General features: G+C 35.3%; 5 protein-coding genes and 1 long non-coding RNA gene across 9 annotated transcripts; 1 reads left to right on the forward strand and 5 right to left on the reverse strand.

Moving 5' to 3' along the window:
- Positions 1 to 462: 462 nt before the first annotated feature.
- Positions 463 to 4399, reverse strand: LOC128015986 (PAK4-inhibitor inka2-like). Of its 2 annotated transcripts, XM_052600269.1 has the most exons (3): positions 4284 to 4399; positions 4146 to 4192; positions 463 to 1775 (listed from the first exon to the last, which is right to left on the reverse strand). In XM_052600269.1, the coding sequence occupies exons 2-3, from the start codon at positions 4146 to 4148 to the stop codon at positions 903 to 905; spliced, it is 876 nt and encodes a 291-aa protein (XP_052456229.1). In that variant the 5' UTR covers positions 4149 to 4192; positions 4284 to 4399; the 3' UTR covers positions 463 to 902. The 2 variants fall into 2 exon arrangements, with proteins under 2 accessions (XP_052456229.1, XP_052456230.1); XM_052600270.1 differs by having other exon boundaries at positions 4146 to 4284.
- Positions 4400 to 5066: 667 nt separating this feature from the next.
- Positions 5067 to 44013, reverse strand: LOC128015985 (guanine nucleotide-binding protein G(i) subunit alpha-2). 2 transcript variants are annotated; one of them, XM_052600268.1, is made up of 9 exons: positions 43312 to 44013; positions 15298 to 15340; positions 12768 to 12909; positions 12212 to 12372; positions 8433 to 8561; positions 8167 to 8296; positions 6931 to 7084; positions 6498 to 6713; positions 5067 to 5760 (listed from the first exon to the last, which is right to left on the reverse strand). In XM_052600268.1, the coding sequence occupies exons 1-8, from the start codon at positions 43427 to 43429 to the stop codon at positions 6523 to 6525; spliced, it is 1068 nt and encodes a 355-aa protein (XP_052456228.1). In that variant the 5' UTR covers positions 43430 to 44013; the 3' UTR covers positions 5067 to 5760; positions 6498 to 6522. The 2 variants fall into 2 exon arrangements, with proteins under 2 accessions (XP_052456228.1, XP_052456226.1); XM_052600266.1 differs by having other exon boundaries at positions 5067 to 5879; positions 43312 to 44012.
- A 657-nt stretch (positions 44014 to 44670) lies between these two features.
- LOC128015987 (sodium-coupled neutral amino acid transporter 3) lies at positions 44671 to 70499 on the reverse strand. Of its 2 annotated transcripts, XM_052600271.1 has the most exons (17): positions 70327 to 70499; positions 64373 to 64524; positions 63969 to 63989; positions 63777 to 63858; positions 63492 to 63607; positions 58139 to 58212; positions 57305 to 57397; positions 56762 to 56843; positions 53345 to 53427; positions 52846 to 52904; positions 51482 to 51655; positions 51317 to 51396; positions 51141 to 51241; positions 50598 to 50722; positions 49236 to 49380; positions 48364 to 48467; positions 44671 to 47995 (listed from the first exon to the last, which is right to left on the reverse strand). In XM_052600271.1, the coding sequence occupies exons 2-17, from the start codon at positions 64474 to 64476 to the stop codon at positions 47891 to 47893; spliced, it is 1548 nt and encodes a 515-aa protein (XP_052456231.1). In that variant the 5' UTR covers positions 64477 to 64524; positions 70327 to 70499; the 3' UTR covers positions 44671 to 47890. The 2 variants fall into 2 exon arrangements, with proteins under 2 accessions (XP_052456231.1, XP_052456232.1); XM_052600272.1 differs by lacking the exon at positions 63969 to 63989.
- An 11382-nt stretch (positions 70500 to 81881) lies between these two features.
- LOC128015989 (uncharacterized) lies at positions 81882 to 83957 on the reverse strand. Its single transcript, XR_008184047.1, has 3 exons — positions 83869 to 83957; positions 82422 to 82541; positions 81882 to 82081 (listed from the first exon to the last, which is right to left on the reverse strand). It is a non-coding gene; the product is annotated as an uncharacterized LOC128015989 (long non-coding RNA).
- A 1404-nt stretch (positions 83958 to 85361) lies between these two features.
- On the reverse strand, positions 85362 to 99671 carry LOC128015988 (RNA-binding protein 5). Its single transcript, XM_052600273.1, has 25 exons — positions 99520 to 99671; positions 98995 to 99032; positions 98737 to 98911; positions 98496 to 98651; positions 97790 to 97859; positions 97066 to 97139; positions 96210 to 96293; positions 95260 to 95320; positions 94735 to 94800; positions 94385 to 94545; positions 94111 to 94208; positions 93911 to 93998; positions 93752 to 93820; positions 93598 to 93667; positions 93371 to 93471; positions 89590 to 89722; positions 89411 to 89499; positions 89149 to 89319; positions 87869 to 88009; positions 87710 to 87778; positions 87455 to 87628; positions 86931 to 87005; positions 86731 to 86831; positions 86494 to 86623; positions 85362 to 85750 (listed from the first exon to the last, which is right to left on the reverse strand). The coding sequence occupies exons 2-25, from the start codon at positions 99009 to 99011 to the stop codon at positions 85625 to 85627; spliced, it is 2499 nt and encodes an 832-aa protein (XP_052456233.1). The 5' UTR covers positions 99012 to 99032; positions 99520 to 99671; the 3' UTR covers positions 85362 to 85624.
- An 812-nt stretch (positions 99672 to 100483) lies between these two features.
- On the forward strand, positions 100484 to 104052 carry cysltr3 (cysteinyl leukotriene receptor 3). Its single transcript, XM_052600274.1, has 2 exons — positions 100484 to 100738; positions 102231 to 104052. The coding sequence occupies exons 1-2, from the start codon at positions 100732 to 100734 to the stop codon at positions 103403 to 103405; spliced, it is 1182 nt and encodes a 393-aa protein (XP_052456234.1). The 5' UTR covers positions 100484 to 100731; the 3' UTR covers positions 103406 to 104052.
- Positions 104053 to 108302: the final 4250 nt, after the last annotated feature.

The following is a 108302-nucleotide window of genomic DNA, read 5'->3' on the forward strand; positions in this document are numbered from 1 at the left end:
ATATTATAAACAGTTAACAATGTTATTGAATAGAATATATTAAAAACCTTTATTGTACGACATAGGCAAAGTTCTGTTGTTTCTTTTAAACGTGTCTCCTGTATCAATATGACCCCCGTGGTCTGTTATTCCCACCCACCTCCCTTTGTTATGCAGCCCTGCCCACCCAGTTCACTGTTAGCATGAATGAGAAGTGCCAGAGACACAAATGAGCTGCGTCTGCTTCAGTTAATTAATTCAATCACCTATAGATGCATCTGTGTGCATTCAGTCCTAATCACATTACAGCAGTGGGTCTCATACTTTTACTTGCGATTGCATTCTGGTTATAAGCCTTAAATTCTGCATATATATGTAATACTGTTTATGTCTACATATCATATCATTATCAGTAAAGACATGTTTTAGTCTGCTTAGAAATGAAGCATAATATTTGCACTGTAAATTAGCAATTCAGTGTGGTTCAAGTCATTTGATTTCAATTGAATGTAGGAGAACATCAAACTTATGAGAGCTAAACAAATTCAATGTTGGTAAGCGCTGAAAATAATTGGGGGATTATAAACTGGAAGACTTATTCTGATTCTTTAATAAATGTGTTGAAAATTGATTTCTTGTATTTCAAGTTGCACTTGCAACCGATTTATAAAAGCAGATTTTGAGACTTGCTTTAAACTAGATTTTTTTTTTTTTTTTAACTATATGGTATATAACTTTTAAAAAATGCTTTAATGGCACTTTCATATTGTTAAATCCTCACTGTCATCAATTGATTTATAACATGACACTTTGGCTTTTAGAAATACGCAGAAGAGTTTATTTTATATAAAAACATTTATTAATTATGTAGAACAATATTAGATTTTTTCAGAAATAAAGTCCAGTCCATTTAAATAAACACATCAGATGTATCCAATGATGTCATTGCATATGATAGGCTGTCGACTCCCAGTCTTCATGACAGTGCTGAACTGGTAAAAGTCTGGTTCCAAATGGTGCAAACTTGTGTGGGACTGGTGAAAGAACGGTTTGGGGGCTTGAAATCCCACCGGACAAGACATGCGTTTAGTGCAAGCCTTTCTCTCCTCGACTCCCTTTGACATGCCCGCTAATTTCCGCCGCATGTTGACCAGAAAGTCCTTGGCTATTTTGCGGCTAGCGTTCGGCTTGAGTTCTGCAGAATCTGGGCATTCTGGAAGATCCATCCAGTTCTTAATAAGATCTGCAAAGCTGTTGTCCCCAAGAACCAATGGTTGCCTGTTACGCCCTCGGGTTAACAAAGACGTGGTCCAGTCCGTTGGGTCGCTGGCCTCAAACGGCATCCAGCGCTCCAGGCATGCATCTGATGTGGATTTAGGTCGAATTTGGTTCGTGCGGATGCACGCGGACGATGAAACGCGTACATTCCTCGTACGTCTCAACACCACACCTTCGTCCTGCCACGATGCTTCAGAGTATCCTGAATCAAAGTCTAGACTTTTCATGCTGCTCGGGGAGCCTCGAGGTAGACGGCCAGCACTGGCCTCCTCATCCTCCTCTTCCTCCAGCGGACTGTCCAAGCAGCAGGCCGAATCGTAGGTGCTGGCGTCACTGATGTCAGAACTCCGCAGGCGGCTGAGCTGCTCCCGCTGTTGTGCCCTTTTTTGACAGGCTCGAGTCACGTATGAGCACTTCGTTTGATCGTCGGGTTCTCTTATCTGCTTCAGATCCTGCAGAGACCTCATCATGCAGCGCATCTGGTCCCGGAAACATTCACCTGAACTGCGAACGCACAGCTGGAGAGAGAAAAAATTAATAAAAAGGTTAGTACCTTGACTACACAAACTGCAGTCTTCAGTCTATAAGTGCAGTAGATGTAGACCCATTCTTCATCACTGTCCCATTTTTTTTTTTTTTTTAATATATATATTTTTGAATCACTTTTTTTGTTGTGCATTGAAAATATTTTTGGAATTTATTTTATTTTGTTTTCATTTTAATTTTAAAGTTTATAAAAAAAATTATATATATATATATATATATATATATATACATATATATATATATATATATATATATATATATATACATATATATATATATACATATATATATATATATATATATATATATATATATATATATATATATATATATATATATAAATTGAAGTTTTAATTATAGTTAAAGTTTTAGTAAATTTGTCATTTTCTTTTTTTTATTTCACAATGTTTATGGTTTTATTTATCAATAAAAACCCAGCACTGTTGCATTGTGCAATCGCAGTACTTTATCTTAAGGACAAGATGAGCTTGTTCCTCAAAAATGTTCGAAATAAACTGTAAATCCATTGTGAGACCGTGTCCAGAAACTATAATCACCTTTGAAAACAATCCATGGACCAGGCCAATCAAACAAGCCATAAAGTTGACTGGTTTTCCCCTCAGATGAAAGCATTCCGGAGTTTTCCACAGTTTAAACCCGCAGCATTAATCAACAACATGATGAGAGTGAGAGAAACTAACACGCAATCCATTTGGCTGAGTCTCGGGGGAGAAGAGTCAGAGCATGAAGCATGCAGATACATCCGCACTGATTGTGGGAACCGGAAACAAGAGGAGTCCCTTCCTGCACTGCTTGTGGAAGAAAGAGTCCACACTTCTCCCACCTCAAGTTCATGATTAGTGCACGGATTGTCGTGGTCCAAAAGGAAATTATGTCATTTTTTGGAACAATGCTCCACTGTGTTGGCTGTAGTTTACAGCAAATGAACTGGGATCAGACTAATTATGTACATCAGTCTATTTAGGAGGGTTCGATACAACCAAAACTTATATTCACAGAAATGCACTTATAATTGGGAAATGTGTCCGCAATGCATTAATATATATATTGATCAGAACAGTAGACTAATGCCATTGCTTTGATTTAAAAAAAAATTATAAATAAAATATTAAATCACAAAAAACTAATATATTAAAATGATGCAGAAATTATAATTACTTAAATATAAAATAAAAACAATAATAATAATAAAATAAAAAAACAGATGTACATTTCTGCTTTAAACCAGTGTTATTTTCGTGTAATGCAGATACTATTAGTTTTAATTGGTCTATATTTTTTTATTTTCTGTTTTAATTTTTACATTTAAAGTTTTAATATGAAAAAAAAATATTTGATTGTCTATAAATGTTGTCTATAAATTTTGTATTATTTTAGTAAATCATGTTAAACTAACTGAAGATGAGAACTGAAATAAGTTATTTTAATTTTATTTTAGGTAACATTTATTTTAAAATGTAAGAATTTAGCAGATGCTTTTATCCAAAGCGACTTAACAGTGCATTCAGGCTAACAATTTTATACCTATCACGTGTTCCTGGGGAATCGAACCCCCAACCTTACCCCCAACATTGCTTGACAACATTTACTTTCACTTCCAGCTCTGTAGTAGCCATAAAGCATTTGGAATTTTTTGGGAATGCTTGCGGAAAAAACACCCACGTATGTGTACAGACGGGTTGAGGCAGGGTTATAGGACCAGTGACCATTCCATGATGTTATCACAGCTGTGAGAATTTAGCCATTTGGCTTTAAGCTGCAAATATGTGTGTGTTTGAAAAGCCAGTGGTTGCCAGAGGCCATGGCAAATGCAGAGTTGGGTGGTGGTTAACCTCCATCACTGCTGAAAATATGATTTCATTTCCAAAACCATATTACAGTTCAAGATTGGTTATAATCCCAGAGGAAGGCACATAATGTGCCAGTGCGGGTGTCGCATTAATATTTTGAGTTAAAATTATAAGAATATTAATTGAAAAAATGAAATTAAGATGCCAGATATAGCTTTTAAGACTCTAAACTGACATTTTGTGGAAGTGCACAAAACACACAGACACTACAGTACCACTGGCCATTTAAATTATTACTGTAAAATCATTTACCAGGGTAAAATTTTTTGCAAGAGTTGCTGCAAAACGTCCTCTCAGAGACAGAAGTGAATTGACCACTTGGTTACTAGTCCATTAACTAAATAAAAAAAACATGCTGGTGACTAATTTTATATTCCGTATATACTTCAGTTTCAGCTTTTCAGACAACAAAATCATCTCTAAATGAACAAGAACAAAACAAGCAAAGTAAAACACCTAACGTTAACTTACCATGTTTATTTTTCGTTTGCTGAGTTAGTCCACCTTGTATTGTTTCCCTTGAGAGAAAAAAAATGATGTGGCATAAATATATTATTTAAATAATGCAGAGCTGTGTATATGCAACCTTAGGGCGTTTGAGAGACTTACCAATTGTTCACAAAAAATATCCAAGAGTTATAAAGCAGTCCAGAGGAACACATTGACTCCTGCTCGTGCTGTCAGTCGGTGCGCGTGTGGACTGAGCGCTGAGCGCTTTTAATCGTGCTGTCAGTTTCCTGTCAGGATAATCTCAACCAATCAGCGACGTCCGTCTGCCAGCCAATCATAGAGAAGTGAAACATGAGCGAAGAACGAGCGCTTCGCAACTGAGACTAGATGATGAACTTTATAAACAGATATAAATTAACAAGATCATTATCAAATAAAATGAAATAGAACTTAAATTATAAATATAAAAAGTGTCCTAATATGTTATTTTATATAACACAAAAAAGGATGGTATCCGAATCAAATGAAATCATGGGATGTACTTTAGGGTACTATGAATATACTACGGGATACAACAATGGAATTTACTCAGTAACATGATAATACCATCACTGTATCATTTGTAATATTATCTAGGCTAATATTTGCCCGAGTGTAGTTTAGGTGTTTTTTATGTAACTAATAAGACTCTTATCAGCTAGTTTACACAGCAAGGATTGCCAGTCATTTAAGAGTCAATTTTTTCTTTACACAAATGTTCCTCTAGCGCCATCATGTGGTAAAGAAATAACAGTGCAGAAGTATGATGAATATGAACTACAGTAGCATGAAAAAAACAAAAACAAAGGAAATCCCTTACCTGGCAGTAGGATAATCAAGTTCAGCAAAAACACATTTGCTGCATCAAGACTCAAAATAAATAAGACACAAGGTGCACAGGTCTGTCTTACATAACTTTTATTTGCAATGAAATCTTTCATGGTATTAAGATATTTAGACTGTGGTCTAAGTTTTATTTAGCTCTTAAAATGTGCTCAACACTTTTACACTTTTCCCTATGATCTACAGACAGTGAAAACAAGGCACAGACATCGCGCAAAAGAAGGGATGGTACAGCAACAGGAAGGAGAAACGTGAGGGCAGATATAAATGTGTTACACGCTAGTCAATTCTGGACGCTGTCAAAGACAAGCTAGAAGAGATAGTGAAGACATGTGAGGGAATGTCAAGAGCCGTGGTCTGAAATGAGCGAGCAATTTCATATGATCCGTCATGCAACAACACACAGCTCGAGTCTGGGATGAAGAGTCGCCGTTACAAAAGGGATGTCTCGTTTTCTTTCTGTGCTCACATTAACTTTACAAAAGAAGCATTTTGCCACTGAGTTTAATAAAATTAGCACATCCATAAAAGAAGTCCTCACCCACCTCATTGGAAAACTGTGGAAAACAAAACCGAACGCTCAATAGAAACAATATTTCAGAATATAATCCTGACTCTCCACATGTTTTCTGGCAGAAAAGAACCGCAAAATTAAATATTTACACATTGAGAACCAAACTAAAATCAGGTTCAGGAAAGAAGGGTGGTGTGCTGGAATTCACTGAAGTTTCTTCTCTCTTCCTTGTTCACAAGTCTTTTTCAGGTCGTCACATAAAAGAACAAAACAACAAAAAACATTATGATTCTTAAAGGTAGTTGAAGGCAGTCTAGCATGTCGTGTAGAACCAGGTCCGTCAAACAGTTTACACCTTCCTGAGGAATAATCACAACAAATGAAGAAGTATGAATTATACACTCACAAACTAACTATATGTTTAATGATTTGTTTGTGAAGTGTGACTGTGCTAGCTTTAAATTAAATAGGGTTTGGCAATTATCCATTTGAAAAATCAAAAGGTCATCAAGTTTTAATATTTTTTATTAAACACGGATGCATTAAATTAAAAGTGTTTTTGAGATTATATAACAAATGTTTCTGAATCCTGAAATCCACAAAAATATGAAGCAGCATTTCAATCCTGATAAAAAGAGCACAAAATCAGCATGTTAAAATGATTTCTGAAGAATCATGTGACACTGAAGACAGCTTTGATCACAGGAATGCATTTAATTTTACAATATATTAAAACAGAAAACGGTTATTTTAAATTGAAATAATATTTGACAATATTACGGTTTTCCCTGTACTTTTGACCAAATAAATGCAGCCTTGTTAAAAAGATATTTCTCTCAAAAGCATTAAACTATTACCAAACGGTAGTGTAAGTGTTCCTCAAATGTTTGAAAAAGCCTTTATTTGATGCTGTTTCTGAGCAGCTCTGCTCATGCATATGAAAGTGTTTCGTGTATGAATGGTCTGTGTGTACTGACCTGGTCATTCTCTTGGGCTCCTTCATTAAAAGAGGCCGCAGTCCTTCAGGTTGTTTTTGATGATGACGTCAGTGACGGCGTCGAACACAAACTGCACGTTCTTAGTGTCAGTCGCACAGGTAAAGTGGGTGTAGATTTCCTTTGTGTCTTTTTTCTTGTTGAGGTCCTCAAACTTGGTCTGGATGTAACTGGCAGCCTCATCGTATTTATTAGCTCCTGTATAAAAACCACACAAAAAATCTCGTCATGCAATTTTAGTTACTTAAACCTTTTTTTTTTTCAGTCAGATTACATTTACATTACTGATAATATTTCAGTCAGATTACACATGCCAAAACTAAATCAAATGAATGTTCTGTGTTTTATTAAAGCATCATTTTTGATGATAGTGATCATCACAGAAAATCATTTGCACAGTGGTGAAGTCAAAGACCTGAGTACTCCGGGTAGCAGATGGTGAGAGGGCTGCGCGTGATCTTCTCCTCAAACAGATCCTTCTTGTTGAGGAAAAGGATGATGGAGGTCTCGGTGAACCACTTGTTGTTACAGATGGAGTCGAACAGTTTCATGCTTTCATGCATGCGGTTCTGAAAAAGAGGAGAGTGACTTATTGAAAGATGAAGATTGCACAGTAACTCAACACCAGAGGACGCTGTCAGCTTGCGTTTGCGCTGCGGAGAGCATGCATTCTAGTGTACACCAGTATTAGATAAGCATTAATCAGAGTTGACAACACAAAAGATACCATCCTAAATCAAAATGGGGCATTTCTTTCAGAAAATAACATGGTGTTTGATTATTTTTTTATATCCCACGAGATTTAACCACTTACGTAAAAGAGCCTTTTACTCTTTGTACACTGAAATTGTTACTAATACTATCAGTATATCAATGCCAATATTAATTGCATAAAATGCAACATGAATGAAGAAGAGGATTTTATTAAACAATACTTTGTTTTTTCTGTGATTTTGGCCGAAAGCCCTAAAAAAAATACATTAAAAAAATAATAAAAGAAATTGACATTTTAAATTGTTTTAATTAAAATAATGAATTACTTCCCCAATCTTCAGATAATTTAATATCATTTTAATTTAAGTGTATTGCTCAACCTCAAAATAAAGAAATACTTCCACAAACATATGATGTTATATCATTTTGATTTGTTTAAATGCATTGCATGACCTTAAAATAATGAAATATTTCCTCAATCTTATGTTACATCATTTTAATTTGTTTAAATGTATTGCGCAACATTAAAATATTGAATTTCTTTCCCAATCTTATCATTTTATATTACTATGTTAATATAATTTTCTGTGTCATCCTTTTATGTTTTTTTTCATGTATTGCTCATCTTTAAAATAATGAAATAGTTCAACCATCTTATGATAATTTTGTTTCACTTTAATATATTTAAATACATTGCTCAATCTAGTAAAAATTACATATCACATATCAGAAAATAAAAACAGGTTGGATTTGAAATGTACGATTCTTGTGCAAGGTTCAGAATTCAGGTTTCAGTTTGGATAACCCACAGTGTTCCCATGATTTCTCCTGTGGCTCTGATTACAGGATAAGGATTTAATTTTTTTTTTTTTTAAAGATCAGACCTAAAACTAAACCTTTCCAAGCCTACTCTTCTCCAGCTGTGTCTGAAACTCACCATCTCCTCGTCTTCTGCCAGCACCAGGTCATAAGCGCTCAGAGCCACACAGAAGATGATGGCTGTTACTCCCTCAAAGCAATGGATCCATTTCTTCCTCTCTGACCTCTGACCTCCCACATCAAACATCCTGAAGAGAGGAGGGAATAAGGAGGCCATAAAAAGGGAGAATATTTGATGTTGGCGGTACTGAAATGCAGCAGCAGCAGATGAAAGTGTCACTTTTCACATGACCATTAACATTTCATGAGCCAAATCTTTCTCACTTGAAGTGCAGATCTTTAAAAGTGAAATGTGTCTCCACGATCCCAGTGGTCTTCACTCGGGTCCTCAAGACGTCCTGCTGGGTGGGGATGTAGTCTGCCCGTGCTATCCTCTCCAGATCATTCAGATAACTACACACACACACACACACACACACACAATTAGGTCACAATTCACAGCTCAGATGAAGAACTGTCATGAAATGAATCATTAATACATGCAGTCCATTTCAAAAAGCTTCATTCTCAGTGACCCGCTGAGTGCAGCATTAAATCAGCCTTCATGTACAGTATGTCTCACAGTCACACAGTATGTGGGCAAATGCATTCACCGCATCCGTGCTCACTTTTGAGGTCCCACACCTGCTCTTAACGCCTGATAAGCTGTGTTTACAATCATCTGCTTGCAACGGAATACTACAGTATTGCTTACTACAGGAGTTCACAACATTTTAGTCAGCAAACCTCTCTAGATTCAAGATTATTTACTTGACAGACCATTAGAGACTTACTTACTAACCAATGCCATTACATTTCAATTATATATACACTGTAACACACAATATATATATATATATATATATATATATATATATATATATATATATATATATATATATATATATAAAATATGCATTGTGTGTTACAGTGTATATATAATTGAAATGTAATGGCATTGGTTAGTAAATAAGTCTCTAATGGTCTATATATATATATATATATATATATATATATATATATATATATATATTAGGGGTGTAACGGTACGCAAAAATCACGGTTCAGTACGTACCTCGGTTTTAAAGTCACGATTCGGTTCATTCGCCACTTAATATGTTAGTTTGGAAACACAAAAATGTATATGTTCCGCACACAAAATATTGCATTTGGTCATTCGGTACACACGTGCACCGTATCGAAACGCTCCGGTACGAATACACATACAGTTATATTTATATACATACACATATTTATATATATATCCCCGGGAACACACGATAGGTAAAAATTTATTGCACTGTAAGTCGCTTTGGATAAAAGCGTCTGCTAAATGCATAAATTTTAATTTACATTATTAATTTACATTTTATTATATATATATATATATATATATATATATATATATATATATATATATATATATATATATATATATATATGCACGCTTTTGAATACACTGTACTCTGGTTGCATACTGCACACCGTGGCTACTGTAGCTGTTCATTTGCATATTCATGCTTACAGTAAATCTGCCTGCTGTATACAGGACAGTGATCAGAGTGAAGTTTGATTTGAGTCCAATCTTCAGCGGTTTCAGCAACACAACAGCTGCTCAAGTGTGAATTAGACTTTGCCTGGTAGCCATAAACATGGTCATATTGGACCGTCGCTGTATGACAGGATACAGGCCCGAGCGCTGAGAGCATTACTATGGCAACCCCGACGGACACTGACCTTTCATTCATCATGATTCAGGCTGAAAAATGTGCTCATACTTGTGATCAACTGAAGATACAATTTCAGTTTCATAATAACAGTCCTAATAAGTTCACCAGTGTTTTCTGACTATTTAAACAGAGTTAAAGGCAACCCTTTTCTACTTTATTGGATGAATATAATAAAGCCTGTCAAGAACATTATTAGGCTGTACTTCACACACACACAGAATATGTTATATATGTTATACATCTAGAAAAGATTTAAAGATGTTAAATTAATCGGATTTACACTTCTATTACAGGATGAAATAATTGTCTACAAAATTCTAAAAAAAAAAAAGAAAAAAATCTTCAAATTGGTTAGAACTTAATATTAAAATAATTTCAATATTTTGGAGTGAAATATGACACACATGTGTTTTTATTAAATTCAATATATTCACATAAGCATATGGTGATAGAGAACGAGAGAAAGGATTCATAGCCGATCATATATAAATATATATATATCTTAAAGTAACTGCATGTCATTTTTTATTCCACTGCAATCTCTTCAGTTCAAGCTGATTTACAACAAACAGTGACAACATATACAAGAACAATAATTCTATTAAATTAAACAAATAAAATGATTATATTGCATCCACCATTAACTTCTTATTAAAACCACGCTTTTCTGATCACACAATGAGGAAATACTCAAGACTCACATTATTCAGAAGAAAATTATAATTACAATCATAAATGAAAAACCTCTATTGCGAGATGAACTGAAATGACCCACTATCTTCCTTCAAGCGTTGGAGTTTATTTCCCGCCAGCGCTGGTTTTAATGGGCTTCAGGACAGAGAGAAGGCCTGAGGATGGTGACACACTCCATCTGCTTTAACTACTGAGACGGTCTCTTTCAACAAACATACGCAGCTGAACGCAAGTCTTAATGCTACTTCTGATCTTGGTTAAGGACTAACTTAAGTATGAAGTAGTTATTACTCTTAACTATCTCTGACTATAGCAGTTTTGAGCCCAAGAACTTAAATATGAGATCTGAACTACTAACCACAATTAAAACCTCAAACATATGTTTTATCATCATAAATAAAACAGATAGTGCTGTCAAAATTAGTGGGTTAATTCATGCGTTTATTTTTTCAGTTTAATGTATTAAAAATATTTAACACAATTAACTCAGGGGGCAGAGTTTTTGAGAGGGTGGAACTCTGGCTGGACTGAAGTTTGCTTGAATTCTGTGCAATGAAAGTGTTATAATTAGTTAATTACAATGTTTTATTAAATCCATGTTAAATACATGTTTAAAAATATTTTATGATGTGACACTCATATCTGACACTTGAGTGAAAAGTTGTTCCTCGTTTTTAACGATTTAATAACTAATAATGTTATTATTTAATATCATAAGAAGTTAAATTAGTTCATTTTTATATTGATTGACAGCACTAAAAAAAAAAAAAAAAATCACATGAAACAGAAAAATTATATACATATAAAAGATTTCATTTATATACTTTATGATAAAATAAACGCTTAATTAAATTCCCTATATATATATATATATATATATATATATATATATATATATATATATATATATATATATATATATATCTCAGTTAGTATTTTTTCAGGTAGAACTTTACATTTATCTTTATAAATACATTTATATTTGAGCAGAATTTCTACTTGTCTACAAAGCTACATGCATCTAAGCAATAACCCTCAGAGCAAAAGGTTATGAATCAAATGAACCAAAGGCAGGAGACATTTCTGCCAACAACAATAGATGGACTTGGCATTGAGTTCCCTGCTTGAACCTGCCTCCCATCATGCATCAGTGTTTATGTGCGCCTTAAAAGTCACTTTTTGTCTAGAGAGAGATTTGTAATTTAGTTTTCTGTTGCCACTCCTCGCACAATTCTCTTCCTCAAGTGCTTGTGTTGTTCTGAAGTACATCTAATTAATGAAACCTAATTAAACAGCAGGCCGTGTGAGGCGTGAGCTGCAGTGATCTGACAGAGGTCATGAGACAAGTGAGAGGATTTAACTGAAGGAAAATGAGTCACGCACCCCGAGTGGATTACTGCGTTCATAAACCAACAACCCACGCATTTAAAGTTTAAGCCAACAATTTTACACTAATGTGCAAAAGTATGGGCTAAGATTTTTTTTTTTTTAAATAAATGTATACTTTCATTCAACAAGTGTGCATTAAATAAAAAAATGAATTGTTACAACAAAAAAAGAACATTTACAAAAAATGCAGAACATTTTATATTTTATTCTGTTCTAGTGTGTGTGTGTGTGTGTGTGTGTATAGACACTCACTAGGCAGCAGAGTCGTTGAGCTGATACTCTCTGGACCTGGTGAAACATCCCTGGACCCCGCTGTCGGCCCACAGTCTGCGGATCACATTGGCCAGATCTTCAGTCAAGATCCCCTGCTCCTCCGCTGCTGCAGACAGAGCAAACAGCTGCCGCGCATCGTCCTGCACACACACACACACACACACACACAGTGTTGAGCGAGGGACAAAACATGCTGAAAGAACTTGGCTGTAACTGGATGGAAACTTTGCTTTAGAGCAATTACAGAATACCTTGAACAAGGATTTACTGTAAATTTACTGTGGCTCCAAACATATTAACCTGGTGTATTTGTAATGGCAATACTTCAAGTTAAAATAACCAAGAAACTGCTCATTGTGAATAATTCAATGCACACAATAACCCGATCTGCCTCTAAAGGATCTGAGATTTTATGCCAAACATTAAACCTGAAGATCAGAAAGGTGAAGTTGCCACAGTGTGCGGGACTCTCTGAATTATTTACAGAATCTCAGCATGACCTACATACTCATCCCAGACATTACAGAGGTCTTACCACTCGGGCGGTCTCTCCGTAGTCGATCTTGAGGTTGCTCATGGCTTTAATGATGGCCATTATGGACTGGATGGTGTTGCTGTAGACCACGGCTCTGTACTGCTTACACTCGTCTTCTGAGTAGCCGTCTTCATGGATGATTCTGAACAGAGGGTGAAATGGCATAATTAAACAACTACAATACTGACCTAAAAGAACTGTAGAGAATGGTATAATGCCATCTGGGAATGCTATGTAACTAAAGTCAACTAAACTACATTAAACTTTAAACTATTAAACTAGAGAAGCTTATAATGATATCTGGAAATGAAAAATGTAATTAATTAAAATAAAAAACAGAAAATTATAGGCTGTCAAGGAATGCCTATATGAATGAAATAATCAAAATAATAATAAAAAATAAGAGCAGAGAATCGTATGACATCTGGGAAAATAAAATAAAATAAAATAAAATAAAATAAACAAAATAATGAAATAACAATATTTGATCATTTCAAACTGAAACAGCCATTTTTAAATCTCAATTATTTTTTTTTTTACAAAACTCTGAAATAATTTGTCTGATTGGGAAATGTGTCTAATGAGTCTAATAAGGCCTTTATTTGCCAATTAAAACCTATGATGTAGCATATATTTATTTTGAAAACTGATATTGGCCATCATATAAACTATATCAGCCATAAAACTGAAAAGTGTTTCCGTGCCTGGTTCAAAACCTCTGTTGGTTGTTGTCTGTAATGTGCATTATTTAACACATCCCATGTTCACTAACGTCAGCAGATATTGTCATCTTCTCTTAGTATGAGCGAGTCAGCAAATATAAAATAGGCCAGTAAGGCCTTATTGAAATGATATTTTACATGGGATCTTTATCAAAATCATTTAAATGCACATGACTTCAAAGAAACAACTGAAAATGTCAGGAAGAAAAAAAGTTTTCAGCAGCTCAGAGGAGAGGAAGCTCAAGATAATGGATCTTAAAAGGCTTGATCAAATGAAGCTGAATCTTCATATGCTTGGTAAATGGTGCATAGAAGAAAAGTGTGATTCACGACACCTTCAGGACTGTTACTCTGGGTTATAAAGCGTTAGAAACTCTTGTCTTCTGCTGGTAACACTAACACTTAGATATACATAGTACAATAAAAAGACTAACAATAAATGCACACACCTTTCATCCAATACATTTAAAGCTTGCAAAAGATGTACAATGATGCTTCAACCCAAACAACTTTTATTTATCCTCACAAAACAATGCCAAATTTGTTATATTGAAAATACACTATTTGGCATGCTATTTCAGTATGTTTATGAAGTCTGCATCCACACATGCTTAATCTTACGAGATGTTCTGCAGAATAAGGGTTACCATCGAGACAAGAGTGAGCAGAACAGAACTGCACGAAGAGAGAAGTGCAACATTTTGGTATCATGAGGAGATGGATGGTGTCTATTAATCATGAACAGGATGAGGGCGTCTGAAGTAACGAAGCAGCGCTGCATCACAGGGTCTGTAAGGAGGTGCACTCGAGCGGAAATGTGACTCCATCACGGAAATGAAACTCATAACAGCAGCTAGTGTCGCTTTCTGTTAACTCCTGTCTCAGCGCTGCGTCTCACACACATGATGTCATTTGTTCAAAGAGCTGTGTATGTGTGACAGATGAAGCCTAGATTTATTACTGAATATAAATAATGTGCGCACACTTTTATCTCAGCAGCTGCAATGAGCTAATTTACTGTCAATGTGTGATTTATCAGAGTTTAAGCAGCAGTTTCAGAGGAAGAGTACAGAGTCTGCATGGGTCTTTCTGAAATCACAGGCTTGTTTGAATGTCAAATTGAAAGGAAGCTTAAATATGATGCTTAAAAATGATGTGGTGACTGCTTGTGATGTTTTCAGTGTCTCTTATCTCACTATATGTGGACTGGACCACATCTCCATGAGACACACACAAACTCAACCCGGCAAAATAGAGGTTGGGTTTGACTTTGTGACAGCAATATACTGTACATTAGAAAGTACTTGTCAAAGTAATAATAAAAGAATAATAATAATAAAAAAAGAAAAACACTTGTGCAGCACTTTGGGAAAAAGAATAAAAAGGAATTTTTACATTATCATTTGATTACATTTAAAAATAAATAAATTAAATTAAATATATATATATTTATTTATTTATTAATTACTGATTACCACTATTTTTGATAATGAATTTGTATCAAATAATAATAAAACAAAATTTGAACAGCAAATTTCTTGTACCAAACTAATTTGATAACATTAAAACATTTTTTTTAATTCATAAGGCCCTATTGTTAAAAAAAATATATAGCAATACATTTTTAAACTGTAAAAGTTTAATGAATTCAATTGATTGGAAATGCTTTTTTATTTTATAAAATATAATTAAATCCTCCAAAATCTAAACTAGAAAATTTAAACAGAATTATGGAAAAATAAGACAGAATATTTTACAGGGCCCTAAAATGTAATTTTCTGAAACTTTTCTTAAAAATTTCTGCTTACTTCATTTGTTTCACAATGGTGCTCTTCCCTGATTCACCCGCACCTGAAGAGAGAAGAAAAGAGTCAATGAAAATGCAGAGCAAGCAGTCAAATATAACAAACTAATGGGTTTACCTTTAAAAATAAAACAATTTATTAAAAAAGGTCAAACCAACAACAGTCAACTAAACATAGTCATATCACTGAGTAGCTCCTATAGTGCATTGCCAGTTTCACTGCATATCAACACTCACACAGATGGGCGTTCTCAAATACTCTGTGCATGAAATATTATATCTGAAGTGTGCTTCTACTGAAAGACTCTGCACTTCTTCCGCTCCTGAAGATGATTTCAGTCTAATATTGCTCACTGAAGCTGTGCCAAAATATCTGCTGTCAAAACTCAGCTTCGTGTTGATGTAGCCCGGCCACGGCTCTCCACTTGATGTTATTTCCTGATGTTCTGAGAGGAGGATCACAAGTTCACACATGTATACGAAAAAGGTCTGGGAACAGTTTGGATTATTCCTGCATAAATTAATGAGCTCTGTTTGTCAATGTGGTAAAAGCACAGCTCTGAGCCGTTCTGCATCTGAAAGTGCTGAGAGAACAAAAAACCTCTCCCGGTCAAACTCTGAGTGGAAGATGTGGAGAGCTCATTCAATTACAAACAACTATATCAAAAGGCTTTCAGCTAAGTGTACAAGGAGATCGGGATCAAGATTTAATCAGATCATATTAGTTATAATTCGATCTCAAAAAACACCAGTTGAAGAATAATTTTACCTGTTCATGATTGGTACAAGACGTTGTTTAGATCTTTGGTATAAATCAAAATACCATGGTTTTAATATCTGTACCAGGGTGCAGCTGCAGCATTTTATATGGAGAAAGCCAGAAAGCAAAAAGTACTCAATTTCATTTTCTTTTAACATGTTTAAATGCAGTAGAAGATGGAAATGGAGACGCAGCATCTGCGCAGGAGTGCCGTCAGCAGCCCCTACAGCAGTGTGTGAAATGTGCGTCTCCTCGGCCATCTGCTCAATCATTACAACACAGCTAGCTCTGTATGAAGCACACTCAACGGCCTAATTTACTGCACAGTACCACAAATCAATTACTAACTCATACTGTCTTTTTTTTTAAACCATCTGAAGAATATTTATCTGAAAAAAAATTATTATATATATATATATATATATATATATATATATATATATATATATGATAGAAAATAATTATAATAAAATAAACCAACAACCAAATTCCACTTTATTGGAGGTGTGCAACTTCTTAAAAATTAAATTAAATTAAATTAAATTAAAAATTTAATTAAATTAAACAACTGATAACCAAATACAGCTTTATTGGAATTGTGTAAAATAAAACAAAACAATGAAACAAAACAAAACAAAAAACAATATAAAATAAAATAAAACAAACAATATCACTTCATTGGAAGCATGTATTTTTATTTTTTTTGTAAATAAGGGTAAAAAAAAAAATTGTTTGAAAACTGACAACCAAATACAATTTTCTTGGAAGTGTGTGATTTCTTAAATAAGACAACACTATCTTATTGTTCTCGAGGAAGTGATTAATTACAATTAAAACATTTAAAAAGGAAGAAATAAATATGTAAACACCCCACACAAATAAACACGTTGAGCTTGTATGAATGGTTGACTTTCGTGTCCTCCTCTGGATTAATATTTTACTTTTATTGTTACCTTTGAGCTCCTACAGTATTGAGACTGTACTACATTATGGTCCATTGTACTTTGTACAAAGAAAAAAATAAAGCTCTTAGGAAAAGAACAACAGAACAGAAAAGCACACCTAAACATTTACTGACCCAAGAGACACACTTACAGAGCGTCCCATGAGCACTGCTCCTGTATCCAGAGCTCATGGGATACACCATTACACCAGCTCCACTGTACTACAATACTTACTAATGGAGAAATGAGAAAAAGAGCCAATAATTGATCCTTATGAGACTTGAAGAATAACAGCTGAACCCCGGCACGCCACAGAGAGTAAAACAGTGTAACTGGAGACAAAGGGAGAGTTTTAATACACAATGGACTAATAAACTTAACTAGTACTTCAGGAGTTTGTTCATTTAACGGATGCAAAGCAGATGAAGTTGGTTATAAGATCAGGTGGCGACTTTAAATAACATCTAATTAAACAAGTACTGCAGATACAATATCATAAACCGCTCATTTAAAAAAGCTGCTGGATAATTAGTAGTGTAGTTGGCAAGCACGAGTGTTACTATTCCTCAAACAAAAAAAACAAAAAAACTGTACATCAGGCACATTAATGATAATAAGCCAAAAAGTATGATCTTTCTTTTTCTTTATGGAAGAATGAGAGGGAAAAAGAAAGAGAAGCAAAAAGATGTGTGATTATAAGGCCCTCTCGTCTAACAAAGTGAGCGTTTGGCTGGAAGAGAGGACAGGTCGCCTCTGTTTGCTGTCATTTGGGCAAACGTCAATGCATCTGAACAAGACCCACACTGGCCTCATGGCAATTAGTAAGCGAAGCAGAACAGAGTTTCCCCATTCACAGAGAGAAAAGACACTCACAGGAGTCCGTTTAAAAAGCATGCACAGTTATAATCATCCTTGTAAAATTACATGCACAAACAGTATGCATGCAATATAACATTGCATTATCTTGAAAGATGTGTGTTCATTTTAAAGGAATAGTAGAAATTTGCTGAAAACCACTCTCAGGTTATCCAAGATGTAGAGGAGTTTGTTTCTTAATCATAACAGATTTTGAGAACGTAGCATTGCATCACTTGGTCACCAGTGGATCCTCTGCAGTGAATGAGTGCCGTCACAATGAGAGTCCAAACAGCTGATAAAAACATCACAATAATCCACAAGTAACCCACATCACACCACTCCAGACCATACTGTCTTGGCTTTTTCGGTGTTATAAAAAGATACAAATCAAATTCTACATGTCCATTTACCGCATTTGACCATATTTATCTATTTTCTGCCTAAAAACATTTGATACAACCATCTTTCCTCTCTCTCTCTCTCTCTCTCTCGCTCTATATATAGATATATATATATATATATATATATATAGATATATATTTAACAAAAATAATAATAATATATTTTTCTATTATATAAATACATGCATATATAAACATTAAACTATACTATAAAAAAATAGATTACATCTCATATGAACAGAACATTAAATATTAAATATTAAAAATATATTTTTGACATGGAAACGTCTTGGATAGATGGTTGGTATTATATTCACAGGTGCCATGTCCAGTTTGACAAAATTGGGCAAAACTTAATCTAGGAAAAAAAATATTAAAAATGAAAATATTACTGAGATTTTACAAATCCACTGAAAAGAATCTTTGCGAATATGATTTGTAACTTCAAAAACTGTAAATGCAAATAAAGTGTGAGCTACTTGACTCGTAATATTTGACACGTTCTGAGCGTCTTTCTTCCACCAATATGTGGCAAATGTGTCATGTTTATAATTCAGCTAAAGATCTGCTGACAGTCTAGTTCAGTACTGACTAACGTTTGATCACTATAATTAACTAAAGACGTTGCAGACGTGTAGTAATGGTAGAGTTTGAACTTTGATGACTTCTAGTCTGTAGAAGCAGATCACCGCCACCAATGAAGTTCATTTAAAAACATGTCCCAAAACATCAGTATTCATGTGCATCGTGACACTAATCACTTCCAAAATCCACATATGATGAAAAACAATCGGAAATAGGAAACATTTCTTTTAATGACCTATATAAAACACCACACTGACTATTTACTGTAGATCGGCAGAGCGCCAAACATGATTCCACAGGAAAAACACTCCTTTACTAACGCCACACCTACATCTTTGCAATAACTTAATTCTGGCCAGCTTTGGAACCTTGTATTACATTGCAATACATTTAATTTAAAGTAAGTCTAAGTGACTGAAGAGTGAAAGGCACCTTAGGCTTAGGTTTTTTTTATCCCCAAACACTAAGTTTTAAATATAATAATAGTGATGCAAAACACCCGATATAACTAATTAACCTATATTCCGATGCACTACAATCTAAAACCTATAAAGCTGAATATTTAGGACTTCATAAGTATGAATCAAATATCAACACAAAATCCACCGAGGACGTCTCTCTGTTCACTCCACCTCTCAAAATGAATAAAGAGCAAACGTGTCCATCCATAAAAACTAACTTGACTTTTCTCTCCAGCCCGGAAGAAACACTAACTCGTATAGGATGCATCTATCCTCTAGAGGAATTGCCTTTCATGTTGGCTCCATAAGTAACATCAGCTTTCAGGCAGACTTTAGTCAGAGGAACTAGAAGGGCTAGAGCTCAGGTCAGGACTAATGGCCTTGTTTGATCTCGCTGGCCCACGTCATTTTAGCTGTTTGAACTTTGCTTAAGTTAGACTGGAGCAAATACATCAATAGAGACCTGGTTTTCAGCAGCAGATAAAAAATAAATAAAAATAAAACTAATCTTTTAAAATAATTATATGAACTGCTTACTTCTTTAACGAAACATTATTACTAGATTTTTAGAGAGAAGTCTATTATGTTCACCAAGGCTGCATTTATTTGATTAAAAAAAAAAAAAGTAATATTGTGAAATATTATTGCAATTTCAAATAAAGGTTTTCTACTTGAATATATTTTCAAAAGCAAATTATTCCTTTGATACAAAGCTGTATTTTCAACATCATTACTCCAGTCTTCAGTGTCACATGATCCTTCAGAAATCAGTCTAATATTTAGATTTTCACAATGGAAGCAATCAAAACCAACAAAAGAGCAATAATATCCAAGTGCTATACAAGTATATTATTATAGGTTTTATATTTAGATTTAAGAAACATGCAGCATTTTGCAATCAAGCAATAATAAAAGGACACATTTAATTTATAATTTGTCTTTTTTTATAAAAATAAATAAATAAATAAATAAATAAATCATGAATTGAATCATAGAATCGAATCGTGAGTTGAGTGAATCATTACGTCGCTAATATTAAAACAGGTATTTCTATTCCTTTACAGGTATGATTCATTTTTTTTTATTATTATTAGTAAAGCACTATTTTAGTTTTGGTCAAATATCCATTTTAAAAAACTATCGGTTGATGAATCGGGATCGGTCAGCTCTCATATCGGTCAAATCCCTCATCGGTCAACCTCATGGTGAGACTTATTTCTAGTGGAGGAAGTTCAGGTGTCCCGGGACGGGCCGGTAATGATGTCTGCAGGGCTCGAGGAGAGCTGGGAATCCTAATCAGATAACTGAAATCACGCCTTAGGGAAAGCTTAATTACAACTGCTGCCCTTGTTTTCTAACTCTCAACGAGATTTGATTTTCCTTTGCTCCAGCATCAGGCCTGTTGGGGCTCTCAGCACCTCCTCTCGCTCTCTCGGGCCCCAGCGCTCTCTTCCCACACTTGTTTTTCTCTCCTTTGATCACTTTTTGTACAGGAACGAAGAGTCAGTCAGAGACTCTCAGCAGACAGCAGATAACTTCACCGGCCTCCTGGGGCTTCACTCTCCCTCTTCATCTTCTTTACCATCCCAACACAATTGCCTAATGCAGATTAGTGGTCTCTTGATTATTAAATGATAGCTTTGCACGAAGCAGCCAACTCCTGCACACACAGAAATAAAAACAGCCGTTTCAAGAACATGCAAGATTCTAATAATACTCAAAAGGACACATCCCTCGGCAGTGAATTACATCCCGCACTAATTAAATACAGTGTCGCATATATCCTATGATCAATGCTCAGTCATATTTGAATGCTGAATCATGCATTCAATGATTGTGCTGACCACAGGAGGGTCATTTCTGCTGTGCAATACATTTCACACCCACAAAACATCTTAGTATAATCATATAAAATACTAAAATAACTTTAAAAGATAGAAATCATATTAATTAATCATACAGACAGATGGTAGAAGGTAGTTTGTCACTGTAAGAAGCCATACAGAATACAGAATGTGTTTTTTCCCTATACTTTTTTTTCTTTGTTTTCTACATCTAAGCATGAGCTGCAAAGGATGCGTGATACAAGCAAAATGGTCAAACATGTCAGTCTAGGACATGTTTGACCATTTTGCTTGCATCACGCGTCCTTTGCAGCGTCTCATGAAATCCTGAAAAAATGTCTCATGGTTTCCCCAACTGATTTCAACATCCATAATAACCAGAAATGTTTCTTGAGCAGCAAATCATCATATTAGAATGATTTCTGAAGGATCATGTGACACTGAAGACTGGAGTAATATTTACAATATTAATGTTTTTCCTGTTTTTTTACCAAATAAATGCAGCTTTGTGAGCTTAATGTACCTTTTCTAGAAACTCCACCATAGCAAATTCAGTTATTCATGTCTGAAAAGTTCAAAAGGTGCCGCAGAACAGGAATGATCCCGAGGGCAGTCGCCACCGTTCATGTGCTTTCTGCCCTCATGCAATGCAGATCAGGTTTCTGCTCGGAGTGAAAGCAATTACCACAATAAAAATACATACTCTCAAGATCCAGTCCAAATGTAGACGTTAACCCACAAGTAATGTGTGCTTCAATGGCACGTTTCCACAGCTCAGAGACAAAGGATGAAAGCATTTTACCATAGAAAGGCACACAGAAAATCTCACCAGTTAAACAATGAAGAACATATACACAGGCTATGATACAAGTTAAGCAATTAACATGCTGTTTAAATGAAACCGATTTTTAGCACCACAGAGGCCAAGTGTTTCCCTGCCTTACTCTACAGTGAATCAGTAGATACATGTGTGCATTTCCTCAGTGCTGAGGCATTTAGAATACCACCAGCAATATAAAAGGTCAGAAGCTCCCATTATAAAAACACATAGATCTTCTTGAACGCTGATGAGTAAGTAGCTTTGCGTCTCCAGTTGTATTGTTCATCCTAATACAATGGCAGTTTCCTCTTTGTGTGCCTGATTCAGGCAGACAGCTCCCAACTGTCTCATGCTCCTTTCGCTGCTGTGGAGGAAGTGAGCAGAAATGGCAAACCAGAGCTGGCAGTAAAGGTCTGAACAGGCAATGCATGCCTACATACCAAGTTATGAATAAAACACTGACCTGAACATGGCTAAACATCCAACAACTTGAGTTGGGTCTGTAGATATGTACAGTTTTGCCTTTGAAAACTCAGTTTTGATTGTTTTTTGTATTTATTCTTTTAATCTAGAATTTAATATTAGTAAAAACCACACATTAAGCGGTCATTTAGCAGATGCACATATCCAGAGCAGTGTTATTTTAGTATTATATACTATTATAATCAAAATTATTATAAAAAATATGTATATTTTTAAATTAGCTTCTTTATTTCAATTTAAAAGCTTGTCTACTTTGAAGTCATTTTTGTGTGTGCTTTTGTCTTTTTTTTATATTACCATCTAGGTTTGTCCATTTATATATACAGTAATTTAGTAAATTAGTAAATTAATTTTTATTTTTTTTTACAAAAGTTAAAACTAGACATTAAGTAGTCATTTATCTGAGGTGTTTGTTGAGAGTAGTGTTATTTTAGTATTATTTATATATTAATATATTTTCTGCTCATTTATATTATAAAATAATATTTTTAATTAGCATTTATAATTTCTATTTTAATATTTGTTTAATTTTAAGTAATGTATGATAAGATTTCATCATATTTATTTATTCTTTTATTTATTTTAATATTACCATTTAGGCTTTTTATTTATTTGTTTTTCATTTACTTGTTTCGTTAAAAAAAAAAAGTTCTGGTTAGTAAGTTTATTGCTTCAGCTTCAACTTTCAATTTTTGTTTTAAGTGTTTTTTTATATTTTATATTTATATTTGATTTCAGTTTTATTTCAATCATCAAAAATGTTACTTTAGGTTTCAAAATGTTTCAAAAATGTTGGGAAAACCTAAATGGCAATATTTAAGATGATTACTAGATGGTAATTTTAATAATAACCCTTTAAAGCAACAATAACTACCTCCTGTAAGTAACTAAATAGTCATTTTATAACCTTATCCAAGAAAGTTTGAAATAGACAAAACATACCCTGATATTATCTGCTTACAGTATGTTTCGGGAAAAAAATCCTAAAATTCATCTGACATTAAATTGCATTAAGTATATTGCTATTATATAGACCATCAGCCACAGAAAATCCCATCCCATTTGAGCCCTAATCCCAAGCAAATCAGATTTAGGACAGCACTAATCAAATATTCAAGCCAAATCATAATACTCCTTTAACTCCATCTGTACTTCACACTGTACGCTCTGATGACACAATGCATTTTGGTTGTTGTTCATAACACCTGCTACTGCTCTGCTCAGGGGCTAAACACATCCATGTTCAAGCTTCAAGCACACAGATGAAACCTGACATCCCACATTTATTTTCCAACACAAAACCCCTAAGTTATACAGATCCTTTTTTCTATCTTTGTGAAAGGGCCGGCAGACAATTCTTGACGTCCGCACACACTCTTGAGAAGTGCCACTGGGTACAGTGCGTGGAATGAATCCTAAAGTGGAATAAATAAAAGACAGGGAAAAAGTGGGTCAGAAAGCCAGAGCGGCTCAGCAGTTCTGCATGCTGCACTGCAGTGGTGCACCAGCACATCAACTCCCACTGCCACAATCCAGGCTGCAACCGCACAGACTGCCAACCAAACAGCTGATTAGAGTCTGAATCGTGCCGAGACACGTCGAGATGAGGTGTTTACACGGGCATCTGAAGGTGTGCTGTGTAAATCACTCTGAATCTCCTTCATGTATGCAGCTGTCAGGCTCAAAAGCTCAAGCTGGTGTTTGTTTAGACAAACATATTGAGCCAATACTAAAAAATAAAAAAAACATCTAATTGTAATCGTACAGCTAAGCAAGGGACAGACTGTAGTAAATAAATAGGATAACCAATGGCAAAGCTTAATCTAAATGGATATGTTAGTTTACAGAGGACCAGCCGGGAGACATGTAATAGATCTATAACGTCAACAGAACCGTTGCAATTACAGACATCCATTTACTGTCTGTACTGTCAAAGATTCATCAGCACACAATACTCCAAAGAAGAAAAACCTTGCTCGTAAACAATTGCTTATTGTCAATCAAGTCAGAAAGCTGTAGACACACTGTTTTTATAGATAATGCAGACTTTTGTAAAATCTAAAAAATAACAGAATTTTAATGCTTGTTATTGTTAATATAATACAGGAAATAACAGCAAATAATGACTTCTAAAATACATCACATACCTAATGTTAACATGCATTTACGTCCTATTTTACATTATGTCATTTCAAGTTGACTTTAAGAACCAGAAAACATGCTACAGTCTGTTATTTAAAATATTTTATTTGTATAATAGTGTACTGTATATATGGGTATTTATTCAAATAAAAGGCCACAGAAACTGTGTATTTTGCCACACTTTTCATTCAACCAGAAACAGCATTTGAATCCTTCACAATCGTAATCCGGCTGACCTTAGGAACCGGAAAACAAACTACAACTAGTTTCCTACTGATAGATTAAAAGCATAGATAATGTGGACATTTTCTATCAAAATGATGGCAAAATGTACTGTTTCTGCAATCTTATAATTGGCATAAATATGGATTTATATTTAATGTACACTTACATTTATCTAAAGAGACTCTGAGAAATAAAGAGCAGACAAAACCATTAGAATTGCAAATCACTAACATGTCAGCCTCCAATGTTGATTTAAAGCGGTCATGAAGTGAGAAATCAAATTTCCTTTGATCTTTTGACATGCAACAAGTCAATGCACTATAAAAACATCCAGTAAGTTTCAAAACTCAAAACGTTCTCATTAGTTTAAAAACAGCTTGTATTGAAACCTAGCTCAAAAACTGACTTGTTTTTGGAATGTGCCACTTTATGATGTAACAGTGTGGCTAAACCCCGCCTCTTCAGGAGAAGATCAACACCTGCTTCTACATCACTGCCTCTGATACACACCTGTACTAGGAAATACTAGAGAAAAACGCAAACACAGGATTTCTCCATCAACAGAACCATACAGATGACATCACAAGGTTACAACTACTCTTTGAATTTCCTTCCTTGTGATCCTGGATGCGGCACGAATGTATATCAGAAATAGAGCAGGACATCAGTTTACTGTCAATTCACGCTGCATCCAGACAGAATCGCAGATTATAATGGGTTCTGTTGTCACTCGCGTCTGGTGTAAACACAGAGAAAAATGAGCAAACAGCTCCAGATGTGAAACAATGTTGGTTTGTTTGCTTTACTACAGATTCACTTCTAAATAAGACAGAATGATGCAAGCTTTTCAGAGAGACGGAAAGTAAACGGTGATGCAGTGCTGGCTGAGTTTGACTAGAGTGGATCCAACAGTAAGGTCACAACACAGAAGTGCAATTAAAAAGTGCTTGTACCACAACCGCATTGTCTGTTCCAGACTGTTTGATATATACAGAGTTTTTATATGTTTTTAACCCAAATTACCCATGTTGATTACAGAGTACGTCATAGAAGTCTACCAGTTATTTTAACAAGCGAAACTGTTAGCCAATCACAGCAGTGGGCGCTTTCTCGCGAGTCTTGAATAGTCCCTGCCTATAAAAACAGACATTTGTAATGTGATGTACAGATGCAAAATGCTAATTACATTTACGGTTGACTTCATTAACAATGCTGCATTAATTGCATAAAAAAAATAAACTAGTTTACTTCATAACTACTGAGATACATATATATGTGGCAAAATGTACTGTCTAAATGTGGCCTTTTACTGGTATAAATATACGTACATTCACAATCATTTGATTAGAGCAACTTATAGTAAAAAGTAGACCGCATCATTGCAAATGCAAAAGCACAAAAGCCTCCAGTGTTCATTTAAAACCTGTAAAAAATGCTACATACACATTTATTGGGTATATGAAGGCTAGACGTTTAAAACAATTCACTAAAGTAACAAAACAAAGAAAACATTTTTTCAGTCAAAAGGTTTTATTTCTCCAAATGGCTAAACAGCCGTTTCAGAGCATCTATGTGAGATGTGGTTGCAAACTACGCTTGAAATGACTATTGATGTGGCATTTCTGAAATGTCCTTTTCTTGTCTGCTCTTGCAGAAGGGGCTAAAAACAGAAGCACACTATCACATCTCCCCGTGGGGATCAGGCTAAAAACCCAGCATCTCTGACCTCGCGTGTTCCTCTGAGCACAGCTTACCCCCTTAATCCACACCAGCCATCAAATCTGACACACCCACTGTTACATTAAACCTCAAATGTGAATGTGTTTGAAGGAACAAAGTAGGCTGTGCGAGCAAATGTCTTTGACCTACTGTTCAATACACAGACCTGGTCTTACTGTGCACAAAATGAAATGCTTGTCTATATAATCTTTCAGCAAAATGTAATAACTTGCTTCAAATGGGAAACAATGTTCCTTTTCTGCTGACAACACATGAACAAACCAATTTCCAACAAATAAAATCAAAGCCATTTTTCCCCTTTCACTTGAAAATAAAATCAAATTACAGATAAACAATAAGCAGTGTATGCCATTCAATTTTTAATTGTAACACATTTGCTAAATCACACAATCTCTTTTTAGATAATGGAATTAAATGATTACATGCAAAAATCAATATCAGTTCACCACAAAAAAATATATATACATATATTGATTTGTGGAAATTTTACTTGCCCTCAGGCCATTCAAGATCTTGAAGAGTTTTTTTTGGGAGAAATGTAGCATTCCATCACTTGCTCACCAATAGGTCCTCTGAGGTGAATGGGTGCCATCAGAAAAGAAGCAGCTTTAAGTGACAGTTTAAAGTTAAAACACCTTAATGATTGATTTGTTTCTTACAACCTTCAGCATGATAGCTTATGGCATCACAAGACATTAATTAATGGACTGTTTGGATTATGATGATGTTTTTCTTAGCTGTTTGGACACTTATAATGATAGCACCATTCACTGCAGAGGACCTATTGTTGAGCAAGTGATGTATTTATTTCTTATTTATATATTCCTTAAATATCTGAGGTATCGGTGACCTTAACCCAAGCTCCAAAACATTACAATCTTATTTAAAACTAACTAACTGCTGACAAACTAGTCATTTCTTTTGCATAATTTTTTTGTATCTTGCATGAAAGTGATTTAAAACGGAAGTAAAAAGCAGACAGTCACATTAGAAGCGAGAAACACATGCTAACATGTTCGCCTCCATCGTGGATTTAAAAAAAAATTGCTAGAGTCTGTTATAGACCACAGTGGAAATGCTTGAGTTTAATATAATCTGCATGTTCTTTCTGAAACCGCACTGATCTTCCTGTTTTTGCCAACAGGAAGCTGGTGCAAATGTTCCTCTGCAAGGTATCAGCACACGTGTGTGTGATCTGCACATTTCATTATGAAAGCAGAACAGTCTATCATTCCCTGCTCATTTAACGAATGCATTTAATGACTCTCTTCCTCCATTTCCAAAGTATAACCAATTTAAACCAATTTTCAAGGTAGTTAAACTGCAGCACTAAGAAAAAAGATTTGCAGACAAGTGCTAGTGTCTTTCTATTCTCTTTTTCCTTCTACCGTCTCTGCTACTTTCTCTTTCTCTCAATTCACCACAACATGAAATATTCCACCGCAAACATTTGTTGTTGCTCTGCAGTTGAGCAGAAAAAAAAAGTGTGTTTCCTCAGGGTTGCACATGCATGTACATCGAGTGCTGCCAATGCATGTGCACGCACACACGACACCAGCTGCCAATCAATGAAAAAGATATCCTTCAGAAATACAGTATATCATCGATTATCATGCCTCCAGTTTCAGCATGATCATCATCCTGCATTAAACTAAACAGATCACTGGGACAAACACTGGCTAAACAAATTCAGCTATCCCCTTAATCATATCAAGACAAGTCCCATTAATTAAGGGCCAGATGGACAATCTCAGTGCACAAAGAGGATGCCAGTATCGAGAGAGCACTATTTCCGGCTGAGTCCGTGGGGTACCAAGAAACAGACGCACAAAAGCTCGAGGGTGAAAGAAAGAGTGTCTTAAAACCTTTGAGCAAACAGACAGAGGATGGCAGGAAGACTATACATGTCTGAAAATAATAGGTCTCTTTCAAATTCTCGTCAGGATCATTAGAGCCATTACTTGTCCAATTTGATTTTACAATGGAGGCATTCGTGGAAAAAAAAAGGAGAACTGAGAATAGTATTTCCTGCACTATTCTGAGATGCACATTCATTGTAAGCAAATGAGACAACATAACTGGACACCACAAAAATTAATGCAAAGACAAAATTCTTGATAGCTGTTGCGTTGTCCTTGCAAACAAAGCACAACCAGTACAGTCTGATATATAGATTTTAATAAAATGTAATACTTACAAACACACACATACATATGCATACTACTTTTGGAGAATTAGTTCACAGATATAATGAAAGTCAGCATGATTCCATGTTGTTTGGACCAAATTCTTTCTTAAAAAAAAAAAAAAAAAAAATGAATAATATTTGTGTGCTGAAGTAAAAAATCATACAGGTTTGTGGCGACAAGTGGATGAGTAAACGATAACAGATTTTCATTTTTGGGTGAACTACTGTATACGGTGCAAAATAATCATTAAAAACGACTCTTTAAAAGGATGGTTCACCCAAAAAGTTACATTTTGCCATTATTTACTTCAGAATGTTGGTAACAAACAGTGGCAGGCCACCACTGACATCCACAAAAAAAAATATAAAAAAAATAAAAATCCTATGTAAGTCAATGGCTACCGTGAACTGTTTGGTTACCAACATTCTTCAAAATATCTGCTTTTTGTGTTAAACTGCAGAAACTCATACGTGTTTGAGTAAATGATGACGATTTATACTTTTTGGGTGAACTATAACTTAAGAAATGGCTCTGAATAAGAATTCAGAGCCATTAAATAATCATATCTCTTTAACATTCCTTGGTGGAAAACTGGGAAGGCAGTTCCAGTCAGGCTGAAATACGGCAGCGTGGAATGCCACGTAGAACGGATCGGGGTGGTGAAGTGTAGGGAGGAAACACAGTATGGCTCGGAATTTTTCCTGAGGCAGGGAACCCGTCGAAACTTACCCTCAGTCGTCTGCCCGTCTCTCTCTTTCTCTTTCTCTCTCATATACTCAGATTAAAGAGCATTTCTGTCTTTATGAAGCAGCTACTGGACACATGTGCTGAACAGCTGTCCCTATAAACAACGGATTCAGCTGCTTTTCATTTGCTTATTCTTCCATTAAACCACCTTACATCATCTCCTCTGGCAAAAAAGCAGCAGGTCTGCGGCTGTGGGGATTTTAGTGCAACATAGTGGTATTGTGAAAACCAAGGTGAAAATTGAAAGTGTGAAAGAACGATATGCTGGGGAGAAGAATGTGTGAATACCTGTAGAGAGACATGCTATAACATGAAAGAGCAAGATTCCTAGAAATAGAACAGAAAAATGACGTGGCACAAACATACCATTTATACTTTAACTGAATGTACAGGATAATAGTAAGGAAAAGGTTTCTTATGTTCACCAAGGCAGCATCTATTTTTGATTTTAAAAAATACAGTAAAATCAGTAATATTGTGAAATATTATTACAGTTTAAAATAACTATTTTCTGTTTGAATATATTTTATAATGTAATTTATTTCTGTGTTGCAAAGCTGAATTTTCAGCATCATTTCGCCAGTCTTCAGAGTCACACATCCTTCAGAAATCAAATATGCTGACCTTACTTATTATCAATAATGCTGAAAACATTAATGCTTTTTGTGTGCTTAATTTCCTTAAGTATTGTTTAAGATAATAAATGTCTTAACTTCCTTATTTTTTTTCTTACTACAAACTTTTGAATGGCAATACATTTATAATGTATATGAAATACATATTCATAAAAAAAGTAAATCATGTATTTAATATGACTAAAATACTAAAATAACAGCCCTGGTTTTTATTGAAATAAAAAAAATATATATATAAGCCAGTGCTCATTCATAAAATTTTAACACATCTATTCTGATGCACTTACACATAAGCACTCGAACGAGGACAGAACATGACAAATTATGTGTTGACACGGTGTTGTATGTTTATGGCTGAATTTGAGGAGGCCTTGGCTGAACTCATATTGAGGAAAAACTCACTACAATCTCCTAAAGACATAAACGTGTCACCATGGCGACTTGGACACAAGCTAACAGCCTGTGTTCTAAAGAACCGCTGCGTGGTTATGTAACACACACACACACATACACACACACTCCAACTCACTACAAATATATTATCTCCTCAGCTATTTGTGACCAACGTCCCCCAATGATGATTCAAGTTTTTCTGTATTCTTACAACAACGCCCATCAGATGATGTGCAAGCCTGTAGTGGGGCGCACTGTAATGAAATCACAAATCCCAGGAGAGAAAATCAAAAGGAAGGACTTCACACTCAAATAGATTAAAAAGACATTTACAGCAATCATGATTCCCAGTGTAAAATGTCAACTGCGGTTGCATTTAGGTTTACTACTGTTCAGATTTTCTATTTGCATGTTAATTTGCAATGGCCAAGCATGCTATGACCAATCACAGACATTTGGATAATTCAACATTTACTGAGGAATAAAAGAGCATAAAAGTAATGCATAAAACAAAAAGACAAAAAAAGCAATAATTACATCTAAGATGAAATGCAATTTGCAACTGCGATTAATTTGTTCTAAATTGTGCCACCAAATACCAAAATGTTCATCCTGTAGATGCCTTTGTTCAAGGGTTTAGATTAGAATACTGACAATGTATTTTGGTATTATGGAGAATGCCACTGGAATCATATTTCATTGGTTTTATATAAAATGCAAAAATTTAGAATCAGTGTCTAACCTCTTTCAAAATAAGACACTTGCATAGATTCAATTCTGATGTCACAAAACAAGCAGTGGTTGCACTTCTAGAGGTTGCAAGCTTCTGCAATTCTACTGATCCGTTATGCATTATACAATGCATTCAAGCTCACGGTTCTTCAATATTTGTTATTATACAGTGACATTATGGTTAATATTAAAGAAATATAAGCATATACATTTATAAATACATTATATTTATTTAATGTGGCATATACATTGAAAAAATGGTGTAGAAACCATTTTTACTTAGAAATTTCTAGTTAACTTTGCAAGTAAATGCACTGAAACTAAACTGCAAGGTGGACAGTCTGACACTGTATTTTCTTGTAAAATGCACTACAGTCTTCACAACCTTAAAAAAGATTCTACAGTGTATATAATGTGGTATTTGATACTGAATTGTTTTAATAATACAAATTACATAATACATTCAAAATAAGTGATTTTGTATTCAATTTTCACAAAAAGCTAGTCTGTGACAATCCATTTTATTGTTAAAAACAGGCTTGCCTAGGGTTATTGATAATCATTCATTTGATCAGAAATTTCTCAACGGTATTTCAACACGGTGCTTCCAAAGTTAAAATCAGCCATTTACAGCTAGTGAAATACAAAAATAAGATTTGCCTAAGTGAAACAAGTTGAATGACACTAGTCGCGATTAGACCAAACGGATCCAAGCAGATTTGCAGATTTGTCCTGATTCACTGAAAAATGTTGCCAATCAAAGGAAATCCAAATCTCAGACTTGTATAAATGGCTGCACAAAGTTGTATTTAATTGAAGTACTAAATCTTCTTTAGGCAATCCGGAAGAGCTGCAGATAAGCATTTTCTTTGCAAACAGCAATTTAGTCTATAAAGATCAGTCCAGCACAAGGCTCAGCACATTCACACACGTTCTGGTGTGAACTTTTCCACTCGTGCCAAAGGGAAAACAATATAATAAACCTTAATTTAACTTGCTAGTTTGCTACTGGCAAATCTCTCCAATATGCTAATAAAGGCAACATAACTTGTGCTTGCCAAGACATGAGGTTACATCACATCAAATCATCAACTGCTAGTTAATTAATTATTATAGCTTTTCTTACTGTTCCAAAACAAAGAACGTGTTAAAGTTTGATATTCTGGTCTAAAAACACAGCTTATTAACCACCACTTAAAATGCAAAATCAAATCAACACCATCTCAAACATGAGCCTCTATGACCCTCCTGTTTGTTCAACGTACTTGTACCTTGTTAATAATTAGCTTTTGTCTGGCCACATCTCATGATGTCATTGTAAGCGGCAGGAGTCTTGTTTCGAGATAGAGAATGAAACCAGAACATGACATGCTGTGTAATGAGTCTGGGAAATTTGCAGGACAGAATGTACACCGAGATGCACTCAGAATTGAGCAATGCAATCAAAGTCTTATTATGAATCATAAACACAGCCATGTGGAGGGAGTTTTAGATTGCAGTTTGTCGGGGGTCTGTTTACACACTACAGAATACATGCACTTGTAATAATGCTAGTCCGTTCAATAAACGTGAGTGCCGATTAAACATGGGGTTAGATGGCAGGTACACAGCCCTAAAAGAAACCAGAGGGTTCTGCTTTATTTTTTGGTCTTCTTGACACATTTCTTGATAGCAGAAATATTGGTAGCACTTTATTTTACAGTCCTGTTCCCCATGTACATTATAGTAATTACAATAACTATGTAATAACTAGGTACTAACCCTGAACCTACCCCTAAACCTAACCCTACCCCATGTAGTTACCTTGTATTACCAGAACTTTCTTAGATAAATACACTGTAATTACACTATGTACATGTTAGTACACGTACTGTAAAATAAAGTGCAACAAAAATATTAGGGGCTGGGCAAGGGTGGAAATCTGAAGCATTCATTATATAAAACCAGATTTATTATTATTTTTTATTGACAATTTTAGTGACAATGTTACAAAAGATGTAAATTTCTAATAAATCTAATTATTTTAAACTTTATTGATCAAATAATCCTGAAAAAAAGTATTGATTTCCACAAAACATATTAAGCAGCAATAACATTTTCATTTCATTGATAAGAATACCATATTAACAATACTAACAATATTAACACCAAATCAGCATATCAGAATGATTTCTGAAGGATCATGTGAGGAGTAATGATGCTGAAAATTCAGCTTTGCATCACATACATTGAATTTTAAATTATATTACAATAGAAAACAGCTATTTTAGATTGTAATAATTTTTCAGAATATTTCTGTTTTTACTTTATTTCTGTTCCAATAACTGCAACCATGGTGAGCATAAAATCAAAAACATAAAAATGTATACATATAGTTTACCATATATACATTATATTCACTGGTAAAGCATATGATTCACTGGATTATGCAAAATATATTACCAAATGAATTAATTTATTTTCCCAGCAAAAAAAAAAAATAACTATAGATATAGTATATGTTAACATTATACAATTACTTAGAACATAATGCAAGACTTAATATAATAATATAAAATAATTGGTAGAAATGGGAGGGAGAAGACTAACACTGCTAGTATGAGCAACAAGGCTTCAAGTGTCTCCAGATTGTACTCAAGCAGCAATTAACTTTTAAATTTAATCTAAAATGCTTACTGCGTGTTCATTGTGTCCTCTCCAAGAAAAGAATGCTCTTGAGATGTCCATAATGACAGCATTCACTACCATGATAAATTACACCAATTTAGATCATTGGTGTCTAAAGAGTCGCCGTCCACAGCGTCGCCGGTGTCTTTAATCTCCGGTGCGGCTCTACACTACCACCCGTCAAGTGGCCTAATCAGGGCCTGAGCCCAATTTACATCTGTGAGCAGTGCTTCAAAAAGAGGAGAGCCGTGTTAAAACCCTCCACCGGAGGGCCGACACCATTGTGTCAGATGGGATTCGCAGTTCCCAAGCGTCATTCGGTCTGGCAAGACAACAAGACAACGAATGGAGATAGATCAACGCCCAAAACTGGACACAGGATGCATGCAAAAAAAAAGTATATAAAGTATGTAATCTTGGCTCAAATTCAGTTTTCTATCACAAGAATAAATAAAATTTTAAAATATATTAAAATAAAAAATAAAAAATAAATATATACACTATAAAAATCTTGCTTTCACTGTTTTGCCTTCCCTTTAAGACACACAGATTATAACAGGCCCAAGGAGGTTCGGTCTATTTTCAGAGCTTTGCAGGAATGAAAATGGACTGACAATGATGGTGAGGGAAACAGACCGGCTGATGCATTACAGTCTGAAATGACAGAAACAACACAGTAGGTCGCTGGTAAATGGCTGCAAGCATTGTAGCCCCAACAGGATGAGCTCAGTAAAAGCACAACCTCCCAACTGATCCTGAACTATTGTAGCTGCTGTAAACAACTAAACAGAGAAAACTTCTAGTGAGGAGGATCTCAGGAGACCTCAAAGACAACATGAAGATATTTTTCTTTTCTTTCATTGTTTTTTTTTCTGTGCTACTCAAGCGTCTACTCCGTTAAAGTAACAGGTTTGACGTCATTCATGCCAACTTGGTTCAATGACAAATAGTGATGCATTAAGTTTGAACATGCACAAACATATTCAGTGAATAACATCTTAAACACTGCTCTATTCCCCACACAAAGCTATCGCATGACTTCGAAGGACTTGAATTCTAGCACACAAGCCATATAAACTACTTTTTCATAAAACATGGAGCAAATAAACAGCACAACATGGGCACAAAATTCTAGGTTTCTTCAAGCTTCAAATGAACACCAACTTTTTGCCATATTCCACATCGAGACCTGAAGATCTGACATCAAGGTTGGGCAAGGTTGATGCAAGGCCTCTGAGACCAGCTGAAATAGGAAACCTAGAAGCCAGGCGTCTTTTTTCAAGTGAGTGTGTGTGCACAAATCACAGAGGAGGTTTTTGGAGGACACAGTCTGGTTCTGAAGTGTGTGTATGTGGGGAAGTGTATTTTGAAAATGTAAATGTGTGACAGTGACTGTGCGGGAAGCTGTCACCTGTTCTTCGAGAGGTGTCACCTTGGCGAGTTGTTTTTGCACTATCTGAAGGTAAAAGGAGAAGATGCTGCGATTTATCACTGTCTGAGACTGTGGCTCCCTCCCTCCGTGCTAGACGTCTCCCGACAGGAAATATCCTGCTTTAACCTCTGATCTCTCCACACCGTAGACACAACACAAGGACTCAACATTCAATATGTAAACAGTGCAAATGATAAATTAAGGAAGCCACATGCCTTCTAGGTTTTTAACAACAGATGCACCAGTTTTTATCCCAAAATCCTCACCTCTCGGTGTGCTGTCTTAAAGTGGTCTTCAAATGCTACATGCACATTTACAAGTTGTTTGAATTGAAATGTGTGTTTGGAATGTGTACACACAACCACCCTACAATGACAAAGAAAAACGTGATCTACTAAAATCTTTACCCCTTTCTCAAATGTCTTTGTGACGTCACACAGACAGGCCCCACCCATGATAGTTTGATTGACAGTAGTGTTTCAGCACAGACTGGACCGGCGTTTTACCTTAGGCCCACCCCTTGAGTGACTGTCATCAGTCTGCCATTGTTTCCTCGCTGGAGAAAGTGTAGACAAGAATGACTCCTAAGCAAATGAGGTGCTCTGTTATTGGATGTAATAATGAACACATCAGTCGCCATTTACACCCGACATCTGAGCCGCTGAAGATACAGTGGAATAACGTTACATTTGTTTCTGAAGGGAATGCCCCCCGATCTGCCTAAATGCGTCTATCTTCATGTGAATCATTCTTGGTACAGCTCTTTTTTAATGAATCTTTGCAAATCACCTTTCCTAATAATTTGCTATTTAGCAAGTTTCATGATGAATGCGGCTAAAGTAAACAGTCTCTTGAGCCCCTTTCACACTGCCATTCCGGCAAATACAGGGGTAAAGTGTTCCTGTAATTGTTTCCTGGTCGCTAGATTTGGCACTTTCACACTGCCAGTGATGACCCGGTATATGTGCGTGCTTTCACACACAACCCTTGAAGATCCCGTAAGGACACGTGACATCAGCGCGTGACCTATAATGTACGAGTCGACAAAGCTTGGCACGTTATACTTTAACTGAAGCAAGCAAACGATCTCAGTGTCAGCGCAGAAAGTGAGGAACTAACTGATCTCTGCTTTATTACAGTTTGCACATATGTTTTCGTCGCGAATGTTGATCTTCCTTCAAAACAGCCGGTAAAAAAGTCGCGCGATAACGCGCGTCATCACTTCGATACCGAATTAGATCTGGCTTTTGTTCACACAGCGCTCGTTCCGGATCGATTACCGCAATGTTACTAGGTCCCCGACCCGGGTTCGATTCGGTAATCAATTCCGGGACGTGGTTGCTTTCACACAGAAGGCGACCAGGCAATGTTACGGGAATATTGCGGGTCCGACGTGCAGTGTGAAAGGGGCTTCAGAGAGCGAGAGGGGCGGGGTCAGCATAGCTCACTAACATTTAAAGGAAAAGCTTGCTCTGAAAAGAGCTGTTTTTGACAGGGTAAAAAATGTGTTTTTTTTACACTACCATTAAGAATTTTTTGGCAAACTATGTTACAGACTTTTCATTAAGGCCCTAAAGATTCATATCAACTTGTAGAAAACTTGACTTAACAACAGTGGTTCGGAGTTGATGTTTTAATGTTCATAAAAAGCTTTATGCCCATCCAAGGCTACACAGTAAAAACTGTAATATTTTGAGATATTATTGCCATCTAGGGATGGTGTTGGCGCAGTGGATAAGATGCATGCCATTGGTCGGAGAGACCTGGGTTCGAATCCACTGGTTGACACCAATGTGTCCCTGAGCAAGACACTTAACCTCTAGTTGCTCCAGAGGCGTGCGACCTCTGACATATATATAGCAATTGTAAGTCGCTTTGGATAAAGGCGTCAGCTAAATGAATAAATGTAAATGTAATGTAAATGTAATCTATAATAACCATTTTCTATTGTAATACATTTAAAAATTTAAACATTTTCAGCATCATTATCCCAGTCTTTAGTGTCACATGATTCTTCAGGAATCATTCTATTATCCTGATTTTCTGCTCAAGATACATTTTCTTATTATTATTATCAATATTATAAACGGATTGGGATTTTTGTGGAAAGTATAGTACATTTCTTCAGGAGTTCAAATGCACAGCATTTATTTTTTAAGGTTATAAATGTCTTTATTGTACTTTTGAACAATTGAATGCATCTTTGCGAAATAAAATTACTAATTTCACACAGAATTTGGAGGAAAATATTGAGATATAATTCTAGTTATATACCAAGCCTTAGTATGCTGTTAAATGGTGTGCAGCGGTATCACTACAAATTTCTATTCCTCAGGATTTTAGCAGTTATATTCACACTCCAATTCTAAAAAAAGGTCGGGGATAAAGGAGTCCAGAATAACCTCTCCAAATGAGTGTCTATAACTGCAGCTCCAAGAACACGAACCCTCCTGATGGTCACTTGCCCCCATTCTGTGGCACAACTCCATTAGTTCTGAGATGTGACATTCTCCTTTCTAAAACTGAACTCAAAAGGAACTGCTCATCATTCTTGTCCCCAAGGCTTTTGTCTTCTGAAATTTCCTTGAGTTTTTGCCAACCCAGTGCATCAAAATGTCATGATTAGGCAGAACGAAAGGGTTTCAAGATGCTTGGTTTAACATAAACACAAGACCACAAAGTACTTCCTGCTCTGTGGCATGACCTTGACTCCTCAGTTGTTTGGTTCAACACTTGCCGTCCATGTAGTGGGCATATTCTTGAGTGTAAAAACTAAACTTGACACAAGGATATTCTTGGCATCCCAATGTCCTGCCAATTTATTAACTTAAACCCAAATTATAAGAGTCTAGAGTATCCGTGACCAGCAGACATGTGTCATAATGCTGAGTTGCTCATCTGAGACACGAGGAGGTGGCAAGGTCAGTAATTCTGGCGAGAGTGGTTACAAAGATGACGCATAATGAGGAACTCTGAGGCAATTACAAAAAAATGATCATTAAAAGCCTGTCTGAATTCTAGGTTTCTGTCACTAACTTAGTGTGATTTCTACCTAGACAACACATGTAGGCATCATAGGTGTGGTTCTTAATTCGTAGACAACAAATTACACTGCCTGCAAAATGTTTCATTCTGGAAATGCTATGAGAATATTTGATGTGGCCCTTGTAGATACAGCAATCCCATAATGCAGAGCAGTGATAAGATGTTTTTTACTTGCATATAGCCAATCAATTTCTTATGAAGTTGACATTTAATTTTGAATGCATGTGCTTTTATTAAATTTTATTAAATTGACACTAAAATCAGATATCAAAAATCATAACTCTATTCAGCTGAACACAGTGATTTCACATGATTGTACTCGGATTATGCTCAATATCCTGGCAACATATAAAATCACATATGTAAACATATACACTCACTTACAGAAGCTCTTGTGTCAGACGTTAATCATCATATAAGATAATTACTTTTCTCACCGTTTACACTGGTAGTGCTGGAGTTATATTAATACTAACATGGAATGTTACAATTTAAAGAAATAGTTCACCCAAAATAAGAGCATTTTCTGATAATGTACTTACCCTCAGGCTACCCAATATGTAGGCAAGTTAGATTTTTCATCAGTAATTTTTCAGTAGGGGTGTGACGGTACTCGTATTTGGCTCTTTCGGTTTTTCGAAACAAAGTCTAATCTTTCAAATGATGTCCTTTTTCAGGAAATTCAAACAATAAATGCCGTTTTGGTGCTCTTTGATGTGGCGACAGATCACTGTATAAACGCCTCAGTTCAAATGGCAGCACGATCATCTCTTCCTCTTTACTGCTAGCTTTAATGTGAAATAAACATGAATAAACATCTCACGCCTCATGTAATCGCTCAATCAGTGTTTCAACCGTGAAAAGTTGGTAATAAAACAGCTTGTAAACAAAATGTCACGTAGCATTTAATTTCCATCAGGAACTAATCAGTGTCCACAGCTCGTTAGTGCGCTATAAATGAAGTCTAGAGAAGAGCATTTCTTGAAATATTAGACTATATACTCATTGAATTCATCTGTGATGTCTAATGGATGTTTAAATAAATCTTATGAAATGAGTTATGAGATGCACTATGTAAATAAATATTTCAACAACAAAGTTTATTTAAAAACTGCATTATGTGCAATTTGCATGTTTGCATTTTAAGTTGAGTGTTGCTTGTTATATTAAAAAATAATGAGTAATTAAATTTAAGTCTGGGCTCTGTTGTTAACTGTAACCTTATAGTAGGCTTAATGTAAAAGAGCTCACTATATTTTAGAGCATAAGCCAAGGTAGATTTTTAACCCTAAAAAATTTTGAAATTATAACTAAATTTATTTAAAGAAAGTTTTCCCCCATTGTTTCATCCATAATTTACAGTAAATTTTCATTTCTGGGTGAACAATTCCTTCAAATTTTCTACTAGGCTTAAATAAAATAATTTTAAAATAACTACCTGTACAACCCAAGTAGGGCTGCACAATTAATCACATTTCTAATCTCGATTACAATTATGGATGCCATAATTACATAATCATTCAAAGTGGCAATTAATCGTTCAAAGTCCACTTATCTTATTATTTTGTTATCTTAAGGGTTAAGATTTCTGTGTTATCTTCAGGTTTTTTCCATTGTTTAAGTTTTAATATAACATTATAATATCATTCATATTTTAACTTTTTTTATATAATTTAAAAAGAAACTAATCTGATGTATAGTTGACATTTGAGGCTTAATACTATAGAAAAGTACTAAATGTTTTACAGTTGGAGTGTTTTCAGCTTGTTTATTTTTATATAAAAATACAGCATGCAGTTGCATCGAACAATGGTATGAACATCATTCAATGTAAATTGGGATAATCCTGATTAATAAATCGCAATTACAATTTCAAGGGAATAATCAACCAATTCTGATTTTTGTCATAATCGTGCAGCCCTAAACCCAAGAGGGGTGCTTGATTTGAGACCGTAAACATTGGAAAGTTACCCAGCTAGCATTACTTTCACAATCTGGATATTTCAAACTGATGATATTCAAACATTTAGCAATATTGTAAAAATGCTGAACAAGCCAGAATATGCTACTGACGAGTAATTGAACTGTGTTTCCAAAGCATGAGATTACTGCTGTGGTCATCTATCATTTCAGACCCGACCATAAGAAGTCATTAGTGGGAGCTCTGTGAACACTGTGGTGTGTGGAAACCCATATTTACACAGAACCAGTCAGATCTTGAGCGCTGGGTGATGCTGGTCTCATTTCTGATTTAACACTATAACCCCGTGATGTGAATAATGTGGTATATATGTGCTTGCTAGATTGCTTTTATTTATTTACATGCAGATATTTTTGAAGTTGAACACTGTATATGTGCCTGGGGGGAATCAGTGCCAAGCTAAGTTCATCCAATTTTCTGATTACATCTAAACCCTGTCTCCTTTATTCCCCGGGCACAATCTCCCTGTATTCTCACTCCTGCTTCCTCTCTCCGTAGGGTAAAGTGTATTGTGGAGAGCTCCGCTGTCCCACCTGTCCCCATGCTGTCAGCATCAGAGCACACATGCTGCACAACTAACAGGATATGACAGAGGACGACTGTGTGAAGTTGTACTGAATTGGGAGGTGACTCCATCCAGAATTAGGCCACTGTTTAAGCAACTACGCTAAATTTACAAGATTAACATCTCGTAACCTGGCTTATGACCAACTCTGATATTACCAAACTCAAGTGAAATGCCTGATTGTTGACAAATTGTGTGCACTAGATTAAAAACCAAGCAGCTTATCAATTCATCTCTCTCTTTTGTATTTTTTTAAAACATGCTCACAGTTTACAAGCGGGCAACAACTATTTACTATCAAATAGTCAACATGCATGCATTGCATAACAGTGCTAACCAGACAAGATTGCATAGAAAATACAGACCGAACATTTTTGACATCTGCACATACTAAAGACATATTGATCTTATATCAGCTAGGCTGAAGAATGAGACAATATTTGGAAACTTTGTGATAACCTCGCCTCCCCTGGTATCACCTAAATAAATAAAAAAAAATAGCCTCCTCAAGAAATAGTAAACAATTTATTTAAATTATATGATACAGCTATCATTGTGCACAATATTTACAAAAAAATTTATGTAATTTTTATTAAATTTTCCTATATGTAATTTTTTGGGGAGTAAATAGTGCACATCTACTGAGCTTGTAAAGTCTGTTTCTCTTCTGATGATTTTGTTGATCTGGTATTATAATAATCAATGACTTAAGAGCCATTAAACAGGTGTGTATATGCATACAGAAACTACAGAACTGTGCAGTTTCTTCCCCCTCTCTGATGTATTTTTCCAAATCAAGCACGCTTTCATTTACCAGCAATGGACCTGACAAAATAAAAATGGATTGGTTACAGCAGGAGCACTCAGCTTTAATGAAGCATAATTGAATGGAGAAGTCTTTTGTTTAGTGCCGTACTTATCTGATTCTCACAGCAGGGTTACTCCAGAACAGCACTACCTGCAGACTCTTGTTTATACCTAACCTGGTCATCTTGAAAAAAACTTAAACAGCATGCATGCACCTTCCTGAATGCCTGTTTGCTTTTTACATTGCAAGTTATTGATGCAAATTACCCAGCTAACAAAATATGCTCTAAGAATGTTTTACTAAAGTTTTAACATCACTTCTGAATGTTCTCTGAAACCAGTTCCAGTTTTTTTTTATGTTTTTTTTTTCTTGGTTATGAGAATGTTAAAGACATTAAGACAATATTAAGGGGAATGTCTGATTTTTTTATTTTGCAAACATTATGGGTATATTACATCTGAATGTTCTCTCAATCCTCTTAGACAAAAATCCAACTAAAATTTTTAGGATAAATGATGCATTAATATGTTTGTGCTTACATCTTAATGTTATTAAAGACCAGATAACTTTGAATGAACATTCTGTTAACGTTAATGAAATAATATTTGTTCATAACCTTGCCAGAACGCTAGCAAAAGTTCTGAGAACGTTTCCTGTTAGTCACAACAGAACAAGAGAGTGGAGAATATTTATGAGCAGGCCTAAACACATGAGCATAAAGGACGAAGCAGTATCCATGGAAACCATATAATTTATCACTGATAAGTATATATTTTTTTCCCAACACAGAGGTGAGTATGGCTAATGGAAGTATAGAAGAGTTACATAACGTACATAAGGTTGAGAACATCTGTGATTGACCTTAATAGGCTGAACATACTACATGAAGAAAATCCCTGTAAAAACAACATTATTGATGATAATTTAACTAGATTTATTTATATAGGATCTCTACTACTTATAAACTATGCAAACTATTATTTATATTCAAAGTAAGTAGTATATGCTTGGAGTAACATGAAAACATGATTTTCTGTACCATAGTATACCGTCTGAAATCATCACTTTACCGTGGCACTTAGCGCATGTATACGTCCAAAATACCATGGTAGTACCCTGGTACTCCAATGTGCTCCAAAGAACACCACGGGCTGACGGGCATTTAGAAAACACGGTAACACCATAGCATTTTTAAACGCAAAGCTGCTTCAACGTATAATATGGTATTTTCTCGGTACAAGTCCAAAAACATGGCAATTCTTCCGGTTTGATTCTTCGTAAATAATATTGTAGATTGAAATCTCAAATGTAAGACGGATGCTGGTGTGTTTGCATCCATCCTGTTTATCAATCATAAGCAAACCTAACCACACATCAGATCATATTATAAATGCATACTAAATACATCTCCTCCAAACGAGTCGCAAAGTAGGCTACTGGCATATTGTGTTTTTTTTATGGAAGCGTGTGATATAGCACTAGAAAACGAAATGTTTCGCGGGAGCTGTCTGAATACACAGAGCCGCTGAAAATAACACATGCGCGACGTGCCATGACTTACCGAGCAGGAGCAGTTTCACCTCCCTCGCAGCCTTCTCACCATCCTCCCGAAGGTTTTTGTCGATCATTTTTGATCTCTCGCTGGCCGCCTTGTCTTCTGCGCTCACCGTGCAGCCCATGATCGTACCGTGCGCGCGTCAAACTTCAAAGGATAGGTCAGATCAGCTCGGTCCGTTCCGCGCACGAACTGTAAACTATAAACACGCCGCGTGGATTGACAGATGTGCTATAAAGGCGCAAAATGTCACAATTTAAAAGGTTTAATTCTGAAAATCCCCGGCCTCTGATTCTCCATCAATCAGAAGGGTTCGAATATGTGTTGACGCCGCGATTAAAAAGTTGCTTAGTTTCCCACCAAATCAGTCAATCAATCTTCCTTCCTTCCTTCGTTCGTTTAGCGCCTCCTTTCAGATCAAAGAGCAGCCGCGACGTCGGTGCTTTCATCTACACAGCACAGTTCCCGAAATCAAATCATTTGCTTGCACTGAATCAGATGTCTGTTTTTGCACGCGAAATTGTATCCAACTGGTAAGAAATTCTGCAAACACCATTGGTATTTTGATTTAAATTCAAACGTTCTGCATATCTTTCCTGGCGCAGGTTGATTCAAAAAATATTTCAAAATTCGAAATCAGAACGTCGCAGGGTTCGGTGCGGAGCTGCGCTCGCGCTGCTTTCTTCTGACGAATAAACAGAGCGTAAGAATGTTTAGAAAAAAAAGCCAAAGCGAGCAGCAGCACCCACCCACTAATGAACAACTGCGCGTGAATTGTGGGAAATGCAGTAGTTTCTGCAGTTTCCAAATAACTGAGTTGGTGCTAAAATGTTCATTTTAGCAAATCGGTTTGCTCAGATTTTTCAGAGAACTAGTTGAAAGTGATTCACTGATTATTTGAAATCATAGCTTAAGTTTAATAAGTATAATAATTTTAACTAATGTTTAATCTTTCAACTTTATCAAATAAATTAATACATACATTTATAATTTAAAACAATATATATTGAATAATAAGAAACATAAAAAAATACTAAAATCATAGTAGCACTTAAATTCTGAAATGACACTGGCATAAAGAAGCACTTGAACTACTCTTTGAAGAAACCGTAGAAACCTATTCTAATATTAAGCCCTAAGCACACATATGCAGATAAATAATATTAATAATATTTGTAAAATGCACTTAAATGCAGCTTTTGGTAACCTTTACATTTTGCCATTTGGATCTGCAAGCATCATCTTCAATTTTACCATCTTAGAAGCTTTAACTAGTCAAGTAAATTGATGTTCTAGTTTTGAGCTAGACCCAAATGTAAGTCATAATGTTATGATGGGGAGGATAGTAAATGAAAAACTCACATACAGGTTTAAAAAGAGCTTTTTATTGTCAAAGTGGTTCTGCTATTTACACTATACAAGCTAAATATGCATTACAAATAAAGTGGTTCACATTTATGTACAGTATATACGAATGCACTAAACAAACTATCATATGAATCAAACTGTATCGATTAAATAGTGTGTAAATAATGCTTTGAAAAACAAACTGGTTTGCATTTTCCTTATTGAAAGGATAAAATCCAGATGATCTGTACCAGATATGAATATAGCAAATGTTAGTAAAACATGTTTAAAGAAAAGGTATATAAACGGGGCAGCAATGAGGCAAATAACTTTTATAGAATTTTAGTCATAATCAATCTTGCATTATTAACCACCATATAAATCACAAAATTATCATTATTCAGTACCCTTGATTTTATCTTCAATCCAATGCTACTGTGGTTGAAGCTAAATATACTCAGCAAGGATATAACTTGACTGAAAGAATATTATTTAAAGAAGATTATTATTATAATATTAAAATTACAAACTAGCATTGAGGAAACTTAAAAAAAAAGTTTGAGGGCTATAACAAACACTTACAGGGCTCATTGGAAAAAAAAATAGGTAGTATCTTAAGAGTTTATAAGGTAGCTGGTTGTAAAGTGAGGCACTTTTCATTAGTATATTTAGATTTATAGTACTTAAAAAAGCACAAATTATAATTAAATGATCAGTTTCAGGGAAATACTGAAAAAAAAACAATCATTGCCATCATTGCCATGTTTAACAGTGACTCCTGGGGACCACTGGCACTGCACTTCAGTCTCCAGCATAAAGTTCAGTTTGTTTTTTTGGTTGACAATGCAAACAGAACTATGATGTTAGCTACACTTTCTCTGTCACAAATAAAAGTCAATTCCTTATCAATTTTTATTCCTGTCATTAATGTGGTGATATGAACGGCATGCTAATTTCTGTTGCAGAATAACTCATGTTTGCTCATGGTTTACCGATATCTTCCGCTACCAATCTAGCTAGTCGTCAGTTAACATAATATTAGCACAATTATTGAACAACAGGATTGCACTGCATAATATTTTGGCAGAATCTGAACACATTGAAGTTTTGAAAGCATCACACGAACCACTGATTAAGAGTAAGTTATTTCAAACTTCAAATAAGCAACAATTTTCCTTTTAACTACAAAAAAAATAATAATAATAATAATTACAGGTGTTTCATGCTTCTATATATCAGCTGGTTCATTAACTACTGCTAACACCAAAACAGGGTCCACAAATACTCAGATTACAAGAAAAGGAACTACACAGATGTGTTTTTTCAGGTGAGATATTGAGAGCAGCTTCCAAACTATATCACTTAAACTTCATTCACCCAAAAATGAAAATTTGCTGAAAATGTACACACCATCAGGGCATTCAAGATGTAGAGCCGTTTGTTTCTTCATCGGAAAAGATTTGGAGAAATGTAGCATTACATCCCTGCATGTTTATTTTGTCCAGAAGCAATGATTTGGAGGGAAAAAAAGTCTAAATGGATTTGTTTCAATTCACAAGACGTTAATTGATCAGCTGGAGTGGTATGGATGACTTGTGGATTATTGTGATGTTTTTATCAGCTGTTTGGACACTCATTCTGACGGCACCCATTCACTGCAGAGGATCCACTGGTGAGCAAGTGATGCAATGCTACATTTCTCCATATCTTTTCTGATTAAGAAACAAACTCATCTACATCTTGGATGACCTCAGTGTGAGTAAATTTTCAGTTAATTCTCATTTTTGATAATTTTCATCTTTAATATAACTGTTGGAATTCTAATACAGGGGAGATTATGTCCATTTCAAGTAAAATATAGTTTTGTATTCGTATATGAGGTCCTTGACTAGTGTTTGTATAAATGACCTTGAATATCATGACAAACAAAACCGATGAAGGACACCAGTATTGTACACATTAATACTATAACACACACTAATACTCATCCAGTGAACTGCAAAATATATTCAATACAATTAAATAAATATGTTTTTCACTGTTTAAATCTCAATGTGATCAAGGCATGCCTTGCATTCTGTCTATTGTACTTTAGGAAAACTGAAAATATACTTCATGACAGTTTGAAGGACTATAGAAATCCTTGGCTTTGGCACACTGAAATTATGCGATTTGATAAATTGTACTCTCACTTGACTCGAAAACACGGCAAGTTACCTAAAATAGGTAGTAATGCGACTCACTGATTGTCCAAAGCCCACTGGAGAGTAAACCAACTATCGATCCATCTTTACTAAACTAGCCTGCTTCATTCTACACCCAGAGAGGAATCAAAACCTCTACAATCTCCTCGTTCTATGAGCAAAGTAAAACACAGAATTACATTTGTAAAAATCTGATATATATGTGACTATTGTAGAATGCATGTACTGTCACTTAAAAGAAATCTAGAAGGATTCAACTATGTGTTACTACAGTACTTGCATTCAGTTTTGTCAAGTATAAGAGCTCTGGATAGGAAAAACAGAGAGTGAGAGATAAATAAAAATGACGACAAGTAAACTTAAGCCTTAACATACAGTACAGACCAAACGTTTGGAAACATTACAATTTTAATGTTTTTGAAAGTAGTTTCTTCTGCTCATCAAGCCTGCATTTATCTAAAAAAAAAAAAAAAAAAAAAAAAAATTATTTGATCAAAAGTACAGAAAAAACAGTAATATTTAGTAATGTTTCCAAACTTTTGGTCTGTACTGTAAGTTAAACATACCTGAACCTAATCGAGGTCTTACTAGGCATGCTAGAAACTTGCAGGCAAGTGGGTTGAGGCAAGTTGGAGCTAAAACTCCAGCCCTCCAGGACCGAGTTTGGAGACTGCTGTACTAAACCTTGAATAAATAAATTGCAATAAAAAAAATTGCCCAAATTGACAATATCAGCGCTTTCACAGGTTTTAAAATATAAAACATCAGTGTGAATTTATCAGACGTGTTTTTTCCAGAATAATGCAGTTCTTCCCCATTATCTGCTGGCAGATTATCTGTGTAAAATGGGATGTTACGTTGGGTCCCCCTCACCTTTTCCTTTCCACAGTGGGATAGGGCATCCTCCGTGTCATAACAGGCAGGAAAATATGGATAAAAATCAATCAGATCACTTCCAGTATGTTACATCACTAACCTAACATACACCTCACACTCTCATACAAAAACACACATTCATCAACAGAGTTTGTCTCCTAGTGGCCACCCATAGTACTGCTGCTGCCTGTCGTCCAATCAATGATGATGAAGCTCAAGCTCATTATCATAAACAACATGCCCAGTCCAGCAAAACAGGCAGCCTGAGAAAAAGAGAACAAGATCTTTAGTCATTAATCACATCTTTTTCTTTTTTATAAAACAACTTGGCCAAAAAAAAATTGGATTCAGACTCAATTTGTGAACTGAAGGTTTTTATAAAGAATGTTTTAGAATTATCCCCAAAAATGTACAGTAACAAATTATTTATATTATACATCTATGTATCTAATGTAAATGTCTGGAAACCTTGCATCTGTGCAGCATTAATTATCACTAATATGTTATTAAAGTTTTTGTTGTATTTTGAATTCATTTGTATTTTATATTTTCTCTTTTCAATTTAATTTTATTTAATGTTTTTATTTTTAATCACTTCTGGATAATTATTAATCATACAAACATAACTCACAAAGATTTTGGGGGTGGAGCGCATTGGCTCCTTATCCTTGGGCACAATACGGATGTAGAAGACAGCAGGGAAGATGAAGATAAGACAGGGAGCGGATGTTGCACCTGGAGGAGGAAGAACAGGACAAATGTAAATCAGCTCATCAGCTGAATCCAATTAAACCTGACACTGATGACAATTAAACATGATGACAATTAAGATTCCAGCAACGTGCTTCTTGCTGATGAAAATGAGAATGGAAAAGTTAAATGAGAACCCAGTGTTGAACAAAAACTATTTTATGGTTATCACAGTAAGACTTGTGAGTCAATGTCAAATTATTTCTGAAAGGAAAAATAGTTGTAATTTTTTTAAAGCTAATTATAAAATTGTCAAAATATCTTTAATAAATATCACAAATTTTAAAACCTGCTTCACTGCTCTTTTTACACATTTTTTATTTAAAGAATTCATCTCAAAAATAGATTTTTTTTTACATCATCATTGTAGTTTTAGATTTTAAATCCCAAAGAAAAATTCCAAAATAATTTTAGTTTAGAAACTTGAACAACAACAACAACAATAAAAGGGTTTCAAAACAAAAGGAAACATCTTCCTTCCAGTAATATGAGTCAAACACAAAAATATTGATTTAACAGCACAACATTATCTGTTCAAACAAGCAAAGGTGACGTATGGAGCTGTTCTCAAGGCCAGAGACCGTGTCAGAGACCCTTACCCACACTGAGAAAGCAAGACAAACAAGTCACGCCAACGTGAGTCTCTGCTTTGGCTTTTCTGACACATTTGAACACAGAACTGTTTCCCTCAGAAAGCACATTTGACCGCGCTGGATTTTGAGCTCTTCGTTCAGTAATGATTGAAGGACTCACCAATGATGCCAAAGATGCCCAGGATGTTGGGCGCGAAGATGACCAGGATGTTGATGAAGGTCAGGAGAATGACAGCGATGATGACGTGTCGGATCCAGTTGAAGGTTTTATTAGGGAACATCATCTCTTGAATGGCTCTTCGCACCTTTGAGAAAAAGTAGCAGAGAACATTTTATGCCGTTTTTGTGGATTTAAATTACTTTAAGAAACGTTTGAGCTCTTACTGTACAACAAGCTTAATCTGTCCCCTAAAGCATAGGCAGCATCAATTGTTTTAAATCACAATAACTGCATAAATTACACAATGTTGTTGTTTTTGCTGTAATATTCAACCCAAATGATTCATATATTATATCAGTGCTTCTCAACCTTTTGACTCCAAGGTCCCACTACTCTACAAGACAAAAATGAAGAGATAAGATATTGGTTTTCAGACATTTTATATACAGAAACTAGGAGTGGCATTATATTAAAATAATTCAATACTATAATTCCAGAAGTTTTAAAAAAATATATATTTACCAGTTTTCCAGCTGCTTGATTAGATTATTCTCTTATTCTATTTCTTTCTGACAAAATATTTTATAGTCTGTATTATAGAAATTTTCATGACTTTTTAAGATTTTACAGAACTTTTCCTGGTCTAGAAATTAAACTTTACAAATTCCTCATATATCCAGGTTTTATATAACACTGGTTCTTAAATAAAAGAAAAAATGACGAGGAGGAACAATTCACATTATGAAATATAATGTCAGCTTATCCATATCAAGAGCTTAACAAGAATAAAGTGGCAAAAACCTTGGATCATCGCAGTGTTATTTTAGTACCACTGAGATATTATTATAGTTTTTGTTAATATTTTGAATTCAAATTTTAGTTTTTAATTTTAATTAAAGTTTTATTAATTTTTTTAATTTGAAGAGTTTTACTTATATTTTATTCACTTGTCAACTTTGAGTTAACCCGAACGAAAATGAAAATTATTTTAATTTTTGGACATTTTATTTTAAATATAAAAAAAATCCATGTAAAAATCAGTGTAACACATGGCAATGCATGTTTTCAAAGTGTAGGAACATAAGAAATATAAAGTCTGTCTATATCTCAGATTTTAGGTGCTTTGTCTTATTTTAATATTCATTTTGTCTCAATTTAAGTTATTTTAAACCATTTTGCAGCCATGGATACCATTCCAATCTTGGAAGTCTCCCGAGGCAAAGGCATTGCGGTTTGTACAGTGTTTTGCTTGGTGTATGACTTTTTTTTTTTTGGAATGACACCATGTCATAAAAATGCGTGATAAAAATGCTAAAAGCAGCATAACCTCTATGACATGAGCATATAATATGTTAAACTCACTGGGAACAGAACGATGGGCACAGTCAGTGTGACAGCGGTGAGCACAGCCAAACGCACGCAGAGGATGAGTGTGTCGTAGGGGTCGATCCTGCTGTATGTGTGCAGAAGCTCGGCCTCAACTTTAGCTGTGGCGAAATCAGAGAATTCATCTACTTAGTTTGCAGCTGTAATAATGCATGCTAAGCAATACATTACATGTGCATATTGAAACATTGAAATAATAGTAATAATCTAACTTACAAAAAAGGGAAAATAGTTAAAGCATGCATATTAAGAGAATATAATCAATTAAATCCTATCCCCCCAAAAAATGGAATATGCAAACACACAGGATATGTCCTTGCTTTTAAAAGCATTTATTTTTACAGTCGCTATCAGATCTATGTGTTGCATTGCCAACCAAAGCAGAACTATATTTAATTTGACTCGCAACATAATGCATACATAAAATTGAGTGCAAACTTGAACCAAATGCAGGATCCAGTTTGTTAGTTAAGCAGAGTACTAGCAATGGGCAAATGTAAAAGTGTTAGTTAAACTTACTGTAAAACGTTAGGTATCCAAAGAGAGCAGCAAGGAAGTACATAGTGTACATGATCAGAATGGAAATGTTGGAAATGTGCTGCATCTTCTTCTGAGTTGGGCTGCAGGGAGAAAAACATCCATTTGCATAAGACACAGATTACAGTCGCAGTGCTGCTTTAATGCTGTCAACTTACTTGCGCAGCTCAGTGTAGATGGGCAGGACCTCAGGATGGCAGACGAAAGCGAAGGCCAGGATGGGGATGGTGTATGCGGTCTGTGGGACAGAGTGTCTTTTTGAAAGCATTCAGTAAAATATGTAATTCTGAAAACAAAAATGTGCTATTCTCTGAGTGTAGTACATGTGTGTTGACGGTGAACATCTGTGGGCTGCAGTGGGAGTCGTCCACCATCACATGTCCGTTATGGTAAACGTGGGCGTTGTCCACCGTCACGTTTGAATGAGCCTGTGCCAGCGTGCTATTGGACGAAAACTCCTCGAATGGGCACAGGATCTGGAACTTCTTATAAATGACCTAACAATACGGCAAAAATGATAATAATTAAATAAACAAATAAATTTTACACACACACACACATACATATATTACATATATATAACATTATGGAATTTCAAACTTGTGATCATTGTGTAGAACTTTAAAAAGCCATGCAATTTGTTTTTAATATTCAAGCCTCTAATGGCTACATTTCTTGTCGGCTAACATGTCCAAAGAGACAAAGACATATAAAAATACAGCAGGTTAAAAATAATGATCCCTAACTTTAGGCCAATAACCAAAAACACGAGAAATTCAACCATTAACTTGAGTACGTTCCGTGTGTAATTCCTTAATTGCCGCAAACCAAATGGACATAAATAAAAATTACAAAAAAGTATGTGTCATGACATAAATACGTAAATACAAATATAAAACAAAAGAAAGCCCATTTTTAAAATGTTTGTATATAATAATGGAATTTTGATCTAGTGATCAGTGTTTTGAAGATGAAAAAGCAATGCATTTATTGTACGTATGTCCCCTAAATGCAATAATAAAAAAATGAATGAATAGCCATTTATTACATTTTTGTTTATAGTTATGAAAATTCAATTTTGTGATTGGTGTTTTGAATTTGAAAAAAGGCATCCAGTTGTTTTTTTATTTTTTTTCAATATAAGCCCCTTAAATGGCTGTATGTCTTGGTGACTAAATTGTCTAAAGACATAGAAATAAATGATCTTCAACAACAGGTCAAATTGCAAAAACAGAAAAACGTTATTCTTCAGAGAGCCAAATACACACTTATGAAACATTATAGAGCATCATCATATTATCCCGAGAGAGTGTTACCAATTAAAACCAATTAAAAGCCTCAGTCGTCTTCTTTTGAAGTCAGTCTGAGTGAGTGTTTTATGAGTCAGCATTGCTGCATGTAGATATGATATAATATGTACACAGTTTATTGCTTCCTCTGGGGAAAAATGTGCGGGCGAACGGTTATGTGAAGCAGAAATATGTATGAGACACAGGGACAGGAAGGTGGTGAGTTTTTATATTAACTGTATTTTTTTTTTGTATCAAATAAATTATTTATGGATGTCGTTTCTTTAGAATAACTTACACTGATGAATCATGCTCAATAAGACTCAATAAGTGATTTTTGTTTTCATATGAACTTAAATAATACCTGATATACAATGATGATGATGGCAAATACTTACTGCACTGAGGAAGAAGACCATGCAGCTGAGTGAAAAACCACTGGTGTAACCAAGGTAACCTGAAAATGTAAATATAGTGAAGCACGTCAATATGGCGTCATGGTCCAATTGTCAATCGACATGCTGTGAATCCCTGATCCGAACTATAAATGCATGAGCGCATGAGCTTAGAGAAGCGCAGTGAGTTATCGCTCATCTCAGGAGCTAATCTGTGCTGACAGAGCTGACCAAACTCAAATACTGACATGGTCAACTTGATTCAATTACTATAAAAACGTCAAAAGAACAAAAACAGAATTGTGTTAAACCATACTGCTGCTGTCAGATAAACAGGTGTGCTGAATTAGTTTAGCTTATTGATTGATTTGATGACAGAATGTGCTTTTAAAGTGCTTGAACCGATGCTCTGTAATATGAACAGTCTATTCATCTGGGTTAAACGTACACGGAAAGCCACTTTCATGATATGAGATGACTGAAGTAGAAATGATCGACTCACCCAGCTGCTTCATTAGAGCCAAAGGCAGGATGACCGAAAGAGACACAAGCACCACCAAGTAGTTTCCATTGAGATACCATTGACTGGAAACAGACAAGTCAACAGATGTCAAATTCGAAGCACTAGTCAAAAATACAAGCTTTTCAAAATTTATTGGCAACATTGTTCATTTTTACATTTTTTAAAGTGTCATCAGTTCAGATCAGTCATTTTATTTGTTTAATGCAACAAATTACTGTACAACATCAAGCTATGGCACAATACTGTAAATAGTTGGTCACCATTATGGTGATTAATGTTATTAATGTGAATTAATTTTCTCCCAGAAATATAAAAATGTGTTATATAAAAAATTAAATCATTACTTGCATTCTCCACTATATGTGGCAACAATGTGTAAAAAATGTAATACTTTATGCTTACTTATTTAAAAATCTGATATACTGCTGTTCTAATGTAGTATAATTTTTTTGTTTTAAAAAAATTAATACTTTTATTTAGCATAGATGCATTAAATTGATCAAAAGTGACAGTAAAGACATTTGTAATGTTACAAAACAATCTATTTTAAACAGACATCGTTCTTTTGAATATGCATCTTTGTTACTGCATCATATTGATAATATTCAAAAAGGTTTCTTGAGCAGCAAATCATCATATTAGAATGCTAATAATAAATGTTGATGAGAAAATCAGCATATTAGAATGATTTCTGAAGGATCATGGGACATTGAAGAGTAATGATGCTGAAAATTCAGCTGCGCATCACAGGAATAAATGACACTTTAAACTATATCAGATTAAAACAAACAGTCATTTTAAAATCATTTTTCAGAATATTAATGTTTTTACTGTATTACAAATAAATGCAGCTTTGGTGAGCATAAGTGGCTTTTTTCAAAAACACTTAAAAAATTTACCAACCCCAAACTTTTGAATGGTAGCATACATCCATAGGTTATTACATTTGCTTACATTTTAATAAGAGTAAATGAAGCATGAACTAAAAGGTCAACAAAATAAACCAGTAAATAGTAAAAAAAAAAAAAATACAACCATATTTATTGATAACTTTCAGTGCCTGTTTTAAAGCCAATCTATCTTCCGGTCTCCTTTTCTGTTACTCTGCCTGTGTGTCAAACTAACGTCATCATCACTTGTGTGACTGTGGAAAACACCTACACTGTTCCGGAATCAACCTGTCTAACTCTGATTCCAGCCTGAGTCTGTGATTCTTGTGATTTATGAGACAGCATGTTGTATTTGCTGTGGACGCGACACACACCATCTAACAAATATAGCCCAGAGCTGAATGCAACATGGAGCAGTTCCCACTCCTGAACTCAAGTAACCACACACACACACACACAGAGTCACAAGGTGTTACGTAGTGTGTAGGTCCAGGCCTGGATTGAGACTCCTCTATTTTCAGACCCTCTCCGCACCTCCCTGCTTGTATTCAGACACTTATGGGGAGGGTTGGCGTGCCAATGCTAGGCCCTCTCAGACTATCTGTAGATTACTATATGTGGGAATGAAACATCATACATTATATATGCTATCGGGGCATAAACATTCCTCAGCAAAAGACCATGTGCAGATATACTATCTATGATTTTACATGCCGAATTCTGCATAGCAACAGACAGATAGATAGACAGATAGACAAATAGATAGATAGATAGATAGATAGATAGATAGATAGATAGATAGATAGATAGATAGATAGATAGATAGATAGATAGATAGATAGATAGATCAATAAATAGATAGATAGATAGATAGATAGATAGATAGATAGATAGATAGATAGATAGATAGATAGATAGATAGATAGATAGATAGACAGATCTTACTTTTTTGAATAAAATGTAAATAAATACAAATCATTTTCAAAAAAATGTATAAAGCTGAAATACAAATTTTACCTAAACTTAACAAAATTTAAACTGTTAGCCTTGGTAACAAACTGAAATAAGTAAACGAAAAAATAAATAAATAAATAAAACTAATAAAAACATAAATGACAAAAGAACATAACATATTAATTAAACTTAATGTAAAATGAAAACTGAAATTATATAAATAAAACCAAATTCAAAATATTAAGAAATAATACATTAGTATATAAATAACAATAACATGAATAAAATGCATGGTGACTGCCTATGCAAAAAAGAAAAAAAAAAGAAAGACAAAATCATATCTGATATTTTTGTGTAAAATATTGCCAAACAAAACAATACTAGAATTGTCATCCAGCATTAGGTGTGTACATTAAAGTGTGTGTATTCCCTATGTTATGGGGACTAAATAAGGATAGAAATACCAGTCAAATTTTAACTTTGTGGGGCCGTTTTTCATTTTTGCAGAAAACTGCTTATAAATTACACAGAATGAAGATTTTTTTGAAATTCTAAAAATGCAGAATTATTAATGCGAAGTGTAGGTTTAGAGATAGGGTTAGGGTATATCCCCATAATTATAGGAATACCAATGTGTGTGTGTGTGTGTCTGCGTATAGAAGCATCACTTAAAGTTGCACCTGGTCCTAAAATTATACAAAATCTCTCAGTCAATGCATACTGTTAAAACTGAAGCACACGCCTCCATCTTTTCACAATTTCTAACATACGCTGACCTATTCAATCCAGTACTGAGAAGTCTCAGGAGCCAAAGCCTGTGTGAGCATTACAGTCATCATATAAATAAAATCACCATGCCCATCTACACTTTCACTCTGTTAATCGGAAACCTTCATACCAATCCAGGTATTTTGAAATACAGCAGACAGAAGATTTTGATGATTAACCTTTAATGACTTCAGGGGCTTTAAAATAAAATTGTGGTTTTGTTGTGCATATAATATAATAACAGTCATAGAAATCTCTTCTAACTGCATTTGTTTGCTTCTTACAAACACACCACGATGAGTCTGTTTTCCACACAGTTTTTAAACCTGATAAAACATGCTAAACTAGGATCTACCCTGAGAACACAAGCAGCTGAATAAAGATATAACCCAGCATATGTTTTCAGACGTAAGCAATGAGTTGTGTCTACTGACGATACGCTTGTTTAAAGCAGCTGTCAAGCGCAGAAGGACAGGGGTGTGGTGGGAAAGACATAGCATCAGCCAATCAGCTTCCATTCTCTTATTAACTGCCCAATCACAGTTCACAGATCCTACCACACCTCCCCTAGATGCCAGATTGAAATTTTTGAGTGTTTGCCCTGGTGAACGACCCCAATGGTGACATCGTCAGCTGATAATGACAAGTACATGTCTATACCAGTGGCTTCAGAGTCAGCGCATAACAGTCAATTCATTCATATTTAACTGCTAAAGTGGACTGTTGAGGAAAGCTCGGGATTCTCTCATTTCATTTCAGCATTTTACAATGTAAGAGTACTTACCCTGAACTGGTGTCTGCTTTCAAAAAAGCCTGCAGAACCAGTGGGAACTCTGACTTGACGATGTATAAGTAACTGGACATGGCTAAAGCAAAGACAAAAATGAGTTCATTAGAAGAATCTCATTCAAAAGAAAATAACCGTCAGGGTTCTATGCTTCTTGTGCTTGCTGCACTCAGCTGGATATTATTTGTAAATAACTATAAATATAACTACATAAAACAATTAAATATATATATGTCGCTAAAAAAAAAATGTGAGTCCAAATGATGTCAAGAAGAGGCAACAGTAATTATTTTGGGGTAAAACAACATGGAAATGTGTCAAAACATTCATCCAAATATACAGTGTTAATCATTAGCATAAAACAAGTTTCATAATTTTGTCAAAAGTGTATAGATGAAAGCACAGGTAACTGGCAAATCCAGAGAGGAAACTCTAGAAATGAATGAGAAGAGAAAAGGCAGGAGACAAAGACCTGTCACATCTATAAAATATATCTATCTATATCTTGGAAAAAGTCAGGTTAGGCTAATATTAATTTACCTCCAATGTTTTGAAGGGTGATTGCTATTCCGGCCGCCATCTTCCCTGTGATTCCAAAGGCCCTGAACCCCAGCTGTTCATAAGATCTGATTCCTGGAAACCAATGTCAGTAAAACATGAAGAGAGAGACAAATCTCACCACCGGAGCCAAGTTTCCACATAACACTGCATCTCATGTTATGATTATCTTTGACTGCGTCACTGGAGTTTAACATGGAAACTCAGTCAGAAGCTGAAATGTGTTTTCAGATCACAACAATACACTAACAACACCCTCAACTGCACTGCAAGAAATGTCACAAAACACTTGAAAACAGCATCAGAAATCAAGAGCTCTTTATTATAACATTTATTATTAGTGTGAAGCTAAATATTACAGTTATGTGTTTAGCATTAAGAATGGTGAATAAAATTACTGAAAAAAATATTTTGGTATACAAAAAAATGTGTGTGTGTGTGTGTGTGTATGTGTGTGTGTGTAACTGTAAAAAATATTAAATATAAAACTAAAGTTTTATCATGTACACTAGTAATTAAATTAAATTGGACAGGCCAATTCATCAATACATTTAACTATTTATTTTATTATTAGCTAATAGTGCTAACTTCAAATTAATTGGCCTGTCTGATTCAATGCATTACGTTAAAAATCCTTCCTCCAGTCTAACTATTTTTCACCATATTTAACTATTGTTATATTTCAGAGAATTTCTGATCAAATTACAATAAAAGAGCCATTCATTAAGTTTCTGTGAGTTAACTTTCATGCATCTGTCCACCTGATGAGGACATGACCATACAACACACTGATGGAGCAAATGTGTCTCATCTTACCCACAACACCAGAGGACTTCAGCAGGAGGTGAATAGAATAGCAGGAGAGACCAGCTACAGCCGTGAGGAGAAACCTGAAGACAAAATACAAGCGTCACAATCACTCCACATCTGTACAACACCATCTACACCTGCTAGACCCTAATATGGAAGTTCCTCTGGTGGAGGTTAAAGGAGAAGTTCACTTTCCGAATGAAAAAATGTTGGGATCTGAACAGTTGATGAGCACCATTGACTTCTATAGTAGAAGTATACTATGGAATATATACTATGGAAGTCAGTGGTGCTCATCAACTGTTCAGATCTCAACATTTTCAAAATATCTTCTTTTGTGTTCAACAAACACATGCAGGTTTGGAACAAGAGGGTGGTGAGTAAATGAAAGTGAACTACTCCTTTAATGTACTACTTTCTACGTTTAACTGACCTTTAATCTAAAATGACCTGCAGTATTAGGTGTCCAGTACACATAGTTAAGATTATAAACTATCAAAAAACCCCCAAATATAATCTAAACTCTATTGCTGGAGTTCAAGTGCACTGCGTGCATGTGTCTTAGATAATAAAAGGTCTACAGTACTTTATACTTCAGATGTATGACTGTTGTAGAGTAAGATTTACTTCTGAATGAATCTTGGGAAAGTGCCGGTGTTTGTGTTTGTGCTGATAATCTATTCTGTGAAACCCTGCAATCAAACACACAATTTTACCATTTCATCCCACTCTTTTCTCTTAGCTTATATAATGGAAATTTTGAGAAAGGCAAATCTGATAAAAGCTTTATCAACACAATGGTGGAAAGTGATTAGTGTGCTTTCAGAAAGATGCTTCACCCCAGGAGGCAAACTCCTTCAATTTAATGCATTGAAATCTATTTAGATGACAAGTACCTGATAAATGGGCAGTAAATAGAAAGAGGTGTGAAATAAGCTCTGGAACGACTCTATTCAAATGTTCCCATGGACTATTGACTTCAACAGCTGCCTATCAATTGAGTATGCAAGAGAAAGTGTTCTCAATAGCTGTGCTCTGTTTTACACACATCTTCAGAAGAATAATGTGAATATGCATTGTCCATTTCTGTTCATGCATTTATCTGACCATTAACAAAAATGTTTATTTATCAGTATGTATATATAAAGATTGACTCGAATGCTAGGTCTAATTATTATAGAGATTGTCTATCTAATAACTTAAAAAACCGTACTTGCTTTAGATGGTATATCTATGTTTATCTGTATAAGTGCTAGATAAATATTAATATTTCATGTGTTAATATTGTAGTGGGGTGTGTGTTGTTGTTGTTTTCTGAATGATGTGATTGTTGTTGTCCTCATTACATTAGTCCTCTTATTAAAAAAGCTCATGCATAAAGACATTCAGAATATTTTCAGTTTAGGAAATTCCACCGTTTTTAATAATATTCAGAATTACCCATCATCTGATAATAATTTTCAATTACAAAAATCACACAATTCTCATTAAAAAAAAAAGTTTTTGATAAAAAAAAAAAAATCAATCAATCTATCAATAAAAAAAAGTTTTAGCAGTGTTATTTAGAATCTCTTTTACTTTTATTTTTATATTTTCAATATTTCATTTGTATATTTGAAAATAATGCTTTTTTTTTGCAATATGATTTCTTTTTTTTCTTTTATTGAATATGACCAGAACATGTTCTTGCCAGTTTTTTTGAGATTCACAATTTTTTTCCAGGTTTTTCCAGGTCACGTGTAATTATTATAGACTGAATGCTTCATATGAAGGTAAACATTTTAAAAAGTGTTTATTTTATTAAACACCTTTTTTAATGAATGTGATTAAAAATGTGGATAATTATGGTGTCCCAGTATGGAATTTGTGCTCTGCATTTAACCTATCACACAGCACACACAGCAGTGAACACACACACACACACACCATGAAGACACACCCGGAGCAGTCGGCAGTGATTTTTGCAGTGGCGTGGGTTCGGTGCCTTGCTAAAGTTCACCTCTGTCATGGTAAAGAAGGTGAAAGAGAGCACTGGTTATTACTCCCCTCAACATCAATCCCTGCTGCTACTGAGACTCCAAACCTGTGACCTTTGGGTTACAAGTAACCATTAAGCCACAACTGCCCCAAAAAGGATAGGTCTGTCAGTAGTGGGAAAGTCTAACCACAATGTAAGTCAACTCCTCCTAATGACCACAGAAAATGTATTTTCACACTTATATAAGGCTTGTCTTTTGTGTTGAGTAAAAGTAAAAACACTGGACTTGATCAAACTGCCTCCTGAGAGGGATGCGTGCAGTACACACCAAACTGAGGTTAATGATTTTCTTGTTATTTACCCGGAAATAAGACTATGTTTGGAGGACACAGTCTTGGCCTGTTGGGTAATTTGATGAGTAGTATTCAGTTCGCTGTAACCTGACGGGAGCTGCAGCCGCCTCAGACGGCTCTCGCTCTCCTCCCCCAGTCAGACCGAGAGGAAACCAAATATGAATATGCTATATTTGGACGGGGGAGGGGGCCCTGAAAAGAAGGACGTGTGTGGAGAACGGAGGAGGCGTGGCCAGCTCAGGTCATGGCCTTTCTAGGGCCGTGGACAGATGAGGAGGTGGAGCTAACTAATGGAAAATTTTAGGAAGGAGGAAAATAAAGAGTAAACGGCAGGTCATACAAACACATTTTAATATTAGATAATCAATATAATTTTGTATGTTTCTGCATTTGTATATAATAATAATAATAACAATAATAATATATATATATATATATATATATATATATATATATATATATATTAGTGCTGTCAAAATTAGCGCGTTAACGCATTCGATTAATTTGAAATATTTAACGCGTTAAAAAAAAATAACGCAATTAACGCGGTTGCAGTTTTTTTTTATTTCCAGTTGTGGCCTATGTGTGTTCAACGTGCAAAGAAATATGGATAAGACCAAGGAAGGACTTTTAGACGGAAAGTTTCAGTATAAAACTCTGCCAGATTACTCTTCAGTCTGCCACAAGAAACATTACTCTTCATTTAGTCTGCCACAAGAACCAGCAACATTAAAATCATGAACTCAAATGTCATTGTTTAAAATAAAAAAAAACAATGACTGTAACAGTGCGGAAATCAGACCTTTCTGTAACGCTAACGTTAATAAGCTTAAACGAAAATAACGAAATAATTGTGTAGCGGAGTATTTTTTGTACACAGTGCCGCGAACTGTCAATCACTCCTGTGCGCGTGCATCACTGTCCTCCTCGCAGCTGCAGCAACTTGCGCTCTCTCTCTTCATCAAGCTTTAAAACAAAAAGGGGACAAAAAGATCATATTGTCTTTGTGCATAGGCTATAGATTAATTACATAAATGAATATCTAAATTTGTGCCTTGCCGTCTACGGTATTTTTTTAGAACTTAGAAAAAAGATGCTGCAACCAATGAACAGCCAGCGGGGGCTGCAGGACGACTCAACCTCCGCAGACAGTTTGTAATGTTTATCAGACAATAAATACTCAAGATTTTGCTTTAGTATAACTCACAACGAGTTTCACACACCTTCTCCGGCCACGTTGAGTTGTTGGCACTTAACAGTGGGAAAAGCGACACATGCGCTATTCACTTGTATAACTTAATGGGTGAATGGGTAATGTAGTTTCTGCTCTGGGTGGGATGAATTAGGAAGCTTGCATTGTGAAGGGCGCTCATAAAATCGGCAGTGCAGGTAAAAGACTAAAACCTCTATTAAAACAGATGTCCAAATGAGCGTACCGGTACAAGCACGTTCTGGGCGCACGGAGAGGTGGCTGTACGCTCAAGAGCTATATTTGGAAGTGGCGGTACTGAGTACTGGTGTGTACTGGCCCACATGGAAATCATTTTTGTTTTTTATTGGCATTGATTGTTTTGAAATTCAAATGGTACTTACATGCCTCTGTTTTTATTTCTGTAATAAATATGGCTTTCAAGCCAACAGTTAATTTGGAGGATATTGATGGTTTATTGCAGGTATGTTGTTTACATGAGAAAATCTGTTACAAGTTAAACAAAAATTCCAATAAACAATCATATTTTGAATTTAAATAGTTTCTTTGTCTTGAGTTTACATAAATTATTTACATTTTACATTTACATATCCAAAAAGTTTCAGTCTTTTAATTGCGATTAATCGCGATTAATCGCGATTAATTTTAAAAAATTGTGCGATTAATTAGTTAATTTTTTTTAATCGATTGACAGCACTAATATATATATATATATATATATATATATATATATATATATATATATATATATATATATATATATATATATATATATATATATATATATAATTATCATTTATTAATTATATATATAAAAAAGTAAGTAAAAAAAATTATATAGTTTTGTATTTATATATATATATATATATACATATATATATATATATATATATATATATATATATATATAATTTTTTTATATTAATATAAAGTATCAATTTAAATACAAAAATATAATTTAATCTATAAAAGTTCAAACACATAAAGCAAAAGGAGGTATAGTTCAAGATAATACATTTAAAATAATATTTTTTGTATTGTATTTATATATATATATATATATATATATATATATATATATATATATATATATATATATATATATATATATTATTCTAAATATATATTTTAATTATTTTTATATTTGTATTTAAATGGATATATTAAATGGATATTGTTTTGTGCATGCGTGTTTGTGTGTGTGTGTATATATATATTTAATGTAAATGTATACAAATTAAAAAAAAAATTTTTTTTTATTATATATACACACAAATGTATTTATTATTGCAAAGTAAATATAACAAATATCAGCTAACTGTACATTATCCCTTTCTTTAAAACATTTTAAAAACCAGCCTGATAAAACATAATAATCTTAATCTAACTGACTAAGTTTGTCATCATTTTTATCTTGCAGTACCTTAAAAAAAAACACGGGCCTGATGTTTTTAGAAAAAGCCAAATGGTGGTTGACGTGTCATTTAACAGAATGCAGGGGGCAGATCTTTTCCATAGAAAACCATTTCTGGTATACACAACCAACATTAACAGCCTCCAAAAGAGAAAATTCAAGTAATCAAGAGCATGTCTGGAAAAATAACACATGTAAAAATCAATGCTTTAATTACCACGGTAATTAGACAGCCAGTGGTCTGCCAAATGCTTGACATTGAGATGAAGTGAAAACGCTGATTCATTGAGGGCATTTGCATGACTATGAGATGATTCAGCGATGCATCGCATCAGCACATACAACAATCAATTATTTTTCCAGCCAATCTGTCATTAAAAGGAAAATGAAGGGATTTCACTTACAGGAAAAGCAGTATGCCAGTATTGGCCATAGCGTAGGCCAATCCCAAAATCCCACTGCCCATAATGGCATTGCCCAAATTGAAGACTGACATGCCAAAAGAGGTCTTCCCCTCAAACTAAGAGAGGAAATGAAATTGATGAGCAACTAAAACAGAGACAACAGCTGCTACAACAGCTAACCGAGAACATCAACACAGTCAAATCTCTCAGTCTGAAAAATCATTCCGTTTCTGACTGTGATAGGCTTTCAGCTGAAAGTTCACGGCAAATGTTGCACATACTTACATCAGTGAAACGTGGCTTCTTGCCCTCACTGTTAGGCAGGAACTCAATGTTCTCAGCAAGTGTGCTGTCAGGATCATCAAACCTGTTGGAAGGACGACAATTGACATTTAATCGACAATGATCTTGCAAGGTGCATCAGTTCATTTTCCCTAACTGCAGCTAACAGTCATTTGTTTCTTGTTAGTGACATACCTGCCATGATGGATACCATTTCTGAGGGATGATGATAGAGAGTGTGAGAAGGTCCATCATCGGGCAAGAGTGGAGAAAGGGTAAACATGCACTTAGACAAGTCAGCACACCATGCAAGGAAATAAAAGTGATTTGAGGAGTATTTTTGCATCTATAGTCCTCAGTACAGAAGCACAATGACACAATAAAACTGATGGGTTTGTAATGTTCTGATGGGCTGGTGGAAGGCAGGGAAAATGCAATGCTAAAAATCATGAAAAACCAGTTGAGAACCATTGGTCCGCCACGCAAAAGCAAAACTTCCCGTTATGTAGACACACATGCAAGGAACTTATCTTACAGTGAATGACAATGAAGTTTTTACAGATAAAACTGAATAACTGAAGTGATGCATAAGTGCTTACTGTTCTTCCTCCATCATAGTCTTCATCGGCATGCACATCTCCTCTCCCAGGTCTTGACCTTTCCCATTGGGCAGAATACACATTTCTGATCTAGAAGGTTCCATTGTGGAAGTATTTGATATCCCAAGTGTGAACTGTCTGATACCGAGTTGCTGAAAAAGATAAAGATTTTAAAATATAAAAAAATGCAACTATGTCAATATTCACTACATGCATTAAAAACACCTCAAAATCTGTTTCTTACGTCTAGCTTACGTCATTTGAAACCAGTGTTATATTAGAAACATGGAAATACTATTAGTTTTTATCAATATTTTGAACTAGTTTTCAATTTTGGATTTTGTAGTTCAAGTTTTAGTATGTAATTTATATTAGTATTTTTTTTATATGCCTGTATATATATATTTTTTTAGTTTTAGTTATTTTAGTGCATGAAATTAAACTAAATTAAATGTTGGTTTGGAAACTAGCTTAAATAAAATAATAATATTTTTGTTAACTGAAATAAAGCAGAAACAAAATAAAAATAAAAAAAATAGAGGAAAAACCTACAAATTACAAATGTTTCCCTGGCAACTAACTGAAAAAAGTATGTAAATTATTAAAACTGAAATAATAATAAGATAAATAGAAATCTTAAAATACGAGAACTAATAAAAATGACACTCACAACAAAATTCCAAAACCTAAACAAAGATTAAAAGGAAACCGGAAAAAAAGGTAATATTAAAAGGGTCATATGATGCGATTTCAAGGTGTTCGTGAATAGATAAGATGCCTAAAGTTGCAAAGTCTCAAACCCAAAGAGATATTATATTTAAAAGTTATGTGATGTAATGTGTTTATGCTGTTTAAGGTTAAAAAAAAAACAAATCATTTTCCATATAATGAACATCATTGTTTCTCCTCTATGCCCCGCCTTCTGAAACGCGTCAATTTTTACAAGGCTCATCGGTCTGAAAAGTGAGGTGTGCTCTGATTGACCAACTATCCAGTGCGCTGTGATTGGCCGAATGCCTCAAGCATGTGATGGAAATGTTACGCCCCTTAACATAATATGCCGTCTCCTAGGCCAGCAGTATGAGACACAGTCCAGCTCCTCTACTCGTGCACATCCCATCATCGGTTCTCTTTTAGCAGTTCAGTCGATTTACTGTTAGGAGTAACGGAATAAATCAGGATATTGGTTTATTTCGCATCACAGGGAGTGTAAGGCAAGTTTATAAACCAAATAACTTCAGTAATTTGTGGCCTAGTGCATATTGGAGACCTGAACCATTTCAAACGATTCAGTTCAATTTGGTGAACTGATTCAAGCGGTTCATTAAGATCTTGTTCAGTAGAAAGATACGTTTGCGATCCTGACATCACTAGACAAGACAAAACTGATAAAACCCATTACAAACGAGGCATTTGTTTCATCCAGTTAAGGTGGAACTCGTGTTTGAATCATCAGTGGCAAATTATTGAAATATTAATAATGTACCTACAGGCTGCGAGTCAGAAGCACCAGACTGTCCTTGCAACTTTTAAACTGCCCCACTTTTTAGAAACAGCCTTTGTGCCACAGATGCATTGTAGGCTAATGGTTCAGGAAACAGTCCTCATCCTCCATACAATGCGCAGCACACTTCTGAATATTTGGGTTGGACTGTTCTGGAACAGTGTTGAAATACACCTTAACCACTGATTTCTAGTCATGTTCTCTTTTGGAAGGCCAAACAAGTAGTTACGCCTTCACAACGAAACACACAGTGACTCCACAACAAGGCAGCGGCGGCAACAGCGAGAATAAAAGTTATGCCTTCTTTCGTTGGATGAACATTTGGGCAGCGTTATGCAAATCTTCCCACATGGTGATGTAGACATGTGGGAGCGTGTTAGAATGAGCCATTTTAGGGGGGCGTGGCTTAACTTTGATAAAGAATATCTCTTTGGATTTTATACTTTAGTCTTTGCAACTTTACAGATCTTCTTTATGCACCAAGAGCTTGTAACACTCCAAAGAGAAAATAAAAATTTAGATTGCATTATATGACCCCTTTAAGACTCATCCACGCCCTCCTAAAATGCCTCGTGTAAACACGCCCCCACATTTCTACGTCATTGTGTGGGAAGATTTGCATAACGTCACCCAAATGTACACACAAAGAAATAAGTCATGACTTTTATTCTCGCTGTATTGTTGCTGCTGACCCATGTTGTGGAGATGCTGTGTGTTTCGTTGTGAAACCGAAGCTACTTTGTTTGGTCTTCCAAAAGAGGACATGACTAGAGATCAGTGGTTAAACTGTATTTACAAAATTGTTTCAGAACAGTTCAACCCAAATATACCTGTGTCTGTGTGTGAAATGCATTTTTCTCAAGGACTGTTTCCTGAATCTAAAGGAGTAGCCTACAACGCCACCTCGCTTTTCAGACCAATGAGCTTTGTAAAAATCGACGTTTCAGAAAGTCGGGGCATAGAGGAGAAACAATAATATATGTGTTTTCTTGAACCTTAAACCACATAAACACATTGCATTACACCAAATACACCAAATAAAGTTATTTTTTAGCAACGTCATATGACCCCTTTAAAAAAAAAAAAAGATATAAAAGTATTACAGGTAATATTTAAAAAAATATAATACTATAAGAGTTAATAGGCAGTTGGCTCATCTAAAGAATTGGCAACTAAAAATTCAACAGGATAATTCAGCGATTTAGTGACTGGCCTTATATCAGTATCACCCGAGTCCTAATTTACATTTATGCAAGAGTCTCTACACACTCCCTGCAAAGATAAAGGCTTAATAACATTAACAACTTCACCGTTTATTTTATGATTGTGGATTTTAGTCCAATGAACTCTGGAAGCTGCAGGAGAATGTGTAAAACAGTAGGGCCATTGAGACACCCAGCTGTCATGATATATTTAACACAGACCGCTCACAACCACAACCAGAAGCTCTCGTGAAGAACTGCACAAGTGTGTTCGTTTACAGCCAGGAAAGTCTTGAGTCTAGTCCATTTCCTAATGAGACTGATGCAGACTTGAGATTAAATTCAAACACTATTAAAATTTAAAACCAGCAACATAATGAGTCAGAGTGGCGTGGAAACTTTTTAAAATATTCTGTACTTCATTAGAAATCATACAATGGTGATGATTTATGTGATCTTAAACATCAAAGTTGTTAATACTGTTTAAGATTTCAAATAAATGCCATTCTTTTGAACTTTATATTCATCAAAGAATCCTGAAAAAAGATGTATGCCTTTACATAAATACGAAGCAGAGCAACTGTTTTCAACATTAAGAATAATCAGAAATGTTTCTTGAGCAGCAAATCAGCACATTAGAATGATTTGTGAAGGATCGGAGTCAAAATTCAGCTTTAATCACAGAAATAAATTATATTTTAAAATGTATTCAAATAGAAAACAATTATTTTAAATTGTAATATTATTTCTCAGTTAAAAGTTTTTTTTACTGTATTATTCATTAAAAAAATACAGCTTTGGTAAGCATAAGAGACTTTTCAAAAACATAAAAAAGATCTGACAAATTTCTTGTTTAAGTTTATTATCATTTTAGAATCAAAACAGAATAAAAACTTTACAGTCAATTAAAAAAACATATAAAAGTGGAACAATGTACCGTCAGACAAGCTTTAATCCAAAAGAAACCCTTCCAAATAAACACCCGAAAACTTTTGATCAGGCATTACAAACAGCAGCACCTCTTTGGGGTCCAGAGCGGGTTGCGTTTGAATTCTGGCAAGAGCTTGAATTTCACATGACGATGGTATGTGAGGCATGGAGTCCCGAGGCTGCCTGCGATACGTGATTTTGGCAGCCCTAATGCTGCTAAATGTCGAGTTGACCATTAAAGAAAACCAGTTGTGGCCAAGGTCATTAAAGATGTCTATTTGAGCTGATAAATTTAGCAACTCGGTGAAGCACTTTGGGATGGAATACAGGTCAGCTAAGTCTTTTTGCAAACATAGGAAGGACAATAGATGGTCATAAAAAAAATGTAGCATGTAAGAGAGCATTATAATAATAATCAGCAACATGTGGTTACAAAGTGGCCAGAAGGCAATCATAGGGTAAATGTACCACAGCTAACTACTTTTGAGATGAGCGAAATACAATAACTCAGTAATAAGAAGACCTGTCATGCTCTCTCCTCATTTTCATCATCCCTCGCAGCTGTTTCACACAATGCACTGTCCTTGATGACCATTCAACAATGTGCTGCCTTATTGACATTCACAATGATACCGACATCACACTGACCAACACCTCAAACTAGAGCCATGACACAAAACCAGATGAACCCCAGCTTCTAAAGGACACATTTTACAAATATGCCATGCACAAAAATCACCGATGACTTTTAAGAAGTCTCTTTGAATCTATTTTATTAGGGTGCAGAGATGGAATAAATTATATACTGACTTAATTATTTGTTCCTCCAGTCAGAGGCCGTTTCCCACACCACCAAAACTAGACAGACAGACAGATAGATATACCATGCAAGTGTGTTTTTTTTTCTTACTAAATCTTGTTTCATTTAGAGAAAAAAAAAGTCACATTATGAAATTAAAATGTCTTACAAATGCAACTGACTATGGTTGTGATATATGGTGGGAACTATACCACAAGTATGGTATGGTGATAAAAATAAACACCAAAAGATATTCACATGACTGGTCTTGTGACTCAAAAACACATGGTAAAGTCAAGCTCAGGCTTACAGAGAGTAACGTCAATCTAAACGAACTCCAAGACCTCCCTCAAATCAGACATGACTGCCGTCCTACAAAATCATATGTTCATCTCTGGCCTTGGACGTGTTCTCTGTCAGCACCAGCCCAGAAGGTCTGACCTCACTGGACGCAAATGTTTACATCCAGGAAAAAGTTTGAGGAAGGGATAGAATTGGTCAAGCACTTTGAGCTGATGTCACGCATTTGTCTCTAGAAAATTCTGGGATGTACTCACAGTCATCGATTGTAAAGGTTTCCCAATGAAGTTCACTGGAAAACAGACCTTTGCCTCATCGAACAGTCACACCTCTCTGGATACTGGCTATGAAAACTATTGATTGATTGTAACTGTCCATTCACATTCAAAGTGCGTCATACTGCATTGCCCCATCCATTCAAACATGACAAAATCAAAATCTGACATTTGTGCCAGAGTTTTAGTCTGCTTGTGTAACTAATGTTGGGACACATCCAAAATCACAATTACTTTTAGTTTTATAGTGTACCTTCTGCTGATTTCCCACTTTCTCCATGACCTCTGACCTCTCGTTTACTTGTCTGCTGACCGACCATAAGGTCCAGAGAACTCAGAGATTCAGAGCTGAAATGCTAACAGGCCATCTGCCATGCCAATATTCAGTGCATTGCCACAAATAATTCATTCATATTACACATATATATATATCCCCCTGAGGTCAACAGTATGCACCTTAATGTGCCACAATGAAGACAGAAATACATCAAACTACTTTAATTATTTATATTTATATATATATATGTATAATAGTTTGTTTCTATTATTATTATTATTATTATTTATATAATTAATCAATATTATTGCCAGTCCACTAACAGTTGTTTTTTTGCATTTTAATTGGTTTCTTCTGAGTAACATATCTGGACAATAAAATGCGCGAGACGTCACTGACTCATATACAAAGTAAATAGAAGAAGGTATAAATACATTTTACCATAAAATACGGTCCAACTCTCTAAGACCATGTCAAAGGGAGTCAAAAACTTTTTTTTTTTTTTTTGCATCCACTAAAAGGGTATAGAGTCCATTTCCCCATCAAATATATTGAACTCAAGTACATTCTTTCAAATTTTCGTTTTCTGATTTTTAGAATTATGTATCTCTTAAAGTACTTAAAAAACAAATAGATCACATTTTACCAATAAACATTTATTTCTTACCGGTCAGTGAGCTCCTAGATTCAGAGTTCTTCACAGGTTATAATGAGAAATGATGTTCTTAAGTTTTTAAAGCTTTTAGTTTCCAGTGTTTCGGCTGCTTTATGTCCCTGTAGTTCTTCTCCTCGTGTGGTTTGACCACAATAGAAACAAAGCGCGCCTCTCAATGCTTTGAGAAATGAATTGTAGAAGGCTGTATGGATGAGTGGGGGTTGTTTAGGCCCCGCCTTCTGTGGGGTTCGTCCAATAACAGCCGACGAGACCCTCCAGTAGCCCCGCCCACTTCTTCCAATGGGTCCATGGAGACTAAATATATTGATATGCTGTTGAAGAAAAACAATTATAAAGGAAAACTGGTGGGTACACTCAAATAGAAAAATTATCCTTTTTCTTTTTTTTTTTTTTTTTAAATGTTTTTTTCATAATATATTTACATTTTATTTCAGTTAGTATTTTTTGTACTTTTGTGTGTGTATGTATGTATATATAGACAGGTGGAGTAACACCTGTCTAAGAGCAAATATATTATAGTTGATCTTATTCTAGCCATATTAGATTCTTAGAGGACTCTCATTTAAATAAAATAAAAAATTCTAAAACAAAATTGCTTCTTAAATAAAATTTTCCTAAAATGACAAAAAAAATTTTTTTTTAATTAAAATTAATAAAGTACATAAATTAAAAATATGAAAATTATTAATAAAATCATAAATACAAATTTAAAAATAATTTTAAATTAAATTAAGTTTATTTATTTAATTATTTATTTTTAATTGAAACTGTAATTTTTAGTTATTAAACAGCACAGCATTCAGTTATGACTCTAAAGTACATTTTTACTAAATCTTCGGAGATGATAACTGCAGTGCCAACATACCCCTATAAAGGCACAGATCTCTCACCCCGTATACCTCTATCTGTGTGTCCATTTTCACATTAGATAGGGATGAGCCATTTAACAATTCAGTGAAAGATCTGCTGGGGTTCAATATGGGGTTAAATATAGTGGTGGAAGTGTGTGTGAGGTTAGCAGAGGTAACATGGATCGAGCTCACCACTGCAGCTGTTCACCAACACTTTGGCTATTTGTGCCATGGAATGCTGTCTGAATTTAACAGGACATGAATGCCACTGGAGAGAAACCATTGGCTGTCTGCTGAATCCACATATTCACAGGTCAGTAAAAGTTACTCACCTGTTAATTCATCTGTAAAGATGATTAATTATTGTCTGTGATAAATGTAGTTCTTAATTTCTGAAGAATAAATTAATCATGCTTAATTGTGCACAACTTGCCACCAGTGTTGTTGTCATTAAACGAATACCAAAACGTTTTTTTATTGTTAATTGAAATTAAGCTGAAATGAAGATATATATATATATATATATATATATATATATATATATATATATATATATATATATATATACATACATACACACACAAAAGTACAAAAAATACTAACTGAAATAAAATGTAAATAAAATATGTAAACATGAAAAAAATCGAAATCTAATACATGTGTCAAAGGCACATAAAAAATTAATAAAAGTTAAACTAAAATAAAAACTGAAAATATAAAAATAAAAGTTAATAAAAGTGCATTTTGGTGCCATTAACATCTTGCCACTGTTATTATACTAGATAAAAAAAAATGAAAATTTGTTTTGGCAATTAACTGAAATTAATATAGTAATATAATTATTAACTGACATAAATTAATACTAAATCAAAAAATTTAAAAATGAAACCAATTTTTAAGAACCAAATATATTTTACAAAATACTTTTTTGCACATTTTTTACAAAAGTACTACAAATTAAACTAAAATGAAAACTGAAATAAACAAATAACACATTTTATTTTATTTTTCATATTTTTAATTCAAAATATTGAAAAATACATATACTACAATATAAATAATACTGATATAGCACTGTGTCTTACACACGTAAATTATTTTCATATTTAAAGTAACTTGGCTTTGTTCAAATCTCTAACCCTGAAGATTATAGTGATGCTTGTCTTAGCATGTCAACAGCCACAGAAACACTCAATCAAGTTCAGTTCCTCTGATAAGACAGTTGCCATGCCAGCTCATTAGATTCTCATTGGTTTTCTTCACTCTTGCCGCTAATGAAAGACTTAGCAGCTGCCTTTCCATCACAGAACACATCCCACTGCTTCTGCATATGTGTGTGAGTCACAGTGAGCGGTAAATTAGCATCTGCCAGCGCTGTCAAAACCACTGTACACTTCCGCTCAAACAGACTAATTACTTTAATGAAATGTTTCCGTGGAGCATTTGCTCGTGATCCGAGGGTAAACGTGCCCTCCTGACTCCCACCTGAGACTCACTGCAGCTCCCCGACCTGAAGAGATTACAGTCTCAGAGAAATCACTCATTTGATGTGACCGAAGAATCTTCAAATGTTGCCATCGTTTGGATTCTTTTCTTAGTTTACAGGCAAGAGAGTTATGAATGCATCCATTTACAACATATAGTAAATGTACAAATGTACATTTATTGAATCAGTTAGAGATAAGCACTGGTTAAATATTTTTCAAGCAATGTTTTAATTACTTTTCAAGCATTAAATAATAAATAAATAATTTAATTAAATAAAAATGTGAACAAAAAAATGAAATATGACACCGATTGGGTAACATGGCACATTGATAAACACGTTATTTCTCATCAATTAAGAAAATACAGTAAGTTGGGTGACTTTTCATTTTTTTACATTTCAAAAAATATATATTTTTCTATTTAAAAAATGACAATATGAAACTACAAAATGCTTTTGGACGAAATAGAATAGATTCACACAGTGCTGGTTAGAACCGGTTACATGTAATCAGATTCCAAATATTATGCTTCTAATCATATTATGTTACATTTTAAAATACATGTAATTAGATTAGTTACTTTTTATTAATTATATGATTATATATTATTCACATGGTTATATGACATGCAGGCATACAGGTATAATATCCTATATTTATTAAGAGTTTTGTTTTGATTGTTGCCATTGTAAAATGATTTATTTTAATTTAACACTTTTATGATATTTAAAAGATATTAGCTTTTAATTAAACTCACAAAACTCAGTTTGGGAAACTTTGACAAAATGTAATGCTTAATGCACTTCAAGTTGTTAATAACAGTGAACAGAATATATTTTCATTACATTTGTTTTTTATATTAATATGGTATAAGATTTTCCTTTAGGTTATACTTCAAGTTAGGTCAAAAGTAATCCGAAAGTCATTAAAAAGTAGTCTGATTTTATTACCTGAAATGTGTAATGTAATGGATTATATAAATGATCAAATATAAATTATACTATTTTGTCTCCCAATCAATAATAAGTGGTGCAGAGAGTGTTCTGTTTATTTTAATCTATTCAAATATCATTTTCTAAATGAACTAGTAAACTAAACACAAAATGTCCTTCTTGTAGTAATTATTATGATGAACAAATAGCTCAGTCACTGTTTACCGTGTTGATGGTTTACCATGATCCAGCCAGATGTTCTTGAATGAGTTATTGCAACATCTGATGTGTCATTAGTGACATCCACAAATGTTTGTTTATGTACTACTGCTACATTTGTGCAGCTTTGAATCATTACTTTGTGTGCAGTCATGGCCCAATGGTTAGAGAGTTGGATTTGTAGCCCAAAGATTGCAGGTTGGAGTCTCAGTACCTGCAGGGATTGTAGGTGTGTGTGTGTGTGTGTGTGTGTGTGTGTGCGCACACTTGGATGGGTTAAATGTGGAGCACAAATTCTGAGAACAAAACGTAAGGGACACCTTACTTCACTCACTCTATTATTTGATGAATACACATTTATTTTGTGTGATGCAACAAGTTGATTGTTTTTCATAGTCATATTTTGACCTTATGTAAGGTCTATACAGCTGCAGTAAAGCTAGAGGACACCTAATATAGTTCTTCATATGAATGCTGTCCAGCAGGTTCACGTGTGCTGACCTGAGTTCTGCCGGCCAGAGGAACACATCTGCCTAATACCATGAGATTTTGGAGCGAAGCCCAGCACAAAAACAAATGCATCAATGCATGTCTGAATGTAGTGTCATGTTATCCCTCACCTGCCTTCTCCAGCTGCCACGCTGAGCTTAACCATGGAGATGTTACGTTAGGGGACTGGTTTATTTCAATGTCAAAGCAGTCACTGATTTCTCTTTTGATTGTGAAACGACTTTCGCAACTGTCTATTTTTTTTCTTAGAGTTACAGCTTTCATCCGTAATGTACTGTTTGCAGAGCGCAGGGAGCGTTTCCTCACATGGACTTCTGACTGGGTGACCTGGTACATATCTGGACAACAACCTACATCCCCAACCAAAACACTGATAATGTCTCCAGCATGTAAAACGGCACGTTGCTGAACAGATTTTCCATATGCTAGAGTGTGACGTGATATTGGTTCAAAAATCAGTAAAAAATTTTGCATTTAGTGAAATGTGACATCAGTACTGACAAATCTCCAACTGCTTCACCAGGAGCAATTAAAGTGTAATTAGAGCTAGAAGTTTAATATATGTGGCATGTAATTAACGAGAGTATCATACAATCAGGCATCTCAGCAGCACACGAGAAAAACAAGGTTTCAGGACTAACAAGCTTAGATTAGTTAATCAGGATCCCTCGTCATCTTACGCTTCATTAAACATCAATGTGCTGAACTTCAGCGGGGTCTCCATCTCAAGCCCAGAGCTCTCACACAGGGCGAGGAATGCATGGGAATGCCAAGGAACACCAAGTCCCAACAGAAATCAATCTTACTTTTACCACTGTGGCACACATGAAGTACATCAGGACTACTGGGAGCTTTTTCAAAACCACTAAACCTAAGTATTAAACTTTGGCATGCATCTCACACCCCAGCGTTTGTGCTATAGACACACAGAATGATGGATCCGAGCTGTATTTAGACACCAGAGCATCACAGCAACCACATAGCAACATCCTGGCAACCTCTAATCACCAACCAATCAATCACAGAACATCGGATACACAAAGTGCAGGTACAGTTTCCCTGATGCAGCCTGAGCTGAAGTCTTCAGATAATGAAGCACCCTAATGGGGGTCGAACCTGCTACTTTTAAATTGTCAGAACTAATCATTATCTAGGACACTCTTCAAAATAAAGGTTAAAAAGGGGTGGTTTAGATGCCACAGAAGAATTATTTTGGCTTCCCAAAGAAACTCTCAGTGAACAGTTGTAAAAAGAACCATTGTGTAAAGAATATTAAATTCTAAAGAAACTTTTGTGGACTGGAAAGGCTCTTTGGAATTTTTCATTTTCTTTAACAGATGACAATAATGACTTTATTTTTAAGAGCATATGATGCCACATTTGTTCAAAATACAACACTAAATTAGTCATTTGTGCATGTTTTAATATTCAGTTCAATTCAAGTTTATTTATGACAGGAATTTTCTGAAAAATGTATTAAAGATGTAGTCAAACAGACGATGAAGACTATTAACAGCAATTATTATATGATGCATATATGATGAAAATATAAAATATTATATTATTTTCTATAACTGAAAAATAAGTGAACATAAGTGAAACTATGAACTGCTTAAAATGAATAATATATTATAAAAAATCTTAAAAATCTTAAACAAACAACTGGCAGTAGCCATTGATTTATGGAGAAAAAAATACTATGCAAGTCAACATTCTTCGAAATATCATCTTTTGTTCTCAACAGCTGAAAGCAACCTTCATACAGGTTTGAAAAAAAAATATATAATAATGAGAGAATTTTCATTTTTGGATGAAATATCTCTTTAAGTGGCATCTTTTTGCAAGAAGAACTAGTTCTGACAAGTAAACGAGTAGTTAGCTGAGCTATGATGTATGCTGTAGCTAATGCATATTTTATGTCTCAGCAGATATATCATGTAATTTATCAGTGTCTGCAACTGGAACTAGATACAGTATTAGAAACACGTAACTATGCCATCCATATCACAGCACTGTCAGTGAACTGACCTGAATCTTTAGCTGACTCCAACAGGATGATTACATTACATTAGAACAAACGAAACCACTGGAAAACTAAGCGATATGATTCGTGGAACGCTGGAGGATTTCTAGGTCGGTTCAGAAAGTTTGAGTAAACACACCTCTGACTTCGACTGCAAGAAAAATATATATATTTCAAACCAACTAACCACTGAACGCAGGATGAACACTAAAATTCCTGACTACTTCCCTTATAAATAGGCCTTCATTAAAGTCTAATCAGAAGTCAAATCTGATTTGAATATTGAACAATGAGACTCTCTTTAATATATAGTACAGCTGACCATACAGTGGATATGAACTATTAGATCAAGCCTATTAGTGATGTTTCTTAGAAGTCTAAACTAAGAGAAAACAGCAACAAGAAGATAGTCCAAGCAGAACCGAACAGAACCGGTATTAGACACTTTCCCGGAGAGTTAACCTCTCAAAAACAAACTCACATGTACACAGACCTTGGTCTTCAGGGTCCACAGATCAGATCAATGCTCTTTCAAGAGACTCTCTTCAAAGGATCCACACTGGAAAACAAACCCTGACTGATAAACATGCTCCTTCCCAAAATACACGTCGTGTGAGAAGGTTCCAATCTTATCAATTATTGGTTTAGATGGATTCGAGTGATCAGAGTATCCCAATACATAAACACTGGGGAAGTACTGGATGTTTGAATTTGTAAGTACATGATCACAAGCCAAGACAAGCGATTTGTCTTTGATACTAGAACCCAAGAGAATCAATCTTTATGTGAATTTCAGGTGCTGACATAAATTGCCAGACATTAAAATTTATTCATTTTTAACATTTAATGACAATTTCATGGATATAATATACAATCAATTGATATTCATTTGATATGGCTCAATATCATATATATAAATGGCTCAATATTTTTTATAGACAGGAAGTTAAAAGGAACAAATCTGAGAAATGTTGAACTAGAATGAATCAGAAAAGCAAACACACAAAGACACAGCTAACAAACACTAGCATCTCTGTGGCATTGCTTCAGCGCTCTGACTCAGCTCTGAATCACACAGACAGATTACTGAATTTGATTCAGCAGGGGTCATGATGATGGCAGACATGAGAGATCCAAAACAACTAAAGTGACTCAAGCTAAAGGCCGTTGTGTGCCGCTGCCACGACCTCTCTCAACCGAGCATGAGTGTTATTGTACCAGCGCTGAAGGGCAGACAGCACTGACACACTCCCACTTCACGCCAATATACAGCGGGAACACAATCCTCTTTCTCTGAAAGACACCAGACGAGACCACAAGAGACCACAGGCCAAAGCTCAACACAGCTGCTTGAACTGCGGTGACTGTGAGAGACTGACTAACTTAACAATCCTAAATACGAGTGACAAATTTACTATTATAATAGTAAAATATGTTCATTTTCTAGCAAAATAATGATATATACCTGTAAAATATCAAAATTATATATATATATATATATATATATATATATATATATATATATATATATATATATATATATATATTTAATAACAACAGGGCTGGATTATGAATTTCACATGACTTCATAAGAACATGCATCTGAATTCTGGTTAGTAAACCCAATTAAATATGTAAAAAGCAAAAAAAAAAAATTTACTTCAACAATTTCAGTTACATTCAAATGATTTAAATAATTTAAAATTACATTTGTAATACTTGCTTTTCAAAGTGGACACATAATATGAATCGTTCTGTATATCAGACATAAAATGCATCTCAGCTCTTGAGCCGGAGTGTAGAAGTGAAACTATCTTTTAATAAGAGTACACTGCTGATCTCTAGTGCTTGACATATTTATTGCATCAACTTATCTCTTGCCTTCAGCTCAAGGATTTCACATTTATGATCATTAAACCTTTATGAACAACACATTTCTTTCACATATTTTCTAGTCTCATCACAGAGATCTTTTTTGATCTACAAGATGAAGACAGCGGAGGTGATATTATGATTAATGTAACCTACAGATGAAAAGACAGGTTCAGTTTCTATTACAGTGACCTAGAAAATGCCTGAGGAAGATATCAGCAGATATACCTTCTATATCTATACTGTACCCGCGAACAAGAGCCTGAACTCCAGGTTTGTACATTAGATTGTTGCTGCATTTATGAAACACCTGATCACATCACATGAAAATGTACATTAATTATGTACAATGTTAAATTACATCCTCGTGTCCCAGTTTTATACAATGACAAGAACAGGCAAACCATCTCTGTTGCATGTGGTAAAATGTATTAATGAATATTAAGGGACTGGTATAGATTAATTTTACAGTAAAATATAGCAGTTATATACTGTAAGTGAATAAGAACTTTTTTCTCGTCATAAATGTACGGTTTTATGTTACAGCTTAAGTTGTTAATGTTTATTGCATTATTTTAGTGCCATGTGTGTTTGCAGTTACTCTATTATCTTAGTATTGACCTAGTTGTGATGAGTGATTACTGCCTCTGATTTATGGAGGTTGTCAGTGTATTATAAAAGTACAAAACAGATTTAGTACTTCAGTAGGTTGGTATATTAATAATATATCAGGTCAAGAAAAATATATATATATTTTTTTTTTTGTAATAAAGGTACAAAAACTGTCACTGAGATGGTTCCTTTTTAAAAAGTTCACTAATGTACCTAAAGGCTTCATACTGGTACCTTAAAGGTACATATTACTAACCAGGGGTCTCCAAACTCAGTCCTGAAGGGACAGTTGCATTGACAACTTTTGTACCTTTTCTTTCTGGGAGTGTCATTTTCCCCCCATAAATGTCAGATTGTATTTATTTATTTATTTTCAACAGTGTTGTTTGCTTTCCATGAAAACTGTTGTAGGGCATTTCAGACCAACAACATTTGGAGCAAACAGAGCCAAGTCCAGAGAGTTTATGATTAAGCTTCAGAAGAGATTGGAAGATATTACCATCAGAAAAATCTTGCTAAAAAGAGAACATGTTGATTCAGACAGACCAGAAACTCCTTCAAAAAAGAGTGAGTGATCGTGACTGATGTTCCTCCATCACGGCTGTCCTCCTGCTCGTATCAGACACAGATGCTGCTGGATCCAGGGAAGGCACGAGGTCAAAGGTCGTTCCTCCAGACACCTTCACACTCCACCAGACCTCCCTCCTTAAAGCAATTCTCCCTGCCTTCTCTCTGCTCACCATCCACTCCCTCACTAACTGCAGGTTCCACAGCACAAAGTGACAGGACGGTAAACAAATCAAACAAACTCCCAGAATGCAAAGTGTTGCCATTAGGGGGCGCCCACTGAAATCAAGAATGCTGTAGATGTAAGGTTGGCCAAACATGTTTGTGCCGCCCATTAGCCAATAAACAACGGCAAATATGACATAAAGTGCCCCGGCCAGCACTCCGTAGAAGAAGTGGGTGAGATGAACAGGTGTGGAGGACAACAACAGGTCCACGGCGGTCTGGATGCTGTTGATAACATGGATGTTGATGTTGAAGGCTGTGAAGGAGTGCTGGTCAAAGGGGTGGATTAAGGTCCAGTACAGAAATGAGACAGTTAATGAAAAACAGCCCATCACAGAATGCAGGAGCCACTGCAGACAGAGAGCAGCGGTCAGAGGGACGGGGAGAGAAAGGAGGCTCTCACATTCACTACTGACACCTAGTGGAGGAAAGGACTGCATGAAACACATGGATAGGCCTTTTATAAATAAATAAATATATATATATATATATATATATATATATATATATATATATATATATATATATATAGACACACACACAAAAAAAAAAAAAAAAAAAGTATATATATATATATATATATATATATATATATATATATATATATATATATATATATATATATATATATATATACCGTATTTTCCGGACTATGAGTCACACCTTTTTTCATAGTTTGGCTGGTCCTGCGACTTATAGTCAGTTGTGACTTATCAAAATTAATTTGACATGAACCAAGAGAAATGAACAAAGAGACATGAACCGAGAGAAAACATTACTGTCTCCAGCCGCCAGAGGGCTTGGTTCTTGGTTCTAAATAAATGCGACTTATAGTCAAGTGCGACTTATATATGTTTTTTCCCTCATCATGATGTATTTTTGGACTGATGCGACTTATACTTTAGGTGCGACTTATAGTCCGAAAAATACGGTGTATATATATATATATATATATATATATATATATATATATATATATATATATATATCCAGCAAGGATGGATTAAATTTATCAAGTGACCATATAAACATTTAGAATGTTACAAAAGATTCTATTTCAAATAAATGCTGTTCTTTCTACTGAAATAATTCTCCACAGTTTCCACAAAATTTGAAGCAGCACAACTGTTTTCATATTTGATAGTAATAAGAAATATTTCTTGAGCATCAAATCAGAATATTAGAATGATTTCTGAAGATCATGTGACACTGAAGACTGGAGTAATGATGATGAAAATTCAGCTTTGATCACAGAAATAAATTACATTTTAGAATATCTTCAAATTGAAAACAATTATTTTAAACTGGAATAATATTTCACAATTTTTGTGTATTTTTGATCAAATGAATGCAGCCTTGGTGAGAAAAAAAAAATCTAACCTCAAACTTTTCAATGGGATATATATGTATAAAGTGCAGCAAAGGATTTTACTGCAGCATTAGTTGAAAAAAAGACACTAAAATAGCTCAAAACAGGGATGTTAGGTTTGAGGACAGCTCCTGCTATATTTGAGAGCAGATTACGCTTGAGGTTTTATATTGTGATCTAATCAAGGCTTAACAGTAAGCACTTTTTCTGTTGAGCTCAAATTCAGTTCAAATATTTTCACAGAAATAAAATGAATAAATAATTAGATAAGATTAAAATAAACCTAATGGTTAGAGGGTTGGACTCCCAATCAAAGGGTTGTGGGTTCTAGTCTCGGGCCGGATGGAATTGTGGGTGGAGGGAGTGCATGTAGTTCTCTCTCCACCTTCAATACCATGACTTAGGTGCCCTTGAGCAAGGCATCGAACCCCCAACTGCTCCCCGGGCGCCGCAGCATAAATGGCTGCCCACTGCTCCGGGTGTGTGTTCACAGTGTGTGCGTGTGTGTGTGTTCACTGCTCTGTGTGTGTGCATTTCGGATGGGTTAAATGCAGAGCACAAATTCTGAGTATGGGTCACCATACTTGGCTGAATGTCACTTCACTTCACTTCATAAAATATTGTAAATATATTTTTACCAATGCATTTACGTTTGAAATACAACTACTACAACTCCTTAAATTCATTAACATTTTTTGTTGCAAAATGCAATGCAAAATAATACTGACGTCTCTGTAGATCTGTTTGTAGTTCTTTCAAGACTCTTACAATCCAACAGCATAAGTGTGACTCAGGATAGTTTATAAAGTCACTGTGTAGGATTTGTGATCAGAAACACACTGCACAACAATTTTACCTCTTTTCATTCTGTGAGAGGAGCATCTGATTTCCAAGAAAGCCCAGGCCAGATTACAGAGAGAAACCAGATCGTAGATAACCATAAGACAGTATGAGATATGGCTGAGAAAAATGAGGAATTTAGGTGTGTTGAAGAGAAGAGCCGTGTAGATAAACCAGCTGAAGGTGTAGACCAGCATAAAACATCTGTACAGAAGCCACAACAATGGAGGAATATCCCACTGCAAACAAAACCAGACAAGCTATTACAACTTCATGTTTCAGTATGATGGATTCTGGAACTTGCCATTTACATTTTGACCTAAATAATACACATGCATTCAATGTCTTACATGCAAAATATATACAATGAAATTAATGGCATTGCTGACAGAGATAACAATGTTTCTAAGTAGTCCAGAACGGTCATCATTTATGATAATTAGTTGATCTATGCTGGTTGACCACCGTGGACCAGGAACAAACCATGATGCAAAACCTTTAGTTCGATTCTTTCAGCAGGGTTTCTATCATGCATGTGCTAATTGGATCAGTGCATGAGGTTTAGTGACTCAGACAGACCCGTGGCTGAAGCAGCAGCTCTGGTTTAGAGGTGAGAAGGTGGAGTTTGTGAACTTTGAACTCCTCCTTCCAGCTTTGTGTCCAACTAGCACCCATGTCTGTCACCAATAACCACACCTCCTGTCAAAAAACATAATGCAAAATCGGTTATACGCTTGTGATGCCATGTGTCTGCTTTCTTTAGAAGTCTGGTTACATTTGTGTAGACTGCAAAAAAATACCGTTTGCACATTGCACATATTTGAAAAGACTTTCACTTCCCATATGAACCAGTATTTCTGGTTTTAAGTAATGCTGTAATTATCAACAATTTTTGACATGCCCTGTTATAATTAAATTGTTACAATGATTGCATGCAACTTGGATACTAAATAATATTAAAAACAATAATAAGAATATTAAATAGAATAATGCAATCTCTCACTAACCTTTGCAAGAATGCATCCACTGTGAACGCCTATAAAGACGCTGCATTCACCAGAAACATGCATAAATCTACAGCCCCAAGTGATGGTGTTCTCCTACACCTTAGATATTCAGATTTGATACGTTGTGATCGTGATCTCATGTTCACGAGTCCGTAGCAGCAGAACAGACACTGCACTGCTTGTCTTGGACGCATCTAATGAAATAACTGGAGCTTCAAATCGTAATCACGAACATGTGAATCTCTCACATACCAACAAGATTACCGCTGAGTCTCCGAGATGTGGCTAAATGTCAAAAAATGTCCTTACTAAAAGAACTGTGCAAGTAGTAGTCAGTATTATTTATCTATTTTACTGCTTTTTCCATATTCCCACATGGTTGTACAGTATGTCACTTATTTTACAACTACTGACAAGTTATGATCATGTCTAAACATTTATTTTATATCCTAGAGAGAGTTTTGGTCTGATGTGAACCGCTGCAGATGTACAGCAGGGTCACCAAATCTGACCCAACAGCATTAGAGGTCACTGAAATCTACCAGCCTGTTTCACACAAAAATACTTTAATGTTACCAGGGCCGGTTCTAGACATTTGGAGGCCCTTGGCAAAATTCAAGTGTTTTATGGGACTGGCTTCAGTGTCATCCACATCCAGTTATTTATAGCGACAAACAGCTGGTTTTGATGCTTGTTATTGCAATTTGGTTTATCTTACCTTATTTTTAATGCATTATCTTTATTATAAACACACTGGTTTGTAGGGCAAAGAGTGTTATCTCCCTTTTAGCGGCTAATGAACCTGAAGTTTGGACCATAAGCTTACTTCCACATTGAAGCTTATTTACAGAATGAATATTGTGTCAAAAGCCCTATTCGGACGGGACTAGTTTTACAGGGGGTCGTTAGAGAAATCTGCGTTTCACAGACGTACTTGGTGATTTTAATCCCGTCCGAATCTGCCACGTCTGTGTTTTTCTCACACAACCTCTGTGATAATTCCAGAGCAAATTACCTACCGTTTTTCAGCAAACTCAGTGATCCTCTGAGAAAACTAATCCCGTCCGAACGCGAATGTCTGTGATTGCCGGTGATATTTTATTTCACAACGCGTTTCCTTGTGTATTTTGGCCAACGTGAATTACCGTAGATGCTCTTACCGCGCGGATGTTTGATAGATTTGCTTAGCGGCAAATAAATAATAATAAAAAAATAATACAAATAATAAAATCAAGAGCAAGATCGCGTAAACTGTTAATACCGGCTATTGTAATATCAGCATGGTAAGCAGGTAAGATTACTCACGTTCATTTATGTACTCAGTTACATGTTTTAATTACATTTAATACAAAAAAACACATTAACATTTTATTTTTATTTTATTTAAAGAAACAGGGACAGCGTACAATAAACATTAACCTCAAAGGGAGATGCATAGTACCAGGTTTTAGCTCAAGAGCTAATTTTCACCCGTAGTCCCTGGGCAGGCTGATGTTAAGCTACAATATGGTTTTGTTCTTTCTTTTACTGTCTATGGTTTTGTTATACTAGCCATTTAGTATTTATTGTGTAATAATACTAAGGCAATCATTCTGAATGAATGCAATGCACGCATACAGAGCGCGTGATCTCTGTGACGCCCAGATGCACAAATCAGACCCTCCCACCTCTGTAATAAACACGGAGATGTTAGTCCCGTCCGAATTGGTACATGAAAATCACAGACGTCGACGTCAGGTGGTAAGAATCGAAACTCAAACGTAGTTTAGAAAACTAGTCCCGTCCGAATAGTGAAAGACGTTGCCAGAGCCACAAGAAAAATGTTACATGCCCGTACTACTACAAACACTAAGACATGACAGAATTATGCACTATAGCATATCATCTTAAAAGAAAACAAATTGCAATGTAGTGATCAAATGCCAGAACAAAGTGGCACTTTCATAAATTTGTAAACATAGTTTGCATTAGTGAGAGTTTGTTGTCGTCACTGACTTGTCAAGTTTCTCCACCTTGTCTTATCAACCGTGTCATTACAAACAAGTTTATTGTTCTCTTGAAAGAAAAGAAAAAAATGTCAGTTCCTGCGAACAAGGCGTTGAATTCCATGGATGATAAACTGTGCCACAGGCGGCGGATGGACAAAACCAGCAAAACAAACACGTTCAAGCACGCAGGAGATTAACAGGAAGCTAGAACCTTGATAGACAAAAAAAAAAAAAAAAGGTGAAAACAGATCAAGATATGAGATTAATATTGTAGATTACATTTTGGGTCATATTGAAAGCAATATTTTCAACTTTTGGTAACATGACAGATCAATTTAACAAACACTTGTCATTCCTTCAGCAGTGAAAGTAAGGTGTTGTGGTAAAATGAAAGGAAATTATTCTCTAGTTTTTTGTTTTTTTTTCGTTTTCAGCATAATCACATTTCAGATTTGACTTGCAAATTGATGTCAGTCACAATACGAAGTCCTTTGAAAGAAAATTACACCCAAAAGATAAAAGCATTCAGGTCATCTCATTTATTTTCTTATGTACAGAAATGAGAACGTATATAAACTTTACAGTTCAAGATCTATTTTGGAAAAAGCAAATAATGATCAAAATCAAAAACAGATCCTTCACATTTCTTGAGGACTTTGTACATATGTACACATTCTCTTGTTCATTGAGAGAGTTTATGAAGTCAAAATAAATACATGACACGTTCAGCACAGCCGATTAAAGTCACAGTCCAATCTTTAGTCAAACTGACATGACAGATCCTCATTTACTCGATTTCTGTAAAGCGTGCAAACATGGCCTTCCGGACGGCATCTTTGTATGTATCTGAAGCGGAGAGACTGTAGTTGCTTCCTTTAGTTCCCAGACCAGCTCCCTTCATTCTCAACTGAGCCTGCACACAAGATGACACTCATTTCTTAGTTATGGCAAATATTTGCACAAGATGATACTCCAGTGTGACTGGGTTTAAAATTAACCCTATGTCACACCTAAATAGGATTAGTGAGCTGCAAAAACAACAAAAAAACTAACAAAATATTTGCCGTCTACATCAGGTTTCGCACTGCATTATGACTCACAGCATCATTTATGGTGAAATAACACATCAAGGATATTCAAATGCATCTTGACTTTATTTTAGCATATTTAACTTGGAAAGCAAAGTTGTTATATTGAAGAAACTGAAACCACACAAAAATATTTTCCTTGTTTAAAAAAAAAAAAAAAAAAAGTTATCGAAACAAAACAAAATTTGTATTTAAAAAATATATATATTAATAATTTTAAAAAATAATTATAAATTAAAGACAATTTACAGAATATTTTAAATTAAAATGAAAACAGAAAATAAAAACTAATTCAACATATGAATGAAAATAATATATTAATTCGAAAATACTAAAATAACATTGCTGGTTAATTCAAGGACACGGGATTTACAACTTAAATCTTTTTTGCAATAACTCTGAAAGCAAAGTAAAAATGTCATTATCTAATACTTGCCATATTGTGCATGTTTGTCCATGCATGTAAGTTTTTCACATACTAAAAGACTAATACCTCATGACACATTTGTGTTGGAATGGTTTATAGAATATCAAGTACATCATGGGAACATGACAAAAGGAGTCGTACCTCAATTGGTGCTGTGATGCCCTGCTGGTTTCGACCCAGACCTTTGCCTTCCTTCCAGCCCATGGCCTGCAGCATCTTATTGCCGATATTATCACTGTTCAGGCCGTCCTTGGTGGGCTGCTCGTAATTTCTGCCAAATTCACAAAATGCATTGTTATATTGCTATCGTAACTGTATTGTAATAGTAAATATCTCTACTGAATCAACCTTAAATTGAAAATAAACACTTGAACTTACACTACAGGTGTTGGCTGGGTGAACTTCCTTTTCTTGGGCACAGGGGGTTCAGGAATACCGTATTTCTCTCTTCTCTCAGCAGCCCTGTCTCTGTACTTCATCTGTTCAGTACGAGGTCAAAGGGAATGAATGAGTGTGAGTAACATCTAGGAAACACTCTGTAAAAGGAAGATGTGTGTATTTATGATGAGGTTTCACACCTCAGTCTCTTTCCTCTCCAACTCCTCCAGTTCTGCTTCACTCAGTTTGGATCTCCTGAGAACCTCCAAGTTTTGCTGGAAAGCACAGGTGGATTACATTTAAATAAGTAAATAAATAAGTAAATAAAACACTCCACAGGTCAAAGGTTTTGAATGATCCATTTTGAAAGGTTTTTGAAATAAGTCTCTTATGCTTCCAAAAATATGAAGCATTAATTACAAGAAATGTTTATTGAGCAGCAAATCAGTGTATTAGAATTATTATATGATGCTGAAAATTAAGCTTTGCATCACAGGAATAAATAGCATATTAAAGCATATTCAAACAGAAAACAATTATTTTAAATTGTAATATTATTTCTCAATATTTTTTTTCTTTCTGTATTTCTGGTAACCTAAATGCAGCCTTGGCGTACAGTAGAGACTTCTTTCGAAGGATTTTAAAAATCTTAACTAAAAATCAAAAATAAAGTTTAAGTGTTGGCATTGACTCTTATGCAACTCAAACGGCCTTGGCTCTTCACCTTGTGCAGGTCTGAGAGCTGCTGATGGCGGACCAGAGCTTCTTTATTGGGGAACTGGCGTCGGCACAGAAGACATGCCATCTTCTTCCAGTCGGTCAACTTGTCTTCCCTCTCATCAGCCTCCGTGACCTCCTCCGGCTCACTGTCACCGCTGTACGCTGCCACCAGCCCCACCTGCAGCACAGCACAGGGGGCTCAACTAATTGAACTGATTACATGACAAGTTTTATAATGGTGCACAGAGGATTTTAGGACCTTTGATGAGGAGCACTCTTCTTCTGTGACTTTGGATGCCTCTGTTATAAGCCTCTCCAGTGCTCCTGTCTGCAAATATGCAAATAAAACAAAAACCATGTGTTTCGACAAAACCATCATGATTCGAGATCAGCGACTATCAAATGTCTCCATCAATACCTTCTTCTCAAAGAGTGTGAACCCAGCATCTGCTGCCGCTGCCTCCCTCCTCTCCTCCTGACTGATGGGCTGGAAGCTGCTTCTGAAGTTTTCTTTCTGTTTGTTCAGACTCTTGGCCCAGCGCTCCATGTCCTTTGCAATCTGATGCACAGACATATTTTTAGCACAAGTGGAGGATTGAAATAACTAGATTTTTGACATTTTCTGAACATATGAGCGCTGGTTGCATGAGCAAAACTCGCCCACGTGTTGCTAGGGTGTTGTAAATGGTTGCTAGGGTGTTCTATGAATACACAAGACTTTGCCCTTTAAGATTTCAATAACATGGGAGTCACATTTAGGCACAATGGTAAAAAATACTGAATGTGAAATGTAGTTTTCCTGTGATATGTATTGTGACAAAAAAAACTTCATGAATCATCACCAATTAGCAACAATTTGGAACTAATTAATTCTAGAATGATTATGGGTGATATTGTTTGGGGGAGGGAGGAAAAAACTGAAATTACTTTCTTGGTTTAAAGACTTCATAAATTTGGATGTTTACACATGGGTAAATAATATTTACAAGAACCAACTCCAACCTTCTTCAGTAACCATAAAATAAAATGTTCAATTATCTAGTTTTATTTTGGTGCACTGAGAAGCTAAAGCACTTTATCATAAATATGTAAATAAACAAGCATGCCAAAATAACTTGAAATTATTTAAGTAAATTGCAGATGTCAATTTGATGATTAAGCAATAACAATTTTAAGAGGACTGAAGTGCATATTTGAATGTTTTTTTTTCACCTACTGTATTTACCGGTAGGGGTGGGGGATCTTCCCAAAATATCATATCACAAGCTTGTCACACAAAAATCACGATCTGAATCGTGATCTTCCCAATTTTGAGATGTACTAAGAACATGCTTATGACTTGTCTATTTGAACATTTTTAAACACAGTATTGTATTAAACAACTAAAATAGACATTAAAGCCTGAGTTTAACTTTAAAACACTGCATCACTGTATGAATCAAATATACATTGCTTCTTATTAAAGTAATATATGATTCATTCAAGAGCAGTGAGCAATTTTCTCTCTTTTGTTGTTTGATTAATGACAGACAGCAGAAGGTTTATTAGGCTATATTAATGATTACATTAATGCACAGATCAAATATACTGACATGCATCTGATTTCTTTCTCAATTGTTTGTGTTCATTTAAGACAAAACTAACTTTAGATCACATTGTCGTTTTTAAACGAATCCAAGCACGTTGAATTGTTATTACCTGCTGAGCTGTTTTGCTCTTCGGTTTCTCTTTCTTCTCTTTGCCGTCTTTCTGAGTGGACGTGGAGGAAGCGGCGCTTTGAGCTGCATTGTTTGCATCCACCGCTGGCACATAGGCCTGCTTCTCACCGTCCCAGTACAGATACTGCTGAGTCTGGGAGTTGTAGTAATACTACAGACAGAAACAACAGTACTTAGAAAACTCTACATGCAATCGGCTGAAATATAGTTGTGTCTTCTTGAAAACTGCACGGCATACGTACATGCGTGTTTGGGTCATAGTACAGGCCAGTGCTGGGGTCGTAATAATACCCAGAAGACTCATCATATTGATAGGATGTGTCTGGGACAGCTAATGGAAGTGAGAAAATTGAGAAAGAATCAGAAACCTGTATCATAATGTCTTTTGATTGGTGATGTGGATTACGTGATCTGTTCTTACCAGCTTGGTTTTCCTGAGAGGTAGCTGTTGCTGTGCTGGCTGTTGCGGATGATGTCGCGACTGCGGAGATCGCGGAGCTGGAAATAGTGGCAGCGGCTGTGACGGGCTGCTCTTTGCCTTCAATCTGCAACGTCTGACAATAATGATGGGTTAGAAGAAGATTAGAACAATCACTGCACTAGGACTGTGGTTCTCAAACGTTTTGTCAAGGGCAATATTTGAAGATATTTTTAGCACTTCACCTGTAGTGACGAATCAGTTTTTTGTTTACAGAAACTAGGAGTGACAATACATTAAAATAATTAGAAATAAATAAACTGAATAAATAGCAGAAGTTTCAATAATTTAATGTAGGGCCGTGCAAAAAATTGAATGCGATTTTCATGCGCATCTTGTCAGTAAAAGGCGCTCCTGTGATTAGAAGTACATCTCCAGCACGTGCGTTCAGATCAGGGTTGCCAGGTTTTCAAAACAAATCCTGCCCACTAGCTTCTCAAAACTAGTCCAAAACTAGCCCGATCGCGTTTCCAGGAGGGTTCCCCGATTAAATAATAAAATGCATGTTTTTTGGCAGGGTTGCATTTTAGGGGTTAAATAAAACATTATTTGTATTGGGGTCGCTTCGACCCGCGGACATGAAAAACAACCGCATACTTGACAAAACGGATTGGCCTTTACTACACAAAGCCACAATTCACTGAAAATCCACAAAAAAATCAATTTCAAAATTGGAGGCGATTCTTTGTCGATTTTGAAAGCGATTTTGTGTAGCTTGTCAGTGGACTATTGCTCTGTGTAGTAAATGACGCTCCACCTGAACCAGTGTTGCCAAGTCTCGGGTTGTTTTTACCAATAACCAATACCGTGATGTTTAGCCCCTAAAATGCAAATTTTACCAAGGCAACTCTGCCAAAAAAACATGTATTTTAACCACTGGGACCTCCTGGAAACGCGATTGGGCTAGTTTTGAGAAGCAAGTGGGCAGGATTTGTTTTGAAACCTGGCAACCCTGATCTGAACACACGTGCTGGAGATGTACTTCTAATCACAGCAGCACCTTTACTAACGAGATGTGCATGAAAATCGAATTTGATTTTTTGCACAGCCCTAATTTAATCAGACTGTTTTCTTCCTAAAAATGTATTATTTGAATCAGCCGTTGAAATAATTTAGGAAAAAAATGATTTTGGAGATACTTGTTCAGGGATCAATGTTAATTTAAAACAACACTAATATCTATAGTACCATCCTAAACTGTAAAATGACCATAAACTACAATTAAACTGTTTGTCTTCAAATAATAAAAGTTAACAAAAACGATGCATGTTATATATTGGTCTGAACAAAAACAGATGTGCACAAATCAAATAAATGGCCTATTTCAAAGTCAGAATGGGAAATTTCACAAGTTCGCAGGTAAGCTTCGAGTTGTTCATGACGTCTGGATATTAATTCTGTTTTTTTTTTTTTACATTCACAATTATCAGAGGATCATATAACTAAAAAGCACTTGTATTCATAAGCAGGGAACTACACTAACTTTTTCCACTTGAGCTACAAAATTTTTCAGTTACTGGCGCAAAACATGATTTGGTCGCACAAATTATTTATAGTATAGTAATAACTGGATAATAATGAACAATAATGAAACTGTATTGCATACAGATGTGCTTTATGTTTTACTTGCCATCTTTTAAACCACATGCCTTGTTCTATTTCTTACAGTACACACAGTGCATTGCTCCGTCTTGTAGCTGGGGTTAGAAGGGTCCCCGGTGCAGGTTGTACAGTGGGCCCTGTTTAAAATTGTTTAATTTGTACTGTACGTTCATTCTATTTATTTATTTGTGCTATTTACACAATGTTTACATTTTTTAAAGTTTGTTTTTGTTAATTTAAAATAGCACTGCATAGTCTTCACTGTAAAATAAAATACACAATCAAACCAAAATGTATTCAGACACCTTCAACATTTCACACATTATCACAGTTTAATTGCTGTAGTTTAGAAATTGGTAATAAAATATGACAATAACTCAGTTAAACTGTGTGAGAACATTCATCTTGATATTGTTGGATAACTTTGATAAAAAGATATGTAATGGAATCAACCAAAACTTCAGACAGCTGTCAGTATGACAATATTTACACAACGATCAATACTTTGTTGAACAGTTACCAAGCAAGCAAAGCTTAATTTGGTTCATTCTGTGGTGTGAAAAGGTTGCATTAGCAATTAAAGAAAGAAACACTTAAGCAAAACATGGTCAGGTCCCTAGTTATTATTTTTTTAAATCAATTTCACTGGTAGTCTACAGTATGAAGAATTTTTTGTGTATAATATTTCTCAGTTCGCTGTATTTTGCTATACTCACTTACATAAATGAACTAGTGTCCTGCACCCACTATTAAAACAATATAATCAATTATATCTGATTTTGGATTGACTTTGGATAAATTCTTCTTAAAACTACAAAGTAATTCAATCAAGAAAAGTGAGTGATTTACTTTCATTTTCATACATTAAAGACACTGACAGCAGAGCTAGTAAATTAGGCGAGGTCACTTTAAGAGACAATGCATCCATTATAAAGATACACATCCAATTTCATTCTCAACTCTTTACTTTCACTTGAGACATAACCACAGACTTTTTCGAACACCCTTTCCAAGACTGGTATTTTGACATATTTTGTATGTATCGGTTGTCGGTACAAAAGCAAGAAGGGTTGCACTTTATTTTACAGTCCTGTTCCTCATGTACATACTATGTACTTATTATAGTAATTACAATAACTATGTAATAACTAGGTACTAACCCTGAACCTACCCCTAAACCTAACCCTACCCCATGTAGTCACCTTGTATTACCAGAACTTTCTTAGATAAATACACTGTAAGTACACTATAAGTACATGGAAGTACACGTACTGTAAAATAAAGTGCAACCGCAAGAAGACTTTGAGATGCGTCTCTGCTTGCTCCCTGAACACCAGAACACCGCGCTGCTGAATTGAGCTCTTTCGATTTTCTCTCTTTTTTTCTGTTTATTTAAACTGCGATTTGTATTTGTTCATTCAGGAAGGAGAAGCTCGGTTCATTGTTGCGGTCCATGAGACGCAACTCTCTCGTGCGCACCGAACAGAGCACGCAAATAACCAGCTGCTCAGTTGAGCTTTCCTGCATCACGGGGCTGAAGCCAACTTGATGTGTTGAATGCTCAGAGCACGTTCTAAAGCGTATTCTTAAAATACACATTTATGTTTTAATAAATGCTCATATTAAATCATAGCATAACACATAAGTAGGTACAAAAATAATCAGTGATACATTTGCGACCCCATAAAAATGTGGGTCGCAATGGCATTTCAAAAGGTCGCATATGCAACCATTTTGGTCGCAGTGTAGTTCCCTGATAAGAAAAAAATAAATTACGATTTTATTTTTCAATGACTTATTCAAGGTCTGGAAACACCCTGAAATATCCTCATACATACAGGTTCTCCAAGACCATGAGAATTCCTGGTGCTTAAATAAAATTACCTGTTGTTGAAAAAAATGAAAAAATTTATTTTTACAAATGAAAGACACTTTATATTTTTAGCAGTTTAAATGTATTCTAAAGCTTATTGTTTTATATGAAACACTTCAATAATTTTACAGCCCCTGGAAATTTGATGAAGCCCACAAGCATCCTGGCCCACTCAATGAGAACCACTGGAATAGAATCTAATGCAATTTATCTAGTTAAAAAAAAAAAAAAGTAGCATAAAGTAGTCACCTGAGCAGCTGGCTGGCCAATGAGAGGAGTCTGATAGACCTGTGCGCTCTGAGAGATCACCACTCCTGTAGCAGCAGGAAGAACCTTCACACCTGGAGCCGCTGCCAATTAAAACATACCGCAGCTATTCAACAAGCACAACTAGTCTTTTTACATTTATAAAAGAACATATTGTGACCTGGCCAAATCCTATTATGATGCTCCAACTAAAAGGCGGCAAACGTTACCTCCAAGTATGCCGTTAGCCTGGGAAGGGTCCACAGCTCCAGCCTGCTGCTGATAGTACACCTGGTACTCCTAAACAAATCATCTTAGCTCAATACCAAAACAATTCATATAAATGCAATTCTAAACCATTTTCAGATGATGCAGTCAGCTGACCTGTGAATAGGGGACATATCCCTCTTGCAGGTAGCTGTATTCTGATGTCGGTTCCACACTCTGCTGAGGCTGCAAAGTGAAATATAGTCAATTAAACCGGTCATGCATGCATAATTCAGTTTTAACATTGAGCCATGGTTACAATAAAGTTGTTCATACTTGACTGGAGGACCACTGAGCAGCTGCGATGGCTGTACTGGCAACCGAAAAGGCACTAACACGGTTCCCATCTGGCAATAACAGGTCCCTGAGAAACAAAAAGGCATTTTAGTCAACTGAATTATTAATCAAGCTACAGCAAATGGAAAAAGTCTTCCAAAGAAATCAACCGCATGAGGATACGAGTGAGAGGTGCGTACTTTCGAGCACTCTTGGCGTAGTCGACACCAATAGTCTTCCCATCCAGCCTGAGAGGTGGCTGTAAGCCCTGAAGGATGGTTAGGAGCTGTGACGCTTCCTGCACAACCACAAACATCATCAGAATGTACATAAAGAGCATGCAGGTTTAATCTTACTGATTGTTTCATCTCGTTTTGATACTGGATTCACTTAAGAGATCAACATCTATATGCTTAAGATGATCTTTGGAACAAAAGAGATTTGTATAGACTGAGGAAGGGAGAAAACACATACCAAAGGAGAGGCAAGTTGGACGAAGGCAAACCCTCGGTTCTGTCCCGTCTGTTTATCCTTAATGAGGCGAATGTTGCCGGGCAAGAGGTTGGCGAAGGGGGCGAGGGCCGTCAGAATGGCTTCAACAGTGGAGTGAGGGGCGATGTTCCTCAGGATGATGGCTGTCAAAACATGCAAACATTTCAGTGTGAATGCAATACAACACACTAGAGGACATACCAGTCTCAGCCAACATTTGAATGTAGATTACAGTGGATAATTTTGGAACCCAATGATGTGCAATCACATTTTAGATAATTTTTACTGGTGCATCCCTAACTTAGAGGTGATATTTGTGGAAAAGTGCTTACTATCGCCATAATAATCTCCACTGGGCTGGGTGTCTGTGGCTCCTGCTGTGCTGTTAGACTCAGAATCTGAAAATAAGCACATAGAATAAAAGCACACTGAGTTTCTTTAACACTGAAGTCTGATACAAAACACATCACTGAAGGAGCCCCATACAAAGGCTTTGGGAAGGTCATAAAAGATGATCCCTACAATCCCAGAGTGACTCTGTTTTTAAACTATGAGCATTTAGTAGGCAGACACTTTAAACTGATGATATGAAGGCTGACAGTGTGGGATTATAAATTTTGATTCCTGGTCTGACATATGAAACATTTAAGTGGAGCCATAATATCAGTTACCAGCTATAAAAAGAGCAAATGGCAGCTATCATGAGTGATAAAAACAATAACCATTTCATATTAGTTTGTGGAGCACTGTACATAACACCCCACATACATTTTATTAGTTTAAAATAAAAATTGCTCCAAGGACATGACCATCCAGATGGGTGCAGACAGCGGTTTCCTGCTCAGGGAGCTACTTACCCGCTTTAGCTGCGCCACACCTGAAGCACTTCAGCCTCCTCCGGAAATTGTACAGGCCACACTGCAAGCAACCGGTCACAGTGTTTTAATTGACACTTCTGCTATGGGGCACCAGGTAACAAGCACACTAGAGTGGCTTGAACACTCACCGTGATGGACGCTCACCAAGTGGACCAAAATACTGAGATGCTACACTTAACTAGCTAACTTTTCCAAAACAAAGCTTACATAGAGATGTTCTGACATTATTTTTAAGATCTTAGATGAGCCATTTATTTGCTAAGGTATTCACCATTTATTTTAATGCTCTTTCAGCAAAGGCAACGTTCATAGGAACAAAATGGAACATAAATTAACTTATACAATAAGTATAACCTAAATTATCATTACTATTCAAAAGTTTGGGGTTGATGAAATCAAGTCTCTTTTGCTAAACAAGGCTGCACTCTGATCAAAAAACTAATATTAAATGTTATTACAATTTAAAACAACTAATTTCAATTTGAATATATTGTAAGCTGTAATTTATTCATTTAATGCAAAGCTAACTTTTGCATCATTACTCCAGTTTTCAGTGTCACATGATTCTTCAGAAATCATTATTTTATTATTTCATATGGTTATCAATTTTGTAAACCGTTGTGCTGCTGGGATAATTATTATTATTTTTTTTACGATTCGATTTGATGAAACAAAGTTCATTTATTTTAGTTTATTTGAAAGTCTTTTGTAACATTATAAATGTATTTTCTATTACTTTTGATCAATTAAATGCAACCTTGAGGAATAAAAGTATTATTTTGGTTTTTAACAAAAAGAAAAACTGGTGAAAGTTAAAAAAAAATAATAATAATTGAAGTTGAAATTTCTGAATTAAACCAAAACAATATTTAACATGAAACTGATATTGTAACTGCAGTTCAACATCTCGGGAACTTGATGAAACTTACGGAGTTGCAGAGCCAGTCCTCAAACTTGTGACGGTTGTTGCTGTAATGCACAGCCACAGTCTTGCCTTGAACACACAGCAGTTTCTGGAAAAGGAAGAAAGAGTTTGGTTATTTCCTGTCTTACGAAGTCAAAATCTCAGCCCAAGAACAACCACATTAGCCATGAGGGTTTAGGGTGAGGATCGCCCGGGAGGGTTTAATGTGTAAGATGGTGTGTGTTTGGGACCCGAATGTCCGGATGGGGCCGGAACAGAGTGTAAAAAAAAAAATATAAAAAAAATAATCAAAAAAAAAACCTACTCCTTTCTTAAACGGGCCAGGGGGGACTTTCAAGACAAAGCATAGGCTTACCACATTTACGGTCTTTGTGCAAAACAACTTATTACTATTAAAACCTGCTGATATATTTTAGCAGTGATGTTCATAAATGGGATGTTAAATATAGCACCAACACTTCTACTTCTAATCTTGAACAACTAAAACAAACCTAACATTGTTTTTTGAAAAAAATACCTATTGTAAAGGATGATGACAGTGTTGACAAAAAATTTGAGTCATTCGAGTCACACCTGAAGTGTATTATGTACTTCCCTTTTAAAAATCAGTGATTATTTTCCCGTGCTAACAAACAGAGTTCTGGTTAAGGTTATAACATGAGGCCAGAGTATCCATCAAATGGCTCTTTTATATTTTGGTCACACCTTGTCTTCAAATACAGTGGCTCTGGTCCATTTGGGTCCATATAGTCTACTGGGGCAGCAACTTGGTTTTGTTTTTTTCCCTTCCATTTACATTTTTCTACTTAATTTGCATTATTCCCCAGAGCAAAAGCTAGACTTGGTGATTAGGAAGCAACCTGATTGGTCTCCATCCATCGGGTAGCAGCTTGCAAGTGATAAAACTCCACGAAGGCGAAACCTCGGCTTATACCTAGAGAGGCATTCAGATATACAGACGGGAGGCGTGTTAGTTTATATGGTTCAGAGGTACAACAGTCAAACTCTGTCACAAACTGCTTTGTGACCCCCTTGACCCAGAGAGGCAAAGGAGATGTAAGTGGGTTGCCTGAAAACTTTTACCATAGCAAAAGCAGCTTATAATACTCTAGCTGTTGGTCTTACATGGATAAATGTAGGTTGAATTAATAACTAAAGCAAAGCAAACAGTCATAAACACAGCTTAACAAGAAATTAATCTTCATGAGACAGATACTGCCATAAGATTGACTTTTGCACGACCTTAAATATGTTCGTAATATATACATATTTAATATATTCCTTTTAAATTCTTTATAATAGATGCATAGATACAGTCTACATGACTGCATCTACATTCATGTAACTTCAATTGGCACAAAAAAAATAAATAAAACTGCCAATTTTGAGCCACACAAATCCCAGACAAAACTTACCTCCAAACAAGTTTCTATTAAGCAAACATTTTTTAACGCAGTAGTCTGGGAGGGTAAAACTGGTCATATAACATGTTGCTATGGCAAAAGATGTTTAAGCAGAAGCAGCTTGACCCAGTGGACACAGGTTTGTTTGGGAGAGGAAGGATCCACGGTACATCTGTCTCACCTGTTCTCTTCTTCATCAGCCTCACGTCCATCGGCTTTGGCCCCTCCAGCTGCTCAATGGCTGCTCGAATCTGTGGATTAGAAGGCAAAGTCAGATCAAGTTTCTCTGTTGAAACTAAGCCCGCTTCTATTTTGACTTTCATAGTGAAATCTCAGTTATAACTAAAAACCTTAAGATGCATTTTTAAACAAATTATTCTAAAACTATTATTTTAATCTTGACAAACATTGGTTAAAATTTATTCTCTCACACTGAAAGCTTTATTTGTAATATACCTATAAAAATCATTTAAAATTAATTAAATTCATGAAAGAAATTTCCATAAGATTATTATTTCAGGTCGGGAATATTTATAACAATCATTTATTACTACTATTATTATTTATACTCAAAGCAGAATTTTTAAATTCTACTCACAGCTATGTATTCATTCATTTTTTTTTTTTTATGGGCCTGTAAAAAAATATTTTAAATGATTTGTTGTTATTGCAAATAATCCATGATAAGATTTTATTAATTCCAGTTCTGGAATAATTGTTTCATATGCTTCTTATTATTGAAGAAAAAATAAAATAAAATATAATAATAATAATAATTATATTTATATATCTAATTGTTTTTTTGTTTTTGTTTTTTTTGACATTTCCATGATTCTATTAATTCAATTCAGGCCAGGAAAAAAAATTGAAAACAAAAAATCCCTTACATCTGCCTCTGTTGTGTTCATGGGAAGACCCCGGAGCATGATGGTCTTGCTCTCCTTCTCGTCGGCTGGGTCTCCTCTGTAATCATGCTCGGAGTAATCACCATCCGAGTGGTGTCCATCATCAGATCCATCACTACAGCGCCGCTTCCTTCCTCGCTGTTACAAAGGTTAGATCTGAAGTGAGCATCATGCTCCTGTCAAAAAAATCCAATAAACAAATACATACACATGTCGTCCTCACCTCAGGACTGTCCCTGCTCCAGTATCGATCCGCTCGGTCACTCCGTTCACCATCGTATCGGTCACTTCTGCGATGTGAGTCGTATCCGCGGTCATCACGATCTCGTCTGTCCCTGCGGTCATCATCACGACACTGTTCAGAGCCGTACCTGCCACTGCGCTCCGTACGGCTGACCCTAGACACAACAAGATTAAATAAAACATTGCTTACAGAAAATAACCATTTAAAGAAAACCTTAATAAATCCTTAAACACTCACCGTTTATCTGCACCCATCTTTGTTTATCAATGCAAGGCCTGTAAAAAATGTATATAAGTCAATATATAGCCACAACATTAGTCTCTTGCACATATATCACAAATATGTGAGATTATAAACCTTGTTTTGAAATGACAAACGTATAAGCTCATGGTACAAATCAAATTTCCATGGCATTAACATTTGATAAGAACACAAAACATCTGTAAAGGAAATACTGTGAAACTTATTAAATAACGTTATACATAACAGGACAGGACTGAATGCATAGCGTTACCTATAGCGCGGTATTTTCATGGTAATTCAATGTATTTCATCGAATAACGTGGTACATGCACATACAAGACATATGTTATGTCCATGGTACATGTCTAAAAAACGTATGGTTGTAGTACCATGGTGTGTTTTGATCGTGTGCTCTCCATTTTCGTTACGTAAGAAGTTCAGTGAGCTACAAGACCAAAATGGAGACCGTGTTGTCAGTGAAAAGGGCGCAAAACACACACCGAGACACAGAAAACTCACCAAATATATTTCAACGAAACGTTGAAATGAAATATTTCTCGTGTACTGAGAACTCTAACGACTGCTAGCAGATCACTACTCGCCGAAAGATCACACTCTTCGTAGAGTCATTCGATGTCATCTGCCGCTAAAATGGTCTACGAATTTCTCCTTCCCAGAATGCCTTTAGATGTGGCGTCGTGTTGTTGCATGATGGGAAATGTAGTTTATTTTTTAGCTGTTTACGTCTACTACTCAGAGGATAACTGTTTGACTTAATGAAAACCTAGAAGTATTGTGATTTTTTCAATAACATATATTTTATATTTATATTCATTTATTATTAATACATAGGCCTACCTGAGTTTTTCTTGTTTTATATATGCTTATAAAAATAATAATTATTGTGATACCATTTTTAACATGTATTATGGAAATGTCATACTTGGTGCAAAGAGTTGAGGGAATTTTTTAATAATACTCTTCATATGAATTACGTATAGCACGTTATCAAACCTGTTCATAGAAACTACCCAAAGAAGAAGAAGAAGAAAAAGAAGAAAAACACCTGAATTGTTTGATCGGTTAGCCCCATAAAGCATTTCGAAACATTATTTAAAAATAAGTACTCCTCATATGAATTACAAATAGCACGTTATCAAACCTGCTCATAGAAACTGCCCAAAAAAAAAAAAAAAAAAAAACTTTAAGGGCGTGGTCTCTATTGAATTCTTTAAGGAGTTGGATAGAATCTTTCAAACGGTTAATGTACCACCCCCTTAAAACATTTCAGAACTAAAAGTTTACGTTTATTTTTGTGTTTAGTGAACTCGTTTACCACTTTGCTTTCATTTAGGTAATAATCTCGCATTAGATGATATGTAGTTTGTTTCACATCTCTGCAGTCGAATAAAACGTTGTGCGAATCGGTTCGTTTGAATCACTGAAACACAGCGATTCTAAAAAAGATTCGGACAGTACTTTATTTCGCCGAGGCGACTACTATCGGAGAGTCCGGAGTACTCCGTGCTATAACACGGCGCTGGAATCAATGATGGGACACTCGAGTACAGACGCAGCGCTCTTCAAGACCTTTATAAACGAAACAGACACTTGAGACTGTCGAGAGAGGAACATATTGACATTTTGTTACATAACGATCTCATACAGAAATCTTAACGCATACGGATTCATCAGTCCGCTGATGATGAGGATGATGATGGTAAAGACAGAATGACAGGTGAGTAAAACTCCAGCCAAAGTCACACTGAGCTTTTGATATTAATTTTAAAATACAAAATCTAGCCTACAGTGAGTGTAGCCTATCATATATAGTTTTGAAATTAATTTACAGTGTATTTCCAATGGTACTTTCAATAGAATTGTATTTTATTTTTACATTTTTGTGAACGGCGGCTCTACTTTGACATCCAATATGTTACAAAGAATATATGGTGTACATAGTACCTCCAAAGTTGTGTAAAGAATTGCCATGGAAAGTTAAAAAAACAAAAACAAAAATGCTGATAGCTTAAGGTGCTTTAAGAGTATTACTGGTTGGAAAACTTGTTTGAGTTGTTCCGTTACTAGTTATTCCAGTGAAGAACAGCTTTGGTATATTTGTCAAGTACAATTATTTTTACTACAGCGTAATGAGACCAATTTAATTACTTCCAGAAAATTGGTTTAATAGTCACATTAATCATTAACAATGTCTTTCTTAATGCAGAACAACGGCCCATGTTTTGTTTTCAGTTGTAGGCTATATTTACAGCCGTCATTTGAATATTGTTAGTGTGCAACTGTTTTCATTTCACTCTCTGAATATTCTTTTGCATGTGCTTTGCATATGAACTGTCGATGGGATTACTCTACACAACAGACTTATTGATAAAAAAAAACACACACAAAAAAAAAAACGATATTTGGGTATTTGCAAAAAACTTATATTGACACACAGATAAAGTATAATATTTCCCTGTCCCCTTTGTTACTTGACAATAATAATAATAATAATAATTTGAAACTTCCTTGTTTACTTATGCAACATATTTATTTTAATATTCAAATAATATAAACTATATTAAATATTAAATTGCATAAAATGACAAGATCTTCTTTTTTTTTTTATGGATCTAGATTTATTAAAGCATATTATACTTATGCCACCCTGCTGTCTGTGTATTAAACCTCTGTGGAAATGTAAATGTTTAACCTGAAAACCAAGAAATTTTTAAAACCTGTTATAAATATAACACGTTTTTCCTGGTTAAGTGAGCTATTGTCGAGCAATGGCTTGATTGTATTAATCATTTTCTAATCTAATTTCTTTATCAGCATGTTCAATCTTTTATGGTGGCCACACCAAACTCACATCTGTTCAGAGGAAAAACACAAGAACAGGCAAAAGGTTATTAGTCAAATGTGCTGCATGCTTACAACATTTCAAGTTGGGTGATCTGCCTATTTGCATAGCTGAAAAATGCTTGACTAGTACAGATTGACCACTTGCCTCAACAATGTTTGCTGAAGGAGATTTGAAAATTCAGAATTTTCTCATTATTATTATTTGTGTTTTATTAATTATTAACACCAGAAGCCCTAGACAGAGCATGAACTCTTATCTTGAGCTGGTATTCGTTACAGAATATGCAGTAATTTTGCATGCATAAAGTATGTTGTGAATGCATCACAATTGTTTAATGACTAATTGTTAATCTTTATGCCTCCAGCTTCTGCTTTTGCATCGGTAACTCCATCTTGGCTCAACGCCACCCAAGAACCTGTCATGAATCAGACTTGTGAGGAAAGTGAAGACTTCAAATATTTGGCGTACAAAGTCACGTACTGTGTCGTATTCCCAATTGGATTTATCAGCAACTCTGTGGCTTTGTTTGTGTTCCTGTGTCACACTCCAAAGAAGACGGCCAACACTGTATTTATGACTAACTTGGCTATCTCAGATGTTGGCTTCTCCTTGACGTTGCCCTTCCGTCTGGTCTACTTTTTTAGGGGCGGTCAATGGGATTTTCAAGACTGGTTTTGCCGCTGGTGTGTATTTTCCTTTTACGTCAACCTGTACACGAGTGTATTGTTTCTTACAGGTCTCAGCGTACTGCGGTACATTGCCGTAGTTCACCCCATTCGCAACAAGTCCCTAGTTACAGTGCGGAGAGCCAGTCTATCATGCTTTGCGATCTGGATTTTCGTGGCCTGCTTGTCAACGCCTTTCCTCTTGAAAGGTACTTCAGTGCGGGATGAAAAGACACGTTGCTTTGAACCGGGGGACATCAAGTCATGGGAAATCATATTTATCTTGAACTATGTGGCAGTTTTGTTTGGATTTGTCATTCCGTTTATCATAATTCTCATCTGCTATGGATGCATAATCTATAAACTCATCAAAGGACGGAAAATCGGGACTCGTAAGAGAAACTCCCGTCGACGCGCTGTGTATTTGATCGTCGTTGTCCTGAGCACATTCCTGCTGTGTTTCCTACCATATCACGTCGTTCGCACTGTCCATCTTCATGCCATAGTTTTAAAGAAGAGCTGCCAGGTCATTGAGTTCCTCCTAAAAGTTCTGGTCATCTCATTGTGCACGGCAGCGTCCAACAGTTGCTTCAATCCATTGTTGTACTACTTCGCAGGAGAGACTTTCCGCATGTCTGTCCGTAGAGCGTCAAATCGAGGAACCGTTAGTTCATTCAGCCAGAGTTTTAATCGGTCTTTTCAACGTCGAAGCCAAAGCAGCTTGCAGAAGTCGAGGCGCCAAAGCTTCACTGCCATACGCCAAGACTGTGTGCCCTGCTCTGTGAACAGCTCCTGCCAGGTTCTAAACAAGAAGGAACCTGAGAGCTGCAAGCCTGAAAAGCAAGTTGCATTTGATGAAGAGGAAAAAATCTGAGTGTATAGAATTGGTGTCTTTATTGTTGTCTTGAAGGAGTGAACTTATAGCATCTTGGTTGTTTTTCTATTTCCTTTTTTTAGGTTCTGAACTTGAAAACTGAAATGTGAAATATGTCCCGCATTAGATAAAGTGTGGGTGAATCTTTACAAATGGGTCATATTTTGATTGCTGCATTTGGCAAACCCTTGTATTCCAATCAAACTGCATCCTCTACAGATTTTTGCAATATTTATCCGGGTACAAACTTAAAAATAATGGGGGTTTACAGTTTTGCCAAAAAATAACTATGGAGGCCCACACGATATGCAGTAAAAAAGAAAAGAAAATTAAGTTGTGTGTATGCTCCCTCAATATAAAGGGGTAATATAAAGCTTTTTTTCATTATATCTGCACTGTGTGTTTACTTAACTGGTTTGCACTCTATCTGCCATGTGCCTTGTGCTGCTTTACTTATCTTTCTTTTTACATTACCTATTTGTATATTTTTATAGTTGTACTTTATATTTTATTATCTGTATTTTATGCTTTATTGTTAGGGTTATCTGTATGCACCAAGGGTCTGAGAGTAATGCAATTTCAATTCTCTGTATGTAAGTGCTGTACATGTGGAAGAATTGACAATAAAGCAGACTTGACTTGGACTTTTTAAAGATCATTATTTTGTGTGTTTGTTGTAACAGAATATGTTGGCATGCTTTAATGTAAAAAAACCAAAAACATTATTTTTCAAATACTGTACATTATTGTAAGTCCTCTATGCCCCTCCTCTCTCGAACACATCGTTTTCCCTCCTTCCAACACGCACAGCCTGCTCTGATTGGCCAAATGACCAGTGCACTGTGATTGGCTGCACACCATGCCCCAATCCATAATCGCAAGCTTCATCTTTCAAAATAAATGTAAAGACAGTTAATAATGTCCTTAGTTTTACCATCAGTTCAAGCCCCAAAGGGGAACAGTCGTGTGACAGACACGGTGATGAAGCTCGTATGTGTTTGCAGTACAGAAGCCACAGACGGTTAAGACAGCTGACTCCACTGTGTGACCATCTCTCTCTCTCTCTCACACACACACACACACACACACACACAAATACACACAAACCTCCACATTTGAACATTCAATAGCAAATAATTAAACTAATAATAAAACATAGTTCCAGTGGGTGTTTCAGAAGCGCCAGATTGTCGTTGCAAAGTCAGAATGACCTCCTCTCTTAAGTTCATGAAATGGTCATCCATAAAATGCATTTCTGTTCTGTTGTAAGTAATCTTAAACATTCCTAAATGCATCTACTTTCTGAAGGCCAAATAAAGTGCTTTTGTGGAATAAAGTCCACACGATTCTACTTTTTGTCCCCCCGGCATGCCATTTGTGAAACTCCATAAAAAACAGGATGTTCAAAATGTGCAAATGCAACCAGGTGCTAAGAGAATAATAAAACCAAAGGTTATATCATGAAACAGTCTTATATGACGTCTCACACACACATTTTTCCATTTCCATTGTGCTATTGTTTCATTTGTTTTTCTATGTAAGCACTGTAAAGATGTACAAGACGCACACAATGTGGCACTCAAGTAAAGGAAGTTAGAGTTGTCATGAACTGCCTTTTATGTACTGCTCACTGAGATCCACTAATAATGCAATAATTTTGACATAAAAAAGTCATAATTTAGAAGTAATAGAAATAATTTAGAAAATTTTTTCTGTCCTGTTTTGCCCATATAATCATATAAACATATAATCACACTAAAACATAGTAATGGAAGAGAAAAAAAAACATGTTTAAGAGTGTATATCCCATTTCATCATTAACCAGCAAATATTGTTTGAGAAGACACTCTTCATTATTACTATAGGGCATTATTGAAAGACAGAAATCATTGTTCTCTGTTTGTGGAATAAAAGTCAAAAATGGTATCTGTATCTGAATCATATTCCCTGGACAGCAAAGAGGTTGAATGAGGAACAAATGGAGAGGTTTGCAGAGATTTCCTGCTTCTCAGATAGATATCTCACACGCTTCTTTAGAGTTTCAGAAGGAATGTCAAAAATAGATTTATCGGAAATTTTTAATTGTTTTCATTAAATCAATGGATCATACGAGTTCTGAAAATAAGAATTCCAAACATCAAAGACTTCAAAGAAACATTCTATCCCAAAAACAAACAACAAAAGATCATTATCTATTACCCCATTGAGAGGAAATTCAGTGGAACATTTGGTGGAACTTGGCAGCAGCTTCGGTTAATATGATTGAAGATGGGAAGATTGTGTAACTATATGATTTCAGGATTTTCACTGACTGCATCTAATTACCAGAAGGTTAATCAGCCTAGAGACAAATTGACAGAAATTCTATCACTGTTAATTTGCAAACAACATTTATCTGAGCCAAGGGCCAGTATTATCAATGCCACCTCAATGCATTCATGAATGCATCCTACAGAATAGTTTTACCACTTTTGTATGTTATCATTGACATTCTTAATGTCATGTTACATTTTATGTGATGGTCTTGACTTTCCCTTTTATTGTGAAATCTGGTTGTAAAGCATTACATGCAATAAGGATGTTTATGAAAGCAAAATTATGGGACTCAAGTAAACTGTTTGAACCAGACAAGTGAGCTTAGCAGCATGAAAAACTAGTGTACTTCTTACTGCAGTGTATACTGTGTCCAACTTGTTACTGTTTAAAAGATGCACTCTGTTATTTAGCATTGATTCCTCTTTGAGAGTCACTAAATCATAATCTGGGACCACCATACACTCTTCAAACAGTTCCTCACAACGATGCCACACAAGAACCATTTAGTCAAAGGTTTTTTAAAGAACTCTCTCTTTCTTACCTTTTTATAATCTGAAGAAACTTATTTCGCCACAAACAACCTTTTTTGAATCAGAAGGTTCTTTTGATGTTAAAAAGTTCTTTATGGAACCATTTAGACAAAAAAGGTTCTTCTATGGCATCATGAAGCACCTTTATTTTTAAGAGTGTATAACAAATTTTTTGTTACAGTGTGGTGTATATTTTAATTTATTATCATTTCTAACAATCACGAGTGTGACTGTGTCTCAGAAACTCATTTGTTTCTAAAGGAAGCTATGGTTAAACTGAGGCATCTTCCATATGGTTTTCATTCCTAAACAGGAATAGATCTGTCAGATAAGGCATAATTGGCCCAAAATCATTTCCTTTGGAGAAAAGGAGGAAAAACAACACACCAGAAAGAGAAAACAGATATGTGGCCGAGTTGTCGAAGCACATGTCCTAATCTAAACATTCTCGACCACCTAAGATTGCTGCATTAAAATCCATTTATTAAAAGTGGTAAAATATGAATTCAGTGCACTAGATATAGAGACACATGGGGTCATGATGTCATGATAGCATCTTGTTTCTGACTACATATTCATGCAGCAATTAGCTGCAATTTGACCATATTTCAAAAATAGCTGTTCCTTTGGACCATTTCTGCATTCTTTTATTCTGGCACATGATTGGCTGGTTAGATATCTGTATTATCAAAAGACGTAACTCATAAATTAGGTTTTATTATTTTTGTCTGCTTTTTCTCAAGATAACTTCTGATCATTGCATATATAAGTGGCAACAATGAGCCATTTGTATAAATTCACAAAGAATGTATTGTAGAAACATGTTCAAAGACACATTCACATATTAAATTGCAATTGTTTTCAAATTCATGATCCCATTACGAACTTATTGATACATTTCAAAGCAATACCAGCCCACTTAAAGGAGCTGAAAAGGGACAAAAACACAAATTCTCCCTCGTATCGTTTGACTTCTGCAGAACACACAAGATATATATTTTAAATAATACCATGGTTTTATGACCATTTAATTAAAGTTAATGGGGTTTGGACCCAAAATGATCTTCAAAGTATCTCCTTTTGTGTTCCACAGAAGAAACATTTTTTTTCCTTTAAAGGAGTCGTTCACTCTAAAAAAGAACATTTGCTGAAAGCTTACTCACTCTCAGGCCAACCAAGATTTACAGTTTGTTTCATGATCAGAACAGATTTGGAGAAACTTAGCCTCACATAACTCACTCACCGATGGATCCTCTGCAGTTGAATGGGTGCCGAGTCCAAACAGATGATAAAACAATACAATAATCCAGACAACTCCAGTCCATCAATTAATATCTTGTGAGGCGAAAGCTGCATTTTTATAAGAAACAAATCCATCAAGATTATCTTAATGTTAAACTAAAATATGAGTCCATACATGATAATGCTTCCTCCAGTGTAAAACCCATCGCCTGTTGTCCTCTCACATTAAAATCCACCAACAGATTTGTTTGGGCATGTAAATGGTGTTTGATCTGTGCATATTTCCCTCCCGATTCAGACGAGTTGTCCTTTTCAACTTGTCTGCAATATTCAAAATTCAAAATATTCGATTTCAAAGCAATATTATGAACAGAGGAATCTTATTTTAGTCAATTGTCACTTTTCGGTGAATTATCACAAAGGCCCAGATCACAATCAACACCATGACTCAAACTCTGATTACAAAGGGTTAATAATAGACGTAGAACAGTAATCATGACACCATCTCCATTTCCAGTGCAAGTCCAGGACCTGCTGAGATGAACAGCCTTCTCGACAGCTGGTTTATTTAGAAATGTTATTCTTAAGAACAGTAATGGCCACTTACAGAGACCAAGTCTGTTGTGAAGGCTACCAAAAAAGGAGCCTCGTGCATATCAACCTAATAAGTCATTATTCAGTCAAGTGCACTACAGAAGAACCTCTTGTTGGACACAATAATGATGTTTTCATTGGAACAAACTTTGTTTATACAGCCATGTTAACAGTTTGTGTTTTTCGTTGTTTTCTTTGGCTTTTGGGTAAATAGT

The sequence above is a fragment of the Carassius gibelio genome, chromosome A6, assembly GCF_023724105.1.
Source record: "Carassius gibelio isolate Cgi1373 ecotype wild population from Czech Republic chromosome A6, carGib1.2-hapl.c, whole genome shotgun sequence".
NCBI classification, from domain to species: domain Eukaryota; kingdom Metazoa; phylum Chordata; class Actinopteri; order Cypriniformes; family Cyprinidae; genus Carassius; species Carassius gibelio.

What these genes read in the sequence shown, in the direction of transcription:
- LOC128015987 (XM_052600271.1), bottom strand. Translation starts at nt 64,476, where the DNA reads ATGGAACCTTCTAGATCAGAAATGTGTATTCTGCCCAATGGGAAAGGT. An exon ending in ACTGGCATACTGCTTTTCCT is followed by an intron (nt 58,213 to 63,491) that starts GTAAGTGAAATC and finishes TTTTGTCTTCAG; the next exon opens with GTTTCTCCTCACGGCTGTAG. An exon ending in GGGCATCTTTGGCATCATTG is followed by an intron (nt 48,468 to 49,235) that starts GTGAGTCCTTCA and finishes TTCCTCCTCCAG; the next exon opens with GTGCAACATCCGCTCCCTGT.
- LOC128015985 (XM_052600268.1), bottom strand. Translation starts at nt 43,429, where the DNA reads ATGGGCTGCACGGTGAGCGCAGAAGACAAGGCGGCCAGCGAGAGATCA. An exon ending in GGTGAAACTGCTCCTGCTCG is followed by an intron (nt 15,341 to 43,311) that starts GTAAGTCATGGC and finishes TTCTCTCTTCAG; the next exon opens with GTGCGGGTGAATCAGGGAAG. An exon ending in ACCATTGTGAAACAAATGAA is followed by an intron (nt 12,910 to 15,297) that starts GTAAGCAGAAAT and finishes CCCTCTGTTCAG; the next exon opens with AATCATCCATGAAGACGGCT.
- LOC128015988 (XM_052600273.1), bottom strand. An exon ending in TCACACTCTTTGAGAAGAAG is followed by an intron (nt 87,779 to 87,868) that starts GTATTGATGGAG and finishes GCATATTTGCAG; the next exon opens with ACAGGAGCACTGGAGAGGCT. An exon ending in ACCCAGCCAACACCTGTAGT is followed by an intron (nt 86,624 to 86,730) that starts GTAAGTTCAAGT and finishes TGAATTTGGCAG; the next exon opens with AAATTACGAGCAGCCCACCA.